The following is a 132206-nucleotide window of genomic DNA, read 5'->3' on the forward strand; positions in this document are numbered from 1 at the left end:
ACTGTCGACCTGGTAGTTACAAAGTGCTTTCAGAACTGACCGGTTCAAGGCTACCAAGATTTACTATGCTCTAACTACTGGCCCAAGAGGCTTGTGCCTAGACCGTTACCGGCTTGCTGTGTGTCTTAGCGTGACCTCAGCCATCCTGTAGAATTCAAGGGAAGGGTAGCGTTAAATTTCAGCTCTGTCAGAATCATGTGAAAAGCACTTGAGCCTAGTGTTTAGGAAGTTTTACAGGTCTTTGTGGGCCTGCTGTCTGTCTGCAGCTACAACACCTGGCCTGGCTAACATTTTGGCCCTTCTAACCAGGACTCTAAATGAATCTTGGTCCTAGGAAGACAAATGCCCTCTTGTAACTTATCTTTGGGCTAGCTCCAGTCTCTCTAACAGAGCCACACTCTGGAGCATAAGCAACAGGGGTGTCCAGGCCCTTAGGCCCTGCTCTTGGAGAACTACATCCTGGAAACCTGGGGTTCCTACTTGGACTGGGGCCGCAAGACTGCTTCTATCACCTTAGCATTTCAGGCCTTTTTTTTTTTTTTAAAATCACTTTACAGCCTGATCCCAGTGCTCTTCCCTCCTGTCCTCCCAGTCCCACCCTCATGGCCCCTCTGCCTGTCCCTCTTCCTTCTTCTCAGAGAAGGGGAAGCCCCCAAGGGGTCCCAACCCACCCTGGCATCTCAAGTCGAAGCAGGACTAAATATATACTCTCTCATTGAGGCCAGACAAGGCAGCCCGGCTAGGGAGAGTGGATCCAAAAACAGGCAACAGGGTCAGAGATAGCCCCTACTCCATTGTTAGGAGAGCCACCTGTCGATCAGGCTGCATATCTGCTACATATGTGTAGGGGCCTTAGGTCCAGCCTATGCATGCTCTTTAATTAACTCTGTGGGTCTTCTTGTGGTGTCTTGGCCCCCTCCAGCTGCCTCTTATCTTTTCTCCCACTCTTCCACAAGATTCCACAAGCTCTGCCTATTGTTTGGCTGTGGGTCTCTGCATCTGTTTCCACCTGGTTGCTGGACCAAGCCTCTCATATAAGAGAGGGTCCTGTCTGCAAGCACAGCAGAGTTTCATTAATAGTGACAAGGGTTGGCTCTCTCCCATGGGGTGGGTCCCAAGTGAGCTAGTCATTGGTTTGCCATTCCCTCAATCTCTGCTCCATCTTTATCCCTACACTTTCTGTAGGCAAGACAGTTTTTGAGCAGGAGGTTTTATGGGTGGGTTGGTGCCCCACTCCCTCCACTGTAAGTTCCACCTGCTTACAGGAGATGGCAACTTCAGGCTCCTTAACCTCAGCTGCCGGAAGTCTCAGCTAGGATCACTGCATAGACTCCTGGGAGCCTCCCAGACCCAGAGAGTCTCCCTCCATTTCTATTTTCTCTCCAGTTTTGACCCCACCTCTGCTCTCCGCACCTGATCGCCACCCCTATTACCCTCCCCACCCCCTTTCCCACCTAGTTCCCGCCTTCTTCAGGCCAATCTTAACTCAGGTTTGTTCTTCTGCAAAGTGAAGGAATGGAGGTTACAGCCCTGAAGTTCCCTCCCGAGATCAGTACGTCCCATGCCTGCAGAAGGGTTGCCCAGAAGGACCGAACACTGGCCTTCTAGGAGGAAAAGAGAGGCTGGTGATAGTCTTAGAGTGAATGGGCCAACACCTGCTGGAGAGGCCCCTGGCGGGTAGGAGGGAGGGCGGGTCTGCCGGCGCCTCGCCTCTCCTGGGCGCGTCCCTGCCCGCCCCGCTCCAGCCCAGCCCCGCCCGTCCGGCCTGTCCCACCAGCCGTCTGCACCCGCTGCAGCGCCCGCACCCCTGTCCTGCGCTGCGGCCATCATCTGTAGCCCGCCCGCCGCTCCCGGAGACCCAGATCCTGTCCCGGGCGCGGGTCAGAGCGGGCATGGCCCGTCTCGGGGTCTCCTTCCCTGAACTGACCCTGGCACTTGTGGCAGTGGCCTTGGCTGGGGTCAGAGCCCAGGGCGCAGCCTTCCAGGAGCCTGATTATTATGGCCAGGAGCTCTGGAGACAGGAACGCTACTATGAGCAACCGGAGCCAGAGCCAGAGCCGGAGCCCTTCTCGCCTCCAATGCACGTGGACCACAGAGTGGAGGAGCAGGGGCAGCAGGAGCCGCACCAGCAGGAGCCCAGGCCGCCCAAGAAGGCTACTAAGCCCAAGAAGGAGAAGTTGGTTGCAGAGACGCCTCCACCAGGTAACTTTTTGCATTGGGCAGCCCAAGGGGGCGCCCGCGATCCTGGCACTCCAGGGGACACCTAGTTTCCCCAGTATGTTTCCCTGAGTGAGCCCAACCAAAGCCCTGTGGTGCCCACTACTCATTAGAGACAGCATCTGAATTAAGGCCAGCTTTCTCTCCCTGCCCCCTCAGGCAGAAACAGCTTTGGGAAGCTGCCTGGGGGAGCCGGCCCCAGTGTCCCAAGATTGATGCTCTGCAGCCAAAGGAGGTACCTGTTGCTTCTTCCTGCTCCGCTTAAGTCTTCAGTCTTTAGAGGCGTTTTTTTTTCTTCAGACTGATTTTTATCAATTTGCATGTGACTGGCTGGTGTAATTTGGCAGATGGCCTTGGCAAGATTCGATCAGTGGCCTTTATTCAGGCAGTGGCTCCTCTCAGCTCCTTCCATTTCCTTGTCAGTGGGCCCCTTGAGTCCACTATGCACAGAATGGCACAGTCCCAACTGGAGACTTTGGACCACTCCTGGTCCCTGTAAGCAGCCAAGATTCTCCCCTGGAAAGGACAGACTACAGGAGCCCTGGAAAGCTCCGAGTCACTGGCAGGCCGGGTGCTCTATGCATCCTTTGCATCCATCTCAAATCCATCCTTACTTTTTTTCTGGCCAGGCCTTCATCACACATTCTGCGAAGAGGACTCTCTCTTAATTGTTTCAGGTGGCGACTGCTCAGTGCAGAGCCGTGTTCCTATTTCAACCACGGGGCAGCCAGGACAGTGACCAAATTCTATGCCTTGCAGTGTCTATGTGAAAGGAGTCACATGCCAGGTCACAGAGCTCTGAGTTCAGAAGCAGCTTTCATTTGGTTTAAAACGGATATCAAAGTCACCAGCCAGGATGACAGGGGAAGATGCAGATGTTCTTGAGGTGCTGGCCCCATTTGAGTACCACCTTAAATGGCCGAGTCCCTGCCAAGTGCCATTGACAGTTCTGTGGGTTGTGAGTGCTTCGCCCCCCCTCCCCAATAGAACCATCGGGACTCCCCAATGTTCTCTGTGGGAATGATGAGGATTAAGATGGAGAAAAGCTACAGTGGCTTGACATCAGAGGCGGGGTGAGACACTGACTTTGGTGGTGTCCTCTGGTCTCATTTGGTTGTCTTCCTGGCTCTGGAAGGTGGCTACCCTTGTTATGTTACAGATGAGGAGCCTTAAGGTCAAACAGGGGAAGGAACTTATTTTGCCCCAGCCCTGCTTGGGAGAACCGAAAACCTGCCTTGCTAGCCAGGACCTGGAACTTGGGGTCTACTTTCTGAGCCCAAAGCTGCTCCACCTGCAGATAGAAAGAACAGTGTCTGCCGCTGTACTTTCTTGTGTCCGATGCTGCCAAAGCCTTTCCTAGCATCCTTTAGTGTGCCCTGGATTTCGAGGTACATTTGCTGCACGGGAGACTTTCATCCACTCTGTACACAGTTTCCAAATTTCTGCTCAGCACCAAGCGTCAGGTGAAGTCCCAGGGACAGAGAACATAGGACAGACTGGCTCCTCCTCCAAGGACCTCATGGGAGGTGTGTGACTTTGGGGAAATAATCACAGGTGTGCTAAGAGTTGCAGAGAACATGGGATGCCAAGAAAATAAGTAGAAGGGGCTAGGCCAGTGCTTCTGAGAGGGAGCTGACTGACTAGGCCTGATTAGTGAGCTGCCCTTGTTTGAGTCTCTCACCAGTGACCAGTTACAATCTTTCCTGACAGCTCAGAAGTTCACATCCCAGCCGCAGCAGTGGCCCCAGCTAATATGTGCTGGGGGCTCAACCATCACAATCCGGAAGTGATCCTTCCTCTTCTTGGAGAATCATCAGCAATTATCGGCTTTAGAATTGGGGAGGCAGGGGAAATAGGGTATAATCTGCTTTGTAAGCAAGCAAAGGGCCATTTTCTTTTGGAAAGGCATCTTGCAGATAAAGGTTGGCCATGGGACAGGAAGTTAACTGTTCCTGGAGAATATTTAGCCACTTGGGTCCTGTCTGCACACGGAAGACACACTCTGAAGCACCAGAATCAGGCTCAGAGGCCTTTGGGGAGTTGCTTCCTGGCTCGCTGCTGTTTTAGCCATTTTCCTAGTGAATTAGGTGGGGCATTTTAGAGATTCTCCAGCTAGCATAAGAGTGACATTCATCACATTACCTAATGCCTCTCTCCCTCCATCTCCCTCTTTCTCCCTCCCCCTTTGTGTGTGTGTGTGTGTGTGTGTGTGTGTGTGTGTGTGTGTGTGTGTGTGCTTAATAAAACTTTCAACTGTGGAGTGCAGGGGTCTGCATGTAGTAAGGGAGAGATTAGATCAAAATGGTCTTGGTTAGGGGACTCAGCAGAATTTGTGCGCTCCAATTGTTCACAGAGAGGGTAATTATACCCCCCTTTAAGTGGTGGCTTATACACCTCACTCGCAATGTTCTAGAGGTATCTTCTGTGTGGCCAGCTATTTTATGAACAGGTTACCAATCTTATGAATGTGCTTCGGAGGAAGGAAGTTGGGACTCTGGTCTAGGGTGTTAGATGCAAACTTCCGGAGTTTACTGCATGACTGTTGCATGCTGGGTTCCAGGACAGGCCAGGGAGAAGGGTGAGAGATGGATGAGAGCATAACACAGAGAACTGATTCGGGTATCTCATGTACATCATATCTGGAGACAGTAAAATGTTTCCACACAGCGCTGGGAGCATGAAAGTTGGAGTTGATAAAGGAGACATTGGAAACGTGTGCGTGGTGGGCACTAAGAGGGCATTTGTGTGGATCCCTGAGGAGGCTGGTGCAAGGGGTATTTGGTCTGGCTTTGAGTATGGCTTTGATCCTTGGCAACCAGAGAAAAACCCTGTGGATGCCATGTGCTGATATCTGTGAAGCTGGCTTGGAGAACGGAATCCTTTAAAGAAACTGTGGTACATTTACACTGTGGAATACTACTCAGCTATTAAAATCAAGGAATTCCCGAAATTTGTGGACAAATGGATAGAACTAGAAATGATCATTCTGAGTGAGTTAACCCAGACCCAGAAAGATACACATGGTATATACTCACTTATAATTGGGCACTAGCCCAAAATGCACGTCCCATGAAAGTCTGCACTTACCAGGAGATTGGGATAGATGTGAGGACATCCTATTGGGACCCTAGGTGAGAGAAGTATGGGAGAATGGGGAAACGGAAGAATCCAGAGGGTCCTAAAAACCTATAATAATAACGTCGTGACGGGCGGATCTGGGCCCAGGCGTGTCTGCTCAAACTACTGCACCAACCAAGGACAATACATGCAGTAAACATTGGACCCCTACTCAGATCTAGCTAATGGGTAGGACATTCTCCACAATTGAGTAGAGAGTGGGGACTGACTCTGACATGAACTCTGATGCCCCATATTTGACCACTTCCCCATGGTGGGGAGGCCTGGTGGCACTCAGAGAAAGGATAAGCAGGCTACCAAGATGAGACTTGATAGCCTAAGACCATATAGTGGGGGAGGAGGTCCCCCTCGGTCCTAGACCTACGGAAGGGGAATAGGGTAAAAGTGGGAGGGAGAGAGGAACAGGTGGATACAAGTGAGGGGAAAACAAGTGAGATGTAATCTGAATAAATTAATTAAATAATAAAAAATTAAAAACAAAAACAACAACAACAACATCAAAAAAAACTTGAGAGTACCAGTGAGCATTCCTACTGTGATGGTTGGTTGTCACCTTGACACAACGGAGAAGAAGGCACCTCAACTGAACAATTGCCTCCATCAGATTGGCCTGTGGATATGTCTGTGGGGGGACTTTCTCAATTGCTTATTAGTGTAGGAGGGCCCAGCCCACTGTAGGTGAGGCAGACCTGGGCTATATAAGATCGGCAGCTAAGAAAGCCAGCAAACGGCCTTCCCCTGTGGTCTCTGCTTCAAGTTCCTGCCTTGAACTCCTTCCTTAACATCCCTTGATGGTGAACTATGGCCTGCAAGTTAAAATCAACTCCCTTTCCCCGCCAGGTTGCTTTTGATCACTGTGTTTCTTACAGCAACAGAAGGCAAGCTAGAACCCCCACTCAGAAAAGCTAAAACTTGAAATGCTTCAAAATCTGAGCCCTTTGAAACCCGGCATACTCAGGGTGGTTATGCACCATGACGCTTTGCTTTAACTCCGGGCTATGCGTGCGCTGTATGTGACACATAGATGAAGTCCGTGGCTGTGAAGAGCCATGAAATCTGAAGTGCCTTTGTCCCTAAGGACTTGCGCCAGGGATGCTAAACCAGCACCTCATTTTCCATGGAGAAGAGCCCAGCCATACTGAATGGAAGACTACTGAAAGGCATTTACTTAAATGTTTAGGTTGGAATAATTACAGACTCATAGGAACTTACAGAAACATTATGATGAGGTCCCATGATCCACCCAGTATGATCATTCCACCAATGGGAAATCTTAGGTAACTGTAGTGTAAATTCCCCAACGCTGGCATTCTCTCCATCTGGCACTGAGTATACACGTGCTTGGAGGGGGTTGGTGTCCTATGAGTTGTAGGATATGCAGCTTTGACCCATGAGATACCAGTAGGACCTTCCTCTCAGCCCTCACAAACAAAAGTGTCTCTAGCCATTGCCAGTCATGTGCAAAGGGTTGGGATCACCACTGCCATGATATAAAACATTATAAATCTATTAATTAGGTTGCAATGTTACTTCTCAGAAATTTCCTTATGTGTATCTCTCTCTCTCTCTCTCTCTCTCTCTCTCTCTCTCTCTCTCTCTCTCTCTGTGTGTGTGTGTGTGTGTGTGTGTGTCTGTGTGGGTCCACTAAGATATGGGACTGTGGAAACCTTTTCTGAGGGTTAAGGGACTTTGGTGTCATACTCAACCTGAGGCTTTTCTTGAAGCATTACTTTGGCCCAGAACAGTAGAACTTTCTGGAAAGTCAATGGTCACAGCGCAAACTCCTATCCTGTCCAGCCTCTCCACCCTACCCCTCCCCAGATGTGCTCTCCTCACTTCAAGGCCATCATCAACTCATAGGATGAGCAGTTCTGATTGCTAGAATATCTTCTTCATTGGCACCCTTCATCTAACTTTATTTATCCAGCTGTTTCTGGTTGAATCCCATAGTTCTACAGTTGGAATGCTTTGTGGTCCTAGGAGTGAGCCTCAAGTCCCAAGTTTTCATTATCCGACACAAAGAATAGGATAGAAGACCCGTGGGGCATGCCAGTGGATTTAGGATGCATTTGTTTTGTGGTCACCTTCTTTCTAAAGGATAAAATGTAGCCAACTGCTGGGCCATTGGGAAACACAGGTAGGTGGATTTCTGAGTTCGAGGCCAGCCTGGTCTACAGAGTGAGTCCAGGACAGCCAAAGCTACACAGAGAAACCCTGCCTCAAAAAAAAAAAAAAAAAAAAAATGAAGGAAAAGAAATGTAGCTAAGTACTAGACTACAGTTACATAATTCTTCTGTCTTTTCTACCCACACAGCAGAAAGAAACAGGGTAACAAACAAGACTGGGAATAGGTACATTGGATATTGTGTTTTCTTCCTTCATTGTTCCTTAGCTTAGACGCTGGCTCTAATATGGAGGGTTTAACTGTAATTTCCCACTGACTTCTTTGTTTGTAGTGTTTCTAGGCACAGGCTAGAATGCACCACTGTTATGATCTGAACAAACCCGCATGGACACCCCCTGGTCCTGACCTAGTCCCCCTGGGATGTGCAGTGTGTGCAGACAGACAGCCATGTTTCTTTGTAGGTCTATGCCCAGAATCATCCAGTTCGCATTGAATATGTGTTGTGTTCCAGCTGTCAGGAGAAATAAAACAGGGTGGTTATTTGAGGATATTTACTTGTAAACAATGCCCTTTCTGTGCGAACTGTTACTGGTTGCTGGAAAGAGCTCTTCTGCAAAGCCTGCTTCGTCTCTTTTTGGGCAAGAGCAGCTGGCTTTGATGGAAATGCCCCATCTTTGCGCAAAACTGGAGTGTGAGGATTATTAGGAATATATGTTGGTAAAATATTTCAGTAGTATTTTTTAATAAACCCAAGGCCTATCGTTAGCACACTTAGATGCTGCCACTGCACAAAGCTTCATTAGCATACTTAAAGAACAAGAAAGCCTTGATGTCCTAACATGCTTTGGTATTAAACCTGAAGCATTGCATCCAAGTGAACTCCCTGCAGAGCTCCAGGAGAAAGGGAGGATGAATTAGGGGAAAAAAGCAGCACCACCCTTTCCAGAACACTTTCCAAAGTTATCTCGCTGCTGGCCTGCTCCCCCTACCTGTGCCCATGGCTCCAGAAATCAGAGTTGGGCTTGGATAATAGAGCGTGGAGACCCTACAGGGATCCAGGAAGCCAGATTGCATGCTGAGGCTCTAAAAACAGTCCTGGCATTTTCCCGTCTACCTGGTTCTGTCTCTGGCATAAGGCATGATCACCTTGGGATTTGGCCAGCACCAGTTTCAGCTCCAAGAGCCTGGATGTTTGTGGTGAGGCCTCCTTTGCATGACCCAAGGGGCTGGGAAGATGAGTGCCTAGGCTTAGTGTCACCAGTAGTGATAGGCTCTGCCCTCTGACCCCCTCTCCATGCAGCTGCCCCTTGGGCTGTGAAACCTTTCAGTTAGGTTTCTTTGACTGGCTTGGGTTTGACTGGTTAGTGTCCCTAAGTGGCTGGCCTGTTGACGAGTTAGAGACGACTAGGGGCAGGACGCAGGTGACGCAGATGACTTTCTAAGCTCTGATTCCTCCTCCTCTGAGGTTGTAGTGGAGGCTGAGGTATGAGGTTAGGTAGGTGTGGCCTTCTAGGTTCTGATGGTAAGTGGGGAGGGGCTGGGGGATTTGAGTGGGGGCAGTTTTGTGTCATCTTTCCCTGGCTCCTGGAGTACCTGCCAGATTGTGTGCCCTGTAGATCCTGACGGGCAATGCTCTTGGGCTGTTGGCATCTTTTTTCTCCTCATAGCCTCTTTCCCTCAAACTGCTTGACTTCATCTCCAAGTATAATCCTGCAGGACAGTATATGCCTGCTTATCTCAGCCTGTTCTCGGCAGAACCAAACCCAGGCAGGTAGGTACCCAAGTGGCCCCTGTAAAAGGGTCATTTGGCCCCTAATAGGATTGTGACCCACAGGTTGAAAACTACTGGTACAGAGAGTGGGTATGTTGGTTTCAGAGGCCACTGCCCATGTGCCAGCTGAGCCCACTGCCCATGTACTCTGGTCTCTGGGGATAGAAGCTCCCCAGGCTGTTTTCCCAGGGAGAGGAGGGGACTAGGTATTAGTGGGTTGATTGATTTGGGCTTGGTCCTAGTGCAGTGGCACTGCTGTCTCCCTGGCAATCCTGTCTCCCCTCCTCCTTGCCAGACCACTACATGCCCAGATGCAAGCATGTCACCAAAACACTGAGCTGATTCTCAGATTCACTCCATTTCGCACTGTTTCCTCTGACACTGACTATCCTCAGGATTAGAAAGGTATAGGCTCGCATCTCCATGAGCTTTGTCACTTTCCTTCTCCTATCTGTATGGAGCAAAACCTTCTATTTTTAATAACATTTTTTTGAAATTATAATATGATTACATAATTTCCCTTTTTCCTTTCCTCCCTCCAACCCCTCCCATGCACCCCCTTGCTTTCTCTCAAATTCACGGCCCTTTTCTTTAATTGTACATATACATTTATTTACATGTATATGTTATATACATGTAATATGAGCAATATGTATATTATATACATATATACACTGTATATATGCATAGTATGTGCACACATTATAGAACATATGCTTTATAATATATAGCACATATTATATGTATATAATGTATGATATATTATATATACTATATACATATATATTTATAAATACATAACTACAACCTGCCCAGTTTGCATAATGTTACCTGTATGTTTATGATCTCAGCGCTGACCAGTTGATACTGGATAACCGGTTGGGAGGCTTGTCACTGGAGAATCATTTCTCCTGCTCTCAGCACTTAGTTGCCTATAGTTCTTTGTCTAGGATTGAGGACCCCCTAGGGTCTCATTTCCATATTAGAACATCCATTGATGCTGTCCCTGTTCGGGTCTTGTTTAGGCAGCCAAGTTGACAAGACTTCATGGATGTTCTCTCTCTCTCTCTCTCTCTCTCTCTCTCTCTCTCTCTCTCTCTCTCTCTCCCTCATTTCTAGGAGACACGGCCATGGAAAATGCCCTGTTCTTCTGTCTCTTACAATTATCCTTTCTTCTTTACTGCAATGATCCATGAACCTTAGGTGCAGGAATTATGTTGTAGATGTATCAGTTGGGACAGGGCACCACATAGTCTCTTGTTCTCTGCATTTTGATTGGCTGTGGTTGTCTGTGATAGCCTTTATCTGCTGCACAGAGAAGTTTCTTTGATGACAGGTGAGAACTACATTTATCTATGAGTATAATAAATGTTAAAAACGTTTTTAAAAAAAGAATAAAGGTTTAGAATGTAGTTAGGGATTGTGCTGGTTTAATAAAGTGCTGGATGTAGGTTCTCCTTCGTGATCAGTGTTGTCACAGCCCTGAGTAGCCAGCTGGGTCTCTAGTACTAGGCATAAGTTAAGCTTTAAGTCCAATTAAGAGTTGTTAGTTACTGACAAAGCGTATGTGCTCTGTTGTGCCCTTAGAGTATCATGCTCTGCTGGCCTTTGCTGTAGGTCATAGGCATCATAGCTGCGTAGGACTTTTGTCTGCTTGCCTCCCTTGGAAGCTTGCGTGGTGTCTTCTGATACCACAAAACTAGTCCTCCGGGAGGAGGCTTTCAGGGCAGATCCAGATCGGGACTTATGTTAAAATAAGCTCTGGGGAAACAGAGGCAGGGGGATCCCTGGGCTGTTGGCGAGCATGCTTGACAAATACCAGGAGAGAGCGAGGCACATTGTTCAAAATAAAAACAAAAAAAAGGAGGGGAGGGGGAATAGGCGGAAGTGGGAGGGAGGGTGGGACCAGGAGGAGAGGAGGGAAGGGGCTATGATTGGGATGTAAAGTGAATAAAAAAATAAGGATACAAAAAAAAAAAAAAAAAGAAAAGAAAAGAAAAGAAATAAAGAAAAGAAAAGGGTGGATGGTGCCTGAGGAACAACTGAGGCTGCCTTCGGAGTACCACATTTATGTGTAGAGACCAGCCTGTGTACCCCAACACATGCACACACAAATGGCCACTCATTTCTGAGAGAGACCTTTCGGTTACATTTCTGGGGAGCTACTGAGAACATCATGTGGTGTTTTTTTCCCCTCTGCCATGGGTCCCTTACCAAGAAACACATGTGAGAACTGCCAGAGTCTTGGGCGAGCTCCCCGCTGCAGGGGGAGCGTAGGGCCCTGAGCCTGGAATTTCCTGGGGAAACCAGCCTGCAGGGAAGCAAAAGGCTTTTCAGTTTGGGGCTGGTGGGGGGTTGCTACTGTAAGCTCCTTGTGCAGCAAGGGGAAAATAGTTTTCTATTAAGCCAGAGGAATTATATTTATCGCCGTGGACCAGAATAGAACATGTGGCCAGCATTAGCGGTGCCTTTTGCTACTTTTAAGGAATTCTGCGTTGTCACGCGGCCCAGATGGAGACGCTGATTTGATTCTGGCTCCTTCTCCGAACGCTATTTCCACTTCTCTTTCTTCTTTCATCTGTACAGGCCATATGGTGCCTTTCTTGTTCCGGGGAGGTGGGGGTGGCGGGAGGGGGCCCTTTGTGTGGCAGGGAAGGCCCTTCGGAGTTCATCACTAGCACTGTTATCTCCTGGGTGGCAGCAGTGACCTTGGGAAGCCATCGGCGAGTCTCAGCCTGTGGGTGGAGGCACCTCTGGAGGTCACATATCAGATATTTATATGACGATTCATAACACAGCAAAATCACAGTTATGAAGTAGCAATGAAATAATTTTATGGTTGGAAGTCACCACAACATGAGGCACTGTATTAAAGGGTCGCAGCTTTAGGAAGACTGAGAACCACTGCTTGAGGCCTTTTTTTTAAAAAAAAATTTTATTAATTTATTCTTGTTACATCTCAATTGTTATCCCATCCCTTGTATCCTCCCATTCTTCCCTCCCTCCCATTTCCCCCCTACTCCCCTCCCCTATGACTGTGACTGAGGGGGACCTCCTCCCCCTGTATATGCTCATAGGGTATCAAGTCTCTTCTTAGTAACCTGCTATCCTTGCTTGAGGCCTTTATGTCCCAAACTGTAAAATGTCCTTCCTGTCCTCAGAGTGTCAAACCTTGAAGGGAACCTGTCTTGTAAATTTTGGAACCTGCTGCCCCTGTTTGCTGTTAGCAAACGGGATAGTGTTTGTGAAGTGTGGGTCTTGGGATAATGCTGGCCGGGTATAAACAAGACCTGTCGTTGGCACGCTGAGTGTCGCACAGGTATCATTTTGTGTCCTTGCTCAACCTTCCTGTGTGGCAGGCTCTGCTGCCTTCTTCTGTTGAGAAAGGAATAAAGTAGAAAGGTCAGGCTGGTGGGCCCTTGGGACACCCTGGGTCTACCTGTCCCCCAGGTACAACCGTGGACTATGGCTGGCTCACATCTCTTCCACTGTCTGGAAGGCTGTACCCCTCCCCCCACACCACTGAGTTGTCTAGACTTTATGCAGAGACCTTCTCAAGTGAGAAGCACTCTGTATGCCATTCCTGCTTTTAACAACCCAGGTGATGGGTGAGCTACACAGGCTTGCCCAGCTCCTTCCCTGACTGCATCCTACTCCCCTTCCCTTCCCCTCTGGACTTCTTCAGCAACCAAACCCTTGTATTAGGCTTTGCTTAGAGGCAACTTGACTCTAGACAGATGCTATCAGGCCCTCTTCAAGGGGGATTAGATTGAAGCGAGGAATCAGGAATGGCAGATTAAGTTGATGCCAGAGCTGAGACTTGCAAGAATTGGAAGGAGTCAGTTAGCTTGAAAGTAGGGTGTAGAGGCACACCCATCCCTCTGTCACCAGAGGAGTTGCATATCCCTTGTCCCAGGGGACAATTTGTGTCAACTGTTGTTACAACAGGGGCAGGAGAGGGGGACAATGTGAGAAGGAACTGGAAGGTTTAGCAGGGTCACATCAGACTCCCAGGTCACTCTCCAGTTAGTGAACAATTGACTCCACTCACAGGCCCACCACCATCGCCTTAGAGAGAATTGGGTGTGAGAGGACAGGATGAGAGAACATGCTGGCTTTGATGTCCAAGTCTAGCTTTGACCTCCAGTTGCAGCTGTTATTCCTAGAGCCCCAGGGAGGCTCAGCAGCATTTTGTGTGCTTAGGATACTTAACAGCATGTGGCTATGCATGGGTCTCATGAGGGGTGGTTATCTCTGTATACACTGAGCATCTTCTCCTTTAACCACACACCCCTTAGAATCCAAGGCTTTGGGGACTAGGCAGCAAAGCAGGAAACAGCTCTCTGTAGGAGAAGACCACACGTTCTCACGTCCAGAGGCTTCTCTGATACACAGAGTAACACTGTCTTTCTCGCTTTTTCTTTCTAGGTAAAAACAGTAACAGAAAAGGCAAAAGAAGCAAAAGTCTCGAGAAAGCGGCCCGTGATGATCACGGCATCTCTACGGTCCATGAGGATGTCAGAGAGAGTAAGTGGAACTCTTGGAGGGTCCCTGACCCACTCCTGTCTTCTGCCCACTGTGGGCACAGGCATCTGGCATGGCTGTCCAGTCACAGCTACCCTTTAGGGAGCTTGTCCGGACCTGTGTCTATTCTTAGCTATTATGTAAGAGTGCAGACATCTCAAACTTTTCTGGGGCAGGGGAGGGGCATCGCTGTCTTACCAAGATTTTCCTGATTGAATTGCTCAAGTCATTTCCAAATTTCCTGTCCCCTCCTGTCCCTATCATTGCCATCTCTTAGGTACCCGCAGCCTTGGTGGTGTATTTCTTGTCTCCAAACCTAGCACATGGTCTCTGGTGTCAGAGATAAAAATCTTCTATTTCCAAATATGCAATGGTATACCTGACATCCCGCAGCCATGTGAAACTTCTGGTTGTGTAATTACTCACACTAACGTGCTCAGTGGCGGGCTGGGTGAATAGTTTGACTGATAGAGTGCTTGCCTGGCATGCGTGAAGCCTTAGGCTTCATCCTAGCCCTGTGCACACCAGATGTGATGTGCACACCTGTAAGACCAGCACTAGAGAAATAGAGGAAGGAGGTTCAGGAATTTAAGGTCATCCTCAGCAGCATAGAAAGTTGGAGGACAGCCTGAGATATATGAGATCCTGTCTCAAAAACCACAGAAACCAAACCCCCAAAATATAGAAAAAGAATGTTCAATGTTATTAGCTAGTTTTGACTCATTTGTTGTAGTCCTGAATATTCCTAACTATTTTGTCACTATTATTGTAACTTTGGTGTTCAGGATCATTTATTTCTGATAATATTTGTAGTAGTGGTGATTTATTAAGTGTGTATGTAGTAGCCAGGTATTTTGTTCAGTGTCTGACTTTTCCAGGCACCCTGCTGAGCAAAGCGGGTATCGCTCCTCCTCCTTCTCCTCTTCCTTCTCCTCCTTCTCTTCCTCTTCCTCCTCCTCTTCCTCCTCCTCCTTCCCCATCCTCCTCTTCCTCCTCCCTTTGTAGATTAAGGGAGGGTACTTTGACCAGGGTTGTGTAGCAAAACAGAGCTTGGAATGAAAGTTTAAAGGATTATTAGCTTTTTGCTTAGTAATAAGAGCAGATGAAAAATCAGCAAAATAATTTACAAATTTGCACAGAACTTGTTCTCAACCACCACATACACTCATTAGCTGTGCCACAGAGACGACTGTCACCAGGGGAGTTGGATGTTCCCTTAGGCACAATGACAGGGTTTGGGACTGTGTTTCTGACCAACAACCTGTCTTCAAAGAAATCTCTGCTCTGACTAACAGTGTGGTCTAACATAAAGAGAAATCAATTATTATGAGCTTCTGCAGTCATTTATGAAGCTAAACCAAAATTGGTCACTGAGGTGCCCACTGAAAGGGCTTTGTCCCTTGGGAGGATATATTGGTGTACAGTACATAGATAGGGCTGTGTTTCTGATCTCATCCTGAGGCTCAGGTCCTTTAGAGTCTTTGATGGTTGACTTTAATCATCAACTTGACCCCATCTAACATTACCTGGTTAAAAAAAAAAAGTGCAAATGAGGGATTGTCTATTTTGGGTTGACCTGTGGATCTGTCTGTGGGTAATTGTTTCAATTAAGTAATTGATTTGAGAAGACCCAGCCCACTGGGAGAGGCACCAATCCCTAAGCAGTGGGTTCTGAACTGAATAAAAATGGAGAAACTGAAATAAGTGTAAGTAAGCAAGAATTGTGTTTCTCTCTGCTCCTGCTGTGGATGTGGTGTGACTGTTTTAAGTGTCTGCCACCTTGACTTCCCCACTGATAACTCTAACTTAGAATTGTGAGCAGAAATAAACCCATGCCTCCTCTAAGTTGTCTTTTGTTGAGGTATTTTCTCACAGTGACAAAAATGAACTTAGGATAGTCTTAACTCCCTTTCTAGTGATGGGTCTCCTTATCTTCTGGTGGGGCAGCAGTAGTTTCTTTTGCTCACATATGCCACCAGGATGAGGCCCCTTTGGGGTGCTAGCCTCAGGAGCACTTTGGAGTTTTGCTGGCAACAAATCTGTACTTTAGGGGGTTTTGGTATCTGGTGAATTCTTGACTGCTTTCAAACACATTTTAAAACATATTTTCTCCAGATTTTCTCTTAGTAGCTTCAGCAGAAGGGTTGGGCTGGATTTTCTTATTTCTTGTTTCTCAGAATTGGAAGTTATTAAAATTGGGGGAGGATTTCAGAAAGATTTTTTTTCAGGCCTATTTCTACACACACACACACACATACACACACACACACACACACACACACACACACTCACATTCACGTGCACACACACGTGTGCATGCACAGACATGCAATGCATGCATGGCTTTTCCTCTTCTCTGTCACTGTCACTTATCTGCTGGCAAGACTGTTTTCCTGAGCTGGCCTCATGGAATAGGTCACTCACCTCAAAGGCAGCCTTTGATTCACTGAGAATCCTATCATATTAGCCTGTGAAGTTATTCTATGTTTCTTAAAGAAAGGATTGATAAGAACACGGGTGGGGATGAATATGGTTCCTTGTTGCACAGCTGAAGAAAGGAGAGAGAGAGTGTGATTGTTTACTAGAAAGTTCACACTGAAGACAGGCGACAGAGCCCTAAAAACAGTCTGAAATATCTGGGACACATCTGTGGGATGGTGTTGAGCAAGACTGGGCTGCAGACACACCACTGGAAACTCACAGGACCTGGAATGCATCTCCTCAGACCATGTTAAGAGTCTTAATGGAGATATGACAGAAGGATGAGGTGGCCCAGATGTCTACTATATCATGTCCAAGGTATTGGCCATTACATGTGCCATACATTTTTTTGGAAGGTGACGGACAGTATAGATGCTGTCCCCTAATGTTATATGGGTGGATAGACGACTCCTTTAGCCAAAGAAGTTGCCCTTGGAGAACATTTCCCAAGAGAAATGTGTTCTTAGCTATTATTATGTGGCTAACATGCTATACTAGTCGGGTCAGGTATCCCAGGTACACTCTGGGTGTTGTTCTATGATTAGTTAGCTGCTTGGCCAATTAAGCTCTTATCTACTTCTCCACTTCTTTTTGTGCCTACACCTTTTGCCATGTGACTTCCCAGTCCCTTCTCCAAAGTTGACTTGACTTCCGCCTTCTTTCCACTTCTCCCCTTGGGGTACCCAGGCTCTCTTAGTGCACTGCCTGGTGGGTGGGTGCAATACAGGATCTTTGTCTGTGGTGAGTGTTTGATACATAGTCTTCTTGGGAGACAGCTTCAGTGAGATAACTCATTTAATTGTGGAGGGGCAGAAGTGATTATTTATGCTCCTGGGGAGGTGACCGGCACCTCTGGGGCAAAGCTTGTATGGCCTTGTACAATTGGCCAGGGCAGGGGTGTTGGAGAATGCTTCATCTGCATATTCAGGGGTTGTAGGGTGTGTGTAAGGGCTTAAAAGGTCGAACAAGGAGCGAAGCTTGGTAATTGTCAAGGTAATACTTTCTTACTAGGGTTGATGGTGGGACAACTGACTTCATGGGGGCCAGGCTGGGAAGGGGGAGGGAGCCAACTCCTGACATCCTCATCTGAGGTGTTTGGGGTTGAAGCGCTCCTCTACCCTTTCGCCGTAATCCTGGGGCACTATGGTCCTACACTTAGCTTTTGGTTGTCCCACATGCCAGGTCAGTCTGATAGAATAGAGAGAAATATCTCTGTGCTAGTCCTAAGCAGAGACTTTTCCTATTATCAAATGTCTGTACCCAAGCCACTGACCCAAGTTACTGAGTGTTCAACACCATTCTTCTTGTTTGCTTTTGGGATGATTTACCTCACCATTTCTGCCTCAGTGTTTTCTGAGAATCTATGATGATAAGTGTGGGAAAATAACAGGAAGGAGGTGCGTGCACCAGCCTGCTCCAGTCACATAAGAAGGTATTGGAAAGTGTCTAATTTTCAGCTCCCAGAGACCCTGGACTTAAAGCTAAGGACACACATGGGAGCTATTTTCTCCTTTTGTGTTCATCTGATGCACATGTGGTGGCTGTTCCTTCACATCTGGTGTTAGGTTTAAGTATTTTTCCTTTTTTGAGTCTTGGGCTTCTAGGGCAAGTGTGGGAACGCTTACAAAAACTTCAACCAGAATTCCCTGAAGCTAAGGCACTTCTGAGCAACTGAGAGTTCTATGAGAATGCACCAGGTCATCCTGAGTTCAGGGTGAAGAAATTTTTTCTTTTAAAATCTCCTTTAAGAAAAAGTTTTTTGTTTTTATCTGAAATAACTGTAGATTCATAAGTTGCAAAAAAATAGTACCAGGAGAAGAGTCTGATTTACCGTATTTGCCAGCATATAAGATGACTCTTTGACTCGGCCCCCCTCCCCCGCCCCTAAAAATCTTCGCAAAAGTCAGGAGTAGTCTTATAGGCCAGATACTTACCTGCAGCTTGCTTCCCCTTGCTTTATATGTGCAGCTCTTAAAGTGTGTGGGGGTGGTGCCATATCCGATTCACTGCTCTGTGGGAGGAGTATGAATCAGGGAGGAGCAAGCTGCACACGCACACACACACACACACACACACACACACACACACGCACACATGCACGCACACATGCACACACACACACGCGCGTGCACACACACACGCACACATACACACACACATGCACACACATACACACACACATGCGCACGCACACACACACACACACACACACACACACACACACACACACACACACGTTCCTATACCTCGGGGCAGAGAATGTGAGTGTGGATTGGTTCTCCACCAGAACCCACCCATTCAACTTGGAGGGCTGAGCGCCTTGTCTTGGGATTGAGTGTGGAGTGCACATTAAAGGGGCCGTGTAGGCTGACACTGGCTGTCTGCCTGGACTTAACAAAGCGCCTGGCTGTCTGTGTCCTACCTGCAAATGGACACATGCCCGAGTCTGCTGTACAGGGTGTGCATTGGAAGAAGGGTAGTGAGTTTATTCCAAATTTTGTATTTTAACTGGAAAAGTTAAGGGTCGTCTTATACACCCAGTCATCTTATATGCCAGAAAATTCAGCACCTTTCACTGTGCCCCTACCAGTGTTGATATATTACACGACTATTGTAAAGTAATTGAGTCAAGAAACTGACTTTGACAAAGTCAGATCATGTTCAGACATTCAGATTCAGCCAGTTATATGTGTGTGTGTGTGTGTGTGTGTGTGTGTGTGTGTGTATGTGTGTGTGTGTAGGATTGTGCAGCTGTATCATGTGTGGTTTCTGAAACTCTCCTGTCTCATCAAATGCTCTTTGTGTTATTATACATTCCCCTCCCCATGCTCAATCCTGACTCCTGACAATGCAGATCTATTCTCCAAAATGAGATACATGGAACCATATCTATGAAACCTGGGAGACTGGCTCTTTTACATTCAGCATAGATCTCTTTTATTCCTTCTGAATTGGATACATAGATCTGGTCTGGTGTTTTTTTAATGATATAATAATTAGACAAGGGTAAGCCCATTAAAATATTGTTGAGGGCTAACGTGTATAGAGAAAACTATGGGAATATAAGGGTGTAACACACTGGAGTGTGTAATCACCACCACACATTGATTTGGGTTGTCTTGGACACCACACAGTGTGCAAGTGCATCATTGTAACTTCAGTTTACAACAAGAAGATTGTGCTGGAGTCTCTGAACTCTGCTTTGACACCCAACCAGCCAACTCCTGCTTCTCCTTAAAGAGTGCTGTCAGTCAGAGACTATCTGTGTGATTTTGAACTTGGTAATATTGTGGACTTGCATTAGACACTCTTGTGTCTGATTTCTTTTGCTGGTTATCGTGTTTATGAAGCTCATCCTCCATGGCTTGTTCGTCTTCATGAGTCTGTAGTATTCCACAGAAGGACTATATATGTCACTGTCTGTGTACTCATTTTCCTATTGGTGGGTATTTGGTGCAGATTTTACCTTTTGGCTATTACAGAGTGCATTTGGGATTATTTTTGTGTCAGTCTTTTGGTGTATACCTCCAGTAGAGTTGCTTAATCATGGGGAATAAGTATCTTTGATAAGAACTATTAGAGAGGGCCTGGGGACTTGGGTCAGTTGGTAAAGAACTTGCTTCGCAAACATGAGGACCTGAGCTTGGATCCCCATGTTGGAAATACAAATGCTGGGTATAGAGACACACGCCTATAACCCCAGCACAGGAGAGTAGGAGACTGGGTAGTGGTGGTGGTGGTGGTGGTGGTGGTGGCCGCTCTTGCTGGCCAGTTAGTCTAGGCAAATTGATGATCTCCAAGTTAAATGAGAGACTTTCTAAAAACAAAACAAGGCAGAGAGCAACGGAAGAAGACACCAGATCTTGACATCTGGCCTCCATAGGCAGGTGCACATAAGCTTACATGCATAAACATGTATATATGAGCATACACACACATAACACTACACACACATCACAGAGAAGTCTCCAAGTTGATCATGACTATCAGCGTTCTCACCAGCAGTTCCTTCTCTTCTTAAAAGTCTACATTTGCCTTGTCTGTCTTCTCCATTTTATTCATGTTGTCGGCATGTGCTGCTCTTTGGCTGTGGTCTTACTCTGTGTTCTCATGGTGACTAAGGCCAACGCTTCTTTGCCATTAGAATGACTTATTTTGTTCAACCCTACTTGGGTCAAGTTTTTCCTTGCTATTCTTCTCGTTTACAGGAGGGTTTGTTTGCTTGCATTCCTTAAAAATAGCATGACAACGAGTCCCTTGCCAGATACCCAGATTGAGGCTTGACTCCACCCACTGGCTTATCTTTTCAGCAACAGATGTTCTTAAACCTAAAACCAAACCGATCATTAATTTTTTTTTCTTTCGAGGTTAGTGCTTTTCCCATCATGTTTAATTTTATTTTTTGCCTTTCCCAAGGCCTTGAAGACATTTGTCTCCATCTTCTACTGATAGTCACTGAAATTAGCTGATACAATAGGAACGTGAAGTACATAAAAGCGTAGGTGGAGCATGGATGTGGCACTATTCACAAAGGAGACAAGCAGTCTGTTTTGAACTAGTAATTATCTTCTGGGGGTCTTTATTAGCAATGTATGAGGAAAAATATGAATTTCCCATGATGATTCAGAGATAGTGATTACCAGTCGTAGTAGCTTCTGATACGTGTCATGTCAGGGATTCTATGATCCAAATTATTTTGCCTTGTGATTGAGGCTCTCAGCCTCTTCAGGGAGGTCGACTAGGCTATCTGACATGGTGGAGCTCTCACCAGGAGTTTGGCCTCAAGGTAAGGTGTGTAGGATGAGTTGAGAGGTTGGGAATGGAATGTGGTAGGCTTTTCGGGTGAGGCAACCACTGAGCTGGACATCCAAGGAGAAGATAAGTGGCCAGATCCTCTGAGGCTGAAGCCTTCTGGGGCAGATTCCACGGGCTCCAGGCTTGGGCTTGCCTCCCAGTTCTCTGAGAATTTCCTTTGTTGGACTCTGAGTAACTGAGAAAGACATTCTCCAGACTTCTTTTTTTTTACTGTATAGGTGAAAGGTGCCAGCCAGCATGCGGGAGCCTCAGGAGACCTTCCTGAGAGCTGCTGTCACTGAGGCAAGTCTCTGGGTGAAATGCAGGCATCCATTTTTCTAGTTTCTTCCAGAGATTTTTGTCCTTGAGCTGAATCATTCAGTTTTCTGTCACAGCAGTGCACCGTGGCACATCTTCAGGGTCTTTTTTGATGTGCTGGGTATTAAAGAACATTCCAAGGGTGATTAGATAAGACCAAGATTAGCTCAGACCTCCCAAGACCCAGAGAGACTCTCACGCCCTTCCAAGAAGCTCTTGGTATCTAAGTCAGACAGTGAGCCACTGCAAACACAGTCTCAGCACGCCGGGAAGCGGCTTCCACACTCTTCATTGGTCAGAGGGAATGGCAGGCTCAGAAAGGCAAAGGAAAGAATTCCATAAGTGAATCCTATTAGATTCACAGGCAGCAATGAAAACAATAATTCAAGAGAGCTAGACACTTATTACTGGGAGCCACTTGCTCTCCATATCTTAAAAAAATCCTCTGTTTTGTTAGTGGCAGGCAGCCACTGCAGGCCATAGCTCCTCTGTGCCAGCAAGTGATGACTTTCCCAGTTCTGGCTCTTTTCCTGGTATGACCCCAGTGCCACCAAAGCATTGGCATTTTTACTTTGGAACGTTCAACTCAAATGGAGGAGCATGGGATGTCCTGTCACAGTAGATTTTCAAATTGAACCTGGATACTTAGTAATTGTTTAAGGCGGTTTGGCTGCCTCTCCAGTCCTCTGTTTGTCGATGGGAAGATGGGTTTGCGGACACTGTGAAGGTTAAGTGACATGATGTCCAGAGAGGGTGACTCATAGGGGGCTGATTGCACATTAGCTTGATTGCTCATAGATTTGATATACTTTTACAACAGTACCCTGGGGATATTTGTGACACAGGGAGTGGAGTTTTGGGGTTGGTGCCTCAAATAAAAATTCATGTGCTATATATTATATTTTCTATAGTCTCTAGGATGCAAAGTTGCCCCTGACATTAAGAGCAATAGGGACTCTTGGAATTTGTTTAAGAATGGATATACAGAGTGTCCTAGTTTCATTTCTGTTGCTTTGATTAAACGCCCTGCCAAAACCAACTTAGGGGAGAAAGGGCTTATTGTAGCTCGCTTATAGTCCATCACTGGAGGGCTCTCACAGCAGTAGGAGCTTTAGGTAGATGCTCACATCACGCCCGTAGCCAAGGACAGAGAAGATGCATGCCTGCTTCTTCAGCTTGCCCCTTTTCACTCTGATATAGTTCAGGGCCCTATCAACGAAATAGTTCCACTCACTCCAGGTTGAATCTTCCCACTTCGGTTAACTCAATTAAGAAAATCTGTTACAGTCATATCCACCAACCAATCCAATGGAGACAATCCTTCATTGAGATTCTTTTACCAGGTGATTATTGATAATTTGAGAATTAAACTGATGATTTTATTGATAATTAGTTTGATTATTTTGCATATCAAATAAACTTGATACTTTAATTTGATAATTAAATTGATAATCAATTTGGTAATTAAAAGTTACTGTCATACATTACTTGGTGGTGGTGTCAAGGACCTCCGGGCTTGATGAAGATACACCAGGGTAGTGTCCGCAAAGAATGTTAGCAAGGTACAGAGCTAATGACGTGTGTTCTGAGCAGAGATGAGGCGGGGCTCCCATGTCCACCGTCCACGGGTGGAGTGGCACCGGGAGATGGAGCTTCCCTTTGCACGGGGTGTTCCGTAGCTGTATGCCTTGAGAGAAAGTGGCTTCCTCTCTGGTGACTGTCAGTCTTCTCCAGATTGTGACGCATCTTGGATCTCTAATTGATATTTTCCTGAAGACTTTTTTTTTTTTCACACTTTCCCCCCATGTTCCTCTCACCCAGATGCTTCTCAGGACTAGAGCCTGTTTTAAATGGTGGATGAAACTCAATTTAATGGTCAAAGACATGTTCGTTTTTTATGGCAGCAGAGTTTGTCCTTAGGTGTGGGTGGTGGCTGCTGGTCCAGGGCATGGGTTAGTTGGGGAATCCATCCTTGCCACAGTGTGTCATGAGCAGAGTTTACCAGAATGCTGAGACACCAAGGAGGCAAGAAGGGCTGTAAGTTTCCTGTTTATTTCAAAAAACTGTTCTTAAAGCCAAATGTCATGAAGCCCTGGTTTGCACCGTATAGCTGAGGTTCACCTTGAACGTCTTATCCCCCTGCCTCCTTTCTGAGTGTTGGGATTCTAAGCATGATCTATCCATAATTCTAATTTTTTAAAAATATGGTTTTATGCAGTGCTGGGGGTCAAACTCAGGGCTTCAGGCCTGCTAGATGAGCACTTGACCCTTCTACATCTGAAGCCTCAACACATAGTAATCACCTCCTGGCTCAGTGTTATAATAAAAATACATACAGTTCCAACACAGAGGTTTTTATTTTTAAACTAGTTGCTACAGATACTTTGATTAAGCTTAGAAATACTTTTCCTCATCACCAGTGCAACCACATTCCTGTCTTCCTCCATAGTGTTTTCTTGAAGGATGTCAGATTGTTAAGGTAATTGAGCCTACAACACCCTCGTTGTTGGAAAACAGTATTGTGATTTGCATAGCAGGTATTTCCCTGAAAGACATGCTAACACCTTGTTCCTGCTTTGCCTCCTGTTCTGCGTCCTTTGGTTAGCAGCATCCTCAGTCTCACCATCTTCAGGGTTATATACTCTTGTGCCTCTTTACAGTTACCAGCCATGTTTTTTGGTTACAGTGAAAACAAGTCCATTTTCCAAGTACTCATATGTCTGAAAGTGCCTCTGACCCCCTTGGTTATTGATAGGCAATTTAGTTGGTAGCTCTGCATGCATAAGTCACCTCTGCATTATCTCACACAACTGCAGACAGGCCAAGGACTGTAGCTGAAACGCATCTGTTGTCTCAGCTTTCCTCTCTGGATTCCTATCTTATGGAGACAGAGATGTGCTTGGAGCCGTTGCATTCATGTCTTGGATGTTCCTAGGGTTCCATGGCCCCAGAGAAACTGCCTCAGGGACTACTGTAGTGCCTCTTCTCACTGTGGCTGGAATCTAAAACCCAGAGCCCAATCTCAGGTCCTGTAGATGTCACTTCAGGGATTAGGAGGAGCCTTGAATGTTGGCTCCAAGGAAATTGTCAGCTGCTCCTTTTCTTCATAGTCTTCTCTAGTATCTGCCTGCTCTCTGGGCACAGGAGAGCGGAGCTGCCTGTCTCCCTGTGCAGGACTGAGGATCTCAGCTTGATGGCATGGGCTCCTCTCTGGCTACCATGGCTGTTCAGCCTCCGTACTCTTCTATTCATTTACATGTTCCCTCCCCACCATTCTCCTGTGAGGGAACAAATTTCGGGTGATACCTTAATTCCCTTCCTCATCATCCTCTCCCAGTGCAGAGGACCCTGCAGGTGCACCGGGTGGGAGGAGGAGCTCTCTGCTGATTCTGAACACCCACTAGCTCTTCTGGAAACCTTTAGAATGTTCTCAGGGAACCAAGAGGAAGAAAGTGAATCGGGCAAAACTGCTGACGTTGGTGGAGGTTAAGCATGCAGTGTGGAGGACATTTTAGTACTCTATGCTTTCACTTAAAGTCTAAAATCAGAAGATGATTTTCCTAGCTCTTACCTTTTCATCTTTAGTGTGAGAAACTTCCTATTCTGAACACAGCATTCGTATGTCAAACCTTCAGTATACATATTAAAACAGGCACTGTAACTTTCACCAGAAAACACGTGACTATGTGGCTATAAGCTGCAATTGTTGCCTTATTGATCTTTGTATAAAAGAATATGGGGGAGTGGCTTTTCATTAAACTACTCTAGGTTTAAGCTTTTCTTAATTTTAAAATGTTTAAACATTTTACAGTGTGTGTGTGTGTGTGCGTGCGTGTGCTTGTGTGTGTGTGCGTGCGTGCTTGTGTGTGCATGCATATTGAGGGGGGCATGTGTGTGCTGAAGTGCCAGTGTATGCCACAGCCCTCATAAGGGGTCCAAAGAACAACTTTGTAGCACTCGGTTCTCTTCTCCTGGCAGTATCCCTGGGATGAGCTCAGGTTGGTAGGCGCGGTGACAAGCACTTTCCTGGTGAGCCAGCTCACTGGCTCTAAAGTATGTCTGAACATGTTGTTTGGAGAAGTGGGGCCCCATAGTGTCCTGCGGTGGAGAACACACTGTCCTGTTTCAAGTGGTGAACCGGTTGTCACCAAGCTTCCCCCTGCCCCCCAGAACCTCCAGGAAGGCAATTATAGAGATTAGTGATGAAGGGTAAAGAGTGAGGTACTCAGAGGGGGAAAAAAATCAGGAGTGGATAACTGATGAAATAGAAGCTCACTGGAAGAGGTTGACTGCCTTGTTGTACCTCTGCGACCCTTGCCCTATACTTGACCCGGATTTACCCTCAGCACTGGTTAGGGGCCTGCACGTGCTTGTTCCAGGCACCCCGGTGGCTGTGCACTTGTGTCTAGCTTTTGTTGCTGTGAGCATCCAAATCCTGGTGGTCAGGCATGTGACTGGGTGGAGGCCCTGCTCAGGTATGGTGGATTCTGGGGTCACCCTTAGAGGCAGTCCCTTCCTCTAGCAGCACAGAGTGGTGGCTTGTGCTACAGAGCTCTGGTTCTGTCCTACCTTGGCCCTCTGTCCATCCAGTGATCCTTCCTGGCTTAAATGGGGTATTGTTGGTTTCTTTCAGCCAAGTACAACCCTTTCTAGTCTACGTGATCCATATCTGCATCTTTGCCTTTCAAGGACATGTGGTCTCCTAGGACAGATTCCTTGCTAGTTACTTCTACACGGACGATGGAAAAGGCTTCCGTACAACACAAGAGCACCTAAAGACAGCACCTTCTAATAAAAAAAAATCCTAGCATCAGAGGGCTGGCCTATTGGAAGACACCATCTATGAGCTGGAGAGCCCAATATTTATTTGGATTTCCACTGTTGGTCACTGCCCAACAATTCTATGCATGAAGGGAGCAGAACATTTTGGGTTCTTCTGGGACCCTCTTGTAGGTCTGGACAAGAGTAGAGAGATGCCACACATATGAAACTCCACTGTTGCCATGGGCACACAGTGCGCCCCCCTCCCCAGAGGGTAACATTGAACTTTGGAGTCAGTGTGAGGTATGCATTCATGAAATACCCCACTTACATGCACTTCTTTCCATACCTTGTATGTCGTAATGGGGATTTCTCATTGGGAATCAATTTTAATAGGTATGTAACTTTATTCAAGTTGTTCCTTCTTGAACTAAAATATTTATATACACAGGAGAAGAAGTGCTTTTGAATAGCAGTCATTGTTGTGGGGAGCTATCTGTCCATCTGGCGGTCTACCTGTGCATCTGCCTGTCTGACTGACTATAAATGACAGAAATGGAGGTTGCAGGGCTAAATGAGGTAATGGAATTTTCCTCCATGTTCTGCTGAGTGGTGGATTTTAATCTCACGAATGACAGTGGATACTGTTTGCATTTCTGACCTGATTGCATGGCGATGCCATAGATCTGAGCACTAGCCTGTGGAGACAGAGCTAGGGTCTTTCCCGTTGTCTGGTCTCCAGTGCCCTGGTCCCTCAGCATCAGAAACTAAATTAAGAGTTGAGCTGAGCAGAGGCCATTCCCATAAGAAAAGAGGTTAATCCACAGAACCCATTGCCAGTGGCCAGCTCATTGTTGGGGCCTGGAAGTATAGGGCCTCTCACGCAGGCTATGGATGCTGCCAGTGTCTGGAGCATGGCAGGTTGAGACTAGCTGACCAATAAAAGTCACAACCAAACAGCAAGTAGGAGCAGTGGGGGAAAAACCAGAGGTGGGAGGCAGGCACATAAGTTTAGGGACCCTTGAACCAAAATCCAAGCCAGGGTTTAAATAACAGGGACCATAATAAGTTAGTGAGAGTTACCCTCAGACCTTGCCTGAACTCTGAACACAGCTTGTGATGGCTGCAGAAGAACACGGGGTCTGAGAGACCAGGGAAATAGCTGAGGAGAGGTGTTTCTTGTCCTGAAGCTACAGTTGAGAGGGTACAGGCCCACATTCCCAGCCCTTGTGACAGGAGAGGTATAGGCTTATCATCTGGGCTCAGGGGCCATGCTTCATGGCTCCCAGACCCTGAGAAGCAGGGCATTCTCTTGCTCTGGTGGCTTAAGAAGGTCCACAGTGATGCCCAGCATAAGAGGCAAACACTGTGGGTGTCAAGAGGAGGTTGTGGGACGACAGCCTTGCTCGGTTCTAGGACATGAGCATTATCAGTTCCTGGTAAGTAGGATGGAGAAGGACTCACTCAACTCTTGGTATCAAAGACAATGCAACCCATATGAGCCAGATCCCTGTGTCCTCCAGGCCTGAATGGTGTAGGTGCAGACCCGTGTGAAGCAGGGGTACGTGATAACTGGTGACTCTGAATGGCCTTGGGAAGGTTCGGGGTCTGGCTTCAAAGATCCCCTTTCCTGCTTAACAACCGCCCCCCCCTCCACATACACACCTCAACCCTGCTCAGTGATAGGGCCTGGCCTCAGTCATGTGCCCCGCCCCTTTTCACAGGCCCTCTGAATTCATTGCACACCTGCCATTCACCGCGTGGCCTCTACTCACACTTCTCACTCCTTCACCAATGCTCTATCAGTGCATGACTCTGCAGCCGCCCCCCCAAGCTACAAGACCCTTCCCCAGAAGCCATGGAGCACCAACTGGTCACTGGAAGTTGCTCTGCATTCCCACAGTGTGTGAGGGGGCACAGGAAGACTTTTCTGCTCATGCTCCCCACTAGGGTGGAATAGTTAATGTCAGGTGCTAACCCAGGAAGCTTCTCAGAGGCTGTCAACAGGCCCAAGGCTGCACAGCGTCCTTTAGCAGCCTGGAGTTGCAGCTCTGGAGGCTAGATCCATTGCGTGGCTCTGCTGGCAGCAGGCACTTCTCAGTGGCGTGCCTCAGGTCTCATTGTGCAAGGTCTCCACTTCTGTGACCTTAAGGGAGGCTCGTGTGGTATCTTGGTTCCTGGAGGTTCTGCACTTGTCTGTCTGCAGAGCCTGGGTGGACCTTCTCCTTCAGGTACCTGCAGAGTCCCTGTCACCTCATGAGACCGCCCCCCCTCCCCCAAGCTAGCACGGCCATTTGCTGAGTCTGCAGACATGTTCCCCGAGTGCTCTTGATTCCAGAGCACTTCCAGTTCCCCAGTGACAGTGTCCTCTGATGTTTGAGGTTGTCTGATATTTCTGGTGGAAATAGACTCGATTCATATCTAGTTGAGAGTTGTGTTTCTTTTCCAAGTCAGATGGTAAGGAGGAGACTCCCTTTGATGCTCTGCCACCACATGCCCACGATGGGACACAATGGCAGGTCAGTGGATGAGAGAGTAGCCCAGCCTAGGAGACCTGGGGTCCAGCCCCTGCTGTCATCAGTGCTGTCATGCCTAGGGACGGAGATCTAGACTTGGGCAGTCATTGGCTGGCAGTAGTTCCAGGGTCAAGCTGTGCTCAGGAGCTGTTCTCACAGCTACACATTCTGCCAAGAAGGAAGACAATAGAAGGTTTCTATTTATGTTGCTTTTCTGCTCATTACCATGCACAATAGAGGCCAGAGTTGCTGAAACAAAATCAACAAGTCCTGATTAATTTGCAGTGCTCAAAGCGTGGGATTGTTAGAAGACTTCTACCCAGTGTCATTGTCTGACTGAGTCCCACAGAAGGGACTTTAATTGCAAACGGCATCAAACAACAGCGAGGCCAAGCAGCAGAGAAGGCATCTGAGAGCCCAGGTATTCAGGAAGCAGATACTAGCGATAAAAAAGTGGGGAGCTGCTAATGGTTGCATTGGTCTAATCTTTCTGAAACACAGTGGCCAGGCAAGGGTTCATGTTGGTGGCTTGGGAACTCATTGAGGGAAGAAAGCACATGACCCTTTCTGAAAACCAGACACCCGTTTCTTCCGCCTTTGTTTCTAACAAGCCCTGTCCTTTCCAGGTTGCCCACCTCTTGGTCTGGAAACATTAAAAGTCACGGACTTCCAGCTGCACGCGTCCACGACAAAGCGCTATGGCCTGGGAGCGCATCGTGGGAGACTCAACATCCAGGTACTAAGCTTCTCGGATGCAGATGTGTTGTGGTCACGCTGCTGGCTTCTCTGGTCACAGAAGCAAGGCGGGGGCTGGGGGGCTTTCCCTTGAGCTTGGGTTGGTGAGTGCATGACAGTTGATGGGCATTATCTAGTTCTCAAGGTGAGGGGGTCACTGCAGAGCAGGCCTGTGTGCAGAGGATGGGGCCAGAGACAGAAGCCAGGGCCAATGAGACAATGGTTTCCTTTGGGTGCCCTCTTTCTAGAAATGGCAAGAACAGAATGAAAAGCACTCACAGCATGGATGTGGCTGAGATGTCCATCACACAGGAGGGAGGTGACTCCTCCTTGGTGACCACCAGGCCCACCCGCCTCATCCAGGCTGTTCTGGCTTTCAAGGCTGGCCAGATCCCATGTGGCCTCTCCGAGGTTCTGTTGTGATCTTGGTCCTTGGCCCAGTCTTGTTCTTTGCTGAGCTTCCTCTGCACACTACCCAAGCCACTCAATTTGTGACCACAGGCTTTTCCTTCAGTGGTCTCCTTGCCTGAAGGGAAGGCCCTGTGGCACCCAAAGCAAGAGTATACTCCCACTAAGGCACGGGAAGGGCTCCCCCTCACTGCTGTGGGAATCAGCTTCTGTGACAATGCATGGCTGTGCTCTTAGGTTCAGGTGTACGTAACATCACATTTGGCTCAGTCCAGGTGTAGGCAGGACTGTCTTTTTGGAGGCTTGAGGGGAAGCCAGGTATATGGTAGCCACCACCTGGCTCTTGGCCTTTCCTTCTATGAAGCCTTAGCTTGGTGGTCTGGGGCCTTCTTATGTGCAACCCTGGACATCCCTCTTCTGAGCCCATTCTTTTCTTTTAGAGGGCTCTCTAATGACCAGGTCTTCTAAAACAGCTTTTGAACGTGACAGCTGCTAAGAAACATCTGGATGGGGCAATGAGAAAGTGGAGGGGGAAACAGATACCATAACAAGACAAAGCCCCCTTGTGGGTTTTAAGAGGGTAAAGGCGAACTCTCAGTAATGGACCAGGGAGACCACTGTTGATCTCCGAGGGTCCTAGGTCCCCTAGGTCCCCTAGGATGAATGCCAGACCTCTGAGGGAGCACCTGTAACCTTTTCTTGGTGCAGTAGTTACTTTTCTTTTTGCTCTGACCAAATACCTGGTAAAAGCAACTTAAGGGAGTTATTTTGTTTTTTTTTTCCCCTCAGGGTTTAAGGGCAGACTCCACCATGGTGGGAAAGTTATGGGCATGAAAGCTTGAGGGAGCTGGTAACAATCTGTCCACAATCCAGAAGCAGAGAGGGGAATGCCAGAGCTCAGTCCAGCCCAGGCCCGAGTCTACAGAATTGTGTCTACATTTAGGGCGCATCTTTCTGCCATAATCCGTCCTCCACAGGCATGCCCAGAGGTCTGCTCCTAAATGATTATAGGTCCCATCAAAAGTGTCAATCAAATTAGCACCATACTTTTGTTTCTTATGAGCCCACTCCTTGAGCAGGAGCCCCACATAGGGGGGACCTAGTCTGCTTGTGAGTCCTTCAAAGTCCAGAAATGTACCCATGAAACATGAGGGGCGGCACACAGAGGACGTCACCAGAGAGTTGGTGAAATGTGACCCTATCTTGCCGTCTCTGGGCCATGCACCAAGCCCCTTTGGAGGACAGTTTTTGTTTTCTGGTCTTTCTGTCTACTTTGTCTTTCGTGCATGGGAAATGTAGCCCAGGTGACAGCCAAACTCTTCTCCGTAAGTGCCTGGGGCAGAGGCTCACTCAGCTGCATGTGGTGAGGATGGAGGTAGGAGGGGCTGAGATCATCCCAGTGCTGTTTGTCTGTGGGGATTTTTCTCTGAGGGGGTAAATTGTTTACTCTGGAGCCTTCTTGTGAGGGAATCTCCAGAAAGGGTGTTGGAGAGCAGAGCTGTTGCTCTGGCCCCTAAAGGAGAATAGATTTATTTTGACGCATTGTTTGGAACATACAGTTCATCACGGTGAGGGTCGGGGATGCAGCTGGAGTGACTTGGTCCATGGCAGTGGATGCTTGAGTGTGCATCTTCACATGCTGGTGGATTCAGGAGTAAGAACAGGACAAGAAACTGGATTGCCTTCACAGGCTTCCATAACCTCCTCTCCCCAGCACTAGCTAGAGATCAGGTCTTCAAATACACGAACCTACAGGGGACAATTGACAGTCAGGCCACGATGCAACCTCTTTCTAGGGTTGCCAGGGAGGGTAGAACACAGCTCACAGCACACAAGCATGCTTTGTATATGTGTTATATGTATGTAGCGGTACCTGTGACATGTGTGTGGAGGCCAGAGGTCAGCACTGAGTGTCTTCTCCAGTCACCCTCTGCCTTACACATAGTTTTTGAGATGGTGTATTTCATTGGACGTAGAGCTCATTGGTTGGCTAGGGTGCCTGGCCATCAAGCCCCAGAGATCTCCCCTGTTCCTACCTACCTAGCACTTAAAAACTTTGGTACTAGGGACTGCTCAGGTCCTCACGCTCCTGTGGTAAGCGCTTTACAGACTGGGCTTTGATAAGGTCTGCACAGGCAAATTGCTGGCTAGGTCAGGGCGATCCTTTCCGTTGTTACCTTCCGGAGCTAGCAGCACAGGCATCACGATTTGACAGATCCAGGTGCACAATTAAAGCCTGTGCTCCAAGAATACGCCGCCCCCACACAGCGATTAGAAGCGCGACTTAAAATAACCACATCTTGTCTCACATATGAGTATTTTGTAGGCGTGTCAGGCTAATGGGGTTTTTAAGTGTGAGAACCACCGAGGTGTCAGAATTAGAAGCTGAGTTTCAATCCATCTTCTCTTGTGCCAGGATTAGAGCAGGTTGAGTCTAGTCCCTCAGGTCTCTGCAGGGACACACTGGCCCACCATCTGGGCCCCAGTACATGAAGCTTCCAGACTGGGACACCCAGACTGGCTGTGAGGCTGTAGGTAGGGTATCCATCTTCTTAGAGGCTTAATGTCATCACAGGCAAGTCCTAGCTCTGCTTTGGTCGCAGTGTAGTGGTGACTAAAGGGGTATAAAAGTGGGGAATTAGCTCTGGTGATTCTCAGAGGCCTCATCCACATGCCTCAGAATGAATGGGTTCCTTTGTGGAGGGCTGTCTGCTCTAGCCTGGTACAAAAATAGCACGAGGAAAGGCCCTGTTCACTCACTGCATTCATGATCTCTAGTGCTCAGCAGAGGGAGAGGTGCATTGCCACGAAGAGCTGTCAGCACCTTGTTCAATGATTTTCATGTATTATTTAATCTAACACCAACAGCACAGACAAGTCCCGTTATTGGCTCTTGACTTATACAAAGCAAATACCCAGAATTTGGAGGGACACAGATAAGACTTCCCAGGAGAGTCAGCTCATGAAACTAAGCCGCTTGAAACCTCAAATGGTTGCTTTTCATGATGGCATGAAATCGTCTCAGCAGCTAGGTGTGGTCTAAGGTGTGTCATCTGCAGGGATGAGTCAGCCTCATCCCTATCTTCCGTCCCTGCTTTGTGTGACACTTTTGTGCTGTTCCTGCTGTGCCTAAGGAGCATGTCCTGATTGCCAGGGTACTCCCTGGACACGCTTGCTGGCAGCTATAGGAGTGAGGTCACTATGAAGTGACATCACTTGGTACTGACATAGCTTTGTCTCCTGCTTGATTTTCATTTTCCTTCTTTGACATCCATGGGGGATTATTTCAAGAGACCAAAGGCCATGGGGGACCCAAGTTCTTCATGTATTTTTACATACCCTTCCATATGATCCCAAATATGTCGAACCACTTCTAAGTTACTCTTAGTACTGAATTCAAGTTAAATAAGTATGGCCTTGTATCCAGGGGGCAATGACAAGAAGTCTACACCCAGTCAGCATAGTCACAGAGTCTGTGTTTGATTGTCTCTGCTCCATGGCTCTTGGAATGCACAGATGGGGGAACAGTGTCCTAAGGGTTTGCTGGACTGTGTAACAGCACCTGATGAGACTGTGAGCGGCAGAGGTAGGCACAGGCTATGTGCACTACAGTCCCTGGCTTCCTATTCCTTTGGCTTAGGGTGGTCAAATCTTCATTTTTGCTCACCTCCTTTATGCGTTTTCTTCTTCTTGCCTCCGAAGTACTCCACCTTCTATTACATATTATAAGGGATTCTTTTAAAAGATCAAACCTATAGGTATAGCTCGTGTGCATGCGCCTGTGTGTGCATGCACAAGTGTGTGTGTGTATATGTGTGTGTGTGTGTGTGTGTGTGTGTGTGTGTGTGTGTGTGTGTTGGTATGAGTGAGGAAGCCAGAACTTCCTTAAGTGTTCCAGGTGCTGTCTGCCTTTTTTGAGGCACGGTTTCTCACTGGCCTGGAACTCAGTGATTTGATCAGTTGAGTAGCCAGCTATTCCTTGGAGATCCTACCAGTCTCTTCCTTCCCAGTGTTGGAGTTACAGGCACGCACCCAGCCTCTCGATGAGTTCAGGGAATCAAACTCAAATCCTTACGTGTGCACAATGAGCGCTTCACCAGCTGAGCTGTCTCTCCAGCCCTGCGTCAATTGCCTACAGCAAGTTGCTGTGTCTGGGCTAATATTTTTCATTGTTTTCAGTCTTGTGATTACAGACATTAATGGCCAATACACAATTTTCACTTGAAAGAAAGAGATGTTCTGGAGCCAAATGACAGTGACAATGGCTGTGGAGCACGGATTCAAGTTCTTTACAATGCTACCCTACAACACGGTAACAGTATCATGAAGTAGTTTTTTTTCTTTTAATAGTAACAGAACAAAGGAATGAATGAAGGAGGCATCATTAGGAACTGCAGATAGGCAGCTTACAAAAAAGACGGGAAAGCTCTGCTATAGGCTTCAGATGCTCTCTGAGGGCATCCTTAGCCTTTGGCTTGGCAGAAGGTAGAGGTCTATTGGAGCATCCTGTCAGGATTTTCATCATAGTCCCAGGGATGTTAGGTCAAATACAGAGGTGGCCAGTGAGTTGCTGTTAACATAGCCCAAGATAGTTTGACCTGCAACATTCCAACTCTTCACAATCACTGGAAATTTGAATCAATTAGTCAGCCTTGCAGAATCCTTAACATAGCTATGGCTTTTGTTCTGGCAACTTCAGTGCACAGAGTATCAGAATGGCTTCACTGGAATGGCATTTTTCCTAGGAACTTGGGTTTTGCAGAGAACAGGAGCTTGCAAACAATGAACGTTCACTGGGATACACCCGTTGCAGTGTGGCAGAAACAACTGTCTCATTTTAAGCAGAGGACTTTGAAAGTATCCCTGTGGCCCAACTTAAGACTCCTCTTTTTTTGGCACATTTTTTTCCTTGTGAATTTCTTTTTTTAAAATTTTTTTATTAATTTATTCTTGTTACATCTCAATGGTTATCCCATCCCTTGTATCCTCCCATTCTTCCCTCCCTCCCATTTTCCCCTTGTTCCCCTCCCCTAGATCCCAGTGGCAAACCTAAGTAAGAGTCCACTAAAATTTGCCCTGTGGAACCAATGTGTTTGTTAGGCTTACTTATATAACATGGCTGTTAGAGTTCATATTTTGTCCACTTGGCACAAGCCTAGACATAGCTGAGCATTGAGCAATTGCTTCCATCACATTTGCCTGCGGGCATTTGTTTTATTGTTTTTTGTTTTGTTTTTTGTTTTGTTTTTGTTTTTGTTTTTTTGGTTGCTGATTGATGTGAGAGGGTCCAGCTCACTGTGGACAGTGATGACACCTCTGGGCAGGTGGGCCTGCGATGTATAAAAAAGGCTCCTGAGAAAGCCAGGGAAGCAAGCTAGTAAGAAGTGTTTCTCTGCTGGTTTCTGCTTCAAGCGCCTGCCTTGAGCACCTGCCTAAGCTTCCCTCTGCAATGAAATATAACCTGCAAGGTAAAAGGGACTCCTTTCACCATAAATTGGTTTTGGCTGTAGTGTTTTATCACAGAAAGCAAACCAGGACAATGGATGAGAGGATACTTGCAGGGGTGTGGGGTACCTTTACCCCATCAGGGACTATGGCTGCGTCATGGCCACAGAGATGGGTACCCCTCCATTAACCCTCCCCGGACTTTATAACTGTGATGCCACTGAGGTCCCATGAAATTAGGGCAGAAATGCATGTGAGTGGCTCAGAGAGTGGCTGGCACCTCAGGTGAGGGTCCTGTGATCCACCTCACACAACTCCCCTCCTCAGTCTCTCCCTTCTCTGAGGGAATGCCAACAGTACACTGGCCTGGTTGAGATAGTCTTTTTGCAAGTGAGAATAGCTGCTCTGCTAAAGATGGTGGCTGTTTTGCTCGGAGACTCCCACTGTGCAACACCGGGTACTCAGGGGAAGTGTCTAACAGCAGCTCACCACCTGCCCCAACCTCAAAGCATCCTTTGAAAAGTCTCTAAGAGCTTTACTGGGTAAGGTAAACTTTGGTCCCCCTGCCTAAGTGACTTGTCCCACTGTTTACATGTGAGGCGTTTCTAGAGCAGGAGAGACCTGAGCAAGTTAACACAATGGTCATCTGTAGATGCTGCATTTCTGTCTTACTCTTTAGACTTTCAGGAGGGTGTCCAACACCCGCAGGCAGCCCGGCAGAGCTCTACACAGGGACCAACACAAAATCGTCAGCTTACTTAAAACACGAGATCTTCTTTTTTGCAGTTTTGTTTGTGATTCATTTGTTAGCATTGAAGATGACACTACGCTATTGTAGTGTCTTGCGTGTGGCCACAGGTTAGACACCACTGGATTTAATATGTGGCCCAAGACAATTCTTCTTTGTCCAGTGTGTACCAGAGAAGCCAAAAGGTTGGAGGTTGCTGTTTTAAAGTTACAGTTAAGAAGTGTTAACAAACGCATGTGAACCGATGAAAAGAACACCTGAACGCATGTGGCCTGGGCTCAGGGCCTCATCGCAGCTCCTGCAATGCTTGGAGAGCTGGCGTCAGATCAGAGCTCGCATGAAAGGGGGCAATGTTCTGAGGTCACAGGAAAAGCTTGGTTATGTTGCAGTTGCCTGCCCTCTACATTGTGATGGCTTGGTCGTAGTGTTTGGCACTTGGTGGCCTCTGCCTTGTCATGCAGGCTAGAGCCGCTGGTCACATTGGCCCTCAAGTGACCATTTATGTCCCTTTCATGTAAAAGAGTGCCTGTAGGTGTTGGGCCCAGCATTGTTCAGTGCTACAGTACAGCTTTCAAGGACTTTACAGAGCATCTTCAAGCCCATATTAGGGTCCAGTGATGGGAATCTGATCTTCTTTTTACCTGAAGTGATAAGTGAGCTAAGGCTAAGGCACACAGTATGTGTGTGCTCTTTGGTCAGGAAGTCGGGTGTGGATTACTGAAATGAATCTCTCTCTCTTCCTCTCTCTCTCTCTCTCTCTCTCTCTCTCTCTCTCTCTCCTTCCCTCCCTCCCTCCCTCCCTCCCCCCCCCTCATATTACATTCATTTATCTCTGTATGTGTGAGGTAAGGGACAACTTTCAGAGTTGCCGCTCTCCTTCCGCCATGTAGGTCCTGAGGATTGAACTTGGGTCGTCAGGCTTGGCATTAAGCACCTTTACCCGCTGAACCATCTAGCCAGGCCCTGAAGCGAGTTGTATCCTGGGGTGGTGATCACATGGCTGGCCTCATCCCTCACGCTGTGCCTCTACAGCTCCACACCTTTTGGTGCTGATGCACCTGGAGCCTCACTTCTCCCAGGTAGAGGGACCATATTTTTCTCGGAAGGGAGAGCCCAGAGCTCTGTTTCCCTGCAGCTTTCCCATTGTATGTCTCATGCCTTCCCATGGGTGGACCTTTGACCCTGAAGCCTGCCTGATCCCCCAGCCCTGCCTCGGTCTCATGCTGCTCAGCCTCTGTTGGTTTCTGGGTATGGGCTGCCACGTGAGACTTACGGTGACCCAACAAGCCCTTCCTGAGGGCTGCTGTGTACTGGGGGCTGCAGAGTCAAAAATAACGCCAGGGAGGATCAATTCCCAGTCAGTCAAGGAATGCCATCCTGTCTAGTCCTATAAAGGGATTTTGTTGTGCATCTGGCTTCAAGCAGTAGTCTGGGACACAGCTCTAGGTGCCAAAACACTGGAATTTGAGGAATTTGGAATTTTTGTGGTAATAAGAGAACTGAGTATTTGAAATGATGAATCCCTTGGAAAATTCAAAATGAGTATTTATCATAATGATGGCCATGCACTTCTTCCAAAGAAGTGTCTATTGTGGTTGGGCATCGTAGCTCACTCATGGGATCCCAGATCTTGGAGGTGGAGGCAGGAGGATCAAGGGTTCGAGGTCATCTTTGGTTACACAGTGAGTTTGAGGCTAACTTTCACTATATAGGAAGGGGAGGAAGGGGATAAATAGGAGGAAGCAGAATAAGAGGTTGGAGAAGTGCTCAGTGTACCTAGCTGCTACTGCGGGGGACCTGAGTTTGGCTCCCAGAATCCACGTTAGATAGTTTATAATCATCTTTAATTTCAGTTCCAGGGGATCTGATGCCCTCTTCTGGGCTCTGAGGACATCTGCATATACATGGTACATATACACTCAGGAACACACATACACATAAAATACAATTTAAACATGTAGTAGCCGAACCAACTTCCATTATAAATACAGAAGCGGCTAGAGGCCAACCTGGGCCACACGAGACCCTGTCAGAGGAAGAAGAGGAGGAGAAGGAGGAAGAAGAGGAGGAAAAGTGGAGGAGGAAGAGGAGGAAGGAGAAGAGGAAGGACCCAGCTTCCCTTGTGAACACATTCTACAGTGACCAAGGTCATCAGCAATTAATTGGATATCTTAAAAAATAGCTCATAGAAAGAGTTTGAAAGTGTCTCTGATAAAACAAATGACTTGTGAGGTTTTAGCTATGCCATTTGCTCAGACGCAATCCTCACACATTATATTTGCCTTGGACAGTTGTGCCGTACCCCATAGCTGCCCACTGTTTACTGTGTCAGTTAAAAATGAAAACCAATATAAACACAGATGCTGAGAAGAATGTAATGGATGAAATCAGACAATGTCAGAACAAGAGGAGAGGTAGAGAGAAATAGGAATAATGATTTCATCACTACCCACCGGATAGGGACGTTCTAAACAATACAGAAAACTAAGTAAGTTGCATCAGCTTACCAGAAAAAAAAATGTGGGTCTTTGAAATGTATAAGAAAGATGGACTTCAAGCAGAGAAATGGGTTGGTAGCTAAAGGAAAAACAAGATCTAAAAATAGGACATCTAAGCCATGTTGATGACTCATGGGAAGAGTGCTTGTCAATAAGCTAGATGGACCAAGCTCTCCTGTTGACAGGACAGCTGGGTGTATCATAAAGTAAATTTAGTCACAGGTTGCAGCTGGTTCAGGCATAAAATGGAGTGAATTTTGTTCACTCCCCTAGTAGCTCTCCTTCTGTGATGGATAGTCTATAGATTATTTAACCCAAGGAATACATAGCCATCCAACAGTCTGCTCCCGGGGATTGTATTCCAATCCCATATTACAGACAGACTGCAGCTGTGCTGTCAGGGATGAAGGCATCCCTAAGGAGACCCCTTGTGTCCCTCTCTTTGGATGTCAAACCCATTGAGACAACGGATCCAAAGAAACTGGCTGTTTTCCAGGAGAACAGTGCTAGGAGAAGGAAAAGGCTGAGGCATGGTGCCAGCTAGACGGGAACTTTGTCTCCCAGGAAGAGATTTCACAAAGTCATGACAACTTGTCAGAACACCTTGAGGTAAAAGGCTGGAGCCCACACAACCATGTGTCAAGGATGGTTGAGACCACACCTTGACCAAGACTGCTTAGATATGGATAGCTCTTGCCCTCTGCTTAAACCTTAAACCCCAAAGATAGAAGTGGAGGGTTATGGTTGTGGTTAGCTTTATTGGTCAACTCAACACAAACTAGGACCACCTGAAGGAAAATCTAAATGAGGGATTGTTTACATAGGTTTGGCCAGCCTATATAACGTCTGTGGATGTTTGAGTTAAATTAACTAATATGAGAAAGCCCCGCCCACTGTGGGTGGCACCATTTCCCAGGCAGGGATTCCTGGACCTTATGAGAGTGGAGAAAGAGCTGAGTACAAGCAATCAAGCCAGGGAGCGTGTGTGTGTGCTTCTTTTTCTCTCTGCTCTTGACTGTGGAAGCGCCGGGACTGGCTGTTTGAAGTTCCTGCCTTCACTTCCCCACAGTGATGGACTCTAACCTGGAATTGTAAACTGAAGTAAACCCTTCCTCTTGTAAGTCTTTTTTTCAACCAAGATATTTTATCTCAACAATAGAAATGAAACTAGGACCGTGGACCTGCTTATTTGTCCCCCTTCCCAATATGACCACATTGAGTGACTCTCCTTTCTCTGCGTTTCTATGTGTCTTGTCTCCTTAGTCAGACTGTTGGGAGTGGCTGGTTGAGCCTATGTTGGTAGGGATGCCAGGACCCAGGGTCTGATGCTGATAATTCCAGTATTAAGACTACTCTACTTGGTGATGGAGCACATGGGGAAGTAGAACAAGAACTTAAGGTTTGGCTGTGTGGTCCCTGGAAGCTGTTCAAGCTCTGCTACCTCGATGCCTGCTGTTTTTGAGAATTAAACTTATGTCATGCACATGCAACTATAATGGCTAAGGAAGTTCTGTGATTTTGGTTGAGTTGAATTAGAAAAAGAACAGCTTTTCTTTTTTCCAATGAACATCTTTATTCATTTAATGAAACAATTTAGGCTTACAAGTGCATTTGCTAAGTTTTCTTCTGCCATGTTTTCAGAACAGTTGTGGCTGTTCACTGACTTCCTTGACTGCTCAAGGGGATAATTCAGGCATTGGTTTTGGGTTTTAAAAGTAGCTTCAGGGCTGGAGAGATGGTTTAGTGGTTAAGAGCACCGCCTGCTCTTCCAAAGGTCCTGAGTTCAATTCCCAGCAACCACATGGTGGATCACAACCATCTATAATGTAACCTGATGCCCTCTTCTGGCCTACAAACAGACAATCCTGTATACTTAATAAATAAATCTTTTTTTTTTTTTAAAGTGGCTTCAAATTCAGTGAGCACTTTTTTTTTTCTAGCTGACTTTAGAGACCAAGGTTCGGACTGTGCAGCATGCTTTGCTTGTAGACACCTGAAAATATTTTGGTTTATTTTTTGAGGTTTATGTTTAATTTTTAATCTGTATTTCTGTGTATGCTACATGTGTAAAGGTGACCTCAAAGGCTAGAAGGGGCACTGGATTCCCCCAGAGCTGGAGTTACAGCAGTCGCAAGGCTATAACGAGATGGGTGCTGGGAACTGAATTCGGATACTCAGCAGGAGCAGCAAGTGATCTCAGCTGCGGAGCATCTCTCCAGCCCCAGGCACCTGTCATACCTAACATTATGGCTTCAGATGAACTAATTAGCTACACTGATCAGAGGGCCCACTGATACTTTCAGGCTCTCCCCACCCACCACCAAAGGTCGTAAATTGTTGGGAACCTGCAAGTTGCCATTCCTTTCCAATTTCGTTCCTCTCAAAACTACTTTAAAATGTAACTGTCATTTTGCTCCCTTTTGTGTATAAATAGCCGTGGGCTGTGTCTGCTGAATAGCAGCTCTAAGTCTATTATCTGAGAATTGCTAAGTGGTTACCGTCATTCGGCTATGACTTCTTAACTTGCTTCCAGATGTTTCTGCACAGAGGTGGCTGAGGATTGTGAGGGATGCAGCTCAGTGATTTCATTCTGCAGAGGGAGCAGCTTTTCCATAAAGGCCACCAAGCAAAGTACCTCACGCAATGCCTGGCCTGTTGGAGATGTCCTGTAGATCCTGGAAGTGAAGGAAAGTGATGTAGGAGCCACTCTATCTTAAAAAAAAGTTATTCATTTAATTTTACATCCTGATCACAGCCTCTTCTCCTCTCCTCCCAGTCCTCCCTCTCACACCCTACCCTTATTCTCCCCCTCTCCTTCTCCTCAGAGAAGGAGGAGGCCCTCCATGGGTACCAACCCACCCTGGCACATTAAGTAGCTGCAGGACTAGGTGCACCCTCTCCCATTGGGGCCAGACAAGGCAGCCCAGTTAGGGGAATGGGATCCAAAGGCAGGCCTCAGAATCAGAGAGGGCTCCTGCTTCAGTTGCTTGGGGACCCACATAAAGAACAAGCTACGTACGTGCAGGGGGACTAGGACCAGTCCATTCATGTTTTTTGGTTGGTGGTTCAGTCTCTGTGAGCCCCCATGGACCCAGGTTAGTTGACTCTGTAGATCTTCATGTGGAGTCCTTGACCCCTCCAGCTCCCTCAATCATTCCCCCAACTCTTCTTCCATAGGACTCCCCGAGCTCTGTCTAATGTTTGGCTGTGGGTCTCTGCATCTGTTTCCACCAGCTGCTGAGTGAAGCCTCTCAGAGGAGCTATCTAGGCTCCTGTCTGCAAGCAGAGTAACATTAATAGTGTCAGGGACTGGTTCCCTCCCATGGGATGGGTCTCAAGTAGGGCTAGTCATTGGTTGGCCATTCCCTCAATCTTTGCTCCATCTTTGTCCTTGCACATCTTGTAGCCAGGACAAATTTTGGGTAGAAAGTTTAGTGGGTGAGTTGGTGTGTTTGTCCCTCCACTGGGAGTCCTGCCTGGCTGTAGGAGGTGGCCATTTCAGGCAAAAATCAGACACCAACAAAACAAATAACCCAATTAAAAATGGGGTTTGGGGCGCCAAAGAGAGAATTCTCGACAGAGGAATATTGAATGGCTGAGAAGCATTTAAAGAAATGTTCAACATCTTTCGTCATCAGGGAAATGCAAACCAAAACCTCTCTGAGATTCCATCTTAAAACCCATAAGAATGGCTAAGATCAAGTACTCAAGTGACCAAATATGCCGGTGAGGGTGTGGAGCAAGGGGACCACTCCTCCATTACTGATGGAAGTACAAACTTGTACAACCACTGTGGAAATCAATCTGGTGCTTTCTCAGAAAACTGAGACTAGACCTCAAGACCCAGCTAAGGGCTGGAGAGATGGGTCAGCGGTTAAGAGCACTGTCTTGCTCTTCCAGAGGTCCTGAGTTCAATTCCCAGCAACCACATGGTGGCTCACAACCATTTATAATGAGATCTGGTATCCTCTTCTGTTGTGCAGGTGTATATGGAGGCAGAACATTGTGTTTGTAATAAATAAATAATTTTTTAAAAGACCCAGCTAAACACTCCTGGGCATATACCCAGAAGATGCTCCACCATACCACAAGAACACTTGCCCAACTATGTTCATAGCAGCTTTATTCATAAGAGCCAGAACCTGGAAACAACCTAGATGTCCCTCAATCAAAGGATAAATAAAGAAATTGTGCTACATTTACACAATGGAATACTACTCAGCTATGAAAAAAACAAAGACACCATGCAATTAATTTACAGGCAAATGGAACTAGAAAAGATCATCCTGAATGAAAGACATACATAGTATGTTCTCACTTTGGATATTGGCCAAAAAGTACAGGATAACCATTCTACACCCCGGAGACCCAAGAAGCTAAGTAACAACGAGGGCTCAAGGGAGGATGCTTGGCTATCACCCAGAAGGGGAAATAAAATAGGCATTGGGAGTGGATAGAAGGAAGGAACTGCATGGGGAGGAGACAGGGAGGGGAGCAGGGGTTGGGATGAGGAATAGGGAGAGGCAGGGAGAAAGGGCCAGGTGAAAGGAAATCCAAGGGGAGGGCATCTCTGGAACATGACAGGGCTGGGGAGGCCCCAGGAAGTCTATGGGGGCCATTCCATCCTTTACACTCAATGTGTGTGTACCTTTTGTGCTTTTAAACGTCAGTTTCTGAAGCAAGTTGGAAATATTAATCTTTGAGGGGGTGATAACAGGAATAGAAAAGCCGGCTTCTCTCAGCACATCCCAAGCCTCACCCCACCCCTGGCTGCCACCAGCACTTTCATCTGCTTTTAAACGCTTCTTGGGGGGAATTTAAGTACTAATAAATAATGTGTACATATTGATTAAGTATTGGTTTAGAAATTTTTGGCTATGCCTTTGGAGTTCTGGCTATGGGACATGAAGCTATCAACTTATTTTTATCCCTTAGACGCTGCTGTGTATGTGCACACCCACCCGCACCCGCACACACCCACACACACACACGCCTGTGTGTACAGCCACTCTGGGTCACATGTGGCTGTCAGAGGAAAACTATTGGGGCTTGGTTCTCTCCTTTCACTGAGGGTTGCAGGCACGAAACCCAGGACATCAGAGCACTAGCCTTCGGAACCATCTTGCTGGCCCCAGTGTGTCATTTTTCAAAAAAGTAGATCTATATTAAAAGTATTCCTTTTTATGGTTATCTAAATGTTATTTCCTACGGAGACAATAAATATGGTAATTATGAGCCATGGAAGTTCATTTTATGCATCTCTTGACCTTTGTCTTCCTAGAATTGCTTACCTTACTGAGACGGTCCCTCCACCTTGCGCCAGGGCTGAGTCTGCAAAACAGCTTCTGCACACTTTTCCATAGAGCTGAGGTTATGAGTACCTTTTTAGCTGGCCTTTGCTTTCTGTGAGCCATCTTTTCAGGAGCCCTGCATTGTTCACTGATTCGTCTGTACAGCTACTATCTTGAAACTTCATCAGTCTGAGAATTCTCTTCTGCGCTGGGAACCCGAAGAGGCCTGAAATCCCTTCTGTGGAAACTCTGGACCTAGAGGCTTTCTCCTTCAGCCCCCGTCATGCTGCTGCCAGCAAGGGGGCTAGTAACTGCCCAGCGTAGCTCTCTGATGGGCCTCGGGCTTCAGCTCCTTCTCCCAGCCCTGTGATAGCGTTCCAATTTTTGTCTAACAACACTCTCTAGTAATTTCATGGAAATGGTGCACAAGTAATAATTTTTTTGGGGGGAGATGGTTGTGAGGATCAAAAAACACCCCCCCCACACACACACTCATAATAACAAGCAGCGGAAATCTGAGGTAGCAAGCACGAGGCAGTTACAAGGTTGAGTGCCAAACCTAGATGGAGTGGCATGTGCACTGACTGAGTGCAGAGACCACTTTTTTCTCACTATCATCCTGAATACTGGTCCCTGCCTCCTTTTCCTCCTTGGCTGAGTTATGGAACTGTCACCTTTGTCTATTTCTTGACAAAGATCAGACCTGGGTTTATATATCTCACATCCTGTCTATTTTAAAGCGTTTTTGGGTATATGACTTGTCACATCTGCAAGCTGTTAGCTGAATGATGACACCTACCATTCTGGAGTAATCTTTTAGGCCAAATTTCTAGTTTGGGTGGGAGCAGCCAGACTATCAGGACTTAGTAGGGTCCAGAGTTTTTTTTGTTCATCTGTAATTGACCCTAAGTAAGGCAATTTTGTTTTGAAAATGGGTGATGATATTTTTATGTCTTATACTGATAAATCTAAATGCGTGTTTATCATTCCATCATAATGGATCGATTGTTAGGCAAAGCCTAAAATTCTAGGATGAGAAATCTTCAGAGGATTCCAATTTTTAAAGTTATATTCTCTTCATTTTTTTTTTTTTAAATGCTGCTGTTGAGAATTCTGGCAGCGTCTTTGTTCTTTATTCTTTGTTCATGTGTGTGCGCAGGCGAGTGTGTATCTGTGTGCGTGTGCACGCGCACACACATATGTGCATACGTGTGGAGGCCTGAGGTTAATGTCTGATGGCTTCCTCAGCTGCTTTCTACCTTATTTTCTGAGACAGGGTCTCTCACTGAACCTGGGGCTTGCTGATTGATCCAGCCTGGCCTGGGATCCACCTGTCCCCACCTCTCCAGAGCTGGGGTTTCCGACCTCATGCCACCACGCCTTGCTTTTTATATGGAGTTCTATGGCTGGAACCCAGGTCACAGTGCATGCCTGACAAATGCTTTATTCACTGACCCTCTCCCCAGCCTTTCTTTGATTTTTTTTAATGCATTTGTTTCCTGTTCTTGCTTTATGCAGGGGAGGTCTCCTTCTAGAGACATCCATTACAGTTTCCTAAAGCCCCTTTCTGCCCACTATGGCACCTGCATTGGTGTTTGGTAGGTCCCAAGTCTAGCTGCATGGTGTTCGCTAGCCCGCTCAAGGCAGAGAAGAATGGAGCTGATTGTCTCACTCCTCTGTGTGACGACACACCCTGAGACCTGTCACACTTTTCTTCCTGGCCTTTGGGGTCCACATATCCGGGTTTCATGACCTTTTTTTTCTCATGGAAACAATTTTCCAGTCCTCTGTGGACCAAGGGATTCCTCAGGCCCATTTCAGTCCTGCCCACCTCACCTTCAAGACTCCTACCTGAACTTGTCTGGGGCTGGGTTCTCAGTGGGGTGCTCACAGGGAGTTGTACGTCTGTCACTTGTCTCTAAGGACCCCTGCCCCTGGCTCTATCTTCATGTGTGGTGATCTAAGGAGCACAGATGTCTTTAAATTTTACCAGAGGCTGAAGCCATGTTTTGTATGTATGTTGTTTTGTTCGGAGGACTTTTGGGGGAAGGATGAAGGAAACCCAGGGTATTTTATTTAGCACCTTGAGGTGGATGCTGCAACTGACATCTTAAGAGGATCCTGTCAGGTGGTGTCTTTGTTACGGACCTCCAGCCGTGTCTAACCTCCACGAAATTGAGTCTGTTGGGAGCCTTGCAAATGTCTCCTATAACTTGATTGCCTTGATAAAATTACGTTAGTTCTCTGCCTATTTTCTGTCATAGTCGAAAGAATCACACCATGTTAATGGTGCTTTCAGGATTGGCTCGTCCTTGAAGGAATCAAATCTTTTATTTCAACAACTTCAAACGAGAAAATTTCAAAATGTACCCCAACTTCTTTTTTTTTAGCTTTATTTTTAAAGTTACATTTATTAGTTCATGCACAGGGAGGTAAAAATAATATCAGAGGACAACTTACAGGGGTCAGGGTTTTTTTTTTCCCTTTACAGTGTTGAGCCTGGAGATGAAACTTGGGTCATCAGGCTCGGGGGCAGGTGCCTTTACCCCGCGCCCCTCCGCCCCAGCCCTCTTGTCAGCTCTCCTTGGCATCTTAAACACAGGGATGGATATTCTCATTTTCTGCTTTCTCAGAGGCATTTCACTAACGCTGTTTACTGCCCTGTGGAATAATTTGGTGACCTCTCTGGATGCTGGCTTTTGAAATTCCTAATTGATTTTGCAGAGATAGCTGTAATTTCCCAGTGAGTCATCGCCACCAGCTCTACTTAATTGACTGGCTGCTGTGCCTAGAACGAACCGAGACTGGCAGCAGCAGCAGCAACATCTCTAGGCTGGTAAAGCTAGGCACCTTAAATACAATCCCAAGGCCTGGTCAGCTGATGTTAGGGAGAAGCAGCCAGAGAGCCTAGGGTTCTATAGTGTGGGCACCTAAGCCACCCAGCCACTTAGTGCTCGCCGGCCTTGTCTTAGACCGGAGTCCAAGGTCTGTGGCTTCACTTGACTCAGACAGCTCTGTGTGTAGCAGCTGTTCTGTGCATTGTAGGTGTTGAGTGACATCTTTTCCCTAGATGTAACAGCCCCGTGACACCAGACATTACCACATTACCCTTAGAAGGGTAGTGTGGACTCCTGTTGAGAACCTTAGATCACGAATCTCCTTTCTTTTGAGTTCGTAGCCATTTCCTGGACGTTTTAAGTCAGATAAAATGCGGACAGCAGGGAACTGGAGGAGTGGCACAACTTACTGGAACCTGTGAACCCTGAAAGGATTCATAAAGCACTGACATTCTAACATTTTGTCAGTGTTAGCCAGAATCTTCTTTCTTTACATCTTCTGACAACTATTAGTTATGGAGCACTGTTTTGTTTTGGTGTGTGTGTGTGTGTGTGTGTGTGTGTGTGTGTGTATGTGCATGCATGTGTGCATGTGTGTGTGCATGCATTTGTGTGTTGTGTGTGTGTGCATGCATTTGTGAGGTATGTGTGTGAGTGTGTGTGTGTGTGTGTGTGTGTGTGTGTGTGTAGAGGCCAGTAGTTAACTGGGTAGGTGTCTTCAACCATTCTCCACATTACATTTAAAGTCAGAGTCTCTCACTGAACCCAGAATTGACTAATTATCTCATTGGGCTGGCCATTGTTTTCCAGGGATCTGCCTGCCTCCACCTCTACCCTAAGCACTAAAGTTACATACAAGCACAGGATGCTCAGCTCTTACATGGCTGCTGGGGATGGGACTCAGGTCCTTACACTTTACTGACTGAGTCATTTCCTCAGCCCTGAGTGAACGCCCGTTATTTGAACCCACACTTGGTGACAGACGCTGAGGGAGAAAGGATCATCGCCTCCACACTGACAGACACCTGATAACCAAGGCCAGGAGCTTCTGTGCAAATCCTGGAACACCAGCTGGGACTCAGGGCCTGTGGTGTGTCCTTGGAGCGCTTTCTCTGTCAGCATCTGCGTGGTGCTTGTCACCACGGCGCCAGGTGTGGACTTCAGCCCTCAGTCTGCCCTAGTGCTTGGGGATGAGGTGCCTGCGCCTTTCACCTCTTATACTTTACGCTTGCTGCACAGCCGAGCTTGAGTGCAGGTTGAACTACTGCATGGACGGTAGCACTCTACACGGAAGTCTCTAACTGCTTTTACAAGAACAGGGGAACCACAACAAAAACATAAGTGAGTGTTCTGGTTCCTTGAGAGGGCACAAGTTGTGACATTGTAGGTCATTAATGGGCTGCAAACCTCTGTCATTAGAAGGATAATTGCCTTCCACTGTGGAGAGGAAGTGGCTGTATAGTGATAGCCCGCGGGCTGGCATCGCGCCTCCCTGCTGTCTGTCGGAGCTAGAAGCTGAGATGCTCTGCGGCAGGCACCAGGTTTCTTAAGGCTTAACCTACATCAGTGCCTGGAGCCACTGGAAACACAGCGAAGAGCAAAATTTTCCTGATGGTTTTAGGAGACAGATCCTACGTAGGAACCACCATCGCAGATGTCACCAAGCCAGCCTGGACCTTGATACCTTGGCTAGTTTAAAGCTTGCTTTCTGAGGAGGACTGACTAGAAGTTTCTGGACTGACCTTCACCTGAGGTGGCAGGATTCATTGAAGATGGTATGTTGTTCGTAGTCTGCTGTTTCCCTAAGAGGTCACTGAAGGTGGTGTTGGCAATCACTCAGGATGTGTGGACCAAGTTTGGTCCTGACAGGAGGCTGTCCTGATGGCAGGAGATTAGCCTGTAGAGAAGCATGTAGGGTGTTTTCTCCATTAACAATTGATGTAGAATGGCCCAGCCTACTGAGGATGCCACCAACTATGGGCAGGTCAGCCTGAGTTCTACAAGAAATTGAGCCAAGCCAGCTATGAGACACATGCCAGTAAGCAGCACTCCTTCATGACTGCTGCATCAGTGCCTGCCTCCAGGTTCCTGCCTTGACTTCCTGCCCTGACTTCCCTCAGTGATGGAGTGTGACCCGAGAGTTGTAAGCCGAAGTGAACTCTTTCCTCCCCAAGTTGCTTTTGGTCACGGTGTTTTATTATAATGATAGAAACCCTAAGTAAGACAGCTGTACCGGCTCATGTGGTGATGGGTGTAGGGTTCTGCTCCTAGGACTTTTGGCCCAGGAGTGTACATAGCTATACCTTGAGCTTCATATTCCATTGCTCATTAAAAGCCAGACTGTCCCTCAAGTTCACTCAAAAGTACTCAGTGATAAAGAGGATGGGAGAGACAGAGATGATGGGCTGACCTATTATTCTTTTTAAAAGATTAATTCTATTCTTGTTTATGTGTGAGCATGTGGATGACATGTGCACATGGCTGTAGGTCCTTGAGGAAGCCAGAGGAAGGCATCAGGTCCTTTGGAGCAAGAGTTACAGAAAGTTGTAGGTTACTTAACTAGGGTTGTGGGAAACCAATTTGGTCCTCTGCAAGAGCAGCTGGTACTGTCTCTTCAGCCCGAGATGACCTGTCATTCTAAGATTCTTACTTTCTCTCATCGGGCTGTAGTTATAGAAAGTAGTCACATAAAAATAAAACAAAACTCATGCAGACCTAGTCTTAGAAAACTGGAAGGCTTCACCTGACTGAAAAGTCTTCCATTAAAAAAATATGTCAAGTAATTATCTTTTTAAATAGTGAGAATGCAGGGAAATTTTCAGAGTGAAAATTTGACCTACCTTCGAAATGCAAATACAAAATGTTTTATCCATATTAGTGAGTAATAATGAACACACCAAGCAAGTTAAACAGTTGTGGACAGATATTCACTTGTCATTACTCTCATTTGGGGGCCAGCTCCATGCTGCTCTTGTCTTTGGGGGAGTCTCTGTATGATCTCAGGAACTCAGTCGAACTGTCCTTAAATGCTCCCATGGCAGTTTGCTCAGAATCCCTGAATAGCACCTGCCTCATCTTGCTCCAGTTCTGGTTGCCATGTATTTCCTGCTGCCTGGGTGGTGAGGTTCCTCAGCACCTGGTGTGTGGGCGAGCACATGCGCTGCTTTCCTCATTGCTGGGGCAAAATACCTGGCAAAGCCAACTTAAAGAAGAAAGGGTTTATTTTGTCCCACAGTTTGAGGGTTCAGTCCATCAAGGTGGGAAGGCACGGTGGCAGGAGTGTGGGGCAGCGGGTCACATTATGTCCACAGTCAGGAAGAAGGGAGTGATGAATTCTGGTGCTCCATACTTTCCCCTTTTCATTCTGTCTGGGACCCTAGGCCAGAAATGGCACTGCTCACATTCAGGGCGAATCTTCTGGCCCCAGTAAACCCAATCTGAAAATTCCTCACAGGCACACCTGAGTTTTGTCTAGTAGTTGGCTCTAGGCCTTGTCAAGCTGACAGTGCTGAATACATAGGAGCTGAGTTTTGTGTGTATTAAATGAGCAAGTAATAGGAGCTAAATACATTTAGTCTTTCACACACGCCAAGAAGAAAACATACCATACCAAGATACTCCCAACTTGTTAATACTTGACAACTCCCTCCCGGTTTAGGATAAAGGAGTTCATGGTGCGGAGTGGTTTTCCTTCTCTCCCTTCCTCATTTCCTTCTCTTGTTCTCTCTTTCTTCTTCCCAGTACGAAGAAAATATCTGTTGTAGTCATCTTCAATCCGAGGACTTTCTGAACACCGATTTCTTCTTTTCAGGCAGGCATCAATGAAAACGACTTCTATGATGGGGCTTGGTGTGCGGGCAGGAACGACCTGCATCAGTGGATCGAAGTGGACGCCCGGCGCCTGACCAAGTTCACGGGGGTCATTACGCAAGGAAGGAACTCTCTCTGGCTGTAAGTGGGGCTGGACCTCTGCCTGACACTTCCATTTAGCATTTGAGTGGAAACTGCAGAGCAGTTATCTGATGATGGGTGACTGGGATGTGGTCAAGACTGAAAGCACACCTTGCCCTTTGCAGGGACAGAGCAGGGTCCACCGGGAAGGGAAGGTGAAATGGACAAAGGTACAGTCATAGTTAAGCCCTGACGGAGGTGGCTACTATCTTAGATCCTGATATCTGGACAGGTGGGTTATACTCAGCCTGAGGGACTCAAGCAGTGGGTCTTGGGAGGTGAGAGGAAGACGCATCAAGACTTAGGAAAAAGGACTAGAAGCCTTGGCGGGTTCCCAGACAGATGGCCACTTGCTATGTGCTATAAGTGAGGGATGAACAAGCTCGAGACCTGGGAAGGAGGCCACTTCTCAGACTTGAGTTTGGGGTTAGAGCTGGGACAGTAACAAGGGTGGTCTGATGATGATCCCGAAAGATGGCGATAAACTCGTAAACCCTCCATCTTGGCTCGGATGTAGCTCAGTTGGTAGAATGTGTGCTTGTCATGTGTGAATCCCTGGGTTCCATCCCCAGGCCTGAGTAAAGCTGGGAGAAGTAATTCACTCTTGTAATCTCAGCAGCTGGGAGGTACAGGCAGAAGATCAGTTCAAGGCCAGCTTTAGCTCCTGTATTTGTTACTTTTTTATTGCTGTGCTAAAACATAGGCCAAGTCAACTTATAAAAGAAAAGGGTTTATTTGGGCTTACAGTTCCAAAGGGAAAAGGACCATCGTAGCTGGGAGACAGGAGGCATGGCAACTGGAGCATCAAGCTGAGAGCCCATATTTCAATCCATAGGCAGAGAGCAGAGAGATTGAAGTGGGAATGGTGTGAGGCTTTGAAACCTCAAATCCAGTGTCTAGTACCGTACCTCCTCCCGGAAGGTCACATCTTCTACACCTTCCCAGGAAGCAGCAGCACCTACTGGGAACCAAGTATGCAAATGTCAGAGGCCATGGGGGTATTCTCATTCAATCCACCACAGCTAAGAGTTCAAGGCCAAGTTGGGTTACATGAGACTGTCTCAAAACAGGGAGCAGAAGAAAAGGGAAGAAGAGAGAAGAGAAGAGAAGAGAAGAGAAGAGAAGAGAACATCTGCCTCACAGTGTTTTTCTACTATGGAGTACCGTTCTGCTTAAAGAGGAAGGGCATTCTGGAACATGCTGTATGAACCTTGGGGCGGAGGCATAGTGTGAAGTACAAAATAACAGCAGTAGCAGGAACAACCACAACAGCAAAACATTAAAGGCGGATACCAGGTGATTCTGGTATCACACAAGGACCTCGAGTAATCAGATTCACAGGGACAGAAAATAAGATGGCGATGGGAAGTTAATATTTGTAAGTAAAGAGCTAAGGTTCAGGATGATCACACCTTCTGGGTGTGGATGCTGGTGATGATGACAAGTCAGGGCTTAGAGCCACAGGGCTGCACACGTACCGAGGCAGTACGGGAAATCCTGAGGCACGAGTATCTTGTAAACATAAATTTGTGTATTTATTCTTATCCTAAATACAATCCTGTAACATCTAGAAGCATTAACACACACACACACACACACACACACACATGCACACACACACACACACACACATCAGAGTAGTTATGAAGATGAATGGCTTGGGTCCTGTGCATTCAGTGGGACCTTAGCAGGTCTCAGTGTAGTCAATGGGACACGAGCAACTTCTGAATTTAAATGGGAAGTCTTCAGTTTCCTCTATACCTACACGCAGATGTCGTGGACATGCAGGCTTCAACATTAGAGAAGTGGTTGTGTGACTCCATTAAGACCCCTTCCTCCTGGTAGCTCCTATCCTTTCACGCTGCTGCAGTCCAAAGTTCCATTTCTTGGCATCTTTCAATATTGGCCAGTCATGTAGAATTAGAGTGTGGCTTGCTGTTGAGACTGTCAGTGTCAGAAGGGCAAGGGCCAGAGATACAGCTCCGCATGCTGCCTATAGTAGCCCAAGGGAGTCTTTCCAGAGACTTCTACTCTGGTGAAGACAGGATTAATGATGTTTCTGCAGGGGGAAAAAAAAAAAGGTCAAGAGTCTCTACAAAGTAGAATTGGAGTTTATTAGAAAGAGATGTAAATATAGGCTTAGCATGAGGTGCTCATATTTAGAGAGGGGTACTCAGAGAAAGGATAAGACACGGCCAAGTGTTGGATGTGAGCTTCTCAAGAGAGAGTCACATTTGTGTGTATTTACAATAGCCATATAACATGGTTTTGGTGACTTCTGAAGTAGTTCAATTTCCAACGATGAGACTTTAAGGTTGTTCCTGGTGTATACAGGATGATTACGTTGTATCCACAGTCAAGAAGCAAAGAATTATGAGCTCAAGCTGCTGCCCAGCTCCCTTTCTCCACTTACACAGTCTAGGATCCCAGGCAGGGAATGGTGCCACCCATACTGGGCAGGTCTTCCCACTTCAGTCAATATAGTCCAGACAATCCCCCAGAAGCATGCCCAAAGGCCTATCTCCCAGATGTGTCTAGATTCTGTCAAGTTGACAATTAATACTAGCCATTGCAGAGATAAGTTTTCATTTTGAAAGTGGTCAACCAGCTGGGCTAAGACTTGACATCTGCGCTCACAGTTAACGACTTATCAGTGTCCCTGGCCCTGTATTGTTTTCGCTACAGACACATTTCCATTTCTCTATTATCGGTTTCTGTCTTCATGCCCAACAGTTACTGAGATCCTTGCTGATAGAGGCCATGCCCTGGCATTTGGGGAACGTGTCCAGAACAGGCACCTGTCCGATGCCCAACAAATGACTCCCTAATATATGAACAGCATTAAATCAGTAATGACCATACTCTTCTATGGCGACAATTGTCTGGCAGTGACTCATCTCCTGCTTTCCTATGTAATTTTATTTTATTTTTTTTAGTATAAAGACAACATTGTAACATCTAACAGTGTCTTAAAACATTACCCATGATCCTACTGGCTTTATACCAACAGATTTTTTTAAATACTGCATATCGAATTATGTTATTTTTGACTTAATATATCCATAACATTTTCATGCTGTGACTCAGGTTTCATAATGATTATTTTTAATGGCCTGTGTTTTTCTCAGCCATGCCTCCTTCACTGTCCCTATTTCTGGTTATCTTTTTCATATTGAAAGAAGAATTTTGTGCTTTTTCCTTTATTTGAATAATATCCTCCAAGTAAATAATTTTCAGAGCTGGGATATTTCATATAGCTTGACAACATTTGATTACTTTTTTTGCTATTTTAAGAATTACACTTTATTTACTTTGCTTTTCAATAGCATTTATGCATGTATTCATGCATGCAAATGTTTGCTCTGTATTATGCCTTTTGCCCTCCTTGATGGCATATTATATATAACAGTTATTTTTACTGCTTAGCTTATGAAGGGCTTTGCGGGGAGGAGGGATTGGAATCTGAGTTGCTCAAGGGAAAATAGGAAGTTAGGAAGAAAAGACTGGTATGAAGTAATCAATAAGAACTGGGAGCAGGGATATCGATGATCACGCTTGGCTATTAACCTGTCTGGCCACTGTCATTAGAGGTGAAGTCAGTGGGTTCTTATAGGACTCGAAAGTAAGAGTGAGGTAAGTACAATGTTCCCATTTCATTTAAACGACAAACACCAGGGAGATGAGGATAAGCAAGAAATCACAGTGGAGCATTCTCACTCTCTCTGTAGCTTAGGATGGCATCTCTTTAAGAAGGGATGCAAGTGATAAAATTACTCCTAAGAGTCAGATGTCTCTTAATGACTAAATGTATTTCAAGTCAAATTATTGCTCAGGGATAATGAAGAAATCTGACGAGCTTCGGTGTACCTTCCCTCCTGAAATAGTTCTGTCTCCACTGTGGGAAAGGTGGAAAGGTGACATTCTTCACTGCCTGGCCTTTCCTTTTACCAATGCGTGAATAGTGCTGAAGGCAGTAGGATCTGCTGCGAAGGGTAAAACAAACGCAGACAATAAACAAACGCGTCTACATTAGACACTGTAAATACTTGCAATGAAGATGACAGTACCCGTCCCTTTCTCTCAGCCCTGACTCCTGGCTGCATATTGTTTCTGGTACAGACACATTTTAGGTTTCTGTCTTTCTCTTCAACAGTGACTGAGAGCCTCGCTGATAGAGGCCATGCCCTGGTATTTGGGGAACCTGTCCAGAACCGGGCACCTGTTCGATGCTCAACAAATGACTCCCTAATAAATGAATATCATGACATCCACAAAGGTTCATTCACCCTGACTGGTAGTGGGTTAATTGGTCTGTCACTGCACATGCCTGAGAGGGGGTTTAAAGTAGGATGAGGAAATGGAAAGGGAAGTAGGAGAGAGAAGGCCGGGGTTTGGCAGACTTCCGGAGATGGACAGTTCCCACCGTAAAATCATGGCATGTCTCTAGCCCCTGATGGCTGTGCAGACTCCCTTCTTTGGACCTTAGTTTTCTGTCCTCTAAAATGGACTGACTACTCTTTATCTCATACAGATGTGTGTGTGTGTGTGTGTGTGTGTGTGCGCGTGCGCGTGTGTTGGGGGTTATAAGCAATTACATTTGGATATTTAAACCTTAAACAGCACACAGGAAATGCTTAGTAGATAGGGATTTTCCACCTCCTATTCTCTGGGTTTATCTAGAATAGTATATTTCTAGTTTTATTTTTAGCCATGGGTCCTTCTCCCAAATGCAATATTTTTTGGAAGCATTTGGAAATGATAGGCAAGTGAGACCACTCTGTGTAGTTTTGGAGGAAGGAGTATTGCCTGCCTGCTCCTTCATTCTTCATGTCACAGATCCCCCTTTCGGACAGAATCCTCAAGTGTCTGGATTAGGCACTCTGGCTACTTGATATGCCCAGTACATGTTATAGCCTACTCACTTCCCCACATGTCAACTGCTACTCCCTAGATCCTAGGCCAATATGGGATTCAGACAAAAACAAGCAGAGCTAGAGCTGGCGACAGAGTTTGCCTTTTCCAATCAAGTGTGAAAGAGTGTTGCACTTGGGTGGGCAAGATTTTAGACCCAGAGAAGAAAGGAGTTGCCAGATCTTAGGGTTTGCCAAGATGTTGCTGTTTAAAACAGCTTTTTTGCACAAAGGGAGGTGGCGAATTTGGTAGAGTGCTTGCCTAGTGTGAAGGAAGCCTTGCGTTGGATCCCCAACAGTGCATTAAAAACTGGGTGTGCTGGCTCACACCTGTTATCTGAGCACGCAGAGAGTGGAGACAAAAGAGTCTAGAGCCTACCTAGTGAGCTGAACCATCCTGGGCTATACGGTACCCTGTCCCCAAAATGAAAACAAAACAAAACTGGCCAGCCAACCAACCAAATAAACAAAAGATCCAGCTTCTTGCTATGTGTTAAAAAGAACAAATGTATATTTAAGAATATTATGGTGAGGGTCAAAAAGGAATCAACAACAACAAAAATTATTTGAGAAATGCCATAATGAAACCTAATACTTTGTATGCTAATAAACAAAAATTGTTTAAATAGTAGGAAAATACTTTTCAAAATGCCTTTCTTTATAGGACTGCCATACTTGGTATTTTAAAATGAACATCTGTAGGATCATTTGTTTCGGGTGTTATCTGTGTATTCATTAGTTAATTCCTATGGCATTTATTGAGTGCTCTGTACTAAGGGTAAGGTGGTAAATGTAAGAATTTGTCCCGCCTTTAGAGAACAGTCTTGTGGGAGGCTCCGGTATGCTGTGGGGGCTTTAAGGAAGGGCAGAGGCTGTACTGACCTGAGGTGGGTGGAGCTCCTATTGGCCCTGTGACAGGAATGAGGGTGCTTCCCTGAGGTCCTGAGGCGTGGCTGCTACACCCCCCAGTAATTCACAGTCAAGCTGATGACAAAGTCTGAAATTTTAGGTTTAATAATTCTTTCAACTAATTTGTGCTATCTGGAAGTTATAAAATATAATTGTAATGATTTTGAGTAATTTATATTTTTCCTCAATATAAATTATCATTCCTCACTGCATTGCCACTTAGTGGAATGTTAGTGCCCCAATAAAAGCCAATCTATCATTTCCCTAATGACAGAAAGTATATTAGACAAATGAGTGTTGCAATTATAACCAGCGTGATGACTGAAAAGTTAATTACTCTGCTTGAGGTGAGTCAGTGCTTCTAAGGACTTGGAAGAAATGCAGACAATTTTTAAAAACCAAATGTTTTGCACTTTAACTGTTTAATAGGGAAAACCATCTGGTTTTTTTTTTTTTTTTAAAGTAAGGCAGTAATTTGAGCACTGGGTTTGTGTTTGTCAGGTGTTGTGTGGAGGGGATGAAGAGGACTAAAGAAGGTTGACCAGTTGGCTGAGTTTAGAACAAGTAGTCAGGGTGCTTAGCAAGACAAATAGAACTCTAGTCATAAGCTAGGCTTTGTGCCCAAGAATACAAACATTTGACATGGTTGGGCACAGCCCCAAGAAGCTAGCATGGCATTTGGAGTGGGATGTCTTAGCAGAGATTCAGGACACTAGCTTCTTTGAGAAATGTGAAATACTGAAGTCACAGGAAAGTAGGTTGACAAAGACAAGTTATTATTTCCATTACTGCCGTACTTGACGTGAGTAGGAATTGTGACAGACAGATACACCGGTGCACAAAGGGTTCTGGGATGCTATTGAGGCTGACAAAGAGGTAGAGAGATCACCTCAGAAGGGAGGAAGGTCTCCTGGGAGGATCCATGTGAGGGAGCAACTGGCTTTACTGTTTTGGAGACGGGTTCTCTACTGAGTGGGTGGGGACAGGTTTATGGACAGAAACTTAGAAAATGCAAGATCAATGTTGGGTAAAAGCGTAGGGAGTTTTTCCATCCAGTCTCAGAGAGGGCTTAGTGGGTGCTGGGGACCTACAGACTTCTCTCTATTCCTCGGGATGTCTTGGTGGTTTGTGTGCAGGGAGTGGTGGAGCCGATGGCAGCTCCACTGCAGGAGCTCAAGGACACTGGGGTACTGCTAGCACAGTTGGGAAATTGGGATCCAATGTTAGTAGTACACGGGTTAGAGTCAGAGGTCAGATTCAAGGGGTCCTTGAGGGATGTCAGGCTTGAGAAATGGTAGAGGCTTGTCTGGGGACAACAGTGCCAAGGAGCAGTGGCTTAGGGAGTGATCAGAGGAAAGGACAGAGTGGGGAATCCTGAACCTCAATGCTGGCTACTTCCATGTTCCCTGCTAACAAAGGGTGTTAGGGGTAAGATGGACAAGGAGAGTTGAGGGGACAACTAAAGGGCAGTATGGTCACAGAAGAAGGAAAAGGGACAGAGCAGTTAAAGAGTGACCAGAATAAGGTGAGTTCTATTGGGGCAGGAGAGACCTGAAACCCCAACACCTGCTCAGGGTCTCATTTTCACAGTGCTGTGTGCTGGTACCTCTCTCTTCCTCCACTAGTACCTGGATTTCTGCACTTCTGGGGACCCATCCTTAATCGCTGTCACCTTACCCCTACACAGTGATGGTCGGATGCACAGCAGAGTTTGCCAGGGATCAAGAGGGAGGCGACACTAGGGCTCAGCCCTCAAGAAGAGGGAAGGGAGCCTGGAGGCCCCAGAAGAGAAGAGCTGTGGGAGGCTCCATCAATCCTCACCTGTCTCTTCAGGAGGAAAGGAGGGTGGTGTGTTTTCAGAATCTATCATGCCGTGTCTTGCCCTTGCTTAATGGGGAAATGAGATGTCAGGTGCCTGTGGGGTCCTGGGGAGAGAATTTCCATACTCCTTTCTAGCTCCTTGGAGAACTGTCAGTTTCTGAGCAGGAGAGGTTGGCATGATCTTGAAGGGTTTTAATGAAAACACTGTCAAGTTCAAGTTCAAGGCGAGGCCATCTTCTCTTCACCCCGCGCTCTGTCTGTTTTACCTATGCAGAGGTAGCTGTTTAAAACCAAACAGAATTCACGGATGCCTCCCACGCATCCTACCTGGGTTTCTGGGTGTCGGAGCCTGAGGAATGAGCTCTCAGATGGTGACATGTCTGAAGCAGAGCGACTACAGAGCTGGCTTCTAGGACAGAAACTTCACCCTGTGTTTTTTTCAAGGTCTTTGTACCTTGGACAGCCCTCTGGGTGACTGCTGATAGTGTGGCTTCCTCTCACTTTTGTTTTTCTGATGGGAAAGACCTCTCTGCAGCAGATACTTGTTTTTATTGCTGTGACAAAACCAGAGGCAACTTAAGAAAGATTCTATTGTAGTTCAAGTATACTGCCCATCGTGGTGGGGGAAGAGAGAGCAACAGGAGGTCAGGCATGGTCTTGTTTATACAGTCTAAGACCCCAGTCCACGGAATGCTGCCACCCCCATGTAAGATGGCTCTTCTCACCTCGGTTAACCTAATCTAGATAACTCCCCGTTAGGATTGCACAGGCTTGTCTCCTAGGCTACTCTGGGTTCTGTCAAGTTGATCATCAGGATTAATGATCACATCTGATGAGCTGATGTTCTGTCCCACAAAGCCCTGTTGGACTAACTCCCACTGCTATATGTGCTGACTTTACTTCGCTCACTTTACACATAGACCAGAAGTTTCGTTGTTTTTTTTTTCTTCCCAGATACATGAAGCATACTGCTGCCTCAGGGCCTGAGCACTCGGTGCCCTCTCTCCTAGAAGAGTCAGACTGATTTGCTTTCTTCTGTCACCTTTGGAAACCAATCCCAGTCTCTCTGTGTCCTCACTCGACTTTCTTCACGTACCCACTCATGTGTCTGCGCTGTACTGATGTTGCTCCTGGGATTACAGCAGGCTCATTTGCCCTGAAATCTCCAGTGTTGGGTCTGGGGTGGCTTCTGCAACCGGCCTTTCTCATCCCTCTCTTCTCCAGATGCTAGAGGGGCCAGAGTCTGCCTAACACAGTGCACTGAGCCCCCCCAGGTGGAGACAGGTTGCACTCACTTGGAAAGAAGCTCTGATCCTTTGCTGCTGTCTTGATTCGGATTAGAAATGACAACCAAGGGCTCAGGCATTGCAAGTTTAATGTCCAGTATAGAAGTGTTCAGAGGTGGGGGGGTGGGGGCAGCACGGTGGCTTTGGGACATGACTGGTTCATGAAGACTTTGACCTCATCAACGGATTGCTCTATTGATGTGTTTATGACTTAGGAGATGGTTGAGATCTATAAAGGGATCCTCGAATGTCTGCTCCTAGGAGCTGTACTTTGTTCCTGCCCCATCCCTGCTTTGCATCTTCCAGGACATGAGTATAGATTCTGCTCCACCACACCCTCTCAGCTGCCGGGATGCATTGCACTACCCAAGGCCCGGAAACACCAGAACCAACACACATAGGCTGAGCCCTCTGAAATCACGAGCTAAAATAAATCTCTACTCTTTATGGACACAGATCTACCCCGGATTCCAGAGTGAGACTAGTATTCCTGGCTACATGTCCTTGGACACATTTCTGAGCCTTTCTGTGCCACCTCCATTTCTCTACTCATAAAGTGTGATAATAGGGACACATCACTTAGGCTGGTGTGATGACTGAAGGAGCAAGCCGATGAGGTTATTCTGGGCATACCGTAAGCAGCCTGCTGCTGCTGTTGCTTTCTTAGGACTCTGTCCCACTTGTGGAGGGCTCTCCTCACACTACACCAGCCCCACCCATCACTCTCTTGGCCATGCACTTTGCTCAGCTGGCTGTGTGTTCCATGCAATGCAGTAGGAAGCCCAGTCACACTCGCAACAAGTAGCCGAGACCTCACGAGTTGGCATTGCTCTTGATATAGCAGCCTCGTCTCACCCGCCCTGCTTCTGGGTCCCTTCCCCACCCACCAGGAGCCAGAGCCTCCGGTATCCCAGCTCCTACACACAGCTCCTAGAAAAGACGCAACGGGTAGCAAAGAAGTCGAGCCTGACATTTTATTATATGTCTGCCTTTGGCTGGGGATGGATACATTTGGCAGTTTGGGAATTTCTTTAAATAAAGGCATGCAGGCACTTAAACTGGGACTGGTGAGCACTTTGCCTGTGCCCCCTCATGTGGTGCCTAGTGGCCCATGGCATGGAAGAGGAGACCAGAGTATAGAAGGCCAGAGGAGGGGGGTCTGACCTGCCTGTCTTGTAGAAGAATGCTGTCCCTCTTTTTTCTGCTCCCTCCACCTCTCATGTCCACACTGGTGCCCCTCATTTGCTTTTGTGTCATGAGACAGAGGGACTGTGACATATATTTCACTGAAGGGTTCTGAGGGTGGGCCAGGGACCTTGCAAAAAAAAAATGGCCATTACTTAATCTATTTTAAAATCATAAGGAAGAAATACTAGGGTAAAGGAAACACTTGGTTGTGCCATGTTAATATAGCTGGCTTTTATATGAACTGGCTTGAAAGCTACCAGTTTTACAGATGAAGGGAAATTGATCCATAGGTAACCCCCCTCTTCCTCCAAACTATCCATCTCCTGATCCATGGAACTTGTGACAAAGATGAAGGGTGATGCCATGTGGGAATGAGACTGTCAGTCAACTCTGCTTAAGATGGGGCACTACCCTGTGTTGTCTGTGTGGGCCCAGTATAATTGTTGGGGTCTGTATCTGCCCAACAGGGAAGCAGAAGCCAAAACCAGAGATACAACACTCTGGCAAAGAAGTCCCTGCTGCCAGATATGGAGGATGGGGGCATGAGCAAGCATGGGGGTGGGTTAGCAAGGACACAAAGACCACCTTCCCTCTGGACCTGCAAAAGGAACTCAGCCCCACTGACACCATGATTTCAGGACGTCTGGCCTCCAGAGCTGTGAGCAGATATGCTGGTCAGTTAAATCAATTGTTTTGCACCATCAACAGAAAACAAAACAGTGCTACAATTCAGAGGCTCAGGGCCAGCAGAGGTCCTTCAGTGGCCAGCCCAGCTCTGGTGGTTTGCTGCCTGCTGCAGGCTGTGCCATGGTGGAGCCTCCAGCTGTGGGTGGAGTTAGCCACTCACCAGCCCGAGTTTCCATCCTCTAACATCCACGAGGGCCACTTCTTTCCCTCTGATCCCTCAAGTGGAGATTCCAGATTTGGGGGTGTCCTTGCCAACTTTCTTCTTGTGCTTTTAGCTCTCGGCTGTGGGTCTTGCTGCGTCATCATCTACCCAAATGTATTGCTTCCTGGCCCCCCAACGTGGCCTTTATCCGTTGTCTCCCTGTGGACAAGTTAACTGAAGGTAACGGAAAGTGGACAAAACTTGGGAGTTTCCAACATTCTTCCTACATTCTCAAAAAGCCATGGTAACCAGTCTGAAGTTAAGAATCCAATAACTCAATGGGTTTGATATTTCACACAGGCTTCAACCTTTGGCTGTTCTGAGAATGTGGTGGAACCATTTGGCTGGGTGCTTACAGTTCTAGCAGAGGGGAACGGGAGAATAAAAAGTGTGTACTCTTTTTTTTTTTTCTAGCTACCGAGCATGTTTACTGCAAACAATATAAAACTTTCTTTTTCATATTTAGTTTGCAGCAGCTGTGGAAGGCAGGTGTAGACCTCTTGGGATCAGCAATTCTGCCCCAAGTTCTAATTCGGCCTTGGGCAGGATTTGGGCCATTAGACTGCTGGAATGTGGCTCAACAGGGAGGGGATAGGCAAGCAGAGGAGCAGCCAGCTTCCTTGTGATTCCAATAGTAAATTGGCTCCAAATGCTTGCCTTTTCCAACTGAAGAAGATGCAGCTGTGCTTTCCCTATTTCTGTATGGAGGTGGGGGATGCCTAGCACTGGTCACTTCACACAGGCTTCTCATAGGCCTATGACAGGCTGAGTGTCACTTTGTGTACTTTGATTTTTTTTTTAAACATTCACATGTGTACCATGAGACATCTTAGGTGTAAAACCAAAGGCTAAGCATGAAACCAGTCTGCAATCTTATGCTTTTTGTACATGGATCCCGAAGGTGACTTTATCCAACATTTCTAGAGCACCTGTATGCTGACCGTGACCCAACACATGAGTTCAGGTGTGGAGTTTTCCATTTATAGTGTCATACAAGTTCTCAGAAAGCTTCAGAGTCTAGGTTTCCAGACTGGGGATGGTCAACTTGAATTTGGCTACCCTGATCTATTTGTGATAGGATTTAGTGAGGTTCTAACCTGGAGAGACTGAGGCTGTGGGGATGGGGTGTCCAGTGTGGTAGATGCCCACTGTGTGCCTGAGGTCTTGCCAAATAGCTCTTTGATTGGGACTTAAGATACATACATTTTCCTCAAGTTATTTCTTTTCATAACTGTGGAGGAATGCTAAGCGAATGTATCAACCATCAATAAAGCGCTGTTTAGCCAATCAGCTGGGCAGAAGGACAGGAAGCGGAAGGTGGAACTTCCTGGAGGAGAGGAGGAGAAAAGGGACGGTTGGAGGAGGAAGGTGGGAACTGGACGCGGACCGGCCCAGGGGGTCATAGTGGCAAGTGTTTGGAACATATGTGTGTTATAAGGTTTAGAGTAGTTTGTTTCGTTTACGAGTAGATTAGAATCAGTTCAGACTCTGCCCGGTGAAGTGCTGGGAGCTTTAAAGTACGTTTTAGTCTCTCCGTGTCAGTTATTTGCTTTGTAGGCCGAATGGATACAAAATACTGTAACACATAACACGTTGCTTGGGTTAGTTTTGGTGGCGTGAAACTTTTGACTGTTTCGTAGTTGGTGTACCCACTCTTTTAGGTGGATGCTATACTTAGAAAGGACCACTGAGAACACTGTCCTGTTCTCTGTTGAACTTCCGGACCCTTGGTTAATTATCAGGCCGCCACAGCTGGGTGGACTTACGTCCGGTCTCCCTTCCTACTTCCTGTGTATTCTCTAACCCTGAGGGTTAAACCATGGCACCATAGTCACGATTTCTGCAGTTATATAATGTTTATAGTTGAGTCGATCAATTAATTTGTCCCACTTTCTTTATTTGGTTTCAAATTGTTTTAGGTTTTTTACATTTTTTTTGCCTTACTATGGTTTTTTTTTTTTTTTAAATAATAGTCTTGTCTATCTCTACAAAATCTTGTTTATATAATAATCTTGTTCACATCTTACTGGGATTTTGACAGGCATTGTGTTAAACCTGTGAATTAATTTGCTGGAAGGTTGATGTCTTTGTGTTGAGTCTTTCAATACAGGACCTCACAGCTGGTTTCCCATTAAAAATATTTAATTTCCTTCATGTTCAGCTATGAGTCCTGTGTATATCCTGCTAAAGTCACATGTAAACAGCTAGGTTTTTTTTTTTTTTTTTTTTGTAGACTGTGTTCCGGTGAGTTAACATGGCTCTCATTGGCTGCCAAAACAGTGGGGCTGACATTGAAGGGGCTGTGAGCTGTCATGTAGGAATCAAGGTGACTTTGACTTTCTTAGGGATTTTTCTGTTTGCTCCCTTCTTTGCCCTGCTTTACACACACAGTAAGCCCAGTCCTTCCCTGGATGAGCACACACACACACAAACAGTATGTCCTGCTATTTCCTCCGATAAACATGCACAATACGCCTAGAGTCTCTAATGATAGGCCTACACAAAATCTGTCCAGTGGAGTCTCCATATTATGACGTCTATTCTGAACTGCCAATGCATGATTTTGGTCTAAAAGATGACAGTTTTTAGTGTCTGTGTCTCTCTAGATCTCCTTGTCTCTCTGTCTCTGTCTGTCTTTCTCTCTGTCTCTCTCTCTCTCTAACGGTGTGAGAGTTGAACCTAGTTCCTTGTACATGTTAAGCAAGTGGTCTACCACTGAATTCTACCCACAGTCCCGTTTTTATCTCTCAAATTTAAAGCCATCTCTGAAAAGTTTTCAAACATCTGTAATTATTTTCATTTGCGAACTAAGAAGACTTTAAAATAGGACATGGCAAGGCTCCACTGCCTGGATTTCATAACCCTCCAACGGAGGCTATAAAATGGCAGCCAGTTGAATGCCTATATGTCATTTGGGCCAAGAAGATGCCATTAAAAAACATCCAGTGATGACTTTTACGTGTGTATATACGTGTGTTCCTATGGTTAGTTTATGTGCATCATATCTAGGTTGTAGTTATGCCTGCAGGAACCTGTATGCCAGAAAAGGTGTCAAATACCTGTAAGAGTTATAGGCAACTGTGAGCCACCATGTGTGTACTGGGAACTGAACCAATGTCCTTTGTCCCAGACCCCATTATATAACAGTCTGGGGAAAACAACTAGTATATACTGAGCTGCTGTCCTAGCAAGCGCTCTTAATGCTTAATGGTACCTGGGAACCTTACAAACCTTACAAACCCCACCACAGACTGTCTCTGCTAGAGAGATATGATTAGCATACACAGAACCCCACTTCGAGCCCAGTTCTTTTAGCTTTGGGGGTCCTTGAACTTCGCAGGCAACCACTCGGCCCTACAAGTCCCCAGCTTTCGTATTTGTTCCCTGTCAGCTCTGCATCCTGGCTTAAGAACAGGCAGCTGTCAGGGTGTGGATCTCACCCACCCCTGGATACGCACGCCCAGCAGGAAGCTTCCAATTTTGACCGAATGGATGCTTTCTAGGGGGAATTTTTTTTTTTAATGCTGTGCCAGCTTTGAGCCAGGCTGAGGAGGGTAATTCCCATGCTTTTCCCCTAAGCATTCTGAAAGTTAAAATGTTTGCTAAGTTATACAGAAGCTTATTGTTTCTCTCCTTTTTAAATAGCCTTCTGATCCCTAGTTTTTCTTCCAAGTCTATATAAAACTATAACATCAGTGCAGCCGGCAGAGTCCTCCATTGGCAGTGCCTTCAGAGCCCAGGCAGGCAACGGGAGGAAAGGCCACATGCTTTCCAGCACTACTAAGAAAATTCCATTGGCTTTTTCTCCAGAGCATCACAGCAAAGTGTGGACTCTTAAAGGAGGAGGGGAAAGAAATTCTTCTCTCCAGTGCTGTGCTGAATTCATAAGCAAGATACAAACTGGCCTTGGTTTCTCCTGAAAGTGCTGGAGAAAATGTCATTGGAATGAGAAGAAAAAAAGCTGAAAGGGAGTGAAATGGAAATGAAAAGAGACGGATGTAGGGGGTTATTTTTAATGAATCATTTTAATATCATTTCATTGTTGAAACAGCCAAGAAACGTCTCTGATCTTTAAAAATAGTACACATTTCAGGTCGTCTGGTCCATTTCCTGGTTGCCTGGGCAACTACCGCAAACCCCTTAGCAGATATTTTTTCTGCTTGTCTCCTTCCTTCCTTCCTTCCTTCCTTCCTTCCTTCCTTCATTTTTCCTTCCTTCCTCCCTCCCTCCCTCCTTCCTTCCTTCTTTCCCATTTCTTTCTACATTTTTGTTTGTTTCTTTGTTTGTTATATATATACACACATACACACTTGTATGTGTGTGTGTGTGTGTACGCATGTACGCACATATGCCAACAAAAGTCATTGTATTGTTTTCCTCCTGGGGCCATGTGGCCCATGCTGGCCTTTGAGCTGCTTTAGTTCCCAGGCCACCTGTCAGGCATGGTCCTTTACTTTCCTCTTTCTGCTTAGACCACACTCTTCTCCGTGAGTTACGCTCCACGTTAGACCACACGTTTCTGTTTACTCCTGTTTTTGAGTTGCGCGCCTTCTGGAAATGACCTTGGAAGATAATGTTTTGAGCTCCTTGAGTGAAATGTATTTTGTTGATCTCACCCTGGATGGGCAGCTGGGAAGCAGTTCTCCGTAAGAGCTGCTGGCATCTTTACTGAGGTGTAATTCCCCACCACACAGCTCGCTCATTTGAAACATGCAGTTCTGCGGGATTTTATACATTTGTGAGATTGTGCAGTCAAAACAAGTAATTTTAGAACATTTTCATTTTACCAGCAGGAAACCCCACCCCACATCTCCCGGGACTTCCAGTGTCCCCCATGCCTCCCTACCTGAAGTGTCACACTGAGCGACCTGGGGACATTCGCTCTTGCAACACTTTGGGTTTCACTTCCTCCATACAGTTTTCAGGATCATGTCCCTGTCCTAAATACTGTCACTTTATGTGACCTTAAATTATAACAATTTGTGGTTTTTAGTTCTTGGAAATTTTATTATGTTGCTATTATTAATGTCAAATCTGTTTTCTCCCTCCTCTCTCCATTCTGTCATCTCTTCTCTCCCTCCCTCCTCTCACCTTCCTTCTTATATCCTTCATTTCAACCATCTATCTACCCATCTATCCCTCCCTTCCTCCCTCCCTCCCTCCCTCCCTCCCTCCCTCCTTTCCTTCCATCCCTCCCTTTGCCCTGACCCACAGACTCTCTGTATAGCGGAGGTGGGCTTGAATTCACGACTGACCTCAGACTTGCAATCCTCCTGTCTTAGCCTTCCCAAGTCTACACCATGCCTTGCTTCAGTCTATATTTTTGGAATTATTGTTGTTTGCTTATTAGCTTAGCTTAACTTCTGTTGCTGTGATAAAATCCACCAACAAAAACTACTTAAAGGGAGAAGGATTTATTTGGTTTATAATTCCAAGTTACAGTCTGTCGTTGTTGAAGGTCAAGGTGTCAGGAACTTAAAGCAACTAGTCACATCACATCCACAGTAAAAAGTAAAGAGCAATAAATTAATCCAGGCATAATTGTGCTCATTTCTCTATTTCTCTCCCTCCCTCTCTTCCCTCCCTCCCTCTCTCTCTCTCTCTCTCTCTCTCTCTCTCTCTCTCTCTCTCTGCCTAAGGAATGATACCACGCACAATGAGCAAGTCTTTCTACCTCAATTAGCATAACAAAGTTAATTCCCTATTTTTATGACAGGCCAAGCTTATTATTTCATTGTTGAGACTTTCCCAGCTGATTCTAGACTGCATCAACTTGCCAATTTTATATATATATATATATATATATATATATATATATATATATATATTTGCCAAGTTTCCCCCTAAGCATTCTGAAAGTTAAAATGTTTTCTAAGTTATACAGAAGCTTATTGTTTTTCTTCTTTTCGAATAGCTTTCTGATCCCTAGTTTTTCTTGCAAGTCGATATAAAACTATAACATTAGTGCAGCCGCCAGAGTCCTCCGTTGGCAGTGCCTTCAGAGCCCAGGCATTAATGCTTTTGTATTAATGCTTTTCTTTATGGCCTAAAAATGAAATGGGTAACCAATTTTCCCCCAGTTAACTGCTCTGTTCGCTATCTCTCAGCTCAAGCACTGCCCTTCTAGAAGCCATTCTTTATGACACTTGCCGTTGTCAAGTCCTCCATGTCTTCTTTTTTGAACAGTTTCACAACAGTATACCAATCACTAACTGAATAATTAATGACGTGGTCCCTGCCCTCCACTAGACTATGGTCTCATAGGTGAATCAGGTCAATGCGCAGGGACATCTTGAGACGCCTGTATCATCAAGCGTCCATTCTGGTATTCAGAATATCATGGCCTCTGTGGTCTCAAGTGGGCTGGACTTGAGGGCCACTGCCCTGGAGCTTGGCACCCTCCCTCCCCTCTGACATGGACAAGTATTTGATCCTCTGTCAACAAACGTGGCTTCGACCATAGCATTGGCAAGGTCTGAGCTACAGTTCACACTATGAAAAACAGCTTTGGAGTTAGGCACAGCAATGAATACCTTTAATCCAGTGCCCAGGAAGTGGAGGCAGGAGCATTCAAAATGTTGTCATCCACAGCCGCATAGTGAGTTCTAAGCCAGTCTGTTCACATGAAAGTCTGTTTCAAAGGAAAATGAAAAGAAAAGAAAAAAGAAACAATGCAACAATTCTTGGTAAGCATACAAAACAGGTTAACGTTCATAGATGTCTAAAACTTTTGAAAATAAATTGTATTCAAAGATTATTAAAAAAAAAAAAAAACCTCTACATACATTATGCTCCCAGCGGCTGTTGGCAATGCATGCACATTCTGCAAACTGCATTGGTTCTTACCTTTCACCAGTCTTATGCCTGCTTCCAATTCCTGCCTGTTCTTTCAGGGAAAAGCACAGGAACATCTTGACGAAGCCTGTATTATCCAATATCTATTCCGGTATTCAGAATGTCACGGCCCCTGACAATTTTGTGCCATGGTCTCTTTACTGATAAATCAACGCTGACAATTTCCCTGGCCTTAAAATGGTTTTGAGCAGATCCAGCGGAGAATTCCACCTCATTATCTAAATTGCTTGGAGTGGGATGGGTTATTCTGTGCTATAGAAAGCTTCCCTATGCACTTAGCTGGTTTAGTGGCATCCTTGTCCCCTATCCACGAGGTGCCCCACCCCTCAGGTGTCACACTCTTCCCAACTTCCACACTCATGACAACCAGAGATGTCTCTAGACACTGTCAGTTGTCCCCCGAGGGACAGAAACCCCAACCCCCAACCCTCACCCCAGGCAGAACACCATTGTTATGTGTGTAGGCTGGGTCTCTTCCTGGTGGAATGCAGTTGGCAGTAGTACCTGCCCACACTCGTGCTGTCACAGAGGGGAAATGGACATTCCGTACAGTGTGGGAATGCACTCTTGTGCCTGGCAGAAGAGCATACTGAACCTTGGTCTTGAACTTGGAAGGGGTTTTAGACATCTCCAGTGTCTGACCTTACGACCTGTTGGTTCTTGCCAATTGGGCTGACTCTGGGTAAAAAAAAAAATAGACCAGGCCTTTTCCAGGAACCCAGCTTCTGAGTGTGTGAAGGAGCCAACTGTTTTGAGAAATACCAGGAAATTTTAATCACAGTAAGTGGGTCATGAAGGCAGGCACTGGTTTGTCAGGTGGGGATGAATTTTCTCAGTGTCTGTTGTTTACTAATGTTCTCTTTAAGAGAGAGGCTGGGGGATAGGATGGGGGGGGGAGGGTGGAGTGACCTAGTTTTCCCTGGCTGTCGTTTCTTAGTTGAGGCTTCAGCTTTCTATTTATTGACTGGATTTAGGGAACTATTGCTTTATCCTATCATGGCCAGGCTGGTAAGATGTGCCTAGACCTCAGGCCTGGGCCAGCAAAGAGAAGGTTCTGGAGTGACGGAGAGTGAAGGCACTCGGAGTGAAGTTCCCGTGGCAGCAGCTTATCCTCCTATAGGACATGGTGTGCTAATCTTTGGAGTCTGGATATGCTGCTGTGTTAGTTACTCTTGTCATTGCTGCCATGAAATGCCTGCAGAGGCCCCTTAAGGACCTGAGTGTTTCTTACGGTTCACAGTTCCAGAGACTGCGCCTTGGTGGGGAAGGTATGGGTGCAGCAGCGTGAGGCAGCATCCCAGTGAGGAAACAGCGATGGATGCTGCTTGCTTCTTTTTATTCAGTCCAGGACCACAGCTAATGAAATGAGCTACTCAGAGTTAGGCTGGGCTTTCTTACCTCAGTTGACTCAGGTCTAGAACCTTTCTCGCAGACATGCTGTTTTCTAGGTGACTCTAGATTCCATCGAGCTGATAAAAGCCACTCTGACCATCACAGTTACCTTAAGTGACAAAGGAGATTTTGATGAGGAACTTAATATAAAGACTATGTGTTAGGATTCTGCTCCAGTAGGCCTACCTGTGATGTCACTGCTTAACTGCCACGGGGTGTGGCCCTGCCCAGGGCTATATAAAAGGACAAATGCTCCTCCTCATGGTCTCTTCTAAGCCCCCTTACTCTTTCTTTCTTCACTCTCTCCCTCTTACTCTTCTGTCTCTGTCTCTCTGTTTGTCCCTCTGTATCTCTCTCTCATATGCCCCTCCCCCTTTCCTCCCCCCCTTTCCTTCTCTCCCCATGCTCATTTAATAAACTCTTCCATAACATAATATTTGCTGTCTGGTACCTTATTACCTTATCATCTGCTATCATTCTCTTTATATTAATTATAAGCCTACGAGTGGAGAGGACACCCCTAGTTATCCAGATGAACCCTTATGGGTTTGGTGGGAGAACCTTCTTCAGCTGTGAAAAGGGGGTGCCGTGTATACTGATTGTGCTCAGAGAGATCCTATGGTGCTGCTTTTGATAAAGAGAAAGGGGGCCCTGCCAAGGGATTCAGAAAGCTGCTGGAAGCTGGGAAAGAAAGGAGGGATGCTCCTCTGGAGTACTCAGAAGGAGACAACGCTTCAGGCAGTGACTTTAGCCCAGTGGCACAGGTGTCTCATCTCCCATTCATCAGGACTCTGAGATAAGTCTGTGTTGTTTTAAGCTTCTGTGTTTAGGGTAGTTTGTTACAGTAGCGGTAGGGTACTCACACAGCTCTCAGATGTCTTCATAGGTCATAACAAGCAAACAGAAGTCCTAAAGTTGGGCATTCACAAGCAAACATGGCGGATAATGCACCACTTCCTCATTTTAGATGGTAACTCTGGTGCTATAAGAGGTGAACACATGCAGAGCCATGTTTGTGGCAGCCTTACTATAGGCTTGCACTCTGAGGCTTATATTTCTGATCAAAAACTTACATTTGGGGTCACTTGGAAGGACTAACACTCTGCTCCTTATAACACCACGATCCATACATGTATACTCCAGTTTGTTTTTTAATGGAAAAAATAAGGAATATAAGAAATTATAAGAGCAATTTCAGCTCCCATGACCTTAAGTACCAGAGTTGAGACAAGTGTGCATATTTCCTGATCTTTGCAAGCAGCCCAGTTAGGGTAGGGTACTATGGCTGCTCCTCTCTCAAAACAGCCTTGAGACCTGCCAGTAAGCACAGTGGAACATGTGGAAGGGAGTCGGGGAGCAGACTTCCCTGGTTCTCTTGATTCGCCCCAGACATCCCCATTATAATGGCAGCTACCTCCACTCTCTAATCTTCACCTTTATCTCAAGCTTCATCGGAAGCTTGCTACCTTTGTTAGTGTTCCTCAGGATGTTCTGATAACATGGCCAAGGGCCACAGGGCAGGCTAACAACTCCATGCTTGCCTCCTGTGCCTCACTAGTTTCCAAGAACATCACCCTCGACTGGACCCTTATAATAAGTGCTTAGTTGATAGTGCAAGATGTAGCCAACCTGTTCCTATCTTGGCCTTCGCTGTGTTTCTCCACCTCTTTGACCTCTGATCAGACTCATAGACACCGTTGGTAACGGCTTAGTTGCTTTGCTCCTATGGGACCACAGCGCCCAGCCTCTCTCAGGCTTGGCAAGAACCACACTTGATCCAGGCCTCTGCTTAAATTATGAGCAGGATTTCCTTAGCTGGATATAGAAGTCCTTTCTTGACATACACTAGGTATGCGGGGCAGGAAGAGAGGTAGAGCCTGGCTTTTCTGCTGGAAGGCCTGTGTGTCTTTCCACTGACCTTTTCTTTCTCTTACTCTTCTCTCCCTAGAAGATCTCTGCCTCTCCAACTTTGTGATGACAAATAGAACGGTCATGGTCATGGGTACCCATGGATTCTGACTCATGACTGAAGCTGCCTTGTTCTCAAAGCCAGATTCTCAGGGAAGAATGTTTTGTTCCTGTCTGGGACAAACGTTCACTGTCAGTCAGACAGTCAACTATGATTGCCATGGTTTCTATCAAGGGCCCACCTTCAGCATGTTTATCCTTGCCCAAGGAGCAGGGTCACCTGACCTTAAATATCTGCAACAAAAATAATCACGTGGAAGGGTGACTCTGAATGGATGGGGCTGACCACCCAGGGTCTCCATCCTCCTGCAACTAGGGGCCACTCTTATTTCCTGCACATCGATGGGTGTTTGGCGTTCCCATCTGTAGTCCTGCACCCAACGGATGTCAGAGTTGGAGAAAACTTAAAACTTAAGTTTCATGACTATTCTGTATGTTTCTGTAAATTCTGACAACTATTTTGAGGTGATCCATCAGCCTCTCCTGGTGTTTCGAGAAAGGTGGGTGACTGTCAAGTTACTGAGGAATGCTGAGTATGGCTTTAAGATGGAAGCATTTTTGACCGGGAACTGCTTCTTAATAATGCCTCGCCTCATAATACAGTAAGGATAATTAGATTGGTCTTTGCAGTTTGCTGATTCTCTCTTTGGCTGTTTCTATCCAGTACTTCCAATGTATCCGCATATTTAATTTCAATGGCATTTTTGCTTTTAATAGTTGTGTATGTTCTTCTTACCTAGTTGCTTATTTTATGCTAATCTGTTTTCTTTCGGTGTTTTTTATTTCATACTTTATTTCTTTAAAAATGTTCATGTATAACAATAGCTAAAACCAAGAATTCTACAACCAGGCTGTTGAGGTTTGAGTCTCACGTTCTACAACCTTGACTTCCTAGTGCATGTGTAGTTCAGAGTAGTTACACCTGTGCCATTTGGTTGTCACCGAGAAAAGAGAGTTAATATTTGCAAGGTGCTTAGGAAGCCACCTTCCACGTGCTAGGCACAGATAAACGGCTTTAGAATTGGCTCATGCACTAGAAAATTCATACTTTGTGTCTTGACTTTCCCATGAGGGCAGTGACAATGCGTGGTGTGACATCCTCATTATGCTGGCTGCAGCAGTGAGCTAGCCAGGCTTGTCAGCCACACATACACGCCCGTGCAACTGCAAGGCCCTATCGTGTGCTGTGCTGTTAAGATCTGATGCTCAGCAGGGCAGGGCTGTACACTTTCAGCTTGTGGCACATTCAACTCAAGATGGGTGGTTCAAGGACACAGCTCGACTGGAGGTTGAGAAGGATTTGTACTTAGCAAACCTATGACTCAGAAAACTTAAATGTATACTGTGACAGCTCCACAGCTCTTGGGTGGAGCCAAGCCCTCTTGGGTCTGAATTTGTTACGTTCTAATTCGGCTTCCTCTTTTTTCTCAGGGAGTGCTTTCTTGGTGATGAGTGACATTCTTACATACCCCCCTCTCACCTAGAGAAACCTCCCACAGCCTCAGAGAAAGACTCCTCGGCAGAGACAGTTTGTGTGGACCACTGCTGGGAGCCATGTCCACGCTGATGCTCTAAGACCCTCTAATGTATTTTTTTTGCTCCCTTCAAGAGTCTTGGGGGCAAGGTTTCAAGTTCAGCATTCCTAGCTTTTGATGCTTGGCAGGGCTTAAGCTTTCGATCCTATCATTAAATGCATTTCCCTAAAACAATGTTGGCTTGTTAACTTATACTAAGCCTATTTTTTCCCCCTTTTAGCTCCTATCCCCTAGCTCCCTGGAGATTTCTCTTATTTACTTACTTGCAAACTCACTGGTAACATAAAACCTTTGTTTACCTTACTGTGAGGAGACTCCAGCCAACCTGTAGGGAAGACTCCAGTAGAATGTTAGCCTGCGTTCTGACTCCCTGCTCTGCGCTCCTCTGTCGAGAGCCTGGTCTGACAGAAGGGCACAGAAGGGCATACTGCAGGAAAGTGAGCTCGTGCCTTTCAGGATATTTTATATTGTTTCACATTTACAAATGAGGGCCCTGCAAGAGCCCGGGAGGGTCTGCGCAGCCTCTGTCTCCTCCCGTGGTGGTCTGTAGGCCTCTGACCCTGTACTGCCTTGCTTGAACTGCATGGCTTTGAGTCAAGACTGACTGTCAAGGTGGAAGTGGAAATAAGCCACAAAGGCGCTGTGATCGTCAAGCCATCCCTGAAGATTAGGAGACCAGGAAATGGGGATATTGTAGCTTCTGGCTCCTGTGAGGCTGGCCTATGACGGTGGATATGCCTGGCACAAAGGGAAAAAATATGTAGCATTTTATGTTAGGTAAGGACCGTGTTTACTCACTCACCTGCATCCTCATTCGGGTGGCCTCTTCTTCCGTCCCTCCGCCCCCTATAGGTGCCTCGTCAGAGCAGTCTGTCACACTCTGGAACATTCTGTCCACCTTTCTGTTTTCTTTGTTAACCTTCAGAATGAAAAGATCATATGTAATTTAGCTGTGCACCCTTAGAGGCCGGGACACTTCTATCATAGCGGCTGAGAGGTCTGGGGAGCACGTACTACATTCCACATGGCTTTAGCCTTTAAAACGCTCTATATACAAACTTGATTAGTTACCAAGTCGAAATAAGAGTGACATGTGATAAAAATAAGTGTAAGAATTCTTGATGTTTAATTAACAGTTAGGCAGGAGGTACCCTGGTCATGTGACTTTAGCAAAAGTCAGCTGCTTTTAGCAGCACGGCCTGAGGGGAGGGGAGTTTAGATCCCAGGAGACCATGTGGGGACAACTGTCCCAGCTGGAGGAAATAGGATGGGCTGCTGCTGGTGGAGCTAGAGAGAGAGAGTCTGATAACGTTTTTGGAAAGATATAGGGAGATATAGGAAGTAAATTGGCTAAATGTGGGGGTTGAGCTGTGGGAGGTAGAGAGAGTTGTCAGCTGTTGTTTCATTTCCTGGTGGATGACAGGGCTCTGCTAGGTCACCCTGTTGTGGTGTCTCCTGCAAGACAAGACTGTGCATGTTGGTAAGCGCGCTACCACCGAGTCACACAATACACAACCTTGGTGTGTATTTCCCCTTCATTTATTTATTTAATCTCTTTACAGCCTGATCCCAGCTCCCTCTCCTCCCAGTCCCACCCTCCTTCCCTCCTTCCCTCTCTCTTTCTCAGAGAAGGGGAGGCTTCCAAGGGTTATTAACCCACCCAGGCACCTCAAGTTGCAGCAGGACTAAGTGTGTCCTCTCTCACTGGGGCCTGGCAAGGCAGCCAAGCTAGGGCAGGAGGGAAGGGATTCCGTGGCAGGCAACAGAGTCAGAGACAGACTCTACTCCCATTGTTAGGGGACCCACGTGTTGATCACTCTGCACATCTGTTACATATGTGTAGGGGGTTTAGGTCCAGTCCATACAAGCTCTTGGTTGGTGTTTCAGTCTCCGTGAGCTCCCATGGGCCCAGGCTACTTGACTCTGTAGGTCTTTTCGTGGTGTCTTTGACCCCTCCTGCTCCCTGTCTTCCACAGACTCCTTGAGCTCTGCCTATTGTTTGGCTGTGGGTCTCTGCATCTGTTTCCATCAGCGGCTGGATGAAGCCTCTCAAAAGACAGTTATGCTAGGCTTCTGTCTGCAGTCATAGCAGAGTACCACTAATAGTGACAGGGGTTGGCTCTCTCCCATGGGGTGGGTTTCAAGTTGGGCCAGTCATTGGTTTGGCATTCTCTCAATCTCTGCTCCATCTTTATCCCTACACTTCTTGTAGGCAAGACAATTTTTGGACAAAGGTTTTAGGGATGGTATCCCCCTTCCTCCACTGGAAATCCCACCTGGCTACAGGAGGTAGCTACTTCAGGCTCCTTAAGCCCCATTGCTACAGGTCTCAGCTAGGTCACCTCCATAAAACTCCCTCCTGGGAGGCTTCTGTGTCCCAGAGATGCCCCCCACCAATTTCCATTCTCTTTCTGGGTCTTCCTTCCATCCACACCCTTGTTCTCCACACATTGGATCCCTACCCCGTTACCCTCCTGACCCCCCCATCTCCCACCCAGTTCTCTCCATCCATCTACTGCTTTAATTACTTTTTATTTTAGGACAGGGTCTCACTAGAGTGCTCATGTTGGCCCCAAACTTCTGGTTTTTCTGTTTTCTGCCTCTTGAGTGAGCTGGGATTACAGGATCAGACCAGGGGCCCAGACTCTACTGGAAAACTTACTAAATCTCCTTCCTACCTGCATCCTATTTGTATACTTTGACTAGGATAGACAGAGCCCTGCCTCTATAGCCTGCCGTGCTGGTTTGGGTAGGCATGATCTGCTGCGAAGCAGTCGGCAGGCAAAAGGGACTTGCTGTTGGAAATGATTGAAATAGGGAGCCGATTGCTGTTTGGGGTGAGGGTAATTTTGCAGGCAGATGTGAGCTGTTGCTGAATGCCTTGCTTACTGTGTCCTGTGTCCTTTGTCCCTGGCCCCCAGCCTGGAATGCTTGGTGATGTTGTCACCTGGGTGCTGGGGGTGGGAATTGTTGGTTGGTGAATTCTGGCTTCTAGCATGGTGTATTAGATTATAGGATGGTGGGGACGGCACAGCAGGAGAAAGTGCTTCTGACCACGGATAGAGTCACCTAAAAACAAGCTGCTCCTGAGAAAATTCTCTAAGCGATCAGACTCAGACTGGAAGCTTATCCAGCGGTTCTCCACCTTCCTGACGCTGTGACCCTCTAATACAGTTCCTCATGTTGTGATGACCTCCCCACCCCCAACCATAAAACTATTTCACTGCTACTTCCTAACTGTACTTTTCCTACTGTTGTGAATCGTAATGTAAATATTTGATATGCAATTCCCAAAGGGGTCTCAACCACAGGCTGAGAGCCACTGACTTAGACCCTTGGGTCAGCAGGACCTGAGAGCAGGCCAACTTACAGGAGGGACAGACGGTGCTGCTGCCAGGATTCTAGGCTTTGGGAAGAGGCGTGCACAGAACAGCCTTCCCATATTGCCTAGCAATTAACAAAATAAAATCCTGTTTGGGTTTTGTTTTGATTTTACCACGCCTGTCAGGTTGTCCTTTGCTCTGCTGAGTCAAATTATGGCTTCTTTGTCCCCAGTATAGTGGGACATGGTGACAGGGCTCTGGCTTTGGGTCCAGCTCACCGGATTCTTGTTGGAGTAGGGAGTGTCTACTTGGCTGTGACGGACGAGGAGGAACCCACGGTCTCATAGACTCGAGCTGTTGCTTTTCTGGCTGGTTGGATCTAGTCTGCTGCACTCCCAAGTCAATTTACCAACTGAAATTTCTAGGTCAATTTGCAGCATTTCACCGAGATTATTTTTTTCCTGCTGGACTCCACTAAGCTTCTGAAGTATGTGGTATTACTTCAATACAAACAAAAAATGGTCTTGTTTGAGTATCTTTATGTGCGTGACCTTGCCAGGGGCTCAGAATAGTCCTAAGTGTTTAAGGGTCTTTAGACCCTTCAAAGCTCACATTGTTACTTCTTGTGTAGAGGGACACAGATGGGTCAGTTACCTGGACAAGGTTATACAGCTAGTAAGTATTGTGAAACCAGGGTTATTTTTTAATTTTGTTTTTTTAGTAATAATTATTTATCTTTGGAGAATCCATATATGTATATAATGTATTTTGATCATATCTCCCCTTATTTCCCCTTCAACTCCCCCCAGAACTCCATAACATATCTTCCTTCCAACTTCATGTTCTTTTTTTTTCATCTTTTGTATAGCTGAGCCCTGTCAGTGCTGCACATGTGTGCATGGGTGTGGGTTTTCTACTGAAGAGCAGGCAAACTACCAGGGGCCAGAACCTCAAAGAAAAATGACTACTCCTCCCACAGCAGCCGTCAACTGCTAATAGCTCTTTAGCTAGAGGCAGGCTGCATGAGCCCTTCCCCCATCCAGGCTGGACTTTGACTGGTTTGATCCTGTGCTAGTAACCGTGCATACTCCACTACAACAGCTATGAGCTGTGTATGCCCTGTGCAGAAGGCACTTCCCAGCTCTCTTTCTCTGGCTCCTGCATTCCATTTTGCTTGCTCTTGGTTGACACAGATGTCCCATTCAGGGCTGAGCACTCGGAGTGACTGATTCTGAGTGCTCTGACTAGTAATGGGTTTGCATAAACCTTTGCCCACTGCAAAAAAAGAAGCTTCTCGACTATAGTTGAGAGCAGCACAAACTAATGGGCTGAGACATACATCTCTAGAAGCTGAGAGCATGGCTGCTTAACAGAACCACAGTAGGTTTCTCCTCACCCATGGCCTTATGAGCTGGTTTAGAGCGCCAGGCCTGGATGCCTTCCTATAGAGGAGGTCTCAAGTACAGCCAGAAAGTAGCTGGTTAGCCCCATAAACAGTCTTGCTGCTGTTACACTCGAGAGCACATCTTGCCTGGAAAGTTGGTATTTTAGCATGCATGGTCCCGTGCTAGGTAAGACCACTGACGTCTTTTTTCCCTAAGTGGCTCACATAACACCTTCTAGCACTATGAAAACTAGCCAGCTGGGAAGAAGTTTTCCAATAGGCTCAAGCTTGGTTTCTGTATGTTCTGCAATCAAACTGCGTGGCATCTTCAACACTAGGGTCTTATTATCTAGTTGTAATGGGCAACTGAGAGCAATGACAAGGGTCTACGTTGTCCTCCAGGACCTCCCTGGGAATCAAGGTTTGATCCAGTCCTGGGAAAAGCATACCTGCCATTACTTCCGCACCTCTGAATAAAAAGGGTATGCATTTTAAAGCATGTAACCCCAGCGATGTTTTATTTTCTCACAGGAGTGACTGGGTGACGTCCTACAAAGTCATGGTGAGCAATGACAGCCACACCTGGGTTACTGTGAAGAATGGATCTGGTGACATGGTGAGTTCCCTCTCCCCTCTCTCCATGCCCTTGGAGGCTGGCTACGGGGCTTTGTTCTTCCCTGGGGAGGGGTCTCAAACAGACCAGGAGAGTCTGCTGGAGAGTGACCTTCTATTTATGCGCTGAAGGCCAGCCACTAGTAGCCCACAGCTAGGGTTGATGCAGAATGCTGCATTCATTCCAACTAAAGTGCTTCTGGGATCCAGCCTCTGACCCAGTTCACAAGTTAGCACACTGCAGCTGGGACCCTTGCGTCTGTCACCCTCACTCCCAACAGCCCTACCTTTTCTAGCCACCTTTCATGATTAGCTTCAGCACGGGAGTTTTGTCACTCTCAAACTTGGATTCTCAAGTGCCACTTCCAGTGTGGCACCCAGCATCCTAGCCACTGACTGCAGGCTCCCTTCTGTCTCGTTCTTACTTACACTTACACTTACTGTGTGCAGTAGCAGCATGGAACCAGTTGGTCTTCCACCTATGAAACCCACTACGGGGCTTCTCTACTTTTGGCCCCGCCCCGCCTGCCAAACTCCATCCCATTCCTACCAGTCTAAGTAGCTCTCTTTGACTGTCAGACCAAACAGAACCTTTCTCTTCTCCAAAGCTTGCTGTGCTCCACTTCCTTCTAAAACTCTGAGCTTTGGAGCATCCTTTTTGTCCTCACGATAGATGGAGAGACAGGGGTTTCCTGGGACAGAGTGCAGGGGTGATTCCCAGCATGCATATGTACTGCTTGATAGGATCCCAAGGGATGAGTGGATTTCTGGCAGTCTTACCTTTGGTGATGACGGTCCTCAAACGCTTCCTTTTACCCCTTGAGTGTCAATAGATATTTGAAGGAAACAGTGAGAAGGAGATCCCGGTGCTCAGCGAGCTGCCGGTCCCCATGGTGGCCCGCTACATTCGCGTAAACCCCCAGTCGTGGTTCGAAAACGGAAACATCTGCATGAGGCTGGAGATACTGGGCTGCCCCTTGCCAGGTGAGTTCGCCCCCTGCACTTCCTGCAAGGCTGCTCCCTAGTGGGAGACAGCTGCCTCCCCAAGATGAGTCCAAATAAAGCCTAGCCACCCTGTCCCTGTGTCCACTGTTAACATGCAGGTTATTCAAAAAGAAAAAGAAAAGCAGCTTTTCATAATCCCAACTGCAGAAACATGTATGTTGCTGGCCCTGAGTTCTCTTGCCAGGTGTGGTTTCGTCTGTATTTTAAGATGATGTTTATGCACCTAATGCTGTTGCTCAGAAGTGAGGGGGGAAAAACACCTAGCAGTCAACTGGGGTTGTAACTTAGAGGTAAAGCATGTGCAAATGTGCAAAGCTCTGGGTGGGTTCAGTTCTCTGTGCTACAGAGTTTGTTTGCCCTGGAGACGTACAGCTGTCCTCAGCATGGCTACTGTGTTGGGTGCAGAGGCAGGGCAGGAGGTGGGAGAAACTTATCGATGAGCATTTGAAGATGCTGTCTGGAGAGCTTCCCCGGGGGTGCCCGTGTCTTCACGGGATGCTTCTTTCTCCTACTCTTATGGCCTGATACTCACATGGTTGGTTTGGGTCTAACTTCCGATACAAGTGGGAATTCACACACACCTTCTAGATCCTGTCGGATGGTTTAGGGTAGCTTTTCAGAAGGTATTGGCTTGTGTCACTGGGGAGCCATGAAAAGGGCCTTCTTCCTCCTGACCAGACATCTCCTGGAAAGCAGCTGGTCCCAAACCCCTCCATGTAGCACCTGTCAGAGCCTGCAGGAATGTCGCGTTCCTGTCCTCCCTCAGTCAGGTCACAAGGAATAGGAGCAGAAACATGGGCCATCTTGTCTAGATTTTCCCCCAGAGTCTGCTCACTCCTAGGCCCATAGAATAGAATAAACCGAAGTGTCACTGCCTGTGGGTCCCCAGTCTTACTCAGCATATCTAGTGGCAGGCTACCACCAGCTCTGATGCTATTTCATCAGTCACCCCAGCTCTACCATGAGCTTGCATTCGCTGTGTTTTCAAAGCATGTTTAATGCCACATTCTATTTTTCTCACAGTCCTGTAATATGCATGAGCTGGTGTTGCCAACTGTAGGTTTTTAGAACTTGAACCCTCCATGGGTGAGAAAGTCAGCTCAGTCTGCCTGCATAACGATCCTCATAGCAGACACACACGCACACACACACACACACACACACACACACACACACACACACACTTACACACTTACACACTGCATTTTATGTTTGTTTGCACTTTCCTTCCAGCTTGACATTTTTTAATGGTTATAGCCTGTCCTGGTTAGCTGTGACTGTCAACTTGACACAACATAGAGACACCTGCGAAGAGAGTCTCCATTGAGAGGTTACCCAGGTGAAGTTGGCCCGTGGGCCAGTCTGTGGGGGATTTTCTTGGTTTTTAACTGGTGTAGGAGGGCCCTGCCCTCTGTGGTCAGCACCATTCCCTGGGCTGCTTAAGAAAGGGAGGTAAGCACAGCCAGAGAGTGGGGAAACATGCAGCATCCTCTGTAGTTTCTGCTATATTTCTTTGGCTATGAATGGGCTCCTGCCCAGAGATAGCAAGCATAGAATAGCAAGTCCTGCCTTCAAAGTTCTGCCTCAGATTTCCTTAATGGACTGTGACCTGTAAGCTGTAGTAAGCCCTTTGCTCCCCTAAATTGCTTTTGGTCACATTGACAGAATGAAACCAGGAAAGAGGGCATCTTTCTCTTCTGGTCTATGGACAAAAATCTCACTCCTTTAAGCAGCCTGTGGTAGTTGGAAATTAAGAAGTTTAGAATATTTTGATCCTATAAACAATGTTGCAGTTACTCTTCTTATTTCTCTGTCGGTGGTGTGTGTGTGTGTGTGTGTGTGTGTGTGTGTGTGTGTGTGTGTGTGTGTGTGATCATCCCTGTGGTCTACAGTTGCTGCTTGAACTTGGTTGTAACAAGTGGAATTGCCGGGACAAAGGTTGTGCACGTTTCCACGGTTGATAAGGAAAGCTCATCAGAGCAACCTGTTTGGGATTTGAGCCTCCTTTCATAACTTGTTCCTGCTGCAGTCCCACATCCAGCCTGCTGGCATCCAAAGCCTTCTGGGATCATGGGGCTCAGGATATCTGCTGGCACAGATCTTGGCCAGCATCTGTAGGGAGGCTCTGTCTCCTTTCCTCCAGGTCAGGACCCTTGCTTATCACTCCTGCATTTCTGTAAAGAGTGGGGCCATGGCTTCCATCCTAGGCCAGGAATCCATGTGTCATTAGGAAAAGGCATAGATACCCTGTGTGAGTATCATGATGTGATTTTTTTTCTCTATTAGGTTGTTCTTGATGGGTATTTGAAATACTCATGGAGATAGATGAACTGTGAGATCTGGGTGGTTTTAAGTCCACTTGGTGGATTTAGTGTGGTTCTGGTTTCTACCCGACAAATATATAGGTTCATTAAAGCCAAATTTATTTTTTTAAAAGGTTTTAATATAAAACAATACACAGGCATAGTTAGGTAGATAGATAGATGATAGATAGGTAGATGATAGATAGATAGATAAGATAGATGATGGATAGATGGATGACGGATAGATATATATGAAAAAGGGGGTTGTGCACACCCCTATAGACATCGTTTTCTGCATTCTAATGTCTTAACAATAGGTATATATGCCATTTGGGTGGCATCTGGTATTATACTGGCCAAAATATTGGAAATAAAGTAAGAATGTTTTGGTATATTATTTTTTTTTGTTTTTGTTGAAAAGAAGAGGATATTTATTTTTTATGTCATAGGAAGGAAGATTTGCTTCCTGAACTTACTTCATTAGATCAAGTGATCAAGTGATCAACTGTCTGCTCTGCCTGAAACCAGACAGGACAGTCCTAGGAAAACCAGAACAGGTTGGCCACTTGCTGTGTAGAATGTTACCAGGAGCACAGGATCCTCCTGAAGCTTGCTTTTTCCATTGAGTAAAAAAACAAACAAACAAACAAAAAACAAAAACCAGAAGCTAGACATGGTAGCACCTGCCTGTGACCCTAGTGTTCCAGACACTGCATCAGGAGAATTACTGAGTAATTAAATCCAACCTGGTCTACATAGTAAATTCTAGAACAGCCTGAGCTATAGAGGGAGACTCTGTCTTAAATAAACATAAGGAATATGTGGTATATTTACACAATGGAATACTACTCAGCTATTAAAAACAAGGACATTATGAAATTTGCAGGCAAATGAATGGAACTAGAAAAGATCATCCCGAGTGAGGTAACCCAGCCCCAGAAAGACACACTTGGTATGTGCTCACTTCTAAGTGGATATTAGCCATAAAGTACAGGATAATCATGCTACAATCCAGAGACCCAAAGAGGCTAAGTAACAAGGAGAGTCCCAGGAAGGATGCTTGACTCTCACTCAGAAGGGGAAATAAAATAAACATTGGAGGTGGATGCTGGGAGTGGACTGGGTAGCAGAGGGGATGGGGAGGGAAGCACAGGTAGGGATTAGGAGTAGGGAGAATGGGGCGGGGATAGGACTGAGTGAGAGAATGGAAATCAGAGATGGGGGCATCTCTGGGATTTTCCAGAGACCTGGGATAAGGGAGGCCCCAGGAAATCTAGGGGTCACCTTAGCAGAGACTCCTAGCAGTGGGGGCTGGAGGGTGTATGGATCCTGAAGTGGTCACCTCTTGTAGCCAGACAGACTTCAAGTGGAGGGATGAAGGACCCCAACCCACCCACAAAAGCTTCAACCCCAAAATTTGTCCTGTCTACAAGATGTGCAGGGACAAAGATGGATGAGAGATTGAGGAAGTGTCCCTACTTGAGACCTATCCCGTGGAAGAGAGCCAATGCCTGGCATTGTTCATGTTACTCTGCTATGCTTGGAGACTGGAGCCTAGTATAACTCCTCCGAGAGGCTTCACTCAGTGGCTGATGGAAACAGATGCAGAGACCCACAACCAAATATTAGGCAGAGCTTGGGGAGTCATATGGAAAAGTTGGGGGAATGATTGAGGCAGCTGGAGGGGTCAAAGACTCCCCAAGGAGATCTACAGAGTCAACTAATTTGGGCATATGGGGGCTCACAGAGACTGAACCACCAACCAAAGAGCAAGCATGGGCTGGTCCAAGGCATATGGAGCAGATGCTCAGCTTGGTCTTCATGTAGATTCTGTAACAACTGGAATGGGGCCCTCTCTGACTCGGATGATTCCCTTTGGATCCTGTTCCCCTAACTGGGCTGCCTTGTCTGGCCTCAGTGGGAAAGGATGAGCCTGGTTCTGCAGCAACTTAATGTGCCAGGTTGGGTTGGTACCCATGGGGGCATCTCCCCTTCTCTGAGACGAAGAAGAGGAGAGAATGGAGGGAGGGGTGTATGAGGGAGAACTTGGCGAACAGGAGGGGGCTGCAATCAGTATGTAAAGTGAATAAGCAAATAAATAAACATTTGAAATAATAATTTAAAGAAATAGAAGCTTTAAAAAAATCAGAAGTTAGACATGGTAGCACCTGCCTGTGATCCCTAGGGTTCCAGAGTGAGGCAGGAAGATTCCCAAGGAATTAAAGACAACCTGGCCTACATAAATTCTAGGACAGCCTCAGCTTATAGAAGGACACCCTGTCTTAAGTAAACAAAACAAAGTAAAACAAAACGAATTAAAGGATGGACACAGAAGAGCCGTTAGGGACAACTTATTGCATCTAGAAAGAGGGAAAGTGCCCTGAGCATCAAGGTGTCTGGGAGGGGAGTAGAAAGTCACTCTTTTTTTTTATTTTTGTTTTTGTTTTTGTTTTTCGAGACAGGGTCTCTCTGTGTAGCCTTGGCTGTCCTAGACTCACTTTGTAGACCAGGCTGGCTTCGAACTCACAGCGATCCACCTGCCTCTGCCTCCCAAGTGCTGGGATTAAAGGTGTGCGCCACCACCGCCCGGCGAAAGTCACTCTTAACAGAACACAGGTGAGAGATAGCCTTGGAGAGGCAAGATAGCACCCTCGGAGGGGGAGGAGCTGTGTTCTTAGTAGTTTTTACTGAAGAAAATGTAAAATGGCCTCTCGGGATACATGAGCTTTGGGTTTGACAACAGTTCCACCCTTTGTGGTCTATCAAGGAGGAAGTAACTGAGTGTGTGTGTGTGTGTGTGTGTGTGTGTGTGTGTGTGTGTGTGTGTGTGCGCGCGCGCATGTGTGCAGGTTGAATGTATTCAGAGTAGACTCATAGGAGGATGCTGAGTGTACTGTTCTATCAAACTCTGTTCCCTAGAGACAGAGTCTAGCTCAGATCCTGGAGTGAGGTTGGTGGCAGGCAAGCCTGTTACCCTAAGGAGGATATATTCAACTTTAATGTTATTTGGGCTTACTCTTGTCCATCCATCAACTAAGACCTGGTCAATGTCTTAGAATTCCGGAAGGAATAATAACTAACTACTGTCACCTACAGCAACAGCAATCTGTACTTACTATTGTTAGTTTATCTGATAGCATCATGGCCAGTTTAAAGTCCTGTAAGTTGGCTCAACTTTAACTTTAGGAGTAGCTACTTGCAACCTGTGGCTCTTCCTCACTTCCCCGGACCAGTGCTGGTTCATTTAAGCTATGGAAGGCCAGTACATTAACAGGAGCTACAAGCTGCTTGGAGATCTTCATTACAGGGCTGTAAACCTGTCTCCTTTGCAACTTTCTGATTCCCTGTGACCTGGAGCAGGCTCTGCAGTGAAGTTCTGCAGGTAGCTGCCTTTGGGGCTTTGGAGTCTGCATCTCATTAAGGGGGAAATGTCACCCCGCCCCCTCTCAGTTTTCCAAGATGGGGTTTCTTGCGTAACAGAGTGTGCTGGACTCACTTTGTAAACCATGCTAGCCTTGACTCAGAGATTTGACTGCCTCTGCCTCCCTAGTGCTGGGATTAAAGACAAGTGCCACCATATACACACACCCTTTTGAAATTTATTTACCTCTATTTTATGTGCACTGGTGTTTTGTCTGCCTGTGTGTCTGTGTGAGAGTGTCCGATATAGACAGTTGTGAGCAGCCATATGGGTGCTGGGATTTTCCAGGTCCCCTCTGGAAAAGCAGTCAGTGCTCTTAACCACTGAACCATCTCTCCAAGCCCCATTCTCATTTTCTTATCTCATCCTCTGTTAAGTCCTTTTCTCCTTTTGGCTTCACTTTGCCTCTTTCTTAGGACACAAAACAAAATGTTCTCTTTAGAGGAAAAAAAGGGTGCTGCCTCAGTGGAGTCCAACATAGGAGGCACCTGGTGACCATGTCGTGAGTAAAAGGCACTGTCTACCAGGGAGTAAATGACCACAGACAACACACATTGCCCCCAGAGGAATGTGAATATTGACTTTCATATGTCCCCAGTGGCACTGGGGCAGCAGGCGGCTATAGAGTCCTTCAGAGTCCTTCCCTCTTTCCTTCTCTTTCTTCTTGCCTAATATCCCTGTGAGACAGAGACAGTGACTCAGGCAACAGACTTAGTAGGACGGTTCGTTGAGAACAGAAGGTTGGACTAGGTTAATGAAGCGAGTGGGCTGCAGGCTTTTAGGTGCTGCGCCTGGAGTTTTCTCTCCCTGGAGGTAAGGAGTACCCCCCAAGGAATCACTGGGTTTTAGTACAAAGGATCTTAAAGACTAACCATGTGGAAAGAGGCAAGAAGGTGGCTTGCCAGAGCTCCATCTGTGATAATAAAGGCACCGAGATGGAAGCAGCCATTCGGGACTACTGCTTCAAATGCCAGAAATCCTACTCAGAATCAGTTAAGGAGAAAAAAAAATTGGCTGACAGATGAAAATTGCAGAGGTGGGTGTGACAGGCTTTAGGCAGGAGTGGGGCTGACATCTCAGGGTCTTCTTGCTGCAGTCATGTCTCTGAGTCTTTTGCAGACTGACCAGGGATTTTTCAGTTTTGAATAACTCCCACCCTCTATTTAAACCTAAACCTCAAACCCCAAGCTAGGACCCATAATATGGACGTGGGGGCTCACTGAACCTCATTATCTGTTTTTCCCAGTGAAACTCTGAAAATTCCTGGTCAAGGTGCAAGCTCAGCTTCCATCAACGCATCATTTGTCTAGGCTCCAGTTTCTGCCATGAGGTGCTCGGAACTGGGTGCTCTACTTGGGAGGAGAGCGCCTCCTCTGGCTGGCACTGGGCTTCAGCCTTGTCCCTTCCATAGTGTTGAGATTCCAGGAGGAAGTTCAGTTCCTAGAGGACCATCGCTCCAATGTTCTGACAGCCAAAGGGAGGGGCACAGGTTACTTCCTTTTGAAGATCTTGGCACCAGTGAGGGTGGCTGCACTGAGCATGACCCTTGTCCTGGGATCATCTCTGAGCTAGCTACTGGCCGGGGCAAATGGATTCATGCATGGCCTGGATCTGGGTCACAGGCTGGCACTTGGGCATATGAGGAAGACAGTTCCCCTGAACCATGTAAAATAGGTGCTGGTGAGAGGAAGGGACTGTTTTGTAAGATAAGGAAGCCAGGGTTAGCAGTAGATAGCTGACAGGCTGTGTCAAAAAGACAAGTGAAGGAGTATTGATTAAATATGGAAGACTCCATTTCAAGAAAGATACTGGTATTTTGGTACACTTCTGCATCTTGTCCTAGATCTTTCAGCACAGACTAGTCTCCAGGAAGGGAGGATGTTTCTTGATCAATGATTATTTTGTACCTAGGGCTCTGAGCTTTTTCTTCAACCCCTTTTCACAGCATTGAAGGCATAACTGGTGTTTGACAACACAAGGCTTTCAAATCCCTTGGAAAGATGTTCTTGAGGCAGGGGCTGAGTGCTGTATAGCTCTCAGAAAATGGCTTGTTGAAGTCAGTGTCAATAAACGGCAAAACCAAACCCCAAACTGTTGCTCTTTACTTTTACTTTGGAAGCCATGGGCCTGGAAAGCTCTTCCCCAAAGGCAGGGGCAGCCCTTGTCCCAAGCAGGCATTTGAAAAAATAACTTTTCTTGGCTGAGCCTAGCTAGCCTTGACTTTCTTGCCTGGACAAAATGCCTGTCTTCTGCACCGGCCAAGGACAATACAGGCAGAAAACTTTAAAACCCTACCCAGATCTAGCCAATGGGCAGAACATTCTCCACAGTTGAGTGGAGAGTGGGGTATGACTTTCACACATACTCTGGTGCCTCATATTTGACCATGTCCCCTGGAGGGGGAGACCTGGTGGCACTCAGAGGAAGGATAGCAGGTTACCAAGAAGAGACTTGATACCCTATGAGCATATACAGGGGGAGGAAATCTCCCTCAGGAACAGTCATAGGGGAGGGGAATAAGGGGGAAATGGGAGGGAGGGAAGAATGGGAGGATACAAGGGATGGGATAACCATTGAGATGTAATAAGAATAAATTAATAAAAAAAATGCCTGTCTTCCTCCTGCAAAAGACTGCCTTCCACGACTGTTACTTGTTTCTGGCAGTATTGCTAGACCTTTTATGAAGATTTAACGCTATGTTTCGTGACTCCTAATTTATTGTATATGGCCTCAGTTCCCAAGGCTAAGATCATTTATTAGTTAGAGGCACCAGCAGGGCTAGCTGCTATGGGTATGTGAAGCTAGCACCGATGCCTCCTTCCTGCCTCTGTGATGTAGTCATGGCTTGGTGCTTCTCACACAGAGCCTGTGGAGTCAGCTGGGATTCTGTTCTGATATGGAATCTGATTCGGCAGGACTGAGGAAGGTCTATTAGGTGGCTGGTGCTCCTTGGCTGGGGACTTTGGTGGCACAGATGGCTCCTCATTGATCCTGACATCTCAGGGGATCTTCTGCTACCCAACATTGCCCCCTGCTTCTGTAGCCCTAGGGGCTCTTCACGTGGGGTTGGGATGGGAGCTCCGTGCTGACCGAGACTTTGTGATTGAATCCTCTAGTGGGCATGTCAGCATGATTACTAGGGCTGAGAACCTCTGACATCCTTCCTCAGAAGAGGGAATGGACATCAGGAAGATCCAGGCTCCCTTCTTGTCAGTCTTCATCATGTTCTTCCTCCTTTCTACCTTCCCTCTTCTGCATGGGCTTTACTTTGGAAATAGGCACAACACGATTGGAATCAAAAAGTCAGGTTAAATGGAAAGGGAACCAGGGAGAGCAGGCTCTGCTCCCCTGAGGCAGAGCCCCAATCCTCAGGATCAGTGTTGTTACCACCCTCTGATCATACCTGTGCAGCTGCTATGTCAGTACGACCTTCATCTCTATGACAAAATACTTGTCGTGAAACAAAACAAAACAACAACAACAACAACAAAGAAAAGAAAAAAAACCCAAAAAACCAAAAACCTCACAAGGAGGAAAGATTGACTTTGGGTTTCTGGAACATAGTCCTTGGCCCTGCTGACTGGGCCTGTGGTGAGGCAGAACACCGTGGCTGTGTGTGTGTGTGTGTGTGTGAGAGAGAGAGAGAGAGAGAGAGAGAGAGAGAGAGAGAGAGAGAGAGAGAGAGAGAGAGAGAGAGAGAGAGAAAGAGAGAGAGAGAGAGAGGGGAGGTGGGGGGACTAGGGACCAGACGGAACCTTCAAAGGCACCCCCTAGTTCCCATAGCTAGGCCCTGCCTACTAAGTATTCTACTGCATCTTAAAATATGTCCCTAACTGGGGACATGAGCCTGTGAGGACACTTCATATGGAAATTACAGCAGGTGCTTCTGGTTCTAAATGTCATAGAAGGATGGCTTCAGGGCTCACTGCCGAAGAACTTTTGATGTCATTGGGCTTCTGTGTCCTACTGGTCCCTGAGGTTATACTAGAACCAGTTCCTTCATGGTCTGGTGGCCACCACAGCAAGAGGGCAGTGTTCCAGCCCCCGTTTGCCTGGAAGGGGCTTTGTCACTGTCTCTTCCTCTGTGCCAAAGAGCTTCGCTTCTGTTGGCACAGTCAGAGCAACTGGGTGCCGTGACAGATTTGGCCCGGCCCTGGAATCATGGGAGTTCTGAGAGGTGGGAAGAAGGGATTCCCACATGCAGGGCTTCCCTTTGGAGGAATGAAAGGGAGTGTATCTGGGCACGTGCTCCCTAATGTCGTTTTCACGTCCGTAGCTACTTGTTTAGTACTGACAGAGGCCCAGGCACACGTGCTGTCTCTTCTCTCTCTCCTAGTGCTCACTGTAAGCCAACAAAGAAGATAGTATTCGTTCCCTGCATACAGGTGAAAAGGTGAGGCACAGACTGCTCAAGCGGTTTGTCCAAGGTCACACAGCATTAAGTAGAGATTCAAGCCCAGGCCTTGTGACTGTAACAGTCTTAATCACCAAACAGTTCTGACTCCCACGCGCCTCCTGGAGACTTGGCGCTCTTGCCTCTGAACCAATGGTAGAAGTTCAGCTTTCTGTCTCTGCTGTCCTCACATAAACCAGGCTCCTGGCAGGGCTGTCCCAACTGTGAATGAATTCGAAACCGTCTTTCTGTCCCTAGATCCTAATAATTATTATCACCGACGCAATGAGATGACCACGACCGACGACCTGGACTTTAAGCACCACAACTATAAGGAAATGCGCCAGGTAAGACCAGGGTATGGGGACTCAACATGACTTTTCAAAGAGCAACACAGCGCGTGAGCAGACAGGCACTATGTGTGATTCCTCTGCGTAGCCAAACGCGGCCTCCTTTGCTAGGAAATGGCTAACATTGGGGCCAAAGCTAGACTTTTCTCATTAAAGTCTTTAGTTCCTAAATGTTCCATGTGTTTGAGTTGGGGTCCCTGGTGGAAGGCTATTCATGAATTGGGCTTGAAGGTGAGAGGGTGTTCACAGTAGGACAGCAAGCCTTCCGTCCCATGGGTCTACATGTTGTGTTCCATGATTGACTTCCATTAACATGTTCAGTCCTTCTAAGAGCCCAGGAGGGGAGGGGCTGTCATTACCTTCTCTTATTGATGGGGAAACTGAGTCACTGTGACACTGTACAGTGCTATTACCCCATACCATAGTATTCAGATGCTTAGCTCAATCTTAGTTGTCTACCAGAGTGACCTGGAAGATTTACAGAATCACAACACGTGAGCCACCCCAGGCACAGTGAAGTCGAAACCTCAGCAGACGTGGTCTAGAAGTTTCCCTGTATGTTTTTTTGTGCAGCCAGGCCTCAGAACTTGTGATTGGCATTTTCAGGAATCTGAATACAGGTAGCAGGTGTTGGTGATCAAGTTTCCTCAGATTGGCCCAGGGTCTCAGTAACTCGGAGCTGGGTCAGCCTGTGTGTGCTGGCTGCAACGCACCGATGAGCATGGGGAAAGGGCAGCACTTGTACTTGGCTCACTCTCTCTGAAGCCCTGTTCCTTGTTAACACCCAGCGTGTGTATCGTGTATTTCCCGGGGAGACATAAGAACATGTCTGTTCACCTCAGATAGGGCAGTAATGATGGAAAATAGGTTAAGAATGGAGGTGGCACTAAAGTAGCTGCACCAATAAGTTTCAGCCCGGAATGAGTTAACAGTTTCTCCATAGCTACTTAGGCAAAATCTTCCCACAGCTTCACTGTACCATTCTCCTTTCTACCCACACCAGCACCTCAGGACCACAAGGCCACTTGCAGCTAGAACAAAATTACATTCAGCTAACAGGGACATGTAGGAGGGAATGGCTGGGCTCTCAGGTGACAGCCCAATGGCCATGCTCCTTCCTTCTGTGAGGGGAGGTCAACGGCCAATGGGCTGGATTGTGAGAGTCTCTTGCAAGTAGTCACAGCTGAGCATTCTACAACTTACTAGAAAGCATGAGAAGGTATTGGGGAAACAGAAGATCCCTAGTTAGTCTAGAATCTCCTTGAAGAATGAGCCATGGAAGTAACCCCAGGATTACACCGACAAGTAAGGACTCGCCAAAGGCTAGTTAATGCCGCTCAGAGGGAGGGGCCCTGTGGGCTTAGGGAAGGAGCCAGCTGCCCAGGATGAAGGCAGGAGATGTTTCCGAAGTCAGAGTCATTAGGCTGAGCTTCAGTTCTGTGGAATGAACATGCCTGGCTTGTCGCAGTGTCATTTAACTTGAGTTACGCATGGATTCCAGACACCTGTCAGCACAGACGTGGAGGTGGGATGTGCTAAAGAGCTCCTCTTACTGTCTTGCTCTTCAGAAACAGAGGTAATGTGCTCTGACTTGGGGCTTGTGACTCATGCCTGCTGCTCCACTTTCCCCGGGGTATTTTTGTGGCTCTGCCCACCATCCTGTCTTGGGGAGCTCTGTCAGGTTAACCAAGCCTTGCTTGATGAGTGTCTCAAGGCATCCCTTCAAGCCCAGAAGTGGGACAAATATCAATTCAGTAGGCACAAGGAGCTTCAAGTGTACATAAAGTGAGCTGAAGCTGTTGCCATATAGGCTGCTAGTTCCTGGGGCTGGGTGAAAAGACAGAATTGCTATCCCTCTCCCTAGATGGAGTCTTCTGGGTGGCCTGTGGAAATATTTCTACCTCGGGAAAAACAATTGGCTTAGCCTACTACTGAAAGAGACATTTATAGCCAACAATAAAATGAGAGGCAGCAAGGAGAAGGAAGCAAAACAAATGGGGATGCTTATCCCACTCTGAGAAGATAGCGGTGAGACTGTACCTGACTCCTATCCAGCATATGACTTTCGAGCACCGAGTTACATGGCTCATATTCTAGGCAGAGGGAGGGGGCAAGAGGTGGGGAAGGCAGAGAGGAAGGTGAAGATGACCCAAACATCCATACTTCGAGGCAGAGAGAATTGTGCCAAGAGAACGTTGCGTCTTTCCTAGTGTGTATATATAGTTATAACTTCCTGGTTACTGGTTTAAATATACATTTCTCACCTCCTTAGCTTGGAATGATGGGGACAACGTCCCTATCACTCATCATATGTCTATAACGTGAAATTTAACATACATATGCTTAATGTCCTTGTTACAGTCATGACAAACGGGACAATGGCAGGGACAGGTGAGTTTGCTTGCTCGTGGCTGGGAGAAGCTTTGGATGTAGCTGGGACCGGTTGATATCTGGATCGTTGGCAGGCTTTAGCAGACAGGAAGGGAAGAAGACTCATGGTCTGGAGGGTCTAAACAAAGAGGCCAGCAAGGATAAAGGGGCAGAAGTAGGAGTATTGGTTGGGTGCTGGGGAAGAAGGCAGGTCCCAAGTAAGCTGTGTTCCTTCCCCGTGTGGAGGGAAGGCTGGTGAGCCCTGCCACAGCTCCTGGAAAAGGAGCTTTTGGATGGGGAGGGGTGAGTGGAGAGGCGTTTCTGAGGGAGGTAGTTGACCTGAGCCATCTGTCAGAGGATATTTGAGGTAGGGTGTGGCATGCTTTCGCTGGAAATGGCTTGCCTTTCCCAGGGAGGAAAGGAGTTGGTTTCCCAGGAAGGTGTCTTTGATTTGAGCCGTGATAGAGCTGGGCCCCAGATGTTTGTTCAGGAGACACATGCAGCTTGGCTGCTATTTAATACAGTGCAGGTAGATAGCAGTTAGAGAGTGAGACAGAAGTTGGAGGGCAGCTGGCTGGCAGGACTGATGTGGCGGGTGGCTGAGGATGGCCAGGGACATTGGGTTGTGAGGGAAATTAGCTGAGTCTGCCAATATGCTCTGTGACATGTCAGCCTGAGTGTGGGATATGTGATGATGGCAGGAAAACAGGACAAAACAGTGGCCTGGGAGTCCAGATAGCTAACGTTCTGACCCATGGATGCCCCTCACTGGGGATTCCCTCATCCTTCCTTTGGGAATTCCTTTTTCACTGGATTAGAGGTAGGCTCTGGAGAAAGATGATGGAAGAAAACTTTTTATCTGCTGCTTTGAACAAGTTTTTAAGAAACAGTTCCATTCACTGGACAAGCATCATATACCAACAGAGAAACCTAAGTCTAAAGAGCCCTCCATAGACTCACTGTACTGGTGATTCAGCAATTTTCACATCTCCCTTGTCTTGGTCTCTTCACAGACTAACAAAAGCCCAGAGAACAAGTGATTTCTAAACATCGGGAGTTGGTTTTGCATAGTTCTTGGCATTGGTGTCTTAGAATCAGGGCGCCAGCGGATTCTGTGTCTAGCGAGGGCTACTCTCTACTCCCACTATGGTGCCTTGTTTCTAGGTTGTTGTGCAGAAGGTTCAAAGACAAAATGGCCTACCTAGTTTCCTCTAGCTCTTTCATAAGGATACTGATTCCACTGGTAAGGGCATACCCTCTGTGAGTCAATCACCCCGCCTGGAAAAGTTCCCACCCCTGCACATCATAGAACTGAGTCTTGCATTCCACCGTGTGAATTTGGGAGACATGCACACTCAAGCTACAGCTGCAGGTTTCCATCTCGATGGTGCATGGACTCCTAGTCACAGTGTCTGCATGGCTATGATGAGAGCAGAGCTCTGCCTTTGCCCGTGTCTCCCAGCATTGGTCCCGCGAGATCCCTCCTCCCCTCCTGTCTCCAGAGCTGCCACACGGGCTGCTGAACGAATGCATTGTGGTTTAGCAGCTTTCTCCCTGCTCTGAAGCATTTGGAAACCTCCCAATTTTTAATGACTGTGCCAAAGTAGGAAACATGCTACAAGTGTCATCATGTGTATAATTTTAGCATTCTTCGCGAACAGCCTCCTTCAGATACATTACCGAAATTTGGATTACTAGAAAAGCATCTTGTTATTCTATCTTCTTCAGCAGAGCGGGGAGGGGGAAGCCCAGACTTCAGTGGATACTCAGATGGGCATGCACTTTCCTATTTCAGAGGTGAATGAGTCCAGCAAACCGCTGCTATTCTCTACTGTGCCATTTCCCCTCCCCATGCAAGGCGCCATCTCAACATTCTTTCCTTAGTTGCTTTCCTCTCCATTGTATCAAATTTTAATAACTAAGATTTTTTCCAGTGGGGTTGAGCTTTAAGGAGCCAAATGCACATGATATTTAAGATGTTTCAGACTCCCAGAACCAGTTTCCTCAGCCCTGTTGAGGATGTGTGCTCTGGGTCCCAAGGAAACCCTACTCCTTACTCTGTTTACCATCAGGACCCATGTATTTAACACAAAGACCTTATCCTGACTTGGTTTCTGTTGCTGCAATAAATATCACAACCATAAGCAACTTGGAGAGGAAACATCCAGAGAAGTCAGGGCAAAAACCCATAGGGAACAACTATAGCAGAAAATAAGGAGGAACTGCTTGCTTACTGGCCTGTTCTCCTGGCTTGCCCAGCTACTTTACACATCCCAGGATCATCTGCCCAGGGATAGCCTGGCCATCCTACATAAACTAGCACTCAGGAAAGGGCCCCATATATGTGTTCACAGACCAGTCTGATGGAGGCAGTTCCCAGGTATGTCAAGGTGACCATCAAGATCAGCCATCACTGACCAGGACACCATAAACAGAATGTCTCACCAGTTACATTCTCTCACAAGAAGGAGTTATATTTAAGTAAGGGGATTCCTCACTGGTGATGCTCAAGGAAAATTGATGTTGGTACAATAATCCAGCGACATGCAGTTTATTGAACACCAGTCATTGCAGAGAAAGCAGGGGTGGGAGAAAATACTGCAGTGGAGGACAGAATACAGAGGAAAGGGGATTCTAAAGATTTGTAGCCCACGTGGCTTCTCGTAGCCATTGCTAAATGTGCATCCAGGGGAGGATGCTATTAGTCTTCCTCCTGTGTGTAGGCTGCGATCTTTAGTGCTGGTTGAACTGAAGATAGAGGGTAACAGAAAAGGAGAGCCGGGCCTGTGCTTTAAGCTTATAGCTGTTGCTGAGTAGCAGTGAACTACCTAGGTCTTCCTGGAGGCTGATCTTTAGTCTGAACCTGAGACAGTGGCTTACCTGCCAATCAGGACCTGTGGGGTCCTTGTCTGCATGGGAGGGCCTCCAGGCAAGTGTACCATGGCCATCTTTCAGGCTGCAGAAGAAGAAACGGGCACATGAAGTTCCGACTCGTGTTTCAGAGTGGCAGTGCCCTTCTAATGGGTACTGCCTGCCCATCACCCTTGCCAGGATCGTCTTCCTCTGCTTTGACAGTGCCTGAGCGTCCCTTCTGTTCTTGACACATGTCCTGGGTTCTCCAGCATTAACTCTCTGTATGGTGCTTGGTGGAGAGTGGGATCCTCAGTGAATATAGAGGGGAAACAGTGTTCTTCAATTCAGGGTATGGTACCCTGGGGATTGCAAAACACCTCTCACCCAACAAGTCAGTGCTCACAGGCACCATTCAGGGATGGGAAGTAAGGTAACCCCTGGGAAGAGGATCTCTCTGGTCCTCCACACACCACTATCCACCAGAAGCCTTGTCTCCTCTGGAGCCCTTACTATCTTTCCGGATAGCTCATGTCACTCTCACATCCCAGACCTGATCTTAAAATCTAGACCACTGCAGGCGGCGTCATTCCCCACTGCAGCCTGCTTTGCTCACTGTTTGTCCCATGAGGTTTGTGTCTATGGCCCTTCCAGGTGGTCCTTACTTAGCACGCACGAACTGGATCATCCCATGCCTCCTTCCCGCTGTTCCGTACCTCAGGTGTGTGGCGATTAAAAAAACCTTAACATCCAGTACTCTGTATTTGTGCAACTCGGCCTCCAAAGAGACTGATTTTCAGAGTGACGGAAACCACAGTGAGAACCAGGAAGGTGCTGACTGCAGCCGAGGATGTGGTGACAACAGCTCGGGGGCGATAACCACACATCACATCCGAGACAAGCGAAAATCCCAACCTAGGAAGACGCCTTGCTCTGTTGAAGATGTCGGAGCAGAAACGCCATCAAGTTGCTGATGAGGGGACATGGAAATGCTTTGTTTGTAGTTCTAGAGGCTGACAACAGGCTCCAGGTGCTGGCAGCTGTACTGTCTGCCGAGGCCTCACCCACTAGTTCATATGTGTGTGTGGCCTTTCCACAGCTCTGTGCACATGGCAAGCACACGTCCTTTGTCTTTTATAAAGGGTTCTAATCTGTTTCCAAAGTCTCCACCCATGTGGCATAATCACTGTCCAGTGCTTCACTTAGTTTTATAAAAGAACATTTTATTACGATTATATCTATTAGGTGTGCTGGGATATGGGCACATGCGTGCATCTGTGTGCACATTTCCACCGGACGACTCCTTCCATTATGCAGGTCCCAGGGACAGGACTCAGGCCATCAGGTATTCAGGAAGGGTTTCTTACCCACTGAGCCATCTTGCTGAACTGGACACTTCCGCTTTTGATACTATTGCCTTGATTAGATTTCAGCTGTGGGACAGACATCCAGTCTATTGCAAGAGACTGTAACTTTAATAATCAAGTATGTTGCGAGTACAGGGCCAGGGCGGGCAATGGCCAAGAGCTTCTGCTTACAGAAGATGGCCAAAGATTGGTTCTGGCTGGAAAGGTGGGTATTATCCTAGGAAATAAGGGACCAGAGAAGGTGTTCTAGACAGAGGGAGGAGAGGATCCCTGGAGTGGGAGGCTGTAGAGATAGATTTCTTTTGGGGAGCACTGCCTTCTTAGTGTGCAGCATCCAGACTCAAAACCTTTCATTTACTCTGTCTCTCAGTTGATGAAGCTTGTGAATGAAATGTGTCCCAACATCACCAGAATTTACAACATCGGCAAGAGCCACCAGGGCCTGAAGCTGTATGCTGTGGAGATCTCTGACCATCCCGGGGAGCACGAAGTTGGTGAGAAAGATTTCTGTCTTACTTGGCTCTCTGTTGCTGTAACAAACACCATAACCGAAAGCGGCTTGGAAGGAACGGGTCGATTTCAGCTTATAAATAGTTAAGCTCACCATCAAAGGAAACCAGGGAGGGAGCTCAGGCAGGAGCCAGAGGCAGGAACTGAAGCAGAGGCCGTGGAAGAATTCTGCTTATCGCCTTTCTCAGTTGTCTTTTTAACACGGCTCAGCGTCACCAGCCTAGGGGTGGTGCATCACAGTGGGCTGGGCCCTCCGTTATCAATCAACAAATAAGAAAATAACCTCCCAGCTACAGCCACCGCCACGGGCCAATATGATGTGGCATTTCTTTGGCTGAGGTTCCTTCTTCTCAGGTGACTCTGGGCTTGTGTCCTGTTGACAGCTGGTGATAACTATATCAGCTCCCCCAAGCAAGGAGATGGCACCCCATCTTCAGTAGCTTCTTACCAAACTCGAAGGCATCTCCTCACACCCCACATGACAGTGCTTATGATTCTGGGCGTGAGCCATTTCACACAGACAAGTGGATTTTGGTTCCGTGCCCCTCATATCTTAGAAGAGCTGTGCTCTCTGCTCCTGAAGCCAATCACAAGACAGACGAAGGAGAAAACGGCTGGCGAGAAGACAGATTCTGTACCCTCTGATTCACGAATGGCTCAAATGACAGGGGCTCCCTCCTTTCTGGAGAACGCCTGTGTTGTCTTTAAACTCTGCTGTCGTTACTTATTTTCTTTCTACTTGTCACCACTCCAAGTCCCTGTAAGCTGTGTGGCCTCTGGTTTTCTTGTTGGTCAGACTGGCCAGGCTCTCAAAGTCCACTGAAATTTAGGTGCAAAGCTATGTCTGGCTTGTTCAACTTTATTGTTCTTCCGTGCCTCGTGTCTCAGGAGTTTCTCTCAGGGGGCAAAGTCCTTAGCTGCGGATAAAATCATGTTTCCTCATACACAGAGGCCTGGCAAGGAAGGCAGGAGAAGTATGATAAGCCACGCCCAGCAGGGTGATCTGAGTCTGTTCAGCTACTATAACAAAATAGCCAACACTGCATTGTTCATGTACAACAGGAATTTATTTCCTATGGTGGTGGAGGTCAAGATCAAGATGCCAGCACATCTGGAGTCTGGCAAAGGCCTGTTTTCTGCCCTACCCTTGCATGATACAGGGAGGTAGAAAGGCTACATTCTCATAAACCATTCTCAGAGGATGCTAATCCTTCATCCCCTTTGAAAGGCCCCACCTCTTCATTCTTTCCCAGAGTCTTGACTTCAACATGAATTTTACACACACAACACTTACACACACACATACTCACCCTCACACATTCACTACACACACATACAGACACACACAGAGACATACACATTTGCACACACATACACACACACTCACACACTTACACTTACACATACACATACAGACACACACAGACACACACATACACACACACTCACACATTCACATATACACATACAGACACACACAGAGACATACACATTTGCACACACCTACACACACACACTTACACATACACATACAGACACACACATACACACACACATTCACATATACACATACACACATACACACACATACACATATGCACACACACACACACACACACACACACACACACACACACACACACACACATAGCACCTCTCAATAGGAAGCTAAATTTTGGAGGAGAGGAAACATTTAGACTATGAACCAAAGCGTGTCCTTGCTGATTCCCTTTAAGACTATTTTCTTCGTATATTCACTTGTCTTTGGCTCCTTGCAAAATGTGACAAGAGGTTCCCAGAGAAAGCCTGCACTGTAGACGAGGAAAGCCATGGCTGTCCGTTGGTGTAGCTTGCAATCGTAAGCACTGAGATATGTAGTCTGTCCTTGCTAAGAACACATACTCCATGGCTCTAGTTGCTTAGGCTTGCTGTCTATGGTTTGTGTTTTCCCTTTGCCTGCTTGAGCACTTGGGTCTAAAATAATTATCCCAATGTAAATTTGGAGGCTTATTGGAAAGAAAAAAGAAGTATGGCTGTAAGGTTGTTTGTGTCCTTCCAAACCTCGCCAGGCCCCATGTGGATGCCTGCAGGAGCCTGTGTATCTGTCTCTGTCAAGGTGAGCCCGAGTTCCACTACATCGCGGGGGCCCATGGCAACGAGGTCCTGGGCCGAGAGCTGCTGCTGCTGCTGCTGCAGTTCCTCTGCCAGGAGTACTTGGCGCAGAACGCGCGCATTGTCCGCTTGGTGGAGGAGACACGGATCCACATTCTGCCCTCCCTCAACCCAGACGGCTATGAGAAGGCCTGCGAGGGAGTAAGTGTCTTCTAGCTCTTCATCTGAAACAAGCACTGTATCCTAAGTCCAGGGTGTGCTTAGCCCAGTTTCACGGGAGCCTTATTTTCTCCCTCTCTTGCTTTTTGATGTGGGTGATGGATATGTGTAGGTATTTATTTATGTGTGCATGTGCATGTGTGGGAGGGTACATGTACATGTGTGTACATGTGTGTATGTGTGCATGAGGGGGCCCTGAGGTTGACGTAGTGTGTCTTTCTCAATAACTTCTGCACTTGAATTCTTGACATAAGGTCTCTTGCTGAACTTCTAGTGGGTGATAGATGTGTGTAGGTATTTATGTGTGCATGTGCATGTGGGGGGTGTACATGTACATGTGTGCACATGTGCGTATGCATGCATGAGGGGGCCCTGAGGTTGACGTGGTGGGTCTTTCTCAATAGCTTCTGTGCTTGAATTCTTGACATAAGGTCTCTTGCTGAACTTCTAACTCGCTGGTTCAGCTAGACCAGCAGCAGGCCATGGCGTGCTAGGGATCTGTCTACCTGGTTCTCCCTCCCTAGTCCTGGGATTACAGGCACACACTGTTGCACCTAGCTTTTTACCTGGGTGCTGAGGATCTAAGTTCATGTTTGCTCAGCAAGTGCTTTACCAACCGAGCCATCTCCCCAGCCACTTCTGCCTTCTTCCCGGGTGTCTCTTTGCTGAGGCTGAGTGCCTGTGTCTGCAGCCTTTGCCTGTAGGAGCTGTGTGTTTCTTTGCATCCCTAAAGTGTCTGAGGGATACAATGCAGGAATTGAAACTGATGGTACCATGAGAGAGGTATATGTTCACAAGATGGAGAATGTCCGTATGAGCAGTGCTATTGTTACATACTAATGGCAGTAGCACCGCAGGTTGGCTGAGCACTTTTGGGACATGATACACACACACACACACACACACACACACACACACACACACACATATATATATGTGTGTATACATATATATGTGTGTGTATATATGTATGTATGATCATCAGATATATATCATCTGATTCTCTCACCTGGCCCCTAATGATAACTGTTTTGACTATTTTGATACAGTGCTTATATTTTGTATTCTAAATATCATATGGGATTTGTATATGTGTCATAGGTATGTATAAAATACACACCTGTATATAATTGCATTAAACCACTTCTAGAATCAATAGTGACATTTCATAATATTTGTAATAAAATAGAGCACCATCTAAATAGAGCTGCCTGCCAAATACAAGCTTTAAAGTACAGCATTTAGTTGTGTTTGTTGGTTCTGGAACAAATACTTGGTTAGTCATAACAATAAGTCCCGTCCAAGTACTAACCAGCCATGCTTAGCCAAGATCAGACAAGACTGGGCACGTTCAGGGTGTATGGTCATAGACACAACACTAAGACCAGGATTCTGGGCGAGGTGTTGGGGGTGGGGTTACATTGGTACTGCATTGATAGTAGTGATACCACAATGCTCCTGTCCTAGACTTCTTCCTTTTCATTGGTCCAGCCAAGCAGTGGAGGGAGGGCCAAGGGAAGAGATCTAAGGCTTTTGAGCTTGGCCATATGTCATGAGTAGTCCTCTGGGTAACTGTCTTTGGAGCGAGGTGACTGTGTTGTCTATGGCTTATCAGATGTTAGTAGCAGCTTTTTCTATATTCTCCTGTGATGTTATTTCTGGGACCAAGAGCATTCAGAGGCCCGGAGAAGCACACAGGGCTCACAGACACATTACTCATCCCTGGTTCTCTTGCAGTCTGAGAGTTCTTCCCGTTCTGACTCTTCTCCAGGGTTCCGAGTTGGGAGGCTGGTCCCTGGGACGCTGGACCCACGATGGGATCGATATCAACAACAACTTCCCAGATTTAAACACGCTGCTCTGGGAGGCAGAGGACCGGCAGGCCGCTCCAAGAAAAGCTCCCAACCACTTCATTGCCATCCCCGAGTGGTTTCTGTCTGAGAATGCCACAGTGAGTGAAAAAAAAATCTCTCTCATTTGTGGGGCAGAGGAGGGCCAAAGGATGTCTGTTGGTATCTTCAGAGGATGTGGCATGGAAGAACAAGACAAAGGCATCTTTCTTTTCTTATCTTCTCTGGTAGCAGGGGACAGGACTAGGTCCTCACTGTCTTTCAAGCTGGTATCAGGTCTTTATAACTACAGAGTTGTAAAGAAACAAAATAATTGCGCCCAGAATGCATGTTTTTTTAAACTATCATTACCCTCATCCATGTCAATCATGTTCTCTTGACATTGTTTTCAGCTTTCACTAATTGCTAGGTACCTAGGCAGTGCCACTTCTGATGACATACACAAGGTGAGTTCTGGTCACATGTGGCCATTTCCCTTTTGGAGATGTGTGTACCAGCACATAGTACAAGAGAGTTCAAAGCACACAGCTCCTTATAGGGAAAGACTGATTGCTTAATGTCATCATCACATGTGTAGACAAACGATCTCTTTGCCTTAAAGTGGAAAAGAGGGAACCACAGTGCTCATCAAAGTCAGGAATGAATCTCAGGAGCATGAACTGGGTCAAAAAATTGAGACAAGTAAAAACAAACTATATCTTCATGTGCAGTTAAAACAATACAGAGGTGAAATGAGACCTGGCCCCTTTAGGCTAGGGAGCTTTTTCTGATGGGAAGCAATGGGGTGTGTGAAGGGGCTGAAATCACACAGGTGCATAGCAACTGCTTCTGAGGCTTGGGTCTTGGGTTGAAACGTGGGTTCCCAGATTGGCCTGTGTGGTGAGCTGCGTTCCATGATTAACCTGACCCAGGGCCTATGCTGTACTTAAACGCCAGAATCAAGTTTAATGAAGCACATTGCACCCCGAGTCAACATCTGCATAGTAACTGGTTCCCAGAGTTCCCCTGTTGTCATCAACTTTGTCTTGCTGAAATTATCTTCATGTGACAATCAGTCATTTATTATAATTGATCTATAATTATTATAATCTGGTGTCTGTATTTAACCATGTAACGATGTCTACCTTTTAATTTAATCCTTTTTTTTGTTTGTTTGTTTGTTTTTGTTTTGTTTTGTTTTGGTTTTTTGAGACAGGGTTTCTCTGTGTAGCCTTGCATTAGCAGTTTTCATTTTTAAAACTTTTCCCCCAGAAAAAGTCAAATGCGCACAAGTAAAGGAAGCCGTAGAGGACTCTGAGGCACACATGTCAGCACTGGCATGTGCCAACCCATGCCTCTTCCTCTACCTGGGCATCCCTCTTCCCTCTTCCTAAAGCAGCCATGTCATCATGTCACTTTATTTGCAAACATTTTACGACGCATCTCTGATCTACAGGGAACTGTCCTTTAAATCCACAGATTCTACTATTTTTATATTACGATGTCATTTCTCTTCCAGTTATTTTTTCTGTGTGTGAGCTCCAGGACATGTGTGAGCATGGGGGCGTGCGTGCTGTGGTACACCTCTGGGGGTCAGATGGCAGCTTTCGGGAGTCAGTTCTCTCCTCCCACTTCGTTTAGACTGGATCTTTCTTGCTGTCCACCACGCTGGCACACCCCAGGCTCACTGGCCAGTGAGCTTCTCAGTAAGTCTTTTGTCCCTGCTGACTATCTCTGTGTAAGCTGACTACAGATGTGTGTTACCACATCTGGATTTTAAGTAGGTTCTGAGAATTGAACTCCAGTCATCAGGCTTGTGAGGCAAACAGTTTTTCCCACCGAGTCCTCCTTGGACCCAAATTTGCTTCTCCCCGCCCCCCTCCTTTGATATTGCAACGTATCCAGTCCAAGTTCCCATTTCATTTCTTATACCAGTCTCCCCACTTAATTCCCTTTTCCCACTTCACCCCACCCCCCTTGCTTAAAACTAGATTCAAATGAAGCCCAGTCCTTTCTATTGCTTTATAAGTTATTTTACGTCTCCTTTAGTAGGCTACCTGACATCACTTCCTCTTCTTCCCTGCCTTGCTCATCTTCCTGCATCGCCCTTAGTTGTGCACAAACAGCTCAGTTTGTTGCCTCTGGGAGCTGGAGATATGTTCCTGTGATGTCATAGCCTTCTCTCTATCTTCTGGAAACTGAGAGTGACTTGGCGACTGACTCAGACTAGACAGAGCAGAGTTCCACAAACTACAGCCCACGCAGGCCTGCTTTCCCGGGTGGCATGGACTGGTGCACGTTTGCATTTTGTACGCAGTGTTTCTTTGCTACCGAAACACAGTTGGGTAGTTGTGGCAGAGCCTGCCTGGCCCGCAAAGCCCCAGGTATTCACTGTCTGGCAATCTGCAGGAAAAGTCAGCTGATGCCTTGGCTAGAAGCATGGTCCAGCTGAGGCTTCTGGTTTTGGACTCTGTACCTTTCATCTGGAGACATGCTACTGCTGTGTGTCTTCCTCAGGCTATCTGTAGTTGGTGGTGAACACTCCTAACACAGAAATTCAATGGAATCACCGGATGATGTTACCATAATGCCTCTTCAGTATTTACTAGAATATCCTGCTCTGGAAACTGGACATTTCTCGGGCCTTCCTTTTTTTATCCATTGCTTTAAAGAAGTCCAGTTTCCCAGGGCACAGTTTGAGATTTGGAATACTGCTGAGATTGCTTCATAAAATTCCCAATTTTTCAAACATTTCCCTTTTTTGAAAGCTAGGACATTGAAGCAACTTCCTTCTCTTTGTTAAATATGTACGCCCTTAGGTGGCCATGGAGACCAGAGCCGTCATTGCCTGGATGGATAAGATCCCCTTTGTGCTGGGAGGCAACCTACAGGGCGGTGAGCTGGTGGTGGCGTACCCCTACGACATGGTGCGGTCCCTGTGGAAGACCCAGGAGCACACCCCAACCCCTGATGACCACGTGTTCCGCTGGCTGGCGTACTCCTACGCCTCCACTCATCGCCTCATGACAGATGCCAGGAGGCGAGTGTGCCACACAGAAGATTTTCAGAAGGAGGATGGCACCGTCAATGGGGCTTCCTGGCACACCGTAGCTGGAAGTAAGTCTCGAGTCAGGTCCCCAGTGACCACGGATGATGCATTACTTTGCCTGTTGCTGTGATGAAATATCTGACAAAAGCAACTTAACGTATGGTGTGTGTGTGTGTGTGTGTGTGTGTGTGTGTGTGTGTGTATGTGTGTTGTGGGGGATATGTTGGCTCATAGTTGAGGGTGCAGTCCAATATGGGAGGAATGTGGGACAGCTGGTCACACTGCATGCGTAGTCAGGAAGTAGGGAGAGATGGATACTGATGTTCAATTAGCTTTTTCCTTCTTCTTCAGTCCAGCAATCCAGCCTGTGACATGGTGGTATCCACAGTTAGGTCTTCTCACCATAGTTAACTCAGTCTAGAAGTCTCTCACAGACATCCCCAGGGGTGGGCCTCTTAGGTGATTGCAGGTCCTGTCAAGTTGGCAATACTAACAATCATAGATTTTTAGTCCAGAGTTGACCCCAGGGCTCTCTTCCATATGCCCACTGCCGCCCATTAGTGAGGGTTCTTTAAGAGAACAGAACCAATAGGATGAATATATATATTCAGTCTGTGTTGAAATCCTGAAGAAGTAGGTTCTAATCCCAGCAGGAATGCTTCTGCAACAGGACAGCTGCACTTGCCAGAGAGAGTGAGGGCAAACCAGCCAAAGCAAAGGTTTCCTCTTCCATGTCCTTTTATGTGAGCTCCTATCAGAAGATGCAGCTCAGGTTTAGGGTAAGCCTTCATAGCTCAAATGATTCAGTCAAGAAAATCCCTCACAGGGGTGCCCAGTTGTTTGGGCTTTAGATGAGACCCATCTAAGATTGGCCATCACACTTCTTATCATTATGTGCAGTATAGCGGTCATCAATGGATCCCAGTGAATTGGCACTCAGCTCTCCCCAAAGACTAACCTTTAACCCCTCTACTGTGTTCTCAGCGGTGGGCGGGCCTTGCTCATTTTTATGGATGAGGGAGCCTGGAGATGTCTGAGACTCTACCCTACGAAGAAACTGGGAGACCTGGAATGTGTTAGGTCTTGCCCTTAGCCACAGAGACACTCAGATCTCACAGGACCATGGATGGGAGAAAGTCATAGGGCATGCTGGGACCAAAGCTAAGGCTCTTTGTTTAGAGCCACTGGGATCTTGGGGGATGTCCAAGACCGTGAGCCTGTATCCCAGATCAGGTGTCCTGAGATCTCCATGTGATGGAAACAGTTGCATACATCTGCTGTCCATTGGCTAGCCACCCAGTGTCCACCAGCACCAGATGGCAGAGCCAGCTCTGTACAGCCTCCACATGAGCCTGGGGAAACTTCTCCAAGAGACAAATCATTTGGCAGTGATCAGAGAACCCCAGGGTTCACGTGCTAAGATTTGCAAGGGGTGAAAATAACGTGTTCTCTAAGGTTATCTTCAAGAGTCAAAGGTCCCAGCATCATGCAAATCAGCGTTTCCCTTGATTGTGGGAGGACTGCCAAGACAGTAATGGAACTGAGAAGTCTTTCACATCTAATAGTTCAAATTTGGCTTTATCATTCAGATAATTTATGACCCTGGATAATTTTTCCCTCAATTCCTATACTTTTCTATTAGAAAATTGAACCCCCAAAAATGTGGTGCTGATGTTTCCCTCTAGGATATGTAGAATCACATAAATAGTGTATGCCGATGTAATTCATGTCTGGCTGATCAGAAACATTCAGCTTAAGGTTCCATCTCTAATGGCCTCCCCTCTGTCAGGCATGCTAACCATAAAATCCTGTGTAATGCCTCGCTTTAATTGTCAACTTGACACAATTTAGGAGATTGAGGCATTGTCTGCAATGGGTGTGTTTGGGGAATGGATTGGTAATTGATGTGGGAAAGACCCAGCCCACTGTGGGCAGCACCATCCCCTAGGTAGATGTCTCTGAGCTAAATAAAAATGAAGAAATAGAGCTGAGCATAGCCAAGCAAGTAGATATGCATGCATATGCATTTATTTCTCTCTGCTCTTGACTGTGGGTATGACTAGTCACTCCAAGCTCCCTGCTATGTTGGACTATGACCTGGAATCCTAAGCCAGATAATGCCCTCCCAGTTGCTCTTTGTCAGAATATTTTACCACAGCAACTTCAATGAAAACTAGGAAACCCTATGATGTCAAGATCCTGTCCTGTTCTCCATTCCACTGCATTAGTTAATCTCAATAGTATTTTACTATAAACTCAGTGTTAATATACTTTTCAAGTATGCTCATCTCTTGGAGATGAAAAGAAACATAAGCATTTGTTCCCATAGACACTTTAAAACACATCAGAAAGGATACCATTTTTGTCTTGGCAACAATCCAGGTAGAGATATTGCCTCTACTTTTTTCAACGACTTTACACTATATATATTGCAAAATAAACACTGGTTTGGTTTGAATTTATCAGGAACATTTTCTATTGTTTAAAAACATTAAAAATTCAAGTTTAGCCCTAAAGACATACCTATAAGAATCTCTGAGTAAAATCTGTTTGTTTGGCTATTTGTTTGGCTCTTGTGACTAAATTACAAACAGACACGGTTGACTTCCACAGTGTCGGGACGAAAGTGACACCATGGGAAGCAGGCTACTGCATACTGATGTAGGCAACGTTGCGTGTTATCACTCTCCCAACTCTGCTTGCCCTTATTTTGGGGACTTTGTGGCAAAGCCACATGGTAGCTTGAGTCTTTTCCATCATTCTTCTGTGTGATGGTCTCTTTTATGTTTAATAAATAAGATATGAGGCCAAAAGGTAATAAGGTACCAGATACCAGATATTAGATTATATGACGTTTATTAAATGAGCATGGGGGGAGAAGGAAAAGGAGGAGGGGTACCCGAGAGAGGGGGGGTGGAGACTAAGAGAAGAGTAAGAGGGAGGGGCGAGGTAGGATTGTCCTTTTATATAGCCCTGGGCAGGGCCACACCCCATGGCAGGTAGGCAATGACATCACAGGTAGGCTGACTGAAGCAGAATCCTAACAGTCTCTGCAGACATCCTGTTGAGAGGGGGAGATGCTTTGAAGGGCAGGGGTGGGGGGGTGAGGGGGCACTAGCGAGAAAGCTCAGTAGTAAAGAGAGACTCAGTGCTGAGCATGAATAATGCCTTGGGCCCAGTTCCTGGCACCCCTACATGCCCCAAGAGTTAGGTCATTTTATGCCATGTGACCCCCATCATAATAATTTGTTCCTTTCACAAATACTAGCTAGTGTAGTGGCTTGAGAAAGACCCCAAAACAACATGTCTGTTTTGTAACTTCTTTGTACCTGTAATGGTTACTTTACTGGGAAGACAGTCTTTGGACGTGTAATTAAGGGCCTGGAGATATTTCTTCTCTATTATTGAATGTGCCTTACAGCAGAGAGATGTGTCCTTAAATGAACCCAAGAAGAAAAAGCAAAGACAGAAAACCGGGCAGTCAAGCGATTGACGTAACAAGTGCCCAGACCAGCCTAAAGCCAGGCAGGCAGGCAGGCAGGCTGGCAGGGAGGGTGCTCCTGTGCTCCCACAAGGCTTTTCAGGGAGCACACCCACTTGAGGACTTCTGCCCTCTCCGCGCATGGCAAGGAGCGTGTGCTTTAAGCCAGGGTGTTGTCATTTGTAACAACAGCTCCAGAAAACTCATCAGGAGACAGCTGCTTGCCATCTGCACATCAGGATGCAGGTCTGCTGCTTTGGGGCTCCCTGGGTGTGTGTGATAGCCAGGCAGCTGCCAAACAACCACACACACGGTCTAGGCTCCAACCTAGACACACAAATCCTGCACAAATTCTTGCTGACCACAGCCTCACTCGTCTTATCTGTGAGTCTGAGCTACCGCTAAGCTTGTGGGCTCAATGAGAGGACCTACAGGATACAGCTTATGGACATGCCCGGAAGAGGCAGGTGAAGAAAGAGACAGAGAGATCATGCAGACAGGACAAAAGTTAGCTGTTTTAATGAATTGAAACAGGCGAATATTCAAGCTCTCATTGGAGACCAGTCTGGCTGCCAAACACAGTGAAATAAACACTCAGTCCATTATGGTAATTAATGATGGCTTTCCAGGCACATTTGCTCTCCTCTGTTTATCTATAGTAGATTCGTGTTGTTGCTTCTCTCTTCAGTTGAAGACCTCTAAAGGTTCTTGCCACCTCCTCCCCGTGCCACTTAAGTCAGTTAACATAAGTCAGTTAAAATGTCTCGTTGGCTTGGCAGGTCTAAACGATTTCAGCTACCTCCACACAAACTGCTTTGAGCTGTCCATCTACGTGGGCTGTGACAAATACCCACACGAGAGCGAGCTGCCCGAGGAATGGGAGAATAACAGGGAGTCTCTGATTGTGTTCATGGAACAGGTATGCTGGACATGTGGCCAGGAGGAGAGGAAGTAGCTAAGAAATGGCTTGTGGGTGTGAAAACTACGGTCATGGCAGAGTCAGCTTGGGCACCCCAGCTTCTTGGTGCTGTGGCTGCACCTCTGCAAGATGTCTGCAGTTGGTGTGTGGGTCTCACCCTGAGTCTGCCCTGCACGAGTCCTAGGAGGATTCCCAGCACAAAGTGTAGGAGCCAGTTTCTTCCTCTCCGGAAGCTGCGAGTACACCCTTTGCTAGGCTGGAAGCTACTTCCTGGAGCCTCATGGGAAAGGCTCGTTTTCCTTTGAGTATGGAAACAGCGGTTTTGAAGCTGTGGTCTGAGTTAGCCAAAATTGCCCCTAGGGATACCATGTCCAGACTATCATTAAGAAGTTCCTGGGCCATCATGGAGTGTCACGTTATTCTACAGACAGGGAGACTGAGGTACAGGTTCCGGCTGGTGTGTGTTGTATGACATGGTTAAATATAAGATGGCTCTATGCAAAGTGGTCAGGTTTTGATGGGCTCTGGTTCCTTTGCCCCTAGCTCCTATGTCACCAAGTCCATGGAACCCAGGAAAGTCCAAATAAGCATATCTGATAAAAAACTAAGTTTTAAACTGGTGGTGCAAGCCTTTAATCCCAGCACTTGGGTAATATAGGAGGATGTCTTGAGTTCAAGGCCAGCTGAGTCTCTATAGCAAATTCCAGAACAGCTAGGGCTACGTATTGAGATCTTGTCTCAAGATAAAATTTTAAAAACTAAGAGTAAAATTAATAAAAAAAATTAAGTTCTAGTTTCCAGAGAATTTATGTTTTATTTTTCAGTGCTGGGGAGAGTGCCCAGGCCTCATGCATGCTAGACAGGCATTCTACCTCTGCATGACATCCCTAGCCCTAGTGGGTGTGTTATTTTTTTTTTTAATTTGCTCACTTTACATCCTGATTGTAGCCCCCTCCCTAGTTGCCTCCTGGCCCCACTCTCCCTTCCTCATCCCCCCTCCTGCCTCCCCTATTCCTCAGAAAGGGAAACCCCTCCTCCTCTAGCATCTGACCTCAGCCTATCAAGTCTCCTGTATCCTCTTCCTCTGCGGCCTTGCCAAGCTGCCCTGGCATGGGGAGGTGATCAACAGGTGGGCACCAGAGTCCATGCCAGAAGCAGCCCCTACTCCCCGTATTATGGGACCCACACGGAGACTGTGCTGCCTATCAACTACATCCGAGCAGGGGGTCTAGGTCCACACCATGCATGGTCCTTGGTTGGTGCATCAGTCCCTGCAGCAGCACCCGTACCCCACCCCAGGAGCTCCTTGTGGGGCTCGTGTCCCCTTCAGGTCCCCCTATCCCTGTGCTCCACCCTGAAGTTTGGCAGCGAGTATTAGTATCTGCTTCTATCTCCTGCTGCGTGGAGTCTTTTAGACGACCTCTATGGTGGGCTCCCATCCTGCTCCTTCTCTTCAGCCGCTTCTGATGTCTATTCTATTTGTCCTTCTGAATGAGAATTAAGCATCCCCTCCCCCCCTCCAAGGTTCTCCTTGTTATTTAGCTTCTTTATGTCTGTGTATTCTAATGCGCTTATCCTGGATTATGTGGTTAATATCCTGTTTGCTGCAGGTTCATCGAGGCATCAAAGGCATAGTGAGAGATTTACATGGGAAAGGGATCCCGAATGCCATCATCTCTGTGGAAGGCGTTAACCATGACATCCGGACAGGTATGTCTGCAAATGTGTACAAACTGCCTCAGTGCAAACAACCTGCCCCTTGCTGTGTGTCGCTCGGGTTTCAGTCATCATTGGACTTTCAGGAACTTAACCACTGGCATGCCAGTGGCACAGCTGGTTAGCTACGTTCATCTAGAAAATTCTTATTCAGCACTAAGTCAGCATCTCCTCTCTCCAGTTTCCCAAGAGACCTCTGCAATTGTTTTGTTGTGGTGGTTTTGCTTTTTTGTTTTTGTTTGGTTTGGTTTTTTAAAAGCCTGGCTTATTGGCTCTCCTTGCCCCTTCCCAGAGACAGTTTGGAGCAACTATTAAAACTCCAGTTGCAATGGAAGCTTCTTAGAAGTTAGGGGCTGCTGTGTGGCATCATTCTTCTGTAGAATTTCTACCACTTGTCCTAGATACTACAGCCACTGGCCACAAAGTTTTGCTTAATATTAAATAGAAATTTATATCCAGTAGCGCCTTAAGAATATCTATGTATTCACTCAGTCAATCATTCATTCAACAATTCATTACACATGGACCAAGTCCTCACAATTAGCCATAGACCAAGCAGGATGTTAGTGATTTCTATGAATGAAAGATGGGGCCATTTGTTCTAGTTCTGCATAGGATCTGTGTTTTAAATACTGCTTAAATGCTACTTTCAAAGAGTACATCTTAAAGAAGGCCTGGCGATTCCTTGCTGTACTTAGTGCCTGGTGGGCAATGTAGGAAAACACAAGGGCTCTGCATAGTAGGAGGTAAAAAGGCCCCAGGGGCCCTGCAAGCCTAGATGAGAATGCTTTGCCTAATCGGCTCTGACTTCCGAGCCCTGTAATCAAGCCGGCAGTTTGGACGAACTAATGGGAAATGCATCTTACCCCCTCCACGTCCTCCTATAAATAATTTCCCAGCACGTGCTCTGGGCAGATGCCTCCCATAGTCCACACACACGGCTCTTTATGAGCACCCTCTGAGCGCACCAGAAGTGCTGAACTTGCCTTGAGTTTGTTTGAGGCTTATGTGATCCGACAAGTTTCATTTAAGGAGAAGTTTGCATAACGTAAGCAGAGGCGTTAGACAGAATCCCACAGAGAGGGAGCTAGAAGGAGGATTTTAAGAGGCACATTTGGGTTAGAATTTTATGTGTGGTCCATTGCTTAGAAGACACCAATTTGAACTGCTAGCAAATGAACACTCACTGGGCTTGGGCTGCCCCTTTCATCCCATAAGTGACAAGCAGTGTCCACAGTGTTAATCTGGCATGGTGGCTACATGGAGCATTTACTCCAGAACACTAGCTCAGTTGCTCAGTGGGACAGGACTCAATGTGGGGGCTCCCTCTATGTCCTCCAGTGTATGGTTCTAGGATAAGCGTCCTTGGGGAAGAAGCAGAAATAGCAAGGACCCTAGGTATAAAGTGGAAAAACTTTGTCTGTGATTTGAGAGACCCAGCAGGCAGAGGGGAAAGCCAGGCTGACTCGTTTTTAGATTATAGAACCAACATCTCCTGTTCTGACTCTGTGAAGCAAGCATGGTCCCCAGCATTTCCTCCCTCTTTTTAGCTTGGTTTATTGGGCCCTGATTGCATGCCAAGAACTACTGCTGCCAACAGCAAGGATGTCCCTGACCACTGAGTATGTTTTCTGCTGGAGGAGACCTACAATTAATTGCTAGAAAGAATAGCAATTTTACAGATGACAACCAGTGCTAAGAGAGAAATGCAACAAGTAGATACAGAGACAGGCCAAAAAAAAAAAAAAAAAAAAAGCCAGGCAGGCAAAGGATAGATGGTTCAGTGGATAAAGCACTTGCTGTACAACCATGAGAGGATCAGAGTTCGAATCCTCAGCACCTATGTGAAAACTGGGCTAGTTTAGCAGAGTTTCCTATGATCCTAGTGCTCAGGAATAAGAAGAGACGGGATAGCTGGGGGGCTGCCTAGCTAAAATAGCCAAAGTTATGAGCTCCAGATGCAGCAAGAGACCGTGACTCAGGAAGCAAAGTGAAAGAGCAATGAAGGAAAACAATATGCTCAACCTCTGGCCTCTGCATGTACACACATGCATGTGCACGCACACGTGCATGCGCAGCCACACACACACACACACACACACACACACACACACACACACACACACGAGAGAGAGAGAGAGAGAGAGAGAGAGAGAGAGAGAGAGAGAGAGAGAAAGAGAGAGAGAGAGAGCCCTTCCCCCAAAGGTCCTCAGCTCTTGCTTTGTGTCTTCCTTGAGTGAAAATGCAGATTTCCTACCAAATAAAAGGTTGGAGGTATAGCTCAGTGGTAGAGCTTGTCTGGCATATAGAAGTCGGGGACACACACACACACACACACACACACACACACACACAATTTCACAGCTTTTCACTTGGCTGTTCTGGGTGAAATGTTGGCCAGTCTGGCTGGTGTCTAATTCTTTTTTTAAGGATCTCTGCATCCCAGAGTTTCTTGAGCCATGCTGAGCAAGCAGTGCTCGTCACGTGTCCTTTCATCCTCTACAACTTTCCTTCTACAGGATGGTGTCTCTGAGAGTGGAAGTGGCTCCCTGCTCTTGTCATAGCCCCTGTGTTAAGATAGGACATCCTTTAGAGCTCAGGCCCTGTGCTGTAGTCTGTCCATGCCTGAGTCTCAGCATCACTGCTTTGAGTGTGTGTGTGTCCAGGTGAGTAGAGTGGCTGAAAGGAAATAAGCAGACTGGAGGCCAGCACTCACGCCTGCATGAGAAAATGAACTTAGTCGGTCTCAATGGATAATTAGCGGAGCACCAGAGTCCACTGCCTAAGGCTGTTCTGACCTACTTGAAGCTAAGTAAAGAGCCCATTGGGTAAGTGACCAGTGCTGAAACTGGGTATCAGGGTTCCTCCTTGACCCTGCCTGCCACTTGCCAGTTTTCATGGGTCTTTCCCTGCTTTGTTGAGGCCCTGTACCGCCTTGAGTGTATAACTGTTCCCGCAGCTCCCATCTCTGTCCAAGACCATAGAATGAGGGCTCAGGTCGTATGTGGGGAGTCCGGTCCTGAACTTCTTAGAAGTCAAAAGCCCTCCCCTTTTAGAAATGATTCCTCTGTATTCATAGCTATGCAGTAGGAAGCTATGAGCTGCCGACTTTCCAAAATGCCATTTTGTGGCAAGGGCATAATGTTTGTGAGTTTACATCTATAGTGAATGCCCTGTATTGTCACGTAGGAAAGACTCTGGGAGATCTTGTCTCCAACTCTGCTCATGCACTGTGGGGAGTCTATACCCTAAGCCCCTTCCTGTTGAAACATTAAAGCAGCTGAAGAGAAAAACATTTTGGCTTCCAGAGTGCTGCAAGCACCGGACCGCGGGAAACTCAGGGCCCTCTCTGCTGGGCTGGTCATGCAATAGGCCTGGGAATACTTATGCTAGCAAGGACCTGTTCTGAGGCCTCCTGCTCTGTTTTTTTTTTTCAGCTAGCGACGGGGATTACTGGCGCCTACTGAACCCTGGAGAATATGTGGTCACAGCCAAGGCAGAAGGCTTCGTCCCCTCCACCAAGAACTGCATGGTTGGCTACGACATGGGTGCTACTCGCTGTGACTTCACACTCAGCAAGACCAACCTGGCGAGGATAAGAGAAATCATGAAGGCCTTTGGGAAGCAGCCTGTCAGCCTACCAGCCAGGCGCCTGAGGCTGCGGGCACGGAAAAGGCGGCAGCGTGGGTGACCCGCTCGGACACTTGAAACATACCCCAGACTGTGCAAATGAAATCCACTCCAGTAGTAACTCTGTAGCACGCTCTCACTGTAATTCAAGAGACACCCAGGAACGTGCCTGCGTGGCTTGGCTGGTCCCAAAGTGGGAGAAGGCTTGTGGCTCACTGTGTTCTGTTTTGTTTTGTTTTTCTTTCGTTCTCACTTATCCAAATACCGCTGGACAGAGCAGCAAAGAAAGGCTGGTGGCAGTGAGGGAATTCAGCGAGTCAATCTGGGAATCTGAAAAAGGCACTTGCGCACTGGCTGTCCAGGAAAGGGGACCAGGGCTTTCCCCGTTTGCGTGACATCCAAGTTTGCCAGTACATTTACAAATGGCAGAGTTGACATTGCAGCACCGAGGGAACCCTTTGTCCCAGATGTTATCATTTGAGATGCTCTTAGGCAGCCTAAGAAAATCCATCCTCTCTGGCCCCGGGCGACAATCTAAGCTGCTATACACACACTCTGCTTTCTATTGACAATAGAGGCATTTATTACCAAGTGAGCATCGCTGAGTCCTGAGTCAGCTCTCTTCCCTTTTCCAACAAAGCTTGTCTTCCTAAGAGCAGGCAGAAGTGGGCGGCATCCAAGAGTGATTGCTGGGTAGCAGACCTTGAGGGTCTTGTCGCATGCAAGCTGGATCCCCAGAGAGCCCCTAAACCCTTTGCTACTCCATTAGCCCTGGGGTGGAGAGAGCCAGGCTTGCTAAGGAGGCCAGAGCAGCCAGTCAGCCTAGGCATCATGGGAAAGAGCTTGAAGGGGGCAAACCCAGAGTTTCTCTGTGCTGCAGGATATAAGAGCTCCAAGTTGGTCCCCATCAGGATGGGAGTTATGACGAGCAAACAGGAGGCCACATCTTTCTAATCAAGTATCATCTGATGAAAAAAAAAGTGATCTTAGAATTTCCTGGGACACGTCAGTTTGGGAGAGGTTGTTGAGTTACTGTATGAGGGAACAGTGTGTCTCATGTCTGTTCATCCTGCTGCCTCCTTGACCTTAGGTGAATGAACAAAATAAATAAAGGCAAACAGAAAGACCCTCTTGCGTGGTTTCTCCAGGTGGACATGCAGCATGCAGTGCCTCTGCCACCACAGTCATTAGGGTCAGACTCTGAGCTCTTCCAGCCCCGACCATCTGAGTTCTGCTACTTGACCTCTGTACTCCAGAGGAAAAGATAGATAGTGGTGAAAAGCAAAGAGGGGAAGAAGTAGTCAATGTGGCTATGCTGGGAAGAAGAACAAATAAAGAACGCAGTGATCCTCCCCACAAAGCCATCTCTGCGTCTGTAAATAGAGGGTAAGAGGAGGCATGGAGAGTCGTGGGCTCACCATTGGTCATCATCTCTGCTCCAGTCTGTCCTCTGTGAAATCTCTTCCTAGGAGAAAGGAGTTCCTTGTCTGATTCACCCTAGTAAGAGATCCCTGGGGGAAATCTCCATTCCTGGGGCGACCATTATTTCAATAGTCTGATAGCCAAAGGACACAAATGTCTTTTGAATATGTTTATTCCTGACAAAATGGTTCCCACACAGATCTCCCTGAATCTGGTCACCTTAGAGGAGGTGCCTGTTCCAAATGGGCTCCCTAAGCCTCTGTAAAACTGAGTTCCAGCTGCTGACAGCTATAAGCCCTCTGCTTCTTCCTGGGAGAGACATATGTTTGGACATACTGGACATGCCAATGACTGTCTTTACATAAATATACTCACCAGCATTCTGGCTGTGAGCATGGGGGCAGCAAGCTTTTCTGATAAAGATCTACTTGTCGATATCTCACAGTTGACAAACTGTAACCATCTATGTTGAGATAGCTCAGGTCGAGCAGCGGTCACACAAATGGGTGAACACAACTGTGGTTCAGAAAACTGCTTAAACAGGCAGGTAGCTGGATAAGTCCCTCAGGCCAGGACATAGTTAACTCATATTCTAACCCTGTGTTGTCTAATAGAACTTTCTCTAGTGATGGGAATAGCTTATTCTGTGCCGTTGAATGCAATGGTCATTAGCTTTGTATGGTTGGTATACCTTAGAAACCAGTCTTCTAGTATTTTATAGATGCATTTACTTGAAATTTGACTTCCAGCCATTGGGGACTAGAGCATGTCACTAAGCAAAACACAGAAAGGCTTACAGCACCAGATATGGCGGGCAGTGCTACAAAGCATTTAAGGTTCTGGATTATCTTTCGTGGTTCAGAAGCTTGAAGATTTGCATGTGTGCTCAGGAGACTTTAGACTTTTGGGGTGCCTGACCTGGAAGCCAAAGCTTTGGTGTTCCGTTCTGATGTCTATAGGCTGCACTGCCCCGGCTTCGTGCACTTCTCAGCCCACTCCTCACCTCCCAGCAGTGTCAGGCACTGGGCTGAGCCTCTGGCTGGCTTCACCTCCTCAGCTCTGCTCTGTAGGAGGTCTTTCTCTCTGGGCTCATCAGGCACAAGTAGGCTGTCACTCTGAAGCTCAGAACACTACCCTTGACTCAGCTTCTCGTTGCATTGTTCCTGATCTCTCTCTAGGCCCATCTCAAAAGCCTCTCCTCCAGCTCCCTCCTCCTCATTCTCTCTCACAATCTCTTTGTCCGGGATTCAGCAATCTGCGCGTCTCATTGCTCTTGGTCCTTCAGAATAGGGCTGGCAGCACAGAGGAACTCCAACTTCAGAACTAACTAACTCCCAAGGGGGAGGCACAGTGTGTCGTTAGTATCCATTGTCCCTGGCCTCACACCTTCCCTATAGCACAGGCTCAGTGGTCATGTGGCCAGCCCTTGCCACGTGGTGTTCCATTTTAAAAATGATTGTGATAATTAAAAATAAAGCACTGACTTTTTATAATTTAAACAAGTGGTTCATACAGATTACATACATCTCAATAAAGCTTTAGAAATGAGTGGTTGTGGTGATGACTAATCCCAGTTGTCACCTTCACAGGGGCTGGGATCAACTAAGAGATGAGCTCAGCACAGGACCAGGGGGTTATTTCTAGAAAGGAGCCTCCCTCCAAGAGTGGCCTGAGACTTCTGATGGTTCAGAGACCCAAGGAGACCCTCTTCCCTCATCTTTCCTTTTTGCTGGTGAGCTAGCCTGGAGCCTGTGGCTGATGCTGTTGTCCCCCGCTGAAACCAGACCCCAGCTTCTTTGGCTTTCCAAGGTAGACTGAAAAGCAGCTGCTCTCCAGGAACCCTCCAGGCCTGCAGCACCAGGTCAGGACAAATGAGGCATCCAGCTTTGTGTGTGCACTGACTTGCCAGGTTCTCAGCTTCTCCAGCATGCAGATGGCCATTGCTGGACAAATCATGGACTCTTTTTTTTTTTTTAATTAATGTTTAGGTTTTTGTTTGTTTGTTTGTTTGTTGTTTTTTTACAATTTATGTGCATTGTGTCAGTTCTGTTCCTCTAGAGAACCTTGTCTAATGCAAGGGTCATACTCAATTATGCATTCCAAGCAAGGCCGTGCATAACCATTGAAACAATGATTCCTTACTAAAGTCAAGCACAGTCTTGCTGTGCCTATACAAACAGCCACATGGAGTCACACCAAGCAGGGGGGCCTCGGGAAAGGCCCTGGAGTCTGGAATTAAAATCCAAAACAAACAGTTCACTGTGTAAGCTGGTCCTCCATTGGTGCCATTGTGGTGTGGGAGAAGCTAGCATTTTGCTTGAGTGCAGGTCTCAGGAGTCGGCTGGGCCAGGACTGATTTAATACCAATGGTAAAATGCCATCACTACACAGATCGCTCACTGCTGCTCTGCTCAATACTGTTTAAAATGAAGCCTTCTCGTTCAGTGTCCAAGATGGAAAGATGAATATTTGTGTGTGTCCCATCCACTGCCCCAAAGCAAAATTTTGTTGGGATCCACTATGCATTTTAAGTTGAAGGGCATCTTTTGGGTTTTTTTGTTGTTGTTTTTTGGTTTGGTTTGGTTTGGGTTTGGTTTTTTCGAAACAGGGTTTCTCTGTGTACCCTTGGATTGTCCTGGACTCACTTTGTAGACCAGTCTGGCCTTAACCTCACAGAGAGTCACCTGCCTCTGCCTCCCTGAGTGCTGGGATTACAGGTATGCGCCACTGTGACCAGTGAAGGGTATCTTTAATAATAATAATAATAATAATAATAATAATAATAATAATAATAATAATTATTATTATTATTATTATTTGTAGTAGTAGTAGTAGTATTTTATGTGTATGAATGTTTTCTCTGCATGTATGTATGTGTACCACATGTGTGCCTGGTGTGAAAGAAGGCCAGAAGAGGGCATCCTATCCCCTGGAACTGGAGTTACAGATAGTTGCAAGACACCATGTTGGTGCTGGGAATTGAACCTGGATCACTTTCAAGAGCAGGAAGTGCTCTTAATCATTGAATACCTCTCCAGGATCTTAAACGTTTTTAAAAACTGAGAAAAGTGAAAAAAAAAAAAGCAGTGGTGTGGTACACACCTTTACTCCCAGCAAGAAGCAGGCTGATCTCTGAGTTTGAGGCCAGCCTCGTCTACAGAGTGAGCTCCAGGATAACCAGGGCTACACAGCAAAACCCTATCTTAAAAACAGGGAAAGAAAGGAACAGATAAGAAAAGAAAGAAAAGAACCCCTGAGAAATGTTGCTTTGGGAGGAAAGACCTCTTTCCTGTGAAAAAGGGAAGTGCATACAATGCTGTGTTTCCCTGCTGCTGCTCCTGCTGCTGCTGCTGCTGCTGCTGCTGCTGCTGCTGCTGCTGCTGCTGCTTCTGTGTGGTCTCAACCTCAACATCAAACACACAGTTGTGGCTTGGATGTAGAATTTGTCTAACAGATTTGGGTGTTTGAACATTTGGTCCCTTGCTGGTGCTTTTGTTCTCAAAGTCTGTAGAAACTTTGAAGGTGGAGGCTTTGTAGCCTAGATCTACTTCCTGACTACAGAGGCAATGTGACCAGCAAACACACACACACACACACACACACACACACACACACACACACACACACACCCCTTTTTGAAGTGTTGGCGGTTGAACCCAGAGTCTCATGCATGCTGGCAAGTGCCCTATCACTGAGCTCTAATCAGCCATTTTCAACTTTATTTTGAGACAGGCTCTCATAAATTGCCCAGTCTAGCCTCAAACTCTTGATCCTAACTCCTGAACTCCCGAGGTTACAAGTGTTTGTCACCCTGCTGGGGTTTAATTATGTGTTAAGCAAAGTAAACCTCCCCTTTCATGAACTTCAGAATGGCTTGTGGTGAACTTTGTTTGGCATACCAGACACTTACTAAGAGAGCCCACTTTTTACTTAGCCACTTGCTAAAGGTATATTCCCTTCGTCCTTATAGACCACCTCACAGCAAGACTCTCATTAATAAGACACAACACATATAAAGTTGGAAGTAAATTCAAAGCTGCATACAATAGTCAACACTTCCCATTGTTCTAAGGAGAGACCTTGATGCTTAGTGCTTCTACTCGATAGAGTCTAGAACCATCTGGAGATGCGCCTCCTGCCACGTCTGTCAGGGATGAGCTTGATTACGGTAATTGCTATGGGGAAATGCATGTTAGCTGTTGGTGGGACTATTTGCTCCCTGGGCAGGGAACACTGGGCCATGGAAGATGGAGGAGGGGAAGCCAGCAGTCGCATGCATTCATTTATTCCTCCACTTCCTGAATGTTTACGGATGTGATATGACCAGCTCCTTCAAGCTCCTGACGCCCTGACTTGTCCTGATAATGGAGGCACTGTCCTCCGGAACCAACCTTTTCCCTTGTAAGTTTGTCAGAGTAGTTTATCACAGCAACAAGCAAGTAACTGAGGCAGCAATACTGGTCACCCAGTGCGTAGTGCAATTTAAATATCAACCCAAGGATTTGAATCAAGATCTTAGAAGTAACGTTCAATCCAACATACTACAAGTCATAATTACTCTTGGAATACAGAGTTTCTTGGAATAATGATTCAATTGGCTTAAACACAAATTTATATATATTTTTTTTACAACTTTCAACATTTACTATGGATAACAATATATTATATAATGATTAAGCCTAAGTATAGAGAAAGCACATATAGTATAAACACATAGTTCATATTATTTATAGCATTAATTAGAGAAGATGTGGCTGTTTTTATTAAATTCAAATGATTAAACTACCTTAATTATATGCACTCCTAAAACACTTGTAAATTAGCCAACATGTTCAAAAGTTAATGCCCTTCTTTCCATGAAAATTTAATCTCTATAAGTATGTGCTTATATACCAATCAGAATCTAGCTTCTCAAATTTAAGAGAGTTTTAAAAAGTGATTTCTTAATAGCCTCTGACTTTAGGGAAGCATTCAGTACAGAATGAGGGGCCTCGGGGAAGGGCTTGGTGGTAAAGTGCTTGCCTAGCATGCATGCACCAGGTCCCTGTGTTCAATCCTCAGCCACAAAAACAAATAAGCAATAAAAGGTGATGGTGCTCCTGGGGTGCAGGCACCCAGAGGTACGGCCATGCTCTGACAGAGAGTTAATAGCTCCAGTGCTACAGTCTTAGTTGCTATTCACAAACTGCCACAGGTCCGCAGGGCAGATCGGTTACTCTTCCCAGGAGGCACAGAATGCTTGTTTTGGCTCAGGGGACAGAGGGACAAATAGAAGTCTTTTAAATGTGAGATCTCATTTCCATGGTTAGCTCTGCTTCTCCAGTTTCGAGGGGGACCCCGACTTTGGGGTTCATAGGCTCAAGATCAGAAAGCGCTGTTGCCTGGAGCATTGGAATTGAGGAAGGTGACCGTGAAGGGTGACTGTTTTCCCGCCATTGCTTCCAGGTCAGGATTCACACCTTGTGTTGTTTCCAGAACTCCAGAGAGACTGAGTCAATGTCATCTTCAGTGGGACTCGCCTGGCATCATTGCTTGTTGGCATCTTTCTTCCCTGATCCATGGCCTGCACGACTCACTTCTCAGTGAACCCCTTCCATGCAAATCCTTAGTCTCACCGAGATCTGCTTCCAAGGAGCCCCCACCAATGTTAAACCTCACGTGACCCTCGTCCATTAAAACAGGTGCATCAGGGAAGCAGAAAGGGTCTCTGTCCTTGGATCCTGTCACGGAGTTCCCTAATTCCTTGAAACTTTCTGGATGGCAAAAGCCATTTATTCTGATGAGGTAGTCCCTGGATGGTGCTGGTCACCACAAAGGCAAATACTTTATAGGAGCTTAGGACTCTCACCTCCAGCCCATCCCAGGGAAGAACAAGGTACTGCACGCTGAGTTAATATGCATCCTAGCTCCACATTGGATATTTGTAACCGAGAGTACCAGACCCTATACATACAATGGCATTTTTATAAATACATACTTATAATGTAAATTAATTTAAATTAAGCATGGGAAGATTAATGACAACAATAGAAAAATTATAACAGGGCAAGTATAATAAAACTTACTTAAAATGTATAAATGATCTGTGTCTAGAGTGTTAATATAATATTTATAAACTCTAGTTGGCCACAGTAACAGACCATGGCACGCGAACTGTAGATAAGGAAGAATGTTGTAACACAGGCCACCCGGACATGGGGAAGCCCCTCCCTAGTCCCTAAAATACAGGGTGAGTGAGCTTCTGGGCTGGTGAGCACACTGGGCAGCATGTCCCAACACTTGGGACCTTTCCAGACCCCATTCTTCATGCTTCTTTATCTAGCTGTCCATCTGGTCCTTTCAGTCCTATAAAGGAGATAATATACCAGGCGTTGGAAGCATTTCCTCCAGATCTGGGCGCCACCACTAAAGATTCAGTCACACCAACAAGGCACTGAACTTGTTACTGTGACCAGATGCTTTAACAGAAACAATTTAAGGAAAGAAAGCCTTATTCTGACTCATAGTCAGAACAGTCCATCAAAGGTTCCATCCATCGTGGCAGAGAGGCTATAGGGGCAGAAGCTTGAGGCAGCTGTCACACTGCACCCATCACAGTCATCCCCAGAAGCTTGTCTCCTAGGTGAGTCTAAATATTTATATTTTGAATTTAAAAAATGTGTGTGTATGTGTGTGTGTGTGTGTGTGTGTGTGTGTAGACTCATGTTACAGTATGTGTGGCGGTCAGAGACCAAGAGACTATCACTTCTTGTTTTGAAACAGGCTCTCTTGTTTTTGTGTCTGTGTACACCGGGTTAGCTACTGTGTCACACTAGTTGCCAAGGACTCAGCTGTCTCTGCCTCCCATTGCACTAGAGGAGTGATGAGATTGCAGATGCATCTTACCACTTCTGGTGTCCTGTGGGTTGTAGGGAATCCAAGTACCTCACCCAGTGAGCCATCTACTCCTAGGTGATTTCCTAGTTCTCAAGCCAACAATGGAGATTATCCGTACACTAGCAAATTAACTGAACCCAGGAAGAGAGCCACAGAGCTTTGGAATTTGTAGTCCAGCTGAACAGATGTTGTGCGTAACCTACGACTTTGGATTAGAGTCTGAATTGGGGCAGCCCTCTAGGACTGAGCTCTTACCTGTGGGATCTGGCATTGTCTTCAGGCAGAGAGCACATGGGAGTGGAATAAAATTCCCTAAAGGAACAGAGCTGAGGTTAAAGGGAATTTGTCAGACTGACTTACTTCCTATAACCCGGTGTCTGCCTCACAGTGGAAATGCTGAGGGTCCTGCAGTTGTTCAGCTGAGTCTGGATGTCTGTGCCATTCTGATCTGGTGCTGGAATTCGGAAGGATTCCTAGAGAGTTGCTGGGCTTTTAGTTTATATTATGGAGTCCTACAGCAACAGTGTGGACAAACTTGCCGGTGAGATTGAGGACAAGCAGGCGAAGTTTCCTTTTTCTGTGTCCTTTTGTGTGGGCTGCCACTAGGAGGTGTGGTCCAATTTACTGTGGGTCTTCCCACTTTAGAAAACTGGATTAACCCCTGAAAGTCTTGACTTGGCAGATTTGGATAGATGCTGGGACTTCCTATTGGAACTCCAGGTGAGAGAGGTAAGGGAGAATGGGGAACTAGAAGGATCCAGAGGGCCCTAGAAATCTACAAGACCATCAAGGCTGGCAGATCTAGACCCAGGGGGTTCTGCTCAAAACAATGTATCAACCGAGGACAATGCATGCAGTAAACCTAGAACCTCTACCCAGACCTAGCCAATGGACACAGCACATTCTCCACAGTTGTGTGGAGAGTGGGGACTGACTCTGACATTAACTCTAGTGCCCTCTTATTTGACCACTTCCCCTTGGTGAGGAGACCTGGTGGCACTTAGAGGAAGGGTAAGCAGGCTACCAGGATGAGACCTCATAGCCTGTGATCATATGGTGGGGGAGGAGGTCCCCCTTTGTCACAGACCTAGGGGAGGGGAATAGGGTGAGAGAGGGAGGGAGAGGGGAACTAGAAGATACAAGTGAGGGGATAACAATCGAGATGTAATCTGAATAAATTAAATTTAAAAATGGATTAAAAAAGAAAGAAAGAAAGAAAAAATACTGGATTAAGAAAATCCCTCACAGGTATGGGCAACAGCCCTCACAGGGCTTTAGCTGGATCTAGATGTAGATGTCAAGTCGACAACCAAGATTAGTCATTACAAATGCCCAACTAGTATCATGGAATTACTTTGATTGGAAGGAGGGGCTGGTTCCCACACATCTGGAGGCTGCAGAAATGGTTCAGTGGTTAAAAGTTCTTAACTTTAACTGCTCTTCCAGAGGATCCAAGTTCTGAACCCAGAATCCAAATCAGGCAGCTCACCATTGCCTGTAGGTCCACTTGCAGGGGATTTGACACATTGTTCTGGCTTTCACAGGCACCTGCATACAAGTGTCATTCTCTCTCTCTCTCTCTCTCTCTCTCTCTCTCTCTGTGTGTGTGTGTGTGTGTGTGTGTGTGAGAGAGAGAGAGAGAGAGAGAGAGAGAGAGAGAGAGAGAGAGAGAGAGACAGAGACAGAGACAGAGAGACAGAGAGACAGACACACACACACACACACACACAGAGAGAGAGAGAGAGAGAGAGAGAGAGAGAGAGAGAGAGAGAGAGAGAGAGAGAGAACACAGATACGCACGTAAATGCTCATGCACACACGCATACATTTAAAATACTATCTGGACCTAGAGAGATGGCTCTATGGTTAAGAGCACACACTGCTGTTTCAGCCAGCACTGGGGTTTGATTCTCAGCACTCCTATCAGGCTGCTCACAACCACCTGTATCTTCAACTCCAGAGAAAGACATCACCTCTGACATGTGTGACACTTCACTCATATCCACACACATACACACATATCTAGTCACAGAAATGTTTTGTTTTGAGTGTTGAGGGGTGGTAGGAAAAGCCTGTTGGTTTGGCTATTTTTTTTCCCTGTACCAAATATGGACAGAAAAAAAGGCTGCATGTCTCACTGCCCTTGTGGGTACTGGTGGCTCCAAGTTTAATCTCTGGACAAGGAACTATGGTGTGCCCCCTTAGGAAGGCTCTCAAAGGAGTGTCTCCTTTGTTTTCTCCTTTCTCCAGACACCTTGAAACCCAGGTACAGAGCCTGACCCTCCAGCAGCCATCTTTGATGACTAATTTAGAGGGAAACCAAGCCTTCAGGATGGCAGATCCCGGAACCCAGAGACACTGGAATGTTGCCGCATCAGTCCCCAGGGGCCTTCCTCTGAACACATCAACTATCCTGGCTTCAGGTGCTGATGCCTTAATGCCAAATGCTGTAGAATGCCTGAAGTCACATGCCGCAGAGAGTCTGTGTCTCAGCGATCGTGAGGCAAAAGTCAACGCGTCCAGTGCTAAACAGCATTGAGCCTGGGAGCAGGCTAGCCCATTTTCTAATTTTATCCTCCTCAGGGATTTGAAATCTGAAGCCAAAATGTTGGGCTATGATTGAAACTTCAGGCTTACTGGGTCATTCACAACCAGGGTTTTTATATTCGGTCCTGCATGGTGGCCCTTTGCTCTGTCTCATTCTTACTGCTCCTGGACTGACAAAAGACACAGCGCAGAGGTCATTGCTAAGTAGCACGGAGGCAGCATTCACTGTTCCCGCATGCTGCCTTTGTTGTCTTAGCTGCAGCACTGAATACCACCATCCCCACACATTTGCAAAGGGAGCACTCAGCCTGCGAAACCAGACTCTACCTTACAGGCCTGCACAAACCTGCATTTATAGAGAAGGAAAACCCACACACTGGCCTGCACCATTCTGTATTTATAGAGAATGGGAACTCACAGCCTCTCAACATGGCTCATCCTTTCTAGTTGCTGGGCACACAAAGAGCTTTACAAAAACACTTCCGTGAACTTAACCAATCAGAGGCAGTCAGATATTCCCTAAGGATGCTCTGCTTAGCTCTCTGCACCTTCCCATACCCGGGCACCTGCAGCCTGCTCTGTGACCTAGCTGCCCATCCTCTTTTGGCCTTTGAGAAGCCTCCAGAAGAGAAGTGATGCTCAATGATTTCCCCTCCCCCCCCACACACACACTTCCTCCCCCTTGCTCAAATAAGCCCTGGGTGAGTAGCTTACTCTCCTACAGCTGCGGATAGATTTGAGTCTACCCTCTGTCTCAACCCAATCATAGCTAGCCGTGAAGGAGCCTGCAGCTAGGAGGGACCCTTCTGCTTTGGCAAACTCATCTCCATTTATTTCAGGCCTGCTGGGTAAATGCGTTCTTTACATTACATAGCACTTTGCCCCACCGTCATTTTATTTGTCCCTCTCCACGATTCCTCCTCTCCTGCTGTGCAAATGAGGAGATGGCTGGAGATGGCAGTGGCTAACTCACTGCCAGGAGGGCTGCACAGGAGGGGCGGTGCCCGCTCTGAGCCCTTTTATCGTGCGGCAGACAAACCGCATCAGCTCAGCTGTGGCTCCTGACTCTGTTTGCTTAGGGTTCGCAGCTCCAGATAACAGCATAGGGCTTATTCTATGCAAAGAGGTTTCCCTTCCGGGTGTCCCGTCTCTCTGTCTTTCTCACCCTGTATCCTAAAAAGCAGGAATCGAAAGGGACATTGATTAGGCAAAACCCTGGTTCTCAAATTCATTTATTTAATGAGCTATTTAGTGAACCTCTGCTGCTTACCAAACATTATGCTGCGGTCAGTAGATACAGCAGGGGAGGGAGAGGGGGATGACTCTGTCCTTATGGACATGGAATTTTTTTAAGGGGGCTCTCTCTTCCACCCTTAGTTTCAGTCCCAGTAAGCACGCCATGGGTGTGTAAAAGACATTATTTCCAAAATATCCGAGCTGGCACTGCTTGTCCCCACAGAGATCAGTAAGCAGAGACAAGGATTGTCTCTTTAGGATACTCTTCAGTCAGGGAACCAGCAGTGTGAGAACGCAGCAGGGTAACACCCCAGGCTGCCTGATTCCTCATCTATAGCGAGCAGATGCTATGGAGTGGAAGTAGGCGGGCAAAAATAACCAGTCGCCATGCACCTCAGCCCCACCCCCACTGAGCTTTGGGATGGCTGCGCTTGTCTTGCATGCACTCTTCCCTCTTTCTGCAGATGTCTGGGCTCAGCTACTTTTTACAGTCTAGTTAGTTTGTGCTGGTACAAGCTTTCACGTTCCAGGGGTACCTGGGCTCGGGGAGTGGGGTGGTAACTCAGACAAGCAAACCATTTAACAATGTGGACATAATAAACTGCTAATGACATGTGGGTGTTTTTTTTTTATAGAACATGGAGTGGAGATGTGTCTTTTTAATACAGAATATGTAAGCGCCCTTGTCTATCCCCCCTGTCACTTATCATTCCTCACTGTCAGTGGTAACTCTAACATCTATAAGGTCTGTGTCATATGAAGGATTGCAGCCTGTCTCCCATGTACCTGGCTGATTGACAGCACGGCGTTTTCCTGGTAAGAGAATTCTTCAGCACATGGTTATGTACATAAGAGCACATCTTATGCAACAGCAAGCAGTTAAGACTCGATGCCAAGTTTTTCTGAAATATGCCCATTCTAGAACAAATACCATAGACGGAACACAAGCAGGGACAACTATGAGAAAACATGTAAGTGGTATCAGGGGGCCATGTGTAAGGACCATTTCTTCTTTTGTTTTTTTGGAATCTCTTCATTTTAGTACAGGTGGTAAGGCTTGGCACAAGCACTGTTGGCTTTGAGACAGGTTCTTGTCACGTAGCCCAGACTATTCTCAAGCTCATTATCCTCCTGTGTTGCAGGGGTTTTGATAACACTGTGAACCCCACGCTTGTGTACTGGAAAAAAACTGTTTCTAGTTGTGATGTGGCCCAGCTCTAGCATACACCTTTAATCTAAGAACTTTCTGTAAACAGTATTACATAAAGTTAACCCTAGGTTAAGAGGCAGAACAAGCAACCAATCGACAGGAAGTGAACATAGGAAAAAACCATGGAGAGTGAGAGGAAGTCCAGAGGATGGATAGAGAGATGCACAGGAAGCAGAAAGAAAGGGCATTTTTGTTTGAAGGGGTTTAAGACACTGTGGAGAAGGAGAAGGAGCTCTTTCTTTCTGGGATGTTGGCTGAGTAGGACAGTCATCTGGGTCTTTCTCAGCCTCTCTGAGCTAGTAGGCTTTCATGCCAGCATCTGGAACGGTTGGGATTTTGTTTAACAACACTTCTGCTTCAGTCTCCCTAGTGCTGAGATTAAGAGCACGCATCATCATTCTAAACATGAGTGTGTCTCAACTCTAACAACTCCCTTATCCCCAAACCTGAAAACTTTTCTCTGAGGGCATTGCCGATTCTGTCTTAATTACCCTGGTTACTCAAGGTGAGATCTGTCTGTGTGGCCTGATCTGATTCCATTGTTGAGGGAGTAAATGACAAATGTCAAGGCCCTTCTTGTTTGATTTTAAGCAACTGAGAGATATTCAGAATGTCAGCAGGCAACAATGTTTTACAAGGAGGATGTGAAACACAGTCAACAGGGTCACAAATTCTTTAGGGAAGGACCCAAGCACACATGGCAGAGACCTAGAGCAGTCATAGTTAGGGCGTTGTAGCAGTTTAGCATTTGACCTTTTTGTAAGCACATACTTCAATGAACCTTGATTTGGTGACTCCATTTCCTGAGCAATTAAAAATCCTGACAACTGAACAGAAAATTAAGCAATCATCTTGATCAAACTTATTTTTAAACCCTTTTTTGTAATGTGACCAAGAGTAAGTCAATATCTTTAGATAATATATTTGTTTTAAATAGAGAAGTGGATTCTACCTTTCTCTCAGTATACTGAATTTTGACCTTAAGGATTTTAAGGGCCTTTAATTATGATTCATATAGCACTGTTAATGTTTGTCTTCCACAAACTCTCTGTGGCGCACACATTCTGCAGGATGCTTATGCTTTCTGGCTCTTCCCTCAGTTTTCCTTTTCCACTTTGGAAAAATCCAGCCTTTAAGTCTTACCACAAACTCTTGTTTTATTACACAGATCCTTCTAAAAATAATTTCTCTCTTCCTCTTTACTTCCCTTATAAAAGGTTTCCTTGTATTTATGTCATTTTTACATCTATTCCTCTCCAACAAGTTAGTTCCTTTTTACTTTATTTCTTTTCCTAACACCATAACTCAGAGAAACAGACAAACACTTCTGTCCACTTATTAAGAGAGAGTTGTGCCCAAATAACATTTACAATGTAATGTGATAAATTAAGGTCACCTGTCAGCATACTGACAAACCAGAAAGGTTTTTGTGTGATGCAAGGCTTGAGCTGACTTTATGGCTACTTGGAATTTTTAAAAAGGCAGCTTTACACATTTCTTCCTGAGTCTCACAAAAGTCTGAGAGTTACAGAGTGTTATATTCTAGTAAAATCTAAGCAAGACAACAGAGATTCTAGTGACCTTGAACAGAAACCCTTTTTAGTTTAGACACAAAGGAAAGAAGAGACAGAGGACTGGAAGTCTTCAAATGCTAACTCTGCAATTATAGATATTTGATACAAAAGGCACCCACTCCTCTGAGGAACCAGAGAGGATAGAAAACCGGTACCCTTTCTTTCAACATGGTATATGTTTCTCTGTGCAGCCTTGGCTGTCCTGGACTCACTTTGTAGACCAGGCTGGCCTCGGACTCACAGCAATCTGCCTGCCTCTGCCTCCCGAGTGCTGGGATTAAAGGCATGCGCCACCATGTCCAGCTCCAACCAATATTTCAGAATGCACCCAAAGATGCTGTTCCAGGGATGGAGACTGTGCCACTCATTCTAAAAGCTTTAGCTCTGAGACAAGTCAGACTGGGCAGGACAAAGCATGAAAGCATCTTTGCTTCTGAAGCTACACTACCCAGGAAGGAGAACCAGGTAGCATGGAGGCCAAACAAGTCTTTGCCCAGGAACCAAATCAGGAGTTACAGCCATTGAGTTTGTCAGGCACAAGTGACAGTTGCTTGGGGATTTCCCAGCCAAAATGCCAGCATCCCTCTGCCTGCCCAGGCAGCCTCTGAATCTGTAAGTGACCAGAGAGCCCCAAAGCTGCGCATGACATTGTGGTGGCCATCACCACCGTGGCCAATGAGCAGACCCCATGATGAGCAGAGCCAATGATGGAACCCTCAGGTTGTGATTTATTTAGAGATCTAGCTATCTGAGGAGGCAGAAACTTGACGCCTAAAAGCTACTTTGCATCTCACCCCGGACAGGAGTGTACACAGGGAAAAGGGCGAAGGGGGAATCAAAAGTGACTAGTCATTGTAAAGTTCGGTCTTGCCCCTCTGATCAGAAGGTCAGCCACATTTCTGAGACTTGTGTTTTCCATGTTCCCATTGCTCTCATTTCCTGCCTTCCTCCCCTCACTGTGTGCATGTCTGGTACCAGGCTCCTTTGGAGATTCTGACTCTAATTAGTATCTGTAGTGTCTGGTGGTATCAACTTTGTCCTCCTGTAGGGGCATCTAGGCTGGGGGGGGGGTTGGTAACTGAGAACTGCAAGACAAGAACCATGTGTATGTGCTATGTATAGATTGCATGCGTGTACGTATTCCTTTCTACAACATGGGTATAAATGTAGACTATAGGGGGGCTCCTATCACTGCATCTTGCCTCTATCAAACATTGGCTAGCAAGCAGAGGCTATCAAGAGAGGGCACTTCTTGTCAAAAGTAGGAACATGGCCTGTGGGAAAGATTAAGCTTTGTCACAGGTGGAAGCAGTCTTGGCGGGCTTTACCCTTGGGGCACCCCATGAATACCTTGTGATAGACTTAGTGGAGCCATCCTGGGCCTGGAATTTAGGAAGCAGACCTGGGAACCCCACCTGGGCTATTGTTTTCCTAATTGACCCTCAACGGAGAAGGAGACCACCCTTTCCATGTGACTGAGGGAGGTGGGGAGGAGAGAACAACAAGTTCAGCCCAGGCGAGAGCGTGTGGAGAGCAGCGACCAGGCCGGACCAGCACACAGGCCAGAGAGACACCTAGGGACCCGTCCCGTGGAAAGGATACCAGAAGGTTCACTCTTTTGTCCCTTTAACCTTTTTTCCTTCTTGTGTAAGCTAGTTGGGTTGTATAATAAAGTTTAATTGTTAAGAAACAGAGCCAACATCGGCCAGTTGCTCTGGGTAACAATTATTCAGAAAGGATATATGGAGGAAGATCAAGAGAGAGTGGCTTTCAAGAGGGAGATAAGAGGCAAGGGGATGAGCCTCAAACACTCACAATGTCTGGAAGATGGTGGCATCAGGAGCTGAGGGGTCATCTCACTGAAGAGGAATGAGATGTCCCAGGGGGAAAGAACACCCCTTTGCTAAGCCTGCAAAGCCAGGTCCCACTATTCACATGGCCTTAAGTGCCACTTAGCTAAATTAACTGCTGCAAACACACAGGTGTGGTGCATCAGCTAGGTTGCTACTAAGCTGAGGATGGATGGGTAGCCATTCTCCAACTTGTTTGTTCCATGTTTGAAGAGACTCAAAAGTAGGAGTAATGGGATTGACAGGAGAAAGGCTGAGGCAAGGAGGGACTATTGGAGGTGACAGTTGATGGTTCCAGCCTGGACAGGGCAGTGGGGACAGTGAGGCGTCATGTTGTAACTTGCTCATGGGGACCCCAAGCTATGGGTTTCTGTGGAGATGCTGAGTCTCAGGGTAACTGTGTTTAGCTCCCGCAGCCTGTGCTCCATAACATGAAAGCTGGATGCAGACTCACGTGCTTTCATCTGATCCTTCCTCCCTCCCATCCGACAGGACCCAGGCCAAGGTCACGATGCTCAAAAGTCCAGGAATGAGTGAGTGCCTCGGATCTTCCCCACTCATCTCATCCTTATTTGAGCCCATGTGTCTTTGAACTTTAACCAGACACACCAAGGTACTGCTGCCTGCCACACCATAGAATCTCATCTTCAGACAAGGCTTTCCTCGACTCTCAGATAGATGTCTTCAGCAAGATCCGCCCTGAGCCTCTGCTCCTTCTGAGTCTGCGCAAACAGAAGTCAGCAGCAGCAGCACCACCACCACCACAGGAGCATATGCTTCCGTCCCATTCATCACTAAGACTGCTTGCGGACGAGCCTGATATTTTTCTATACGTTGCAAGAGGATTTGAAGGAGCGCCGAGTTTTCTAAACGGTGCCTCCTCGTACCAGAAGCGCAGAGGGTTTGTCTTACATTGGTGAACAACTCGTAGAGCATAATTAGCTGATCTTTGCAACCCTTACCTGCTCAGCCTCATACACCCTGTGTCATGCTCCCTACACAGAAGAACTGCTATCTTTTTTTTTTTTTTCTGGAGCAGAAATGCACCTTCTGTGAGAAAGAAAACAGTTATTGACAATATCTGTGTTCTGTCAGGAAATTATGTGGAGATGTGTCACTCTCCTCAAAAATTGACAGGATCAGATTACACATTTATAAGGGCTGTCAATCATCACTTGGCATAAGTGCCAGAGGCTGATCTTCATTCTCCTTCTCAATACGAATTCCGAATTCCGTACTTAACACTTCCTAGGCAATAGCTAGATAGTGGTAGGCAGGAGTCTGTGAAGTTCCTCCAGGGACTCGCTCCCTTAGGAGCACTTTCCTGCTGGAAGTCC

At 46.6% G+C, this 132206-nt stretch overlaps 1 protein-coding gene across 1 annotated transcript; it reads left to right on the plus strand.

Annotated features, from left to right (window-relative positions):
• The first annotated feature begins 1754 nt into the window (after positions 1-1754).
• CPXM2 (carboxypeptidase X, M14 family member 2) lies at positions 1755-115280 on the plus strand. Its single transcript, XM_084772686.1, has 14 exons — positions 1755-2202; positions 13680-13778; positions 29272-29381; positions 50419-50558; positions 78550-78634; positions 79464-79614; positions 90011-90099; positions 97060-97183; positions 99316-99512; positions 101302-101481; positions 104179-104476; positions 108669-108808; positions 110419-110518; positions 113962-115280. The coding sequence occupies exons 1-14, from the start codon at positions 1893-1895 to the stop codon at positions 114213-114215; spliced, it is 2277 nt and encodes a 758-aa protein (XP_084628812.1). The 5' UTR covers positions 1755-1892; the 3' UTR covers positions 114216-115280.
• Positions 115281-132206: the final 16926 nt, after the last annotated feature.

This window comes from Acomys minous, assembly GCF_964271855.1.
Source record: "Acomys minous genome assembly, chromosome: 2".
Taxonomy (NCBI): domain Eukaryota; kingdom Metazoa; phylum Chordata; class Mammalia; order Rodentia; family Muridae; genus Acomys; species Acomys minous.

What these genes read in the sequence shown, in the direction of transcription:
- CPXM2 (XM_084772686.1), top strand. Translation starts at nt 1,893, where the DNA reads ATGGCCCGTCTCGGGGTCTCCTTCCCTGAACTGACCCTGGCACTTGTG. An exon ending in TGCAGAGACGCCTCCACCAG is followed by an intron (nt 2,203 to 13,679) that starts GTAACTTTTTGC and finishes TTTTCTTTCTAG; the next exon opens with GTAAAAACAGTAACAGAAAA. An exon ending in CTGGCACACCGTAGCTGGAA is followed by an intron (nt 104,477 to 108,668) that starts GTAAGTCTCGAG and finishes TTGGCTTGGCAG; the next exon opens with GTCTAAACGATTTCAGCTAC.